This window comes from Amblyraja radiata, chromosome 12, assembly GCF_010909765.2.
Source record: "Amblyraja radiata isolate CabotCenter1 chromosome 12, sAmbRad1.1.pri, whole genome shotgun sequence".
NCBI classification, from domain to species: domain Eukaryota; kingdom Metazoa; phylum Chordata; class Chondrichthyes; order Rajiformes; family Rajidae; genus Amblyraja; species Amblyraja radiata.
Window position 1 is genome coordinate 53722521 of NC_045967.1, and position 144131 is coordinate 53866651.

General features: G+C 45.7%; 1 protein-coding gene and 1 long non-coding RNA gene across 2 annotated transcripts; both read left to right on the forward strand.

Annotated features, from left to right (window-relative positions):
* Nucleotides 1–6734: 6734 nt before the first annotated feature.
* Nucleotides 6735–98363, forward strand: LOC116979224 (calpain-5-like). Its single transcript, XM_033030802.1, has 13 exons — nt 6735–7003; nt 7211–7391; nt 67152–67283; nt 72888–73096; nt 75720–75912; nt 77866–78041; nt 78963–79040; nt 85316–85511; nt 87310–87432; nt 89339–89535; nt 93272–93393; nt 95234–95370; nt 97967–98363. Exons 2-13 carry the CDS (start codon nt 7227–7229, stop codon nt 98144–98146), a joined length of 1908 nt encoding a protein of 635 aa, XP_032886693.1. The 5' UTR covers nt 6735–7003; nt 7211–7226; the 3' UTR covers nt 98147–98363.
* Nucleotides 98364–111742: 13379 nt separating this feature from the next.
* On the forward strand, nt 111743–116659 carry LOC116979412. The gene is made up of 3 exons (XR_004413718.1): nt 111743–111753; nt 116345–116347; nt 116391–116659. It is a non-coding gene; the product is annotated as an uncharacterized LOC116979412 (long non-coding RNA).
* The last annotated feature ends 27472 nt before the right edge of the window (nt 116660–144131 follow it).

Below are 144131 nucleotides of genomic sequence, written 5' to 3' on the forward strand. Positions count from 1 at the left end.
GAGGAACAGCACCTCATATTCCGTCTGGGGTCCTTGCGTCCTTATGGCATTAACATTGAATTCTCCCAATTTGGCTAGCCCTTGCTGTCTCCTCCCCTTCCTTAACCCTCTTGCTGTCTCCTCCCACCCTCCCATCCGCCCGCCCTCGGGCTCCTCCTCCTCCTCCCCTTTTCCTTCTTTCTTTCCCCCCCCCACCCCCCATCAGTCTGAAGAAGGGTTTCGGCCCGAAACGTCGCCTATTTCCTTCGCTCCATAGATGCTGCTGAACCCGCTGAGTTTCCCCAGCAATTGTGTGTACCTTCTGTATACAAGAGTCCGTATACAAGAGTCCGAATACAAGAGTCCATATACAAGAGTCTGTATACAAGTCCTTATACAAGAGTCTGAATACAAGAGTCCGTATACAAAGTCCGTATACAAGAGTCTGTATACAATAGTCCGTATATAAACGTCTGTATACAAGAGTCCGTATACAAGAGTCCGTATACAAGCGTCTGTATACACGAGTCCATATACTAGAGTCGCCATGTTTTGGCACCATTTCCCAGTCCCAGCTGCAGTTGGCCGTAAAGGCCCGTTGCAACCGTCACCTCAGCCCGAATCATCCCGTGAACCGTCGTCCCTCTCTCGCCCGGACACCTCCAGCCCTCGTGCCCCGGGGACGCCTTCCGCAGCCGACCTTCAGGGCGCGGAAGGAAGGTAAGACTAATTCTCTGTCCACCACTTTATTAATTGCACTGGGGTGCAGTAGAGTTGTTGAATCCTGCTTAGTTTAGTTTAGTTTAGAGACACAGCGCAGAAACAGGCCCTTCAGCCCACCGAGTCCGCGCCGGCCAGCGATCCCCGCACACAAACACTATCCTACAAATACCAGGGACAAATTACACTTATACCAAACCTGTACGTCTTTGGAGTGTGGGAGGAAACCGAAGATCTCGGCGAAAACCCACGCTGTCACGTGGAGAAGGTTCAAACTCCGTACAGACAGCACCCGTAGTCAGGATCGAACCCGGGCGCTGTGAGGCTGCAACTCTACCGCAGCGCCACCGTTCACGTGATATCTGAACATAACATCACTCTTCACCATCCTTTAGCCCTGCATGATAGATAGATTTGCATTTTTGAGAGATGTTGTTCCAGGTACAAGCACGAAGCTGTTTTGTTTCACATCCAGTGAATGATAAAATGGGGATTAATCGTGGCTCCGTGCCAATACTGGGAAGCTAAAGTCAGCACTCCTCACGATGTTTAATTCCATCAGTTCAAGGGCGGGCACACACTCTCTGCCTTTTCATCCTCTAGGGCTATTTGCAGTGCAATAATCAGTACCGTGGATAAGGATGGAAGGTCACCAAGGCAATTATAGACGCCCTCATTTTGATCTTGCTCCATAGAAGACAGAGGAGATGATTTATAACGGAGCAAGTACTTTGACTGAGTTACCTGTCTTTTCATTAGCTTTTATCGTTTGCTTTTTCATACATAATCCTCGGGCAGCACAGCGGCGCAGCGGTAGCGTTGCTGTCTCACAGCGCCAGAGACACAGGTTCGATTCCGCCTGCGGATACTGTCTGTGTGGAGTTTGTACGTTCTCCCTGTGACCCACGTGGGTTTTCTCCGGGTGCTCCGGTTTCCTCCCACACTCCAAAGACGTGCAGGTTTGTAGGTTAATTGGCTTCTGTAACTTGTCCCTGGTGTGTGCAGGATGGAACTAGTGCAAGCTTGGCCCTTCGGCCCACCGAGTCCGTGCCGACCAGCGATCCCCACACACTAACACTATCCTACACACACTAGGGACAATTTACAATCTTTACCGAAACCAATTAACCTACAAACCTGCACGTCTTTGGAGTGTGGGAGGACACCGGAGCACCCGGGGAAAACCCTTGCAGGTCACCAGGAGAACGTACAAACTCCACACAGGCAGCATCCGTGGTCAGGATCGAACCCGGGTCTCTGGCGCTGTGAGGCAGCAACTCTACCACTGCGCCACCGTGCCGAAATAATGTTATCGAGTTAATTGTTATCGAAATAATGACTGGTTGTTTTCTGGGACATGACCAATGATGGCAGATGTATATTTACTTCAAGATTTTACTGAATTCAATTCTGGATACAGTCATAGAGTCAAAAGACCCTTCGGCCCCACTCGTTCACGGCAAACATCTGAGCTAGTCCCTGTGCCAGTATTTGGCCCAAATTCCCCTCAACCTTTCCCGCCCTTGCACCTGTCCAAGTGTCTTTTAAATGTTGTTATAGACCCTGCCTCAACTACCTCCTCTGGCAGCTCATTCCATATACACACCTCTCCGGGTGCTCTAGTCTCCTCCCACACTCCAAAGACGTACAGGTTTGTAGGTTAATTCGCTTCGGTAAAATTATAAATTGTCCCTTGTGTGTGTAGGGTAGTGCTAGTGTACGAGATGGGGTGGAAGATTGCAACCTTCAGGTGGTCCACCCTGTTTCGACTAATGCAATCAACTCGACGTGCACAAACAGAAGATCAAATAGAACAAGTTGGCCTACAACTTTAGGCTGTGCACGCCACATGAAAGAAGAAGAAGTGTACGAGATGATCACTGGTCGGTGTGGACTCGGTGGGCTGACGGGCCTGTTTCCACGCTGTATCTCTAAAGTAAACTAAACTAATAAAATTGAATTAATTTAGGATGTCTTAGTGTCATACAGTATGGAAACAGGCCCTTCGGCCCAACTTGCCTATGCCGACCAACATGCCCCAGCTAAGCTACCCACGTTTGGCTCATATCCCTCTAAATCTTTCCTATCTATGTACCTGTCCAAACCTGTTAAAGTACCTGCCTCAACTGGGAGCTTGTGTAAGAAAGAACTGCAGATGCTGGTTTAAATCGAAGGTACACATGAAATGCTGGAGTAACTCAGACTGAAGAAGAGTCTCGGCCCGAAACGTCGCCCATTCCTTCTCTCCAGAGATGCTGCCTGTCCCGCTGAGTTACTCCAGCATTTTGTGTCTATCTTCAACTGGGAGTTTGTTCCATTCATCCACCACTCACTGTGTGGAAAAAATTGCCCCTTCAGGTTCCTATTAAATAATTCCCCTCTCACCTTAATCATGGCTTCTGGCCTTTGTTTTCCCCTATATTGAGTAAAATATTATGTGCATTCACCCTATCTGTTCCCCTCATAAGCTTATACATCGGGCCAGTGCAGGATCGGTGGGCAGAAGAGCCTGTTTCCACGCTGTTTCTAAGACCCAAAGACGCTGCCTGACCTGATGATAGGGTTGCCAACTTGACTGCACACAAAGCCCAGCCGGAGGGCCAGCTGAGGAGTTTTGTCCCGAGCTGCGTGACGTCGCGCGCAAAGTCCGGCGCCCCATCCAACTCATGAACCGATGATTGGCCATGAGAAGGAGGGGTGGTGGTGGTGGTGTCGGCGGTAAGCGAAGGTCCGAAGGTCGGACAGCTGGCCGGGCTGCCGACTGACGGGGCCACGGGCGAGGTGCTGCTGCTGCACTCCACGGGCTGCACTACGTCGGGACGGGTGAGGCGGGGCCAGACGCAGCGTTCAGACCCGACAGTCCCTTCGACCCGAGTAGTAGCAGTCAAATACGGGACAAGGGCGGTCCCGTACGGGACAAACCAATTTAGCCCAATATACGGGATGTCCCAGGACAGTTGGCAACCCTACCTGCTGAGGTACTCCAGCACTTTGTGTTCATTTTTTGTAAGCCAGCATCTGCTTTTCTCTGTTTCTACGTTATTGTATAAGTGAAGCTTTCAGCATGGGTCCACTGAGTCATGAACATAGCTCACAAGCTCCAACCATTAATGCAATAATCCTCTTTAAAGATAAAACCCTTAACGAGCTTAGAGCCAAGATTCAGTGAATTAGTAGAATCAGCTAGGGAGTAGCCCTTTAGTGTTGGACTGGACTCCAACCCACACTCCCCCTTCTCTGGCCACCCACTGTGGTGAGGTATGGTCATGGGACCGGTTCACTAAATCAAAGTCTGACGACAGACACAAAATGCTGGAGTAACGCAGCGGGTCAGGCAGCATCTATGGAGAGAAGGAATGGGTGACGTTTCGGATTGGACCCTTCTCTCCAAAGATGCTGCCTGTCCTGCTGAGTTACTCCAGCATTTTAGTTTAGTTTAGTTTAGAGATACAGTGCGGAAACAGGCCCTTCAGCCCACTGGGTCCGTGCCGACCAACGATCCCCGCACACTAACACTATCCTACACCCATTAGGGACAAGTTTACATTTACACCAGGCCAATTAACCTGCAAACTGCACGTTTTTGGAGTGTGGGAGGAAACCGAAGATCTCGGAGAAAACCCACGCAGGTCACGGGGAGATCGTACAAACTCTGTACAGACAGCACCCGTGGTCAGGATCGAACCCGGGTCTCTGGCGCTGTGAGGCAGTAACTCTACCGCTGTGCCACCGTGGCGCCCTTTAGCCTTTGTCACTTACTTCATACAGCCACAGACTGGCAAAACAATGCAAAAGGTTACCTTAGATTGCTTGTTTTAATGTGTAGAAAGGAACTGCAGATGCTGGTTTATACCGAAGTTAGGTACAAAATACTGGCGTAACTCGGGCCGGGAAGAGATGCTTTTCTAGAGATACTGCCTAACCCGCTGAGTTACTCAATTACTTCGTGTCTATCTTTATGCTCAGCTTCAGTGTGTCTTTTATTTTTTAATTTGAAGACATAAATTTATGGAGTTATAGAGTCATAGAGTGATACAGCGTGGAAACAGGCCCTTCGGCCCAACTTGCCCACACCGGCCAACATGCCCCATCTACACTAGTCCCACCTGCCCGTGTCTGGTCCATATCCCTCCAAATCTGTCCTATCCATGTATTTCAGCGGGACAGGCAGCATCCCTGGAGAGAAGGAATGGATGATGTTTTGGGTCGAGACCCTTCTTCAGGCTGATGTCAGCGGAGAGGGAGATACACAGATAAGGAAACGTGCGGTGTGAACATAGGGCAAAGGGAATGGAGATCAAGGAAAATGTAGAAGATTATTTCCTTGATATCCATTCCCTTTGTCCTATTTTCACATCTTACTCTTCCTTATCTACCCGAAACGTCACCCATCCCTTCTCCAGCATTTGTTACTCCAGCATTTTGTGTCCATCTTCGGTTTAAACCAGCATCTGCAGTTCCTTCCTACACAGTATCTATGTAACTGTCTAACAGTGGTGTGGTGAACTGAACATTTTGGTGAATTTGCAACCAAATCATTCTGATTTCTGACTCCCTTTGTCTCCTTTGCACCTCCAGCCTTTGTCATTATTATTCAGCAAGAAGGCAGCATCTTTTAAAACCACCTATTCATTCTCTACCAAGTGCTACAAATGGTTAACCCTAAGGAATTTTTGATAAAAAAGTTAAATGATTGTAGGAACAAGTATTGCATCACGGCCGGATTCAACAACTTGAACACCAAGAATGAAGAAGACTGCAAGACCTGCTGAACGCTGCCCGATCCATCACGGGTACTGACCTCCCCACCATCGATGGGATCTACAGGAGTCGCTGCCTCAAAACGTCAGCCAGCGTCATCAGAGACCCACACCACCCTGGCCACACTCTCATTTCACCCCTGCCATCAGGAAGAAGGTACAGGAGCCTGAAAACGGTAACGTCCAGGTTCAGGAACAGCTACTTCCCCACAGCCATGAGGCCATTAATTAACCACTTATTAAATACTCCAGCCTCCAAATAAGGTCTGAACTACATATACTTGGGGACATTGGTTTTGACAATTTGTGCTATTAATTTTTGTTTTTTCATGTGTGTGTGTGTGTGTGTGTATGTATATATGTACACACATATATATATGTATACACACACACACACACACACACACATGAAAAAACAAATATTAATAGCACAAATTGACAAAACCAATGTCCCTAAGTATATATAGTTCAGACAATATATATACATATAAACACACACAAAAACAAATAATAATAGTGCAAAAAACAAAATAATATATACACACACATACACACACACACACACACCCATGTGTATATATATATATATATATATATATATATATGTACAAACACACACACACACACGTGTATATATATATATATATATGTACACACTCATACACACACACACGTGTATATATATATATGTACACACACACACACACACGTGTATATATATATATATAAAATAACTTTTTTGTTTATTATATTGTTAACAGAGTACTATGTTCACATATTCTGTTGTGCTGCTGTATGTAAGAATTTCATTGTTCCATCTGGGACATATGACAATGAAACACTCTTGACTATTGACTCTTGAAGCATACAAAGTACAGATGCTAGTTTACAAAAAAAAGAACACCAAGTTCTGGAGTAACTCCGCGGGTCAGGCAGCATTCTCTGGAGAATGCCCATGTTCTCCAGAAATGCTACCAGACCCGTTGAATTACTCCAGCAATTTGTGGGTCCTTTTTAAGTGAAATTATTGTACTGAAATAAATAATGGTAAAGCATAGACAATAGGTGCAGGAGTAGGCCATTTGGCCCTTCGAGCCAGCACCGCCATTCAATGTGATCATGGCTGATCATCCAAAATCAGTACCCCGTTCCTGCTTTCACCCCATATCCCTTGATTCCGTTAGCCCTAAGAGCTAAATCTAGCTCTCTCTCTCTCTCTTGAAAACATCCAGTGAATTGGCCTCCACTGCCCTCTGTGGCAGAGAATTCCACAGATTCGCAACGCTGTGTCTGAAAAAGTTTTTCCTCAAAAGAGAGTTCTATTTTTCTGCTCGAGTTACTTCTAATACGAAACTAGCAGTTCCACCTCTGGTTAACAGGGGGGAATTCCTCGTGACTTTGAGAGCTCCCTGTTCAGCTTTCAGGAATGGTAGAGTCTGCAACATTCAGGTTAAAATGCAAGCAACTTTGCAGTTCAGATGAAAAGTTGTTATAGACTTGTTGACGGCCTAGTTAACAAAAAAAAGGAGGCACCCGCCTGATAGGTAAGTATAGTTTCTTGTTCCCCATTAAAAGCATTAATATTGAGTTATTTCCATAGTATTAAGGCTAAGTGCTGGAAATAATGGAAATAGTGAACTTAAAAGTTTATGGTGTGGGGTGGGGTGATGGATATACATGTCACAGACCCTGGCAAGTGTTAACACTGGAGTGTACGTATGAGGTTTATGCATTCATTGGTGCTATTTTAGTTTTAGATTGCGGAGGATGGTCCCCTCAATGAGGTTTTACAAAGATCAGCGGTACACTGTTCTACAAGAAGAATGCCTTCAAAGCCAGCGGCTGTTTGAAGACCCTCACTTCCCTGCCGCAACCGAGTCGCTGTTTTACACCAAGTCCCCACCCGGGGAGATTGAGTGGAGACGGCCAAAGGTAACGATGTGTTTACTGTTTAATGTCTGACGCGACGCAAAGTTTCAACAGTTTTGTTCACTGCTGCTGCTGCTCTGTGCAGAAAACGCGGTACGATAGATAGATACAAACTGCTGGAGTAACTCAGCGGGACAGGGCAGCATCTCTGGAGAAAAGGAATGGCTGACGTTTCGGGTCGAGACCCTTCTTCAGACTGAGAGTCACGGGAAAGGGAAACAGAGGAGAATGACTGAACTTTGGTGCCTTCCCTCACAGTGGGAAACTTTGATTCCGCTGTGTGGGGATGTTTGTGTTAAAGTCTATCGTGCTCTGCGTTCTGTTTTTTTATTCGTATGGCCACAAATTTCACTGTACAAATTGGTACATGTGACAATAAATGTCTCTTGTCTTGTCTTGAGATATAGACGGTACATACAGTAGAACATAGGGCGGCACGGTGGCGCAGCGGTAGAGTTGCTGCCTCACAGCGCCAGAGACCTGGGTTTGATCCTGATTACGGGTGCTGTCTGTGCGGAGTTTGTACGTTCTACCTGTAATCTGCGTGGGGTTTCTCCGGGTGCTGCGGTTTCCTCCCACACTCCAAAGATGTACAGGTTTGTAGGTCAATTGACTTGGTATAATTGTAGCTTGTTCCTAGTGTGTGTAGGGTAGTGTAAGTGTGCAGGGATCGCTGGTCAGCATGGAGTCAGTGGACTGAAGGGCCTGTTTCCGTGCTGTATCTTCAAAACGAAATCTAGTTTAGTTTATTATCACAGTGAAAAACTTTTGTTGCGTGCTATCCAGTCAGCGGAAAGGTAATACACGATTACAAACTAAGACTGAAAGATGTGCAAAAGGATATGCTAATAAAATGATGATCAAGGATAGATGGAGCCCACAATGGTCCATTGTTGGCTGTGGGGAAGGTGATAACGAGTGGATACAAACAGTGAAACTCAGCAGGACAACAATGAAACTGGTAGATGGCTAGGGTGGGGGAGGGACGGATAGAGAGGGGATGCAAGGGTTACTTGAAGTTAGAGAAATCTCGGCTGACGTTGCTCTCATGGCGATGGGCAGAGAGACTTTGTGCCAGTTGTCATAGCAACACAGCTGGGCATTCTTATACAGTAAAGTAAAAAAGAGGGATAATTGTATCTGAAAGCTGCTTCTTTGGAGATCCTGCATTTGTATAGCTGGGGCCACACATATATATAAGTTCCTGACGCAAGCAAACTATTAGTGTAGGAAGGAACTGCAGATGCCGGTTTAAACCAAAGTTAGACACAAAATGCTGGCGTAACTCAGCGGGACAGGCAGCATCTCTGGAGAGAAGGAATGGGTGACATTTCGGGTCGAGACCCTTCTCCAGTCTGAAGGCTGGAGAAGGGTCTTCAGTCCATTTTGTTTCTATCCACAAACAAATGATTACCAAGCTTAGATTTCTGTCCAATCTATGTGTGGTTTGGTAAGCCCCCATTATCAGAAAACCTTGGTTAACTTATTCCAATACGCCCATTGACCTGCAGTAAACTTTAGTAGCATTCATACTTTATCAACTGCCCCCGTCAGTAACCTTCAGGCTTTGTATTCGACAATGAGTTGGATAAACATAAGTGTAAATATATATTAAAACATGTATGTAAATATATATTGAAGTGTGTGTAAATAGTAGGAACCTTCAAACATGCACAATGCTCACTGTTGATCTTTGCAGAAAATGTTTTAACATTTTCCAAAACATCTTTAAAAACACACCAGTCAGAGTTACTTTTATCCTTTGAATTCAAGCATCCCATTTAAAAAAAAGGCAAAGGCTCTCTGTTTTAATACGTGCCTTGTGTTTTAATCCTAAAATGTGAAAGCATGTATTTGATTTCTTGTGTGAGCCTCCCTCTCAACCTCATTTTCCTGTCTTCTCCCCCTAGCCCCTGACACCCGTACTAATCAAGAATCTGTTAATCACCATCTTAAAAATACCAAATGATTTGCCCTCCGTAATGAATTCCACAGATCCACCACCCTTTGACTAAAGAAATTCCTCCTCGTCTCCTTTCTAAAGGTACGTCCTTTTATTTTTGAGGGTATCGCCTCTAGTCCTAGACTTTCCCACCAGTGGAAACATCCTCTCCACATCCATCCTAGCCAGGCCTTTCAATAATCGGTAAGTTGCAATGAAGGCTCCCCTCATCCTAAACTCCAGCGGGTACAGGCCCGGTGCCTACAAACGCTCATCATATGTTAACCCACTCATTCCTGGGATCATTCTCGTAAACCTCCTCTGAGCCCTCTCCAGGGCCAGCACACCCTTCCTCAGATATGGTGCCCAAAACCTCTCACAATACTCCAAATGTGGTCGGACAAGAGCCTTATAAAGCCTCCATATTACATCCCAGTTTTTGTAAGTAAATGCTAGCATTGCATTTGCCTTCCTTACTACCGATTCTACTTACAAATTACACCAGCACTCCCAAGGCCGATCTCCCACCTCCGATTTCTGAATACTCTGTCCGTATAGTTTTGAGATGCAGCGTGGAAACAGGCCCTTTGGCCCACCTAGTTCCAGCGATCCCTGCACATTAACTATATCCTACACACACTGGGACAGTTTACACTTACACCAAGCCAATTAACCTACATATCTGCACGTCTTTGGAATGTGGGAAGAAAACCGAAGATCTTGGAGAAAACCCACGCGGGTCACGGGGAAAACATGCAAACTCCGTACAGACAGCAGCCGTAGTCGGGATTGAACCTGGGTCTCTGGCGCTGTGAGGTAGCAACTTTACCGCTGCGCCACCGTGCCGCACATGTCTGTGGTCTTTTTGGTAAAGGGACCCTTGGAGCTGTAACGTAGGGAGGATCTGCACCCAAGCAACACATCCGACAAGCAGTCCCTCCGTCAGTGCAAAGGTCAAACTGTAAGGTGGAAGATCTATAAAATATACTGCCAGTTTAATCTGATAGCAACCTCCAATCCTGCAAAATCTCTCAACATGAAGGGTCGGCTCGCAGCAGTAGAGTTGCTGCCTCACAGAGCCGTAGACCCGGTTCGATCCTGACTACGGGCGCTGTCTGTACCGATTTTGTACGTTCTCCCCATGACCCGCGTGGGTTTTCTCAGGGTGCTCAGGTTTCTTCCCACACTCCAAAGATGTACAAGTTTGCAGGTTAATTTGGCTTTGGTGAAAATTGTAAATTGCCCCTAGTGTGTGTAGGATAGTGTTAGTGTGCAGGGATCGCTGGTCGGCACGGACTTGGTGGGCCGAAGGGCCTGTTTCCACGATGTATCTCTGAAACTAAACCTAAAACTAAAAACTAGCAAAGAGCTTTTGTTTTAGTTTAGAGATACAGCTCGGAAACAGGCCCTTCGGCCCACCGGGTTCACGCCGACCAGCGATCCCGAACATTAATACTATCCTACACACACCAGGGACAATTTTTTTAAACATTTACCAAGCCAATTAACTTACAAACCTGTACGTCTTTGGAGTGTGGGAGGAAACCGAAGATCTCGGAGAAAACCCGCGTGGGTCTCGAGGAGAAAGTACAAACTCCGTACGGACAAGCACCCGTAGTCGGGATCGAACCCGGGTCTCCGGCGCTGCATTCGCTGTGAGGCAACAACTCTACCGCTGCGCCACCGTGACCTTATTATACCAAGCCAAACTTGGAGACCCTCCAACAGAACATCCTTTATTGCATGAAGTAACCTGTCAACTAACAGCCCAGAGGGGTACAACATGGTGTGCTCGGTTCTTGACGGCACTTTTACACGCAGTACACTCCTCCTTAAAAAAAGTAATATGAATACATGAACCATTGGCAATCGACCAAAATGTAAGCAATACATTTTGTAGTTGCATAAATGAAATCATACAATTGAATTTATAAATGATGTGTTATAAATATGATCAATACACAGATTTATAAATTTCCCTGAAAAGTGTTGCAATCTCGTGTCGCTTCCCTAAAATAAAATCTGAAGAAAATTTGATGTTATTTGAAAAAACTAAACATTTATGCTTCTTCTTCACCACATTGCTTCTCCGTGGATTGTTACTTGTCGTGGTGGAGAAGCTTGTGTGGACCTGAGATCCTGAGAGCGATGCTGTCTGGAGCTATGCTCCTGGTAGGGCCACCCATGGCGGTAAGGTCGAGGGGGAGGTCTCTGACAAAGAGCAATCCAACCAAGACCTCAACGGTGGAACAGGCGGAGGACGATGGCTGACTTTAGTGGAGCGTCACAACGGCTGGGAAGGCGGATGAAGGCTGCAGCAGAAAAGGGTCTCCGGTCGTCTTGGACTCCATGCCACTGGATCCTGACCCAGATCTTTCAAGGACCGTGGGGTGGCTGTCTGTGCACCAGTCTCCCCACGTTAAACAAAGTCACGCACAGGCGTCCTCCATATAGGGAATAGCACCCTGGAGACACCCATGGTCAGCCACGACCGAAGGGGGCCTAAGGTCACCACATGGTAGGTTTTGAAGGTTAATTGGTTATCTGTAAATTGCCTCTAATCTGTAGCGAGATGAGAAAGTGGGATAACATAGAACCAATGTTTACGGGTGATCATTGGTCGGCAGACTCGGTGGGCCGAAGGTCCTGTTTCCATGCAGTATCTCCAAACAAAACTAAATAGACCTACGTACTCCTTGGAAGATGGTTACCATGGACTGCATGGGTTGAAGGTCCTGTTTCCATGCTGTATCGCTAAACTCGATTAGTTCAATGAGGAGGAAGGAACTGCAGAAAACCCAAAATGCTGGAGCAACTCAGCCGGTCAGGGAGCATCTCTCTGGAGAGAAGGAATTGGTGTTTCTGAAGAAGGGTCTCGACCCAAAACGTCACCCATTCTTTCTCTCCAGAGAAGCTGCCTGTCCCGCTGAGCTACTCCGACGTTTTGTGTCCATCTTTGATCAGTTCAATGGAATGTCACAATTCATCTGCAGACGTTAGGCTTGTTTTGTAAAAGAAAATAACTATGTTGAAAACTGCTGGATGCTCTCGATGGTCGGACAACAAGAACATCTGCACATTGCCTCTCGGACGTCCAGCATAGATTTCCAGAGCCTACAGTCCTATTTTTAAGCCCAGGAGATCAGATCTTGGCAAGTCTAATCCCATTGCAATTAAATCCAGCTGCATCCTGTTGATCTGTTTAAATAACAGTGTTTACATTATTACAAAACGCCAATGATCCTGACAATTAACCAAGTTGTAAAGGTCAAATGCCCTTGGACAGCAAGATGTTTACCATTGCAATGTAGGGGAACAGAAACCTTTTTGGGTAGGAGAGGGGATCTTATTGAAACATATAAGATTATTAAGGGATTGGACACGCTAGAGGCAGGAAACATGTTCCCGATTTTGGGGGAGTCCAGAACCAGGGGCCACCATTTAAGAATAGGCCATTTAGAATGGAGATGAGGAAAAACGTTGTCATCTAGAGAGTTGAGAATCTGTGGAATTCTCGGCCTCAGAAGGCAGTGTAGACCAATTCTCTGGATGCTTTCAAGATAGAGTTAGATAGAGTTCTTAAAGATAGCAGGGTCAAGGGATATGGGGAGAAGGCAGGAACGGGGTACTGATTGTGGATGATCAGCCATGATCACAATGAATGGCATTGCTGGCTCAAAGGGCCGAATGGCCTACTCCTGTACCTATTGTCTATTGACCTGCAGATGCTGGTTTACATCAAAGACAGACACAAAATGCTGAGGTAACTCAGCGGGTCAGGCAGCATCTCTGGAGAGATGGAAAGGATGACATTTCAGGTTGAGACCTGTATCTGATGAAGGTTTTCGACCCAAAACGTCACCCATTCCTCCTCTCCAGAGATGTTTTTGGCACATGTCTCTTAAATGTCTCTTCGATATCGGAAGAGAGGGGTAAAGTTGGTGGGGTGCCTCCTCGAATCCCCACTGTTGCAGTGCTTGCAGCGCTGTTGTATGGAGAATTTTAATATTTGGTCAATATGACTATGAAGTTATACAACATGGAGCTCATGGCAGAAGAATGTGGGGTTCAGTTTATTTTATTGTCACATGTACCGAGGTACAGTGGAAAGCTTTTGTTGCGTGCTAACCAGTCAGTGGACAGACAACACCCTGATGCTGTGGATCAAAGAGAGCTCTCTGGAGCTTAACATCTCCAAGACCAAGGAGCTGTGTTGTGGGGGGAGGCGAACATCTTCCCCCCAACCTCTCTTTGAACCTCTGAGGCTGAATGGGCAGACAGTTGAGCAGGTAGAGGCCTTTAGATACCTGGGCACAGAGATTGACACCCGTCTGTCCTTCTCCCAGCACACAGACTCTGTGTACAAGAAGGCACAGCAACGCCTGTTCCTGCTGAGGAAACTCAGGAGCTTTGATGTCAGACAGGACATTTTAACAGCTGTCTATAAATCACTTATAGAATCTGTACTCACCTTTAACATCACATCCTGGTTCACCCTCACCTCTGTTAAACACAAATCAAAGCTTTCCCGGATCATCAATCAAGCAAGCAAAATAACTGGCAAAACTCAAAATCAATTATCAGTACTCCACACCCAGGCAGTTAAAAGGAAAGCCAACCTCATTACACAGGATCCCACCCACCCCCTGCACAAGTCCTTCCAACTTCTGCCATCAGGCCGCCGATATAATGTCCCCCTATCCAAGAAAAACATCCACAAAAACTCATTCATACCCATTGCCATAAACAGCTTAAATAAAAAATGAACAAGGGACAAATTAACCCTGACGTACTGTCACTTTACACGTATCCACAACTTTTATCTTGTCTATTTTTACAGTTTTTAATCTTTATACTTGCTTTTAAGATCTATACACACTGTGTGCACGCGCAGAAATCTGTGTTGTATGACTGCTTATCAGTACATTGTCCTGTTTGTATGTTGAGCCACGTCAAAGAAGATTTTCTGTTACGACAGACAATAAAGTTTTCTGAATCTGAATCTGAATACATGATTACAATTGAGTCATTTACAGTGTATGGATACATGATAAAGGAATAACGTTTAGTGCAAGGTAAAGCCTGCAAGGTCCAAACAAAGATAGTCCAAGGGTTCCTGAAGAGGTAGATAGTAGTTCAGGACTGCTCTCTGGTTGTGGTAGGATGGTTCAGTTGCCTGATAACAGCTTCCACGGGAACGACCCTCTGTGTGAAAAAGTTGCCCCTCGGGTTCCTATTAAATCTTTCCATCATCATCATCATGGTTTAAAACATTAGCGACGCAGTGGTGCTGGTTTCCAACAGGAACGGTGACGGACGCACCACACATCTCTGTCCTCCAGTTCCTGCAGACTTCCGCCCCTGGAAGTATAGGATTTTGGTGTGTGTGCTTTTTCATCGTTCCTTACAATGCCGTGTACGACAGTGATCGCAACTTCTACTGAAGTGTGGACGGCCGTTGGCTCGCTAGAAGTTCATCCACCCGTCTTATTTTTGGTCCTGCTGGGGATCCACAGCCCCCTCATCACCTGGCAAAACAGGTGGGGGAGACGGTTTAGTCGCCAACTATCCGACCATGGAGCAGGTAGCACGGGATTACATGGTACCCGTGGCGGGGGGAACTCCCCCCGACCTGACCCCTCTCACCCTAAACTTATGTCCACTGGTTCTTGATTTCCCTATGAGTAAAATACTATGTATCTCGCCTTTCTATTCCCTTCATCAGTGGATTATTATTTATTGTGAATTTTTGGTTCATAATATGGGGTTTTGGTGACAATATTTGTACACACCAACTTCTAAAAAGTTCCTGTACTTTACTTCACCTATTTAAAATACATAATATATCATGGAAGGATATCCTCAAGGAGTTTTTTGTACAAAATTGAAAGATAAAGAGGGGCTCTATTCCTTGGCGTGCAGGAGGATGAGGGGTGATCTTATAGAGGTGTATAAAATCATGAGAGGAATAGATTGGGTAGACGCATAGAGTCTCTTGCCCAGAGTAGGCGAATCGAGGACCAGAAGACATAGGTTTACGGTGAGGTGGGGAAAGATTTAATAGGAACCTGAGGGGTAAGTGTTTCACACAGAGTGGTGGGTGTATGGAACGAGCTGCCAGAGGAGGTAGTTGAGGCTGTGACTATCCCAACATTTGAGAAACAGTTAGACATGTACATGGATCAGATAGGTTTAGAGGGATATGGGCCAAAGGCAGGCAGGTGGGACTAGTTAAATTGGGATGTTGGTCGGTTTGGGAAGTTGGGCCGAAGGGCCTGTTTCAACACTGTATCACTCTATGGAAAGCTCTAAAAGAGATCTAAAAGAGCTCCAAGATCCAATTTGCAAATCCCTACCCTGATGACAGGTTGGCTGAAGTCAGTTTGAGAAGAATCCCTTCCTCGTATATCAACAATACAGAAAGATAAATGTCTTTCTCTTACTCCCAGATGAGTTTGAATCTGTGGAACTGCTTGGAGGAAGAGTTTGCTGAGCTAGAGAAAATTCTAAAACCATATGTGCTTCTAAATGGGAAATAAGCTTCCAGTCACAGAGGAAGATGTGTGGGCTGTCATTTTGCTCAAAATAATCCTTCGACCTCTGAAGGCTTTGGCCAATAAATATATAAAATTATAACAGGCATAGACAGTCAGAACCATTTTCCCAGGGTGGACATGTTAACCATCTACCTCACTGGAGACCCTCGGGCTATCCTTAATCGGACTTAGAAACATAGAAAAAAGGTGCAGGAGGCCATTCGGCCCTTCGAGCCAGCACCGCCATTCATTGTGATCATAGCTGATCGTCCCCTATCAATAACCCGTCTGCCTTCTCCCCATATCCCTTGATTCCACTAGCCCCTAGAGCTCTATCTAACTCTCTCTTAAATCCATCCAGTGACTTGGCCTCCACTGCCCTCTGTGGCAGGGAATTCCAAAAATTCACAACTCTCTGGGTGAAAAAGTGTTTTCTCACCTCAGTCTTAAATGGCCTCCCCTTTATTCTAAGACTGTGGCCCCTGGTTCTGGAACCAGTTCTGGTCTGGTTCTGGAATTTACTGGACTTTATCTTGCACCACGGGGTGCTGTCTGTACGGAGTTTGCACGTTCTCCCTGTGACCCCGTGGGTTTCCTCCGGGTGCTCCGGTTTCCTCCCACATTCCAAAGACGAACCGGTTTGTAGGCTAATATGCTGCGATAAAATTGTAAATTGTCCTTGGTGTGTAGGATAGAGCTAGTGTACGGGGGGATCGCTGGTCGGCGTGGACTCGGTGGGCCGAAGGGCCTGTTTCCATGCTGAATCTCTAAAGTCTAAAGTTGTACATGTGTGAACTATGCAAAAAAGATCTTCACTGTGGAACGGGGTACTGATTGTGGATGATCAATCATGATCACAGTGAATAGCGGCGCTGCCTCGAAGGGCCGAATAGCCTACTCCTGCACCTATTGTCTATTGTGCAGTGCATACGTGCATACAATAAAGAACCATTGAAGTAAGAATGTAATTGTTTAATTGTTGCTACATATGACAATGAAACACTGTTGTGTTTGCAGTCCTGAGCTATTATCTACCTCTTTGGTGACCCTCGGACTATCCTTGATCGGACTTTGCTGGCTTTACCTTGCACTAAATATTATTCCCTTATCATGTATCTGTACACTGTGAATGGCTCGATTGTAATCATGTATTGTCTTTCCGCTGACTGGTTAGCACGCAACAAAAGCTCTTCATTGTACCTCGGCACACGTGACAATAAACTAAACTCAACTAAACTTGACTCTAGACCAAGAACCTTCTCGTGAGCCATCTCCAGCTGGACATTTAGGCAATAAATCAAGCCAGTTATTAATAGGAGCCCTTATGGGCATTGATTGCAGTGAACTACTGCCCACATTCATGGACACAAGATGTCACTTTCGCCTCACTGAAGTCGGGGGCGGGGGAGTGGGGGGGGAGAGAAAAAGTTGTTCTCGTGAGAATTAAGAACCTCAATGCCCTTTCTGAGTTGCACTGCACAGCAAAACACAAATATGATTAAAACAACAAGAATAATCCAGTAGCTGGGAAACTGGATTAATGGAATCATTGCCCCTTGGAGAAGTTAGACCAGCGACGGATGTCTTGCAAAAGTTTACTCTGCAGAATGTCTCTCCGCTATTATTGTATGTCTATGTCCATGTCTATGTCAATCGGTATGAATCTATCCATCTATATCTATCTATTCTATGTCTATCTATTCATCTATTTATTTATCCATCTCTCGCTATATTTTCAGTTTAGTTTATTGTCACGTGTACCGAGGTACAGTAAAAAGCTTTTGTTGCGTGCTAACCAGTCAGCTGAAAGACGACACATGATTACAATCAAGTCATTTACAGTGTTCAGCTACGTAAGGGAATAACGTTTAGTGCCAGGTAAAGCCAGCAAAGTCTGATCAAGGATAGTCCGAGGGTCACCAAAGAGGTATTCAGCAGTAATTGGCATTAGCTGCAGAAGAATAGAAGAGAGAATTTGGGAAGTGCAGATACAAGGGGCGGCACGGTGGCACAGTGCAGCCTCGCAGCGCTTCAGATGCTGGTTCGATCCTGACTACAGGTGCTGCCTGTACGGAGTTTGCAGGTTCTCCGTATGACCAGCGTGGGTTTTCCCCAGGTGCTCCAGTTTCCTCCCACACTCCAAGGACGTGCAGGTTTGTGGGTTAATTGGCTTCCGTAAATTGTCCCCAGTGTGTGTTGGATAGAACCAGCGTGTGGTGATCGCTGGTCGGCAGAGACTCGGTGGGCCGAAGGGCCTGTTTCCACATTGTATCTCCAAACTGAACATGCAGTAGTCAGATACTCCTTTAAAATAAAAGCAGTGAGCTGAGAATAAAAATAAACAGCAGGAAGATAACAGCCCTCAATAATTTTAGGAATTTATTTTGTGGCAGAGGTCACGATTAGAAACGCACGATAAATAACATTTTGGAGAAGAACTTTAACTGAAGCTGGTCGAGAGGAGTGAAGTTTATCACTGATCCTTTTAAACATTTAGTAACCCATGCACGACCCTGAGTCTCTACGATCTAGACTTGAGTTTAGCTGCAGGAAGGAACTGAAGATGCTGGTTTAAACCAAAGTTAGACACAAAGTGCTGGAGTAACTCAGCGGGTCAGGCAGCATCTCTGGAGAGAAGGAATGGGTGACGTTTCGGGTTGAGACCCTTCTTCAGACTGAGAGTTCAGAGAGAAGGGAAATTAGATTTTAGAGGTACGTGGAAATCATTTCAGTGGGGGCAGGAGCAGGCAGAAACAATGGGTCTGCCAGGGCCGTTGTGTTTTTGGATTATGGGGAGAAGGTAAAACAGGACCATGCGGGGCTGGGAAACGATAAGGTTGGAGGCTGTGGAGGGCAGACAGCTGGAAGCTCGTTTCCCTTTGCTCTCAGTCTGAAGAAGGGTCTTGACCCGAAAAATCACCCATTACTTCTCTCCAGAGATGCTGCCTCTCTCACTGAGTTACTCCAGCACTTTGTGTCTATCTTCGATCTTGCTGTTGTATCTCAATGAAAAGTGGCATCAACATTCTGATGAAAAATGAGCACTTTTACACCAGACTGCAGCAGTCTGAAGAAGGATCTTGACCCGAAACATCACCTATTCCTTTTCTCCTGACCAGCTGAGTTACTCCAGCACTGTATCTATCTTCTGTGTAAACCAGCATCTGCGGTTCCTTCCTGCACATTACACCAGGCACAATGTAGAAACAAGGAACTGCAGATGCTGGTTTCAAGATCACCCCTCTTTCTCCTGCACTCCAAGGAATAAAGTCCTAGGCTGCTCAACGTCTCCCTATAGCGTGGGCCCTCGAGTCCTGGCAACATCCTCGTAAATCTTCTCTGCACAATTTCCAGTTTAACATCATCTTTCCTGTAACAGGGTGACCAAAACAAGATGCAACACGCAATTGGGACAAGGTTTTCTTTCCTACATAAAGCACAAAGTGCTGGAGGAACTCAGCGGGCCAGGCAGCATCTCTGGGAGATAAAGACCCCATCCATTTTCTTCAGAGATGCTGCCTGACCTGCTGAGTTACTCCAGCACGTTCTAAATTCATAACTGATAGGAGCTGAATTAGGCATTTGGCCCATCGTCTACTCCGCCATTCAACCATGGATAATCAATCTTTCCCTCCTAACCCCATTCTCCTGCCTTCTCTCCATAACACAGAAAATAGGTGCAAGAGGAGGCCATTCAGCCCTTCGAGCCAGCCTTAATCTTAACGGATCTGAAAGTATGTCCAAATGTGTTTAAAAATAATTAAGCAAGAAAACAGAGCTGCCAGAGACGGCTAATGCTGGAATCTTGCGTAAAACCTGAAGTGTTGGAGGAACCCGGTGAGTCAGGCAGTATCTGTGGAAGGAGACAGACACAAAGAGCTGGAGTAATTCAGTGGGACAGGCAGCATCTCTGGAGAGAAAGAATGGGTGCTGTTTCGGGTCGAGACCTTTCTTCAGACTGGGTCCCAATCCATAACGTCACCTGCCTGTTCCTTCCATTACTGCTGCCTGACCCACTGAGTTCTCCAGCACATTGTGTTTTATTTAGGATCGAAAACCTTGCTCCAAATGCGTATTGCATTCTGTATCGGTACCCTTGGTATGGGAAATATGTTGTTAAGCTGGAAGGGGTGCAGAGAAGATTTACGAGGATGTTGCCAGGACACGAGGGCCTGAGCTTTAGGGGGAGGTTGAGCAGTCTAGGACTTTATTCCTTGGAGCGCAGGAGGATGAGGGTTGATCATATAGAGGTGTACAAGATCATCATCATCAGTGGTCACTCGAAACGAGTATGACTGTCCTCTTATGGAGGACGCCTGTGCTTGACTTTGTTTAACGTGGGGAGACTGGTGCACAGACAGCCACCCCACGGTCCTTGACAGATCTGGGTCAGGATCCAGTGGCTCGGAGTCCAAGACTACCGGAGACCCTTTTCTGCTGCAGCCTTCATCCGCCTTCCCAGCCGTTGTGACGCTCCACTAAGGTCAGCCATCGTCCTCCGCCTGTTCCACCGTTGAGGTCTTGGTTGGATTGCTCTTTGTCAGAGACCTCCCCCTCGACCTTACCGCCATGGGTGGCCCTACCAGGAGCATAGCTCCAGACGGCATCGCTCTCAGGATCTCAGGTCCACACAAGCTTCTCCACCACGACAAGGTGACAGTCCACGGAGAAGTGTACAAGACCGTGAGTGGCATAGATAAGGTAAATGCACAGTCAATAGACAATAGGTGCAGGAGTAGGCCATTCGGCCCTTCGAGCCAGCACCACCATTCAATGTGATCATGGCTGATCATCCTCAATCAGTTCCTGCCTTCTCCCCATATCCCCTGACTCCGCTATTTATAAGAGCCCTATCTAGCTCTATCTTGAAAGCAGTTGGACAGGTACAGGTTTGGGGGGATATTGGCCAAAAATGCGGGCAGGTGGGACGAGTGTAGCTGGGACATGTTGGCCAGTGTGGGCAAGTTGGGCCGAAGGGTCTGTTTCCACACTGTATCTCTCTATTACTCTATAAACCACACAAGAATAATACAGTGATTGTGTTTTACCCAAAGTAGGGGAAATGAGAAGCAGATGACATGGGTTTAAGAAGAGGGGGAATATATTTAACAGGAACCTGAGGTGCAACATTTTTACACAAAGGGTGGTATGGAATGAGCTGCCAGAGGAGGTAGTTGAGGCTGGGACTATCGCAATATTTAAACACACATTTGGACAGGTACATGGATAGGAAAGGTTTAGAGGGATTATGGAACTTGTACACTTCTCTGTGGATTGTCTCCTTGTCATGGTGGAGAAGCTTGTGTGGTCCTGAGATCCTGAGAGCGATGCCGTCTGGAGCTATGCTCCTGGTAGATGGGACTAGTGAAGATGGGGCATGTTGGTCAGCATGGGCAAGTTGGGCCGAAGGGCCTGTTTCCACACTTTATCACATGATGACTCTAAAACAGGATTGCTGTTTCAGAAACTGGGGAAAAATAAGTTAATTACGTAACCGATAAGGGACTTATGAATGTCAATCATCTTGCGGCAGTGTGTGTTTTCCATTAATCAGACTGAGAAGTCCAGATTTTTATCTTGGCAAGAACATTTAATTCTAAATACGAAGGTTATAGGCTTTCTTAAGGGAGAGTCCAACAGTGAGCCTGGGGCCAAAATGGAGTTCAGTGCGCCAGGGAGGATTTTAGAATAACTCATAACCACATGGAACATTGCTCCATAGATTCTAATGTTGAAACATGTTTATGCCTTTATTCATGGCATAAAATAATATAGGTACATTTGAGGTAGCGTCTCACAAAGGACCCATATCAGTTTTAGTTGTGCCTCGGACGTCACTGTGGCGCAGAGGTAGAGTCGCTGCCTCACAGCGCCAGAGAGCCAGGTTCGATCCTGACCTTGGGTGCTGTTTGTTCAGAGCTTATACGTTCTCCCTGTGACCGCGTGGGTTTTCTCCGGGTGCTCCGGTTTCCCCCCACACCCCAAAGATGCACTTGTAGGTTAATTGGCTTCTGTAAATTTTCTCTGTTGTGTGGGCAGTTGATGAGAAGATGGGATAACATAGAACTAGTGTGAACGGGTGATCAATGGTCGGCGTGGCTGACTCACCGACCTGCGTGGGTTTTCTCCGAGATCTCGCCTTCCTCCCACACTCCAAAGACGTACAGGTTGGCAGGTTAATTGGCTTGGTATAAATGTAAAATTGTCCCTGTTGTGTGTAGGATAGTGCTGATGTGTGTAGGATAGTATTAATGTGACATTTCAGGTCAAGACCCTTCTTGAGACTGGTCGGCGTGGAATCGGTGGGCCGAAGGGCCTGTTTCCGCGCTGTATCTCTAAACTAAACTGAACTAAAATTAATAAAGTTAAATTATTCAGATATTACAGTGTCTTCAAAGCCAAAATTCAATTAGCAAGGAAGGATATGCTGGAGAAGAAAACAGTTTCATAGCTTCGACTGAGTAAGGATTTCATGCTAAAGTAGGTCCAGTAACTGGTTAGTAAATTAAAGTTGATGTGTTCATTGCACAAGCTACATTCTTGGTCTGCCTGCAAACAATTATGATAACAACATACACTCATTTAAGGAATTAGCTCCATTAACATGTTATTCAGGAAGGCATGTAAACCACAGGTGGTTTACAAACTGTTGAAAAATCTGTTCAGCCAGTGTACTGACACCGTAATGTGACTTGAAGGTCCAATTTACTGCAAAAAGACACCAAGTGCTGGAGTAACTCAGCGGGTCAGGCAGCAGCATCTCTGGAACACATGGGTAGGTGATGTTTCAGGTCGGGATCAGTCTAAAGGAGGGACCCTTCTTCAGACTAGGTAGGGAAAAGGGAAATTTCCTTCTCTCCAGAGATGCTGCCTGACCCGCTGTTACTCCAGCTTTATGTACCTTTCTTTGGTTTAAACCAGCACTTGCAGTTCCTTCCTACGATGTTACCTGTCCATGTTCTCCAGAGATGCTGCCTGACACAGAGGGTGGCGGGAAGCTGGAACGCGTTGCTGGGGATAGTGGTGAGGCAGATATGATAGTGGCACTTAAGAGACTTTTGGATAGGCACCTGGATATGCAGGGAATGGCAGGATAAATGACTAATAATTTTTAACTTTGATAGGGGCTATGTGCATGTCGATAAAAGATTGTTTAGTTCAGTTCATTGTCATTGAAAAGCTTTTGTTGCATGCTAAGCAGTCAGCTTGAAGACAATACATGATTACATTCAAACCGTTTACAGTGTATAAATACAAAAGGGGTTAAGGGACCTGTCCCACTTAGCGATTTTTACGGCGACTGCCGGCGTCATTGACTGACGTATCAGGGTCGTCGAAAGATTTGAATATTTAAAACTCCAGCGGCGACAAAGTAAATGTTGCGACACTTGAGGAGACACCGCTCGTCATCACACCGCGTCACGCCGCAACTTTTTCGGTGACCTGATACGTCAGTCAGCGATGCTCCCAGTCGCCGAAAAAAACGCCAAGTGGGACAGGCCCTTTAGTGCAAGGTAAGGCCAGTAAAGTCTGATCGAAGGTAGTCCGAGGGTCACCATTGAGGTAGATAGTAGTTCAGGACTGCTCTCTGGTTGTGGTAGGATGGTTCAGTTACCTGATTAACAGCTGGGAAGAAACTGTCCCTGAATCTGGAGGTGTGCGTTTTCACACTTCTGTACCACTTGCCTGATAATAATAATAATAATAATAAATTCAGACATCTCAAGGACACCTTACATAGATTAATAGGAATAAAAACATATAATCAGAATAAAATAAGTAATAAAGACATCACAGAGACACAAATTAAAAACAGAATTCAGTCCAAAAACAGAAAATCAAAAACACAAAGTGAAGAGAGAGCAGCGGCAGCCAAAGCACGCCAGCGTCCACTCTCTCTTCATGGCAGCCATCTTGGACACAGATTTACAGGATTACATTAGACAAAAAAATCATCCCCCCACAATGGATACCACTGTGGGGGAAGGCACAAAGTCCAGTCTCCACCCCAAAGTCAGGCCTATTGAGGCCACCGCAATTGCCTCTACGGAGGCCCGATGTTCCTGGCCGTTCTCACCGGGTGGTCTTGCCCCGGCGTCGGGAGAGTCCTCACAGCGGCTGGGCCACCTGGAACGGCCGCTTCCTGGTTGGAGACCGTGGCTTCCGGAGCCGACAAGGCCGCGCCGGTTTGGAGCTCCCAGGCTCCCGATGTTAAAGTCGGCACCGCCTCTCCGTTCCGCAGACCCGCAGCCCGGAGATGTTGCTCTCGGCGGTCACAGCTCACCAGAGCTCCAGCGCGTCGCTCCACGCGGCGACCCAGGCAAGGCATCGCCCGCTCCGCGATAGCGCTCCAGCGCTGTGCCGCCACCGAGGCCGAGGTGCTGGGCGGTCCCCGTCAGGAAACGGCGCACCAAGCCCGCTGGTAGGCCATGAGGACGGGTCGACGGGCAGCCCGGAGAAAAAGCTGCCACACCGCCCAGGTAGGGACCTAGAAATAAAGTTGAGACCTACCCCCCACATTAAAAAGTCCATATCCCCTACAAACAAAAAACAGGACTCACTAAAAACTATAAAAAAAACGAATTAAAACGGACGGCTGCTGGCTAGCAGCCGTTCACCAAGATGGCTCCTCCTCCTCGGGATGGGAGAGGGATGGTCTTGGTGTCATGTTTGGCACGGACATTGTGGGCCGAAGGACCTGTTCCTGTGCTGCATTGTTTTGTGTTCTAGATCCAAGACCGGGTATTATTTATTTTTATTTTTAATTTAACCTTTATTTAACCAGGAGAAGTCTCATTGAGATTAAAAATCTCTTTTACAAGAGAGTCCTGGCCAAGACAGGCAGCAGCACAGTTCCACAGTTACAGACAATAAAACCAGCTTCATGTTTTCGAGAGCCACTGTTCGTGTCAACATATTTGTGCCGTCTCCCAAGTTTAGTTCCAGCTGTTCTGCTTCAGTTTCAAAGCACAGAATACATGTTATTAGCAGCCTCCCATGTAGAATGTGGTTAGTGCATCATGATGCCACACCAGTTTATTTAACACTAAGAGAAACAGCATGCAGACACCCCACGTCTCTGTCAGTGGTTAATGTATCTAGCTGTTAGAAAATGTAGGGCAAAAAGAAGTCTCCAGTTCCTTTATTTAACTCTTCCCTGAGGAAGTATCCATCATCCTCTATTCTGGCACACCTCAGATTAGAAGTTGGACACCAAAAGCTGGAGTAACTCAGCGGGTCAGGCAGCATCTCTGGTGTAAAAGAACAGGTGATGTTTCGGGTTGAGACCCTTCTTCAGACTGAGAGTCACAGGAAAGTGAAACGAGAGATATAGATGGTACATACAGTAGAACATAGGGCAGCACGGTGGCGCAGTGGATAGAGTTGCTGCCTCACAGTGCCAGAGACCCGGGTTTGATCCTGACTACGGGTGCTGTCTGTGCGGAGTTTGTACGTTCTCCCTGTAACCTGCGTGGGGTTTCTCCGGGTGCTTCAGTTTCCTCCCACACTCCAAAGACGTACAGGTTTGTAGGTCAATTGTCTTGGTATAATTGTAACTTGTTCCTAGTATGTGTAGGGTAGTGTAAGTGTGCAGGGATCGCTGGTCGGCATGGAGTCAGTGGACCGAAGGGCCTGTTTCTATGCTGTATCTCCAAAACTAAAACTAGTTTAGTTTAGTTTATTGTCACGTGTACCGAGATACAGTGAAAAACTTTTGTTGCGTGCTATCCAGTCAGCGGAAAGACAATACACGATTACAAACTAAGACTGAAAGATGTGCAAAAGGATATGCAAATAAAATGATGATCAAGGATGGATGGAGCCCACAATGGTCCATTGTTGGCTGTGGGGAAGGTGATAACGAGTGGATACAAACAGTGAAACTCAGCAAGATGACAGTGAAACTGGTAGATGACTAGGGTGGGGGAGGGACGGAGAGAGAGGGATATAAAACAAATGAATGAAAGATATGCAAAACAGCAACGATGATAAAGGAAGCAGGCCATTGTTAGCTGTGGGCTCGGTGAGAACAAGGCAATGTTAGCTGACAGGTTACTTTAGAGATGCATTATGGAAACACCCTGATCCATACTGATCAACGTTCACCCATACACTAGTTCTATACTAGTTTAGATTACCAGCGATCTCCGCACTTACACTACCCTACACACACTAGATTAAACTAGATTAGTTTAATTTAGTTTATTATCACGTGTACTGAGGTACAGCAAAAAGGTATTTTTGTTGCGTGCTAACCAGTCAGCGTAAAGACTATACATTATTACAATCGAGCCGTTCAGTGTACAGATACAGGATAAAGGGAGTACCGTTTAGTGCAAGATAAAGTCCAGTAGAGTCCGATTAAAGATAGTCCAAGGGTCTCCGATGGATTAGACGGAAGTTCAGGACTGCTCTCTAGTTGATGGTAGGATGGTTCAGTTGCCTGATAACAGCTAGGAAGAAACTGTCCCTGAATCTGGAGGTGTGTGCTTTCACACTTCTGTACCACTTGCCTGGTGGTAGAGGGGAGAAGAGGGAGTGACCGAGGTCCTTGATTATGCAAAGGGTTGATTTACAGAAGCCAATTAATCTACAGACCTGCGGTTCTTTAGAATGTGGGAGGAAACCAGAGAACCTGGTGAAAACCAACGCTGTACCGACAAGCACCCGTAGTCAGTTTCTGGCGCTGTAGGATCTGAAATCTGTCCTTTTAGGGAATATTAGTTATTTAAGGCAGCACAAAACCGCAGCGGTGGAGTTGCTGCCTCACAGCGCCAGAGACCTGGGTTCGATCCCAACTATGGGTGATGTCTGTACGGAGTTTGTACCATGTTTTGTGTCTACCTCATGTACCTGCATGGGTTTTTTCCGAAAGCTTCGGATTTTTCCCACACTCCAAAGACGCACAGGTGTGTAGGTTAAATGTTTAAGGGCCTGTCCCACTTAGGTTATATTTAGGCGACTGCCGGTGACTGTCATAGTCGTAGCAGGTCACTGAAAAAACGGTGACTGGACCCCCCTTCGACACAAAATTTGAAAGAGAATCATTACTTTAACAACAAAAAAAAAACAAAGTCAGCACCGGCGACAACCTACGCTAACCTGGCGACAACTACGACAGCACCTACGTCAGGAGATGTCAAGCTACTCTCATTGGCTTCAAACCCACTGTCACCGATTGTCCGAAAATTTTTCAACATGTTGAAAATCCAGCAGCGACCAGAAAGACGCTAAGACACTTTGGGCGACTGAGGAGACTATTCACGACCATACAGGTGACACCCCGGCGACCATGTGGCGACAGCCTAGTCGTCTGTAGTCATCTAAAAAATCATCTAAGTGGGACAGGCCCTTTAGGAAGGAACCTTTGATGCAGGTTTAAACCGAAGATAGACACAAAAAGCTGGAGTAACTCAGTGAGCTAGACAGCAACTCTGGAGAAAAGGAACATATGGCATTTCGGGTCTGAAGAAGAGTCTCGACCCAGGAAATGTCACCTGTGTCACTCCAGCGTTTTGGGTAATTCCCAGGTTTGTAGGTTAATTAGCTTGGTATAAATGTAAATTGTCCCTAGTGTGTGTAGGATAGTGTTAGTGTGCGGGGATCACTGGTCGGTGCGGACTCGGTGTGCCGAAGGGCCTGTTTCCACACTGTATCTCTAACTACACTACATTGTGTGTTGGAACTGCAGCAATAGTCGGCCCCATTGCAAACAACTCTGCACAAGAACCACTTAAATAATTCCATGTAATCCGCCAGAGATTGACAAATGGCTTTAACTTTGCCAATTTAAACTACAGAAATGGGAATTTATCTGAAATTGCTTTCTGCGGCCACTAACTGGATGCCAAGTGAATCTGGCTGACTTCGCAATGATTGTGGTTGTAAAAAATGCCATGACTGACAGACACTGGTTTAAATTACTCCAGCATTTTGTGTCTACCTCATGACTGACAGAGCTGTCAACACATAATAAAAAATGATGGTCAAAAAATGATGAAGTTTAAAATAAATTGACCTTCTTGAAAGCGATCCCGCAAGTTACTAACTTTACTGTAATACTCTACTGCTTTTTTTCAAATTGCTGTTTTTTTCCCTTTTTCCTTCCGCCCACAATATTTAATATGTAAAAGAATATGTGATTTTACTTCGGAGTCACGTGAGTGACTACGTGAAGAACCCGCTCAGTGCGCAGGCGCGGCATTACGCCAGCAGTGCAACAGCGGCTGCAACGGGAGTTAGGCTGTCCCGTTACAGGATGAACCGGACCGTCAGGTGAGTACCCAGGTGAATACACATATGTGTATGTGACGAATAAACTTGACTTGACTTGATTACAAAGACACACAGTACATGGTGGCGCAGCGGTAGAGTTGCTGCCTCACAGCGCCTGGTGCGCCGGGTTCGATCCTGACAACAGGTGCTGTCTGTACGGAGTTTGTACGTTCTTCCCGTGACCGCGTGGGTTTTCTCCGAGATCTTTGGTTTCCTCCCACAATCCCAAGGTTTGTAGGTTAATTTGCTTGGTATAAATGCAAATTGTCCCTAGTGTGTGTAGTGTTTGTGTGCGGGGATCGCTGGTTGGTGCGGATTCGGTAGGCCGAAGGGCCTGTTTCCGCACTATATCTCTAACACTAAAGCTAAACTAAACCTAAAACTAAACTACTGGAGTAACTAGACTGTATATAAAAATGAATTTCACTGTACCTCGGTGCACGTGGCAAGTACCATGACTCAGCGGGCCAGGCAGCATCTCCCAAGTACATAGATAGGCAACATTTCTAGGTCTGGACCCTTCTTTAGAGTTCTTCAGTCCTGACCCAAAACATCACCTATCCATGTTCTTGAGTGATGTTCCCTGACCCGCTGAGCTATGAGAGGAATAGATTGGGTAGCCGCACAAAGTCTCTTGCCCAGAGTAGGTGAATCGAGGACCAGACGACATACGTTTAAGTTGAGGGGGCAAAGATTTAACAGGATACCTGAGGGGTAACGTTTTCACACAAAGGGTGGTGGGTGTATGGAATGAGCTGCCGGAAGAGGTAGTTGAGGTAGGGACTATCGCAACGTTTAAGAAACAGTTACAGGTACATGGATAGGATAGGCTTAGAGGGGTATCGTATCGCATTGTATCTCTTTAAATTATGAATTTGTTGGTGGTGTGGACTAGTTTAGTTTAAATTATTGTTATTGTCACGCTTTTTTCATTGCGTGCTATCTAGTCAGCGGAAAGACTATACATGATCACAATCAGGCCGTCCACAGTGTATAGATAAGGGATCAAGGGAAAAACGTTTAGTGCAGGATAAAGTCCAGTAAAGTCCGATCAAAGATAGTCCAAGGCTCTACAATGAGGTAGATGGGAGTTCAGGACCGCTCTCCAGTTGGTGGTAGGATGGTTCAGTTGCCAGATAACAGCTGGGAAGAAACTGTCCCTGAATCGGGAGGTGTGCATTTCCACATGTCTGTACCTCTAGCCTGATGGGGAGGGGAGGAGGGAATGACCGGGGTGAGACTCGTGGCCTTGCTTAACGAAAAATCCTGATTTTAGACAACTGCCGGCGACTGTCATAGTCGTAGCAGGTCGCTGAAAAACCAGCCACAGCCTACGTCAGGTCAAGCTACGCTCATTGGCGTCAATCCAACTGTCGTCAAAATATTTTTAACATGTTGAAAATTTAGCGCTGACCAGAAAGACGCCACGACTTTTTGCGCGACTGAGGAGAACGACTCCTGGCGAACATGTGACGACAAACTAGTCGCCTGTAGTTGCCTAAAAAATCACCTAAGTGGGATAGGCCCATGGGAAATAATCAGTGCAAGACTGAGATTCTGCCCCTTAATGTCCTTTTGGTTCACTCATAACAACATCCCTCTAAACCTGTCCTATCAATGTAGCTGTCCTAATGTCTTTTAAATGATGTTATAGTACCTGCCTCAATTACCTCTTCTGGCAGCTCGTTCCATACACCCACCACCCAGCGGGTCAGGCAGCATCTTTGGGGGAAATTATGCTAAGTTTAGTTTAGGAAGGAACTGCAGATGCTGGTTTATATTGAAGATAGACACAAAATATTGAACTCAGTGGGAGTACAGAGAAGGTTCACCAGACTGATTCCTGGGATGTCAGGACTTTCATATGACGAAAGACTGGATAGACTCTGCTTGTACTCGCTAGAATTTAGAAGATTGAGGGGGGATCTTATAGAAACTTACAAAATTCTTAAGGGGTTGGACAGGCTAGATGCAGGAAGATTGTTCCCGATGTTGGGGAAGTCCAGAACAAGGGGTCACAGTTTAAGGATAAGGGGGAAATCTTTTAGGACCGAGATGAGAAAAACATTTTTCACACAGAGAGTGGTGAATCTCTGGAATTCTCTGCCACAGAAGGTAGTTGAGGCCAGTTCATTGGCTATATTTAAGAAGGAGTTAGATGTGGCCCTTGTGGCTAAAGGGATCAGGGGGTATGGAGAGAAGGCAGGTACAAGATACTGAGTTGGATGATCGAAGGGCCGAATGGCCTACTCCTGCACCTATTTTCTATGTTTCTAGACTACCAAAGTGGTATAGCCAAAGTGTGAATAAGTAAAATAAATAAGGAAGACGTAGAGAAATAAAAAGACAAAAACAGAAAGAAAAGAAAAGTGGTGATGTACCTGCCTCGCATCGCTCACCCAAGCCGTAATTAGATTTGTCCAAAATTGTGTTGCACCATACTATCCTTGTAATAAATCAATGAATTGTGTCCATGTCTTCGAAAATGCTCTGGTTTTTCTGCTAAGACAAGTCTAATATTTTCAAGATGTAGCGTCTCAGACATGTTTGTAATCCACATTTTAAGAGTAGGGACAGATGTATGTTTCCAAAATTTGAGTATTAGTTTTTTCGCCGTTATCAGGCCATAATTGAGGAAACGTCTTTGAAATAATGATAGCTCAAAGCAGGCTTCTGACGTACCTAGAATGATCATTTCCGTGTCGGGGTCAAATTTGGTTTTTAGTGTTTTTGAGAGAATTTCAAAAATTCCTCTCAAAAATTATGTAAGGAATGTTAGTTGCTTCCTGAAGGAGACATTTATCACAGATAGGGGATAAGTTTGGAAAGATCTTATTCAGTTTAGACTTTGAATAGTAAAGTCTATGCAGTATGTTAAATTGAATTAACGTATGTCTAATGTTAATCGAACAATTGTGTATATATAAAAGGTTTTCTTCTCATCTGTCTTTTAGAATCTTTAGGCCTAGTTCCTCTTCCCAGGCTCTTCTAATTGTTTCTGACGATGGGATTTCTATATTAAAAATGGTGTTATACAAATATGATATTAACTTGTTTGACTCCGAATTTCTATTCAAACATTCGTCTAGTATATCTGGCAGCAAAGTTTGGTAGTCTTCGGTATATGTTTTCAGATAGTCTCGAATTTGAAGATATAGAATTTGAATTTGAAGTACACAGTTCAGTACAAGTTTCACTATACATAAGCACTTAGATACATCTTAGATAAGCATCTCAGATACAGTACAAGTGTTAGCAGTGGTACACTGAGACAGTATACAGAGTCGCCAGTTTGCCTCCAGTTGTTGTAAGTGCAGGGATCTTGACCCGACTGTGAAGGTCTGTTGTCCAGGCGGCGTTGCAGGATCGCCCTGGCAAAGCGTGGCCGTTGTGACGCAGTTGCAGCAGTTGTGAAGAAGGTTCCCGACCCGAAACGACACTGGAATTTAGAAGGATGAGAGGTGATCTTATTGAAATGTCTAAGTTTATTAAGGGATTGGACACGCTGGAGGCAGGAAACATGTTCCCGTTTTTGGGGGAGTCCAGAACCAGGGACCACAGTTTAAGAATAAAGTGTAGGCCATTTAGAACGGAGATGATGAAAATCTTTTTCACCCAGAGAGTTGTGAATCTCGGAAGGCAGTGGAGGCCAATAATCATGGATGCTTTCAAGAGAGAGTTAGATAGGGCTCTTAAAGATAAGGGATAAGGGGAAGGCAGGAAAGGGGTACTGATTGTAGATGATCAGCCATGATCACAGTGAATGGCGATGCTGGCTCAAAGGGCTGAATGGTCTACTCCTGCACCTATTGTCTATTGTCCACACTTGTTTAGTTTAGTTTAGAGATACAGCGTGGAAACAGGCCCTTCAGTCCACTTAGTCTGCTCCGACCAGCAATCATCCCATACACTAACTAACAACACCCTACACACCAGGGACAATTTACAATTCTTACTGAAGCCATTTAACCTACATACCTGTATTTGGGAGCGTGGGAAGAAACCGGAGCACCTGGAGAAAACCAACATGGCCCATGGGGAGAACGTACAAACTCCGTACAGGCAGCACCCAGAGTCAGGATCAAACCCGGGTCTCTGGCGCTGTAGGGCAGCAACTCTACCGCTGCACCACTGTGCTGCCCCCGATATGTTTGTAATCATTTCACAATTTAAACTGATAAGATCTGATTGCTCTGAAGTATAAGTTGACGTACTCGGGATAAGGAGTAGGGTGGGAGGAAGAGACCAAGAGCAATCACAATGTCTACAAGTGTCTCTGGACTTCCTCTTGTTTACATTGGAATAAAACACAGAAGTCAATTGTCCAGTCGTTTAGTTGGCATGAAGTTTCTCTTGCAATGCTGTCCACAGACCTGACCCAGACATTGGAAGGGTCTTGGTTCCCCGCCACAGGGTTTTCAGGACTGTTATTGATGTTTAGTTTAAAGATACAGCGTGGAAACAGGCCCTTCGACACACCGAGTCCGCACCAAAGCCAATTAACCTACAAACCTGTATGTCTTTGGAGTGTGGGTGGAAACCGGAGCACCCGGAGAAATCCCACTCGGGAACGTACAAACTCCGTACAGAGAGCACCCGTACTCGGGATCGCTGTAAGGCAGCAACTCTACCGCTGCGCCACCGTGCCGCCCCTTGTCATAGAACAAAGTTATGTCGAATAGTTCTAGTAATTGGCGCCAAATGAAACGAAAAATACCATGATTTAACAAATTAGGAATAAAGTTGGGAATAGCCACACACTTTGACTACAAAGCCTAAACATATCTTTGGAACGGATGATCTGGCAAGGCTCTGGAACCAAGGCTAGAAAATCAGCGGTGGACCTGTATAGGAAGGAACTGCAGATGCTGGTTTAAAACAAAGATCGACACAAAAGCTGGAGTAACTCAGCGGGACACACAGCATCGCTGAGGAGAAGGAATGGGTGACGTTTTGGGTCATAGGAACATAGAAAATAGGTGCAGGAGTAGGCCATTTGGCCCTTCGAGCCTGCACCGCCATTCAATATGATCATGGCTGATCATCCAACTCAGTATCCTGTACCTGCCTTCTCTCCATACCCCCGGATCCCTTTAGCCACAAGGGCCACATCTAACTCCCTCTTAAATATAGCCAATGAACTGGCCTCAACTACCTTCTGCGGCAGAGAATTCCAGAGATTCACCACTCTCTGTGTGAAAAAGGTTTTCCTCATCTCGGTCCTAAAAGATTTCCCCCTTATCCTTAAACTGTGACCCCTTGTTCTGGACTTCCCCAACATCGGGAACAATCTTCCTGCATCTAGCCTGTCCAACCCCTTAAGAATTTTGTAAGTTTCTATAAGATCCCCCCTCAATCTTCTAAATTCTAGCGAGTACAAACCGAATCTATCCAGTCTTTCTTCATATGAAAGTCCTGACATCCCAGGAATCAGTCTGGTGAACCTTCTCTGTACTCCCTCTATGGCAAGAATGTCTTTCCTCAGATTAGGAGACCAAAACTGTACGCAATACTCCAGGTGTGGTCTCACCAAGACCCTGTACAACTGCAGTAGAACCTCCCTGCTCCTATACTCAAATCCTTTTGCTATGAATGCTAACATACCATTCGCCTTCTTCACTGCCTGCTGCACCTGCATGCCTACTTTTAATGACTGGTGTACCATGACACCCAGGTCTTGTTGCATCTCCCCCTTTCCTAATCGGCCACCATTCAGATAATAATCTACTTTCCTGTTTTTGCCACCAAAGTGGATAACCTCACATTTATCCACATTATAATGCATCTGCCATGCATTTGCCCACTCACCCAGCCTATCCAAGTCACCTTGCAGCCTCCTAGCATCCTCCTCACAGCTAACACTGCCCCCCAGCTTCGTGTCATCCGCAAACTTGGAGATGTTGCATTCAATTCCCTTGTCCAAATCATTAATATATATCGTAAATAGCTGGGGTCCCAGAACTGAGCCTTGCGGTACCCCACTAGTCACTGCCTGCCATTGTGAAAAGGACCCGTTTACTCCTACTCTTTGCTTCCTGTCTGCCAGCCAGTTCTCTATCCACATCAATACTGAACCTCCAATACCGGGTGCTTTAAGTTTGTATACTAATCTCTTATGTGGGACCTTGTCGAAAGCCTTCTGAAAGTCCAGATATAACACATCTACTGGTTTTCCCTTATCCACTCTACTAGTTACATCCTCGAAAAATTCTATAAGATTCGTCAGACATGATTTACCATTCATAAATCCATGCTGACTTTGTCCAATGATTTCACCACTTTCCAAATGTGCTGCTATCCCATCTTTAATAACTGACTCTAGCAGTTTCCCCACTACCGACGTTAGACTAACTGGTCTGTAATTCCCCGTTTTCTCGCTCCCTCCCTTTTTAAAAAGTGGTGTTACATTAGCTACCCTCCAATCCTCAGGAACTACTCCAGAATCTAAAGAGTTTAGAAAAATTATCACTAATGCATCCACTATTTCTGGGGCTACTTCCTTAAGTACTCTGGGATGCAGCCTATCTGGCCCTGGGGATTTATCGGCCTTTAATCCATTCAATTTACCTAACACCACTTCCCGTCGACTGCCTTCTTCAGTCAGAGATGCTCCCTGTCCCGCTGAGTTACTCCAGCTTTTTGTGTCTATCTATGGTGGACCTGCATTAACCGAACAATTCCCTTCAGATTCAGACCCATCCACTGTGCCCTTGCTGCGAGCAGACCAGCCAGTTTTAAAAGACGGCAACAGTGAAAAGTAATCACATTTATTTATTTCCCTCCTTGCCTGTCTGATAAACAGTCTCTTGGCCAAGAAGGCAAGCAGTGCATAAGCTAGAAATACGGCTGTTTTAAAAACCTTCTGAGCTGGAATTGAAGGCACTCCATCTCTGTCTCTATCTGGCATCATTCAAGTGCCAGTTCTTTCAACTTGTCACCCGAACATTTTTCCATTAACAAATAAAACCTTATTTGTACATTTTTAAACAAAAACGTCTCGTTCATTGTCCTCCTTGTCAAAGTGGCCACTGCACACATCATGCTAAGTAGTGGAGTCAAAATCTATCTATTTCAATTTGCTGCAGGGAAAACAAAATCACCTCAATTTTCAATTGACCATGTTTTAATCTTCTATATTTTTCTCTCCTTTGCTTTTCACAGGAAGCTTCATTTAGCTTTAAATTTAAGAGATATGGCGCGGAAACAGGCCCTTCGGCCCGCCGACCAGCGATCCCCGCACACTATAACGCTGTCCTACACACACACTAGGGCCAATTTACGAATTGCAGAAGCCAATTAGCCGACAAACCTGTACGTATTTGGAGTGTGGGAGGAAACCGGAGATGGCGGAGAAAACCCACGTGGGTCACGGGGAGAACGTGCAAACTCTGTGCAGACCAAAGATCTTATAGCGGATCTTTGGTGCAGACAGCACCCGTAGTCGGGATGGAACCCGGGTGTCTGGGGCTCTGAGGCAGCAACTCTACCGCTGCGCCACCGTGCCGCCCATTTATAAGAGACGTTTTCCCCAGTTTGTGTATGAAGCTGGGCAGGAGGTCAAGTCACAGTCTGAAGAAGGGTCTCGACCCGGTACGCCACCCATTCCTTCTCTCCAGAGATGCTGCCTGTCCCGCTGAGTACTCCAGCATTTTGTGTCTATCTTCGGTGTAAACCAGCATCTGCAGTTACATATCCATTGTGGTGCTACAAGTGAGATATCATTGTTCTGTTTCGGGACCTATGACAATAAAACACTCTTGACTTTACATCTCTGGAGAGAAGGAATGGGTGACGTTTCGGGTCGAGACCCTTCTTCAGACTGAGAGTCAGGGGAGAGGGAGGTACAGGGATTAGCTGAAGGGAAGGTGACAAAGAGGCGTACAATCAGTCAAATTTAATAACAATTTTACATAGCACTTTACAAACTGTAGCCTGTTACATATGCTGAGAGAATGGAGTGGCTGGGCTTGTATATTCTGGAATTTAGAAGGATGAGAGGATATCTTATTGAAACATATAAGATTATTAAGGGTTTGGACACTAGAGGCAGGAAACGTGTTCCCGATGTTGGGGGAGTCCAGAACCAGGGGCCACAGTTTAAGAATAAGGGGTAAGCCATTTAGAACAGAGATGAGGAAACACTTTTTCACACAGAGAGTTGTGAGTCTGTGGAATTCTCTGCCTCAGAGGGTGGTGGAGGCCGGTTCTCTGGATACTTTCGAGAGAGAGCTAGATAGGGCTCTTAAAGATCACGGGGTGAAGGCAGGAACGGGGTACTGATTGTGGATGATCAGCCATGATCACATTGAATGGTGGTGCTGGCTTGAAGGGCCGAATGGCCTACTCCTGCACCTATTGTCTCTGACGTTACCAAGTACACATTCAGCATTGTGACAACTATAGTATGTGCAGACTCTGTATCTTACTTACAAAGCCAAGTGTGTTAATCAATCATTCTACCCTCAGAAGGAACTAATTAAATAGTTATTTGTTTCGAAGCATAGCATGACAACTAGACGGGATATTGAGGCATTTTCATGTTCCTTGACATGCTGTGTGGCTTACTCCTACTCTGCTTTTCACGTTGCCAAGGCTGGCTAGACACATCTCGTCGGGATTAGTCCAAGTGTCTAACAAGCCAAACTGTTGAAATATGGGAATAATAAGTCATGTTCAACATGTAGTCATAAATACGTTGTGTAGGAAGTAACTGCAGATGCTGGTTTAAATCAAATTTAGACACAAAAAGATGGAGTAACTCAGCAGGACAGGTAGCATCTCTGGAGAGAAGGAATGGGTCTGAAAAAGGGTCTCAACCCTAAACATCATCTTCGTTATATATAGTGCTGGCTCGAAACTAAAACAGGCCCCACCTAAAAAACATAACTGATAATGAGTGTGCAGGAAGGAACTGCAGATGTGTGAGAAAGAACTGCAGATGCTGGTTTAAATCGAAGGTAGACAAAACATGCTGGAGTAACTCAGCAGGTGAGGCAGCATCTCTGGAGAAAAAGGAATGGGTGACATTTCGGGTCGAGATATGTAAGGATAAGGTGTGAAAACACAGATCAAAGCAGACGATGATAAGGAAATGTAGAATGGTTCTTGAGAAGGAACTGCAGATGCTGGTTTACACTGGAGATAGACCTCAAATGCTGGAGTAACTCAGCGAGACCGACAGCAACTCTGAAGAGAAGGAATAGGTGATGTTTCGGGTCGAGACCCTTCTTCAGGCTGAGAGTCAGGGGAGAGGGAGTCACAGAGATAAGGAATGGAGGTGTGAAAATGGGATATCAAAGGGGATATCAAGGAAAATGTAAAATAGATCATTGTTAGCCAGGAGAACGTGACAACGAGGCATACAGAGAGAAAATTATATTAGGGGGACAGTGAGAAATGAGGCGTACAGTCAAATTTATTAAAAATCAAAGGATATTGGGTGTTGCACTACATTTAATTTCACATGATTATAATCAAGCCGTCCACAGTGTACAGATCAAGGATAATGAGTGCAAGATAAGGTCAGATAAAAGATTAGTTCAAAGATTAGCTCAAAGGTCTTTACTTAATTAGGTCTTGCATTAATATTACATTCATATTGGGGCTATTAATTTATTGCATTTTTGTTTACTATTATATATTTTCTATGTCAAATGTATTTACAGACTTGTTAAGCTGCTGCAAGTAAGAATTCCATTGTTTCATTGTCGGTAAACATGACCATGTAAACGCTTGTGTCTCTGTCATCATGGTGGCACAGCGGTAGATTTGCTGCCTCACAGCGCCAGAGACCCGGGTTTGGATCCTGACTATAGGTGCTGTCTGTAGGGAGTTTGTACATTCTCCCTTTGACCACGTGGGTTTTCCCCGGGTGCTCCGGTTTCCTCCCACACTCCAAAGATGTGCAGGTTTGCAGGTTATTTGTCTTCTGTAAATTGTCCATAGTGGGTCGAAGGGACTGTTTCTGCACTGTATCCCTAAACTAAACTGCGCATCTTTTTCTTTGACAAGCTTAACACAGCAAGCACACGCTAAAGCAGACGTTTTAAATAACATGGGGAACTATTAATCGTTCAATGAGGCAGTGAACAAGTTCATTCGCTCGTGTGTTAGACGACGTGTAGCTCGCTATTGGCTTCCATCGCCGTCCAACATGTTGACAGAATTGGTCGCCCGACGCGTCACTGAGTGCATCGTGTCGTCGTTTCCGGGGATGGCCACGAGAAGGCTTCTGTCACGATCCCCAGTGAACAAGTAGATTGTGAAAACTAATGGATACGTTGAATTGCCATTCGTCCTATTCAAAAGTCACTTTAGACAAATTGACCACCATGCAAAGGTCAGATTGGTGAAAGGAAACAGATTCTTCACTTTCACAGCCAGCTAACCTTCATCGCCTTTGCTCATGATCTGCCCAGAAAATTGATAGTAGCAGATACAATTACGACTTTCAAAAAGCATTTGGTCAGACGTGTAGATGGGAAGGGTTTCGAGGGACCTGAGCCAAATGGTAACAAGCCCAGAATGTCTGCGTGGTCGGCCTGGACAAGTTGGGCTGAAGGGCCTGTTTCCAAGCTGTATGACTATGACTCTAATTGGAAAATATTGTTGTACATTTTACAGTCCAGTGTAAAAGTGAATCAAGATGATGTGTTTCGAATGATATGTGATTTGGAAAGAATTGCCAGGAGGCAGTTTCCTGGAACACCCATGTTTTAGGGTAAACAACAGTGGCAACTAATAATTAGTAAATAGGAAGATAGACACAAAAAGCCGGAGTGCTCAGTGGGACAAGCAGCATCTCTGGAGAGAAGGAATGGATGATGTTCTGAAGTCTGAAGAAGGCTTTCGACCCGAAACATCACCTATTCCCTCTCTCCAGAGATGCTGCCTGTCCCGCTGAGTTACTTCAGCTTTTTGTGTCTATCTTCGGTTTAAACCAGCATCTGCAGTTCCTTCCTACATATTAGTAAATAGGGATGTGGAACATGCTAATGTGGTGACGGGAATCCGCAGTTAAAACCTATCAGGAATTCATTATTTCATTGATCATGCGTTCACCTATCATTGTAACAGAAATTTGGATCTACTGTTCATGAATTTAGACTTGCGGGCAATCACCTCATTCTGTTTGTGACCTAATTAAGTCTTTCTGAAGATAGTCACAAAAATGCTGGAGTAACTCAGTGGGACGGGCAGCATCTCTGGAGAGAAGGAATGGGTGACAGTCCCTTCTTCAGACTGATCCAACCCCTGCTGTGCAGTGTCTACCATTCAGTGGTGGCCAGTGCTCTGTTTTTTGCTGTGGCCTGCTGGGGAGAAGGCGCCCGCATAGCGGACAAAAACAGACTGGACAAGCTGATCAGGAAGGCCGGCTCAGTGGTCGGGGCTGAGCAACTAACGGTCCAGCAGGTGGCAGAGGCCAGAACTCTGAACAAACTGGGTTCAATAATGACCAACCCCACTCACCCATTCCACGTCCTGAAGGTGATCAAGAGCAGCATCTTCAGTCAGAGACTGATTGCACCAATGTGCAAAACTGAGAGATATAGGAAGTCTTGTATACCAGCTGCTATAAGGTTTTACAATGCACAAAAATAACTTTGCACTTTTTTAGTATTCATTCATTGTATTTTAACTTATTAAGTATGGAAGCTATCTGAGGAAATGTGTGGTGTTATGTCTGTCTTGAAGCTGTTGTGGCACTGTAATTTCCTGTAAAGGATTATTAAAGGATCTAATCTAACATTCCTTCTCTCCAGAGATGCTGTCTGTCCCTCTGCATTACTCCAACAGTTTGTATCTATCTTTAGAGAAGGATTATTCTTCACCTGTTTTACTTGTAGTACTTTTCTGGGTAAAATGGGAATAAACCATCTTGGTTGTTGCTCAAAAGAAATATACTTAATTTCATCAAGTTCGGCAGAGAAAGTAATTGTAAAGGAACGGTATCATTTGAAGTGTCCCCGCGGAAACATAACCTAGGTTATTTCCGCAACTACTGCAGGGTTTGGCAGGCAAGACCTGAAATGAATCCCTTCTGTCATCATTTATAAGTCCAAGCTTATGTTTTCTTAGTAAAGAATAATAAATATAACTGGTGGTTCAAAAGTACATGTGGTGGGTCCTCCTCACATCCATCAACGTCCATTTAGGCTGATAGACCTCACTGAAACGTACGGAATAGTGAAAGGCTTGGATAGAGTGGATGTGGAGAGGATGTTTCCACTAGTGGGGGTGTCTAGGACTTGAGGTCACATCCTCAGAATTATAAGACATTCTTTTCGGAAGGAGATGAGGAATGCCTTTAGTCAGAGGATGGTGAAATTGTGGAATTCTTTGCCACAGAAGGCTGTGGAGGCCAAGTCAGTGGATATTTTTAAGGCAGAGATTGATAGATTCTTGATTAGTACGGGTGTCAGGGGTTATGGGGAGAGGGCAGGCGAATGGGGTTAGGAGGGAGAGATAGATCAGCCATGATTGAATGACGGAGAATACCTGATAGGCCAAATGGCCTAATTTGCTTCTATCACTTATGACCTTATGACCTAAAATGCTGGTAAAAATGCAATGGGTCAGGCAGCATCTCTGGAGAAAAAGATAGGTGATGTTTCTGGTTGGGACCCTTCACAGGTTCGATCCTGACCTTGGGCGCTTTCTGTTCGGAGTTTGTACTTTCTCCCTGTGATCTGCATGGGTTTCTTCCGGTTTCTTCCCACACTCCAAAGACGTGGAGGTTTGTAGGGTAATTGGCTTAGGTAAAAATTGTAAATCATCCCTAATGTGTTTAGGATAGCGACTGTGCGAGGATCGCTGGTTGGCGTGGACTCAGTGGACCTGTTCACCAGGGACAATTTACAATTTAAAGATTAAGTAGTATGTTGTTGTATGTCTATTGTTCCTTTAGTTTCAAGCTTTATAGAAAAATAAAATTTGGATGTTAAATAAATGAAGAGACATGGTGTTACAGTAGCAAAGTCAAGAATTAAGAGTGTTTCGTTGTCATAAACACTTACTTGCGGCAGCTTAGTTTAATTTAGTTTAGAGATACAGCATGGAAACAGGTCCTTCGGCCCATTGCGTCCACGCTGACCAACGATCACCCGTTCCTGCTAGTTCTACGTTATCCCACTTTCGCTTCCACTCCCTACACACGAGGGGCAATTTACAGAGGCCAACTAATCTACAAACCCGCATGTCTTTGGGATATGGGAGGAAATTGGAGCACCCGGAGGAAACCCACGAGGAAACTTCAATCCTGATCGGAAACGTCACCTATCCATGTTCTCCAGAGATGCTCCCTGACTCACTGAGTTGCTCCAGCACTTTGTGTCTTTTACTGGTCAGCGTTCATTTGTCACAAGTTACGCCAAGACGACTTTTACAATTCAGAAACAAATCCTTTGGCCCATTGAGTGCGTGCCGACCAGCGATCACCCTGTACACTAGCACTATCCTACACACTAGGAACAATTTACAATTTTACCGAAGCCAATTAACCTGAAAACCTGCATGCCACTGGAGTCTGGGAGGAAACCGGAGCACCCAGAGAAAACCCACGCGGTCACGGGGACAACGTACATACTCCCTACAGACTGCACCCGTAGTCAAAATCGAACCCGGGTCACTGGCGCTGTAAGGCAGCAGTTCTACCGCGGCACCAGTATGCCGCCAAACTTCAGACTTCTCCATCTTTTCAGATTCTTTAAAAAATGTTAACACCAATATTAGTTTCTTTGAATCACATCACAGATGTGCATTTACAAGTAACTTGAGAGCAAGAGACTGGGCCGGGTACTTGGTGCCATGAGGCTTCGATTGGATCTGGTGCCTGTTTCACACACACTCAATTACAACGTTGTATATATAAAAGGGGTGGGACTCTATTACCACAGTTTTGATGCAAGTTCAGCCTCTCTAGAACCGAACTGTCAAAACTTCTTTAACCTTAATCTGATGCTAAACATCATAAAAGACACCCTTCGCTCCTCTTTAAGAGGATGGTGTTATTTGAGGCTGGGTTATTTCCTCTGGTTATTGCTGCAATTTGACAGGGTTTGCTTGTTTTTTTCCACATTGAAAGTCTCAATGGTCTAATGGGAGTGATCTGGCTTAGGCATGAAATACTTTCTCGGTGACTTAGAGAGTTGCGAATAAATCTTTTACTTCTGGACATGGGTGGCCAATTAAGGGATCCTCTTGGCATTAAACGTGCTGGAAGATGCAAGAGGGGCCACACAGGAGAGGACCAGTGATTCTAAACAGGAAGGGATATATTTGTGTGTCATCTGGATGCCGACACACCTAAGTTGGAAATGGTGTAGAATTTTTTTACGAGGGTTTATAGGACAAGTATGGAGGGATATGGACCAAACACAGGCAGGTGGGATTAGTGTAGCTGGGACATGTTGGACGGTGTGCGCAAGTTGGGCCGAAGGGCCTCTTTCCACACTCTATGACTATGTTGCCAGAACTCGATGGTTGAACTATAGGGAAAGGTTAAGCAGGCTAAGACTCTTCCTTGGAGCGCAGGAGGATGTGGGGTGATCTTATAGAGTGTGCACAAGATCATGAGAGGAAAAGATAGGGTAAACGCACAGTCTTTTACCCAGAGCAGGGGAATCGAGAATCAGAGGACATAGGTTTAAGGTGAGAGGGGAAAGGTTTACTAGGAAACCAGAGGGGCATCTTTTTTTACACAAAGGGTGGTGGGTGTATGAAATGAGCTGCCGGAGGAGGTAATTGAGGCTGGGACTATCCTAACGTTTAAGAAACGGTTGGGCAGGTACATGGATAGGACAGGTTTGGAGGGATAGGGACCAAACGCGGGCAAGTGGGACTAGTGTAGCTGGGACAGGTAGGCCGGTGTGGGCAAGTTGGGCCGAGGAGATGAGGCAGGTACTTTCACAATGTTTAAGAAAAATTGGGCGTGGGCAGGCATGGTGGTGCAGCGGTAGAGTTGCTGCCTTACAGCGCTTGCAGTGCCAGAGACCCGGGTTCAATACTGACTGCGGGTGCTGTCTGTACGGAGTTTGTACGTTCTCCTCGTGATCTGCGTGGGTTTTCTCCAAGATCTTCGGTTTCCTCCCACACTCCAAAGACGTACAGATATGTAGGTGAATTGGCTTGGTATAAATATAAATTGTCCCTAGTGTGTGTAGGATAGTATTGGGGGCTCACTGGTTGGCGCGGACCCGGTGGGCTGAAGGGCCTGTTTCCACGCTGGATCACTCTATGACTATGTCCTATGCTATGCTCTCCCCGAGCACAAGCTACAGTATCTTAGGTAGACAAAAATGCTGGAGAAACTCAGCGGGTGAGGCAGCATCTTTGGAGAGAATAGGCGACGTTTCGGGTCGAGACCCTTCTTCAGACAGAATCCATCTTTATATCCAGTTCTTTAACATGCCGAAGTGGTTGTGATTGTGAAGCCTGGTGATAGTCATAAAACTAAATGTCGCTTATATTAAAATCAGAAATGTAAAAGGAGCAGATATGAGATTGAAGGGAGATTTACAGTCAGTAGACACAAAAAGCTGGAGTAACTCAGCAGGATAGGCAACATCTCTGGAGAGAAGTACGGGTGATGTTTCGGGTTGAGACCCTTCGGTCTGCCTTGACATGAGGCATCTTTAGACACTGTCCTTATTTTGTATTGTTTCAGCTGCTACTTTATATTATAATATTGCTCTTGGTAGCAGAGGGAGAGTTAGGCTGAGGCTGTGCATGGCGCAACACAGCTGCAGTGCTGAATGACAGCGTACTAACAACAGCAAAGGAAAAATCTAGTTTTTATCTTCGTTTTTTTTAGTGTAGTTTAGTTTAGTTACTGAGGTACAGTGAAAAGCTTTTGTTGCGTGCGATCCAGTCAGCGGAAAGACAATACTTGATTACAATCCAGCTATTTACAAGATACAGATACATGATAAGGGGATAACGTTTAATGCAAGGTAAAACCAGCAAAGTCTGAACAAGGATAGTCCGAGGGTCACCAATGAGGTAGATAGTAGTTCAGCACCGCTCTCTGGTTGTAGTTGGATGGTTCAGTTGCCTGATAACAGCTGGGGAGAAACTGTCCCTGAATCTGGAGGTGTGCTTTTTCACACTTCTGTACCTCTTGCCTGAGAGGGGAGAAGAGGGAGTGACTGGGGCGAGACTCGTTTTTGTTGAAGCTGCTGGTCTTGCCGAGGCAGCGTGAGGTATAAATGGCGTCAAAGGAAGGGAGGTTGGTTTGTGTGATGGTCTGTGCTGCGTCCACAATTCGCTGCAATTTCTTGCAGTCTTGGATGGAGCTGTTCCCAAACCAAGCCGTGATACATCCCGGTAAAATGCTTTCTGTGGTGCATTTGTAGAAGTTGGTGAGAGTTGGAAGGACATGCCAAAATTCCTAATTCTCATCCTTCTGAAGTATGTTTGTATCGCATGTTATATTATGTTTAGGTTAAGGCTCCATTTATTACTGTCACGTGTACTGAACAATAGTGAAAAGCTTTTGTTTGCATGTTATCCAGTCAAAGACTACACATTAATACAATCCAGCTGCCCACAGATAATGGGTAGATGGCACCACATTTAGTACAAAGATCTAACATTGCAGTTCGATAAAGTCTAATTAAAGATAGGCACAGTGCTGGGGTAACTCAGCGGGACAGGCAGCATCTCCAGAGAAAAGGAATAGGTGATGTATCAGGTCGAGACCCTTCTTCAGACTGAGTGTCGGGAGAGGGAAACTAGAGGTACGAAAAGGTTCAGAACAAATCAGAGTCGGCACCGATGACCAAGGAAAGGTGGAGCCCACAATGGTCCTTTGTTGGCTGTCGAAGAGGTGATATTGAAGGGATGCGAACAGTGAAACTAGCGGGATGATTAGGGTGGGGGAGGGATGGAGAGAGAGGGAATGGTATGGTTCTTCCTACATACAAAGTCCGATTAAAGATGGTTTCCAATGTCTCCAATGAGGTAAATGGGAGGTTAGGACCACATTCTAGCTGACGCGAGGACCATAACAGCTGGGAAGAAACTGTCTCTGAATCTGGAGGAGTGCATTTTTAGACTTCTGTACCTCTTGGCTGATGGGAGAGGGGAGAAGAGGGGGTTTTCTCCGGTTTCCTGCCACACACCAAAGACGTACAGGTTTGTAGGCTAATTGGCTTTGGTAAAATTGTAAATTGTCCCCAGTGTGTGCAGGATAGTGCTAGTGTGCGGGGATCGCTAGTCGGCACGGACTTGGTGGGCTGAAGGGCCTGTTTCCGGCTGTATCTCTAAACTAAACTTAGCTAAATTGCAGCTAAGACAATAGACAATAGGTGCAGGAGTAGGCCATTTGGCCCTCCAAGCCAGCACCACCATTCACTGTGATCCAGGACTGTTTGGAGTCTGTAGACTGGGCAATGTTCAAGGACTCGTCAACGGACTTGAACGAATACGCCACAGTCGTTACAGACTTCATAAAGAAATGTGTGGAGGACTGCATCCCTACAAAAACCTTCCGAGTGTTTCCCAATCAGAAACCTTGGATGAACTTTGAGATCCGCACTCTCCTGAAGTCCAGACACAGGGCATTCACCTCCGATGATACAGTGGCCTACATGAAGACCAGATACGACCTTGGTAAGGCCATCAGAAAGGCCAAAAGGGACTTCTGCTCCAAACTGGAGGACGAGACAGATGTTCGGCAGCTGTGGCAGGGTCTGAATGCAATCACCTCCTACAAGGCAAAACCAGGAGGCAGCTCGAATGCCGGTGTAACATCACTCCCTGACGAGCTCAATGCATTTTACGCACGCTTTGACAGGGAGAATACTGATGTGCCTTCCCGATCCCCCATTCGCTGCGATGGCATTTCAGTCTCAGTCACAGAGGCCGATGTCAGGAAATCCTTCAGAGGGGTGAACCCCCGAAAAGCACCTGGTCCTGATGGTATACCCGGCCGTGTTCTAAAAACCTGTGCGGACCAACTGGCGGGAGTTTTTACGGACATTTTCAATCTCTCACTTCTGAGGTCTGAGGTCCCCACCTGCTTTAAAAGGGCATCAATTATACCGGTGCCCAAGAAGAGTAAGGTGACATGCCTCAATGACTATCGACCAGTGGCACTAACGCCGGTGGTGATGAAGTGCTTTGAGAGGTTGATCATGGAGCAAATCAACTCCTACATCGACAAAAACCTGGACCCACTGCAGTTCGCGTACCGCCACAACAGATCAACGGTGGATGCGATCCCTCCACTCCGCACTGGACCACTTGGACAACAAAAACTCATATGTCAGGCTGTTATTCATTGATTACAGCTCGGCATTTAACACAATCATCCCCTCCAAACTGGTTACCAAACTCGCAGAACTGGGTCTCTGCGCATCCCTCTGCAACTGGATCCTCGACTTCCTCGTCCACAGACCACAGTCTGTTCGTATTGGTGGAAATGTGTCAGCCTCAATAACAATCAGCACGGGAGCACCTCAAGGCTGCGTGCTCAGCCCCCTGCTGTACTCACTCTATACCCATGACTGCGTAGCGAACCACAGTGCGAACTCCATCATCAAGTTCGCTGACGACACCACTATTGTGGGGCGTATCACTGATGGGGATGAGTCAGAGTACAGAAGAGAGATCGAGCAACTGTCCATATGGTGCCAGCGCAATAACCTGGCCCTCAACACCAGCAAAACCAAGGAACTGATTGTGGACTTTGGAAAGAGTAGGAGGGGGACCCACAGCCCCATTTATATCAACGGGTCGATGGTTGAAAGGGTCAAGAGCTTCAAATTCCTGGGCGTGCACATCTCTGAAGATCTTTCCTGGTCCGAGAACACTAATGCAATCATCAAAAAAGCACATCAGCGCCTCTACTTCCTGAGAAGATTACGGAGAGTCGGATTGTCAAGGAAGACTCTCTCTAACTTCTACAGGTGCACAGTCGAGAGCATGCTGACCGGTTGCATCGTGGCTTGGTTCGGCAATTTGAGCGCCCTGGAAAGGAAAAGACTACAAAAAGTAGTAAACACTGCCCAGTCCATCATCGGTTCTGACCTTCCTTCCATCGAGGGGATCTATCGCAGTCGCTGCCTCAAAAAGGCTGGCAGTATCATGAAAGACCCACACCATCCTGGCCACACATTCATCTCCCTGCTACCTTCAGGTAGAAGGTACAGGAGCCTGAAGACTGCAACAACCAGGTTCAGGAATAGTTACTTCCCCTCAGCCATCAGGCTATTAAACCTGGCTCGGACAAAACTCTGATTATTACCAACCACTTTCTGTTATTTGCACTATCAGTTTATTTATTCATGTGTGTAGATATTTATATCATGGTATATGGACACATTTATCTGTTTTGTAGTAAATGCCTACTATTTTCTGTGTGCTTAAGCAAAGCAAGAATTTCATTGTCCTATACAGGGACACATGACAATAAACTAACTTGAACTTGAACTTGAACTTGATCATGGCTGATCATCCAAATTCAGTACCTGTACCACGTTCCTGCCTTTTCCCCATATCCCCTGACTCCGCTATCTTTAAGAGCTCTGTCCAACTCTCTCTTGAAAGCAAACAGAGAATTGGCCTCCACTGCCTTCTGAGGCAGAGAATTCCAAGTTTTTCCTCATCTCCGCTCCAAATGGCTGACCCCTTATTTTTAAAATGTGTCCCCTGGTTCTGGACTCCCCCAACATCAGGAACATGTTTCCTGCCTCTAGCGTGTCCAAACCCTTAATAATCTTATATGTTTCAATAAGATGCCCTCTCATCCTTCTAAATTCCAGAGTATACAAGCCCAGCTGCTCCATTCTATCAACTTATGACAGTCCCACCATCCCGGGAATTAACCTCGTGAACCTACGCTGCACTCCCTCAATAGTAAGAATGTCCTTCCTCAAATTTGGAGACCAAAACTGTACACAATACTCAAGGTGTACTAGGGCTTCTGCAGTTTGGTGAATTTTCACCCCAAAAGTGGCGGCACTGCCCAAGCAGCTGCGGCTCCGCCTGCAGTCCGTTTGTCTTTTTTTCTTTTTTTTGTCTTGTGAGAGGTATGTTTTGGTTTGGTTTATTTTTAGTTGCGTATATGTGGGAACTTTTTTTAATCTCTTCCCTCAATGGGGACGCAACCTTTTCATTGTCATGTTTCTGTTGTTGCTGGGGCCTAACATCGTGGAGCTGGCGGCCTCCAACTGGAATCGATCTGAGGGCTCCGGTCGCAGAGCCTGTGGACTTACCATCACGGAGCTGGCTGACTTCGAAGGCTGTGGTGGCGCTGCTGCTGTGACCCGACTTCGGAGCTTCGGAGGCTTCGGCCGCGGGCCCTGTAGACGGTAAAATCGGGAGCTCGCAGGTCCCTGGTTAGAGACCAATTTTCGGGAGTTCCCGCAACAGCCGCTTTGTCCGCCACGAATCGTGTGGTTTGAATCGGCCCGTCACAGGGCCTTTCATCACAGGGCCTTAATCAGCCGCGAGATCTACCATCGCCCGCCAGGGGCTTCAACATCAAGAGCCTCGATCGCCTCGACGCAGCAGTTTGACTGCTTGAAAAAGCAGGGAAGAGATAAGGCTTTTTGCGTTCCATCACAGTGAGGTGAGCCTGGAGATTCACTGTGATGGATGTTTGTGTTAAATTGTGTTAGTTGTGTGTTTTGTTGCTTTTTGCTGTCATGACTGCATGGTACGAAATTTCGTTCAAACTTTTTGTTTGAATGACAATAAAGGAAATTCAATTCAATTCAATTCAAAATATTCCTTGTTACCATTACCCTTATTTGAAATGGTGACTTGGACATAAAACTGGTCACACCAACCCTTCAGACTTGTGGCAATTTTTGCTTTATTATTGTTGGCAAGGCTGTAAGACTTGCATTGCATAAAATAGACAGGAAGAAAAACAATGGCTGTTAGCAATTATAATATGAAATACCAAATAAACCCTGCTATAATAATGACATTCTTTGGCAAGAAAAATAATAATTTGTGTTAAGATTCTTACTGATTGCTAAAACGATTTTCACATCAGATATCAGTTTAAAGATTATGGAAATGTAAAGCTATTAATTTAAATGGGATTGCCACCTTTACTTGTGGCATCTCTTGTGACAATGGTCACAGAGAGAGAGGTGGGAACTGAAAGTGTACATGATAGTGTCCTCATTCCTGAGAGTTGTTCCCACAACCTATCATTTGTGACCCTCGGACTATCCTTGATCGGACTTTGCTGACTCTACCTTGTACCTGAACATGTACCTGTACACTGTAAATGGCTCGATTGTAATCAAGTATTGTCTTTCCTCTGACTGGCTAGCAAGCAACAAATGCTCTTCACTGTACCTCGGTACACGTGACAATAAACAAAGGCGTGAAGGGTTATGTGGCAATTAGCTTTGCAGTGAGCTCCTCGTTACAGACACACTGCAGTGTGAATGGAGTAAAGGAGCAGATAGATACAAAGTGCTGGAGTAACTCAGCTGGTCAGGGAGCCTCTCTGGAGAAAATGGATGGGTGACATTTCAGTTCAAGACCCTTCCTCAGACATTTCGACCTGAAACGTCACCTCTCCGTGTTCTCCAGGGATGCTGCCAGTCCCGCTGAGTTACTGCAGCACCTTGGTTCTATCTTCGGTGTAAAACAGCAGTTCCTTCCTACACAGGGTAATGGAGCAAATTGGAATGGCAGTCCAAAGGTGGAAATCTGTGTGGAGAAGATATTGTTTTGTTTAGAAAGCTGCGCAGGTAACTACAAAGTGGTAAAATGCCAGGAATAACAGAGTAATGATTAATACCCCATTAAGACTTTTCTTTCAGAACCAGTGTGTTTGGGATAGGAGGCATACACCTGTTACTAAGATTTAGTGTGTAGGAAAGAACTGCAGATACTGGTTTATATCAAAGATAGACACAAAAATAGAATGCTGGAGTAACTCAGTGTATACTGCATCTCTGGAGAGAAGGAATGGTTGACGTTTCGGGCCGAGTCCATTCTTCAGACTAACAATAGATAATAGGTGCAGGAGTAGCCCATTCGGCCATACGTATCAGCATCGCCATTCACTATGATTATGGCTGATCATGCACAATCAGTACCCCATTCCTGCCTTCTCCCCATAACCCCCGACTCCGCAATCTTCAAAAGCTCCATCTAACTCTCTCTTGAAAACATCAAGGGAATTGGCCTCCATTGCCTTCTGAGGTAGACAATTCCACAGATTCGCAACCCTCTGTGTGAAAAAGTTTTTCCTCATCTCCGTTCTAAATGGCTCACCCCTTATTCTTAAAGTGTGGTCCCTGGTTCTGGACTCCCCCAACATCGGGGACATGTTTCTGGACTCCCCCAACATCGGGGACATGTTTCTGGACTCCCCCAATCATCATCAGGAACATTTAGTTGCTGACTTGGAGTTTGTCTACTGAACTGATGCGCTACAATGCTGAGAACTCTGTATCTTCCCCTTTGCTCTACCTATTGTACTTGACTTAGGCTCGATTGCAACAAGGAATAGTATAGCTGGTCTGTTTGGATGGAATGCAAAAATAAAACTTTGCACTCTACTTCAGTACACGTAACAATAATAAACCAAAGCCTAAAATATGGGCACAAGCTTTATCTCACCCAAAAATATACATAGGAAAACAGGTATAATGCCAAGTCCTACCAACTAGAGATCACTCCCGAACTACTATCTACCTCATTGAAGACCCTCAAACTATCATTGATTAGAATTTACTGGATTTATCTTGCACTAAAAGTTATTCACAACATTCCCTTTGTGCACTGTGGACAGCTTGATCATAACCATGCATAGTCTTTCCGCTGACTGGTTAGCAAGCAACTTAAAGTTTTTCACTGTACCTCAGTAGTCAAGTCAAGTCAAGTCAGTACACATCACAATAGTCTAAACTCAACAGTTATTAGACATTGGGCGCACAGTTGCCCCATAACACTGACCATTCTGCTTAATCCTCCCAAAAGGCAGAAGGCAGTCATTTCAATAGACAATAGACAATAGGTGCAGGAGGAGGCCATTCGGCCCTTCGAGCCAGCACCACCATTCAATATGTCATGGCTGATCATCCCCAATCAGTACCCCGTTCCTGCCTTCTCCCCATATCCCCTGACCGCTATCTTTAAGAGCCCTATCTAGCTCTCTCTTGAAAGCATCTAGAGAACCTGCCTCCACTGCCCTCTGAGGCAGAGAATTCCACATTTAAAGAGAGAGTTAGATTTAGCTCTTTGGGCTAAAGGAATCAAGGGATATGGGGAGAAAGCAGAAACGGGGTACTGATTTTAGATGATCAGCCATGACATATTGAATGGCGGTGCTGGCTCGTAGGGCCGAATGGCCTACTCCTGCACCAATTTTTTTTTCTATTTAGACTCCAGACTATGTATGGTATATCTGATACGTTTGGGGAGAATGCAAAACGAAGCTTTTCACTGTACCTCGGTACACGTAACAATATTAAGCCTAAACCTAAACCTTAATGTTCATGTGGAGATTTGCTGTGATTTCTGACCAGTGAAATGGGAAAAGGGAAGAAGTACAATTCCAATAATTGATGGGTCACAAAGTCATAAGGAATAGGAATAGAATTAGGCCATTCAGCCCATCATGTCTACTACGCCATTCAATCATGGCTGACCTATCTCTCCTTCCAAACCCCATTCTCCTGTCTTCTCCTCATAACCCTCGATACCCGTACTAATCAAGAATCTATTTATCTCCGCCTTCACAATATCAACTGACTTGGCCTCCACAGCCTTATGTGGCAAAGAATTCCACGGATTCACCACCCTCTGACTAAAGAAATTCCTCCTCATGTTCTTCTGGAAGGAACATCCTTTAATTCTGAGGCTGTGACCTCTAGTCCTAGACTCTCCCACTAGTGGAAATAACCTCTCCACATCCACTCTATCCAGGACTTTCACTATTCAGTAAGTTTCATCGAGGTTCCCCCCTCCTCCTTCTAAACTCCAGCGAGTACAGGCCCAGTGCCGTCAAATGCTTGTGAAGGATTTTTTTCTTGCAGTGTTGCCCAAGGTTAAATTACTGCTTTGCCCATCATCAGAGCCCTTCTACCATTTGTCACGCCAACTTCCACCCAGCTAAACTTATATTGCTTTATATGCCCTCAAGCTTCCAGGGTTTGTGCTGAAAAAGACTCACTTCAACTGACGGCTTGTCATGGCTTTGTTTAAATTCAGCTGTAACACCCTCCTCTACTGAAGAGCCTTTGACATCCATTGGATCCTTGGACATCCAAGGCTTAAACTAAGCCTTTCTCCTTACGTGGTGGACAGGGCAGATTGGTTTGGCCACTGACCGAAAAAGGATCAAAAGATGTAAGATGGAGGTGCAAATGGATGGGACGTTTGTGGTGAAGATAGATCATAGAGCATAGAACAGTACAGCACTAAAACAGGTTCTTCAGCCCACAAACACGATGACAAGATCGTCTCTTATCTAACTGTGTCTAATCCATATCCCTCCATTCCATTCATATCTGTTTGTGTGTCTATCCAAAAGCATCTTACATGCCTTTGAACTCTTAAAGATCTTTGAACTATATTTAATCACACTTTACCAGACTTCAATGTTATATCTTGGACTAAGTGCAAGATATGACCTTGATCCTCTATCTATGCATAGTCATTCATGTATAGTCTTTACTTGGACTGGATAGCACACAAACAAAAGCTTTTCACTGTACCTTGTTACATGTGATGATAATAAAATAAACTAAGCTAATCTAAACTAAACTATCGTATCTGCCTCCACCACCACCACTACTGGCAGCGCATTCCAGGCACCCACCACCCTCTGTGCCCCCGCACATCTCCTTTAAATTTTGGCCCTCTCATCTTAAAGCTACACCCTCTAGTTTTTGACATGCCCTCCAGTATTAGACAACCAGCTGGAGCAAGGAAGCTGGAAACAGTTAAAGTAGACACAAAAAGTTGGAGTAACTCAGCGGGTCAGGCAGCATCTCAGGAGAGAAGGAATGGGTGACGTTTCGGATCGAGATCCTTCTTCAGACTGAGAGTAAGGGGAGAAGGAAATATGAAAAGGTACATGGAACAAATGAATGAAGGGTATGCAAAAGGACAAATCATAGCCAGTAACGGTGATCAATGAAAGGTGGAGCCCACAATGCTCCGTTGTTGGCTGTGGGGACAGTGATAACGAGTGATACAAACAGTGAAACTCAGCAGGACGACAGCGATACTAGTACGATGACTAGGATGTGGGAGGGATGGAGAGAGAGGGAAAGCAAGGGTTACTTCAAGTTGGAGAAGTCAATGTTCATACCGCTGGGGTGTAAGCTGCCCAAACGAAATATGAGGTGCTGTTCCTCCAATTTGCGCTGGGCCTCACTCTGACAATGGAGGAGGCCCAGGACAGAAAGGTCAGCGTGGGAATGGGAGGGGGAGTTAAAGTGTTTAGCAACCAGGAGTTCAGATAGGCAGCGGCGATTGGCGAAGGAACAGTTGAAGGTGCAGAAGTATCCTGAATGCAGCTGAGAATGAGAAACGAATAGTCAAGACGTGCAAAAAACTATGTTTCGTGGAGCGTGCAGACTAAAGCCTTGGTTTAGTTTAGTTTAGTTTACAGATACAGCGTGGAAACAGACCCGGCCAGCGATCCACACACATTAACACTATCCTACACACACTAGGGACAATTTACAATTTTACCAAGCCAATTAACCTACAAACCTGTATGCATTTGAAGTGTGGGAGGAAACCGGAGCTCCCAGAGAAAACCCACGCAGGTCATGGGGAGAATGTACAAACTCCATACAGACAGTACCCGTAGTCGGGATCGAACCCTGGTCTCTGGTACTGTAGGGCAACAACTCTATCGATGTGCCGCCAAGCTAGTCCCGGTCAGGAGAGTTCTGACTGTAGATCTTTGTAGTGGCATAACAATAGAACTTGTCTAGGTTTACAGTCGGGGACCGATGTGGCTGGGATTTGCAATAGTTCGTAAGTTCTAGGAACAAAATTAGGCCATTCGCCCATCAATTCTACTCCGCCATTCAATATGGGCTGATCTATCTTTTCCTCTCAACCCCATTCTCCTGCCTGTTCCCTGATAACCCCTCACACCCACACTAAGAACAAGGGGTCGGTCATTTAGAACGGAGATGAGGAAAATCTTTTATATACAGAGGGTTGTGAATCTGTGGAATTCTCTGCCTCAGAAGGCAGTGGAGGCCAATTCTCTGGATGCTTTCAAGAGAGAGTTGGATAGAGCTCTTAAAGATAGCGGAGTCAGGGGATATGGGGAAAAGGCAGGAACTGGATACTGCGTGTGGATGATCAGCCATGATCACAGTGAATGGCAGTGCTGGCTGAGGGGCCGAATGGCCTACCCCTGCACCTATTGTCTATTGTCTATAATCAAGAATCTGTCAATCTCCCCGTTAAAAATACCCAATGACTTGGCCTCCACATCTGTCTGAGATGTTACGTGTTAATGTTAGGAATGTGCTATTTAATTTAAGGGCTCTCTTGGTACATAAGCCTCATAAGTGAAACACTGAATCTTTCACATCAGGAGATGAATTGCTGTTAAGAAGGGTTCCAGTTATTTGGCTGCTCTGGTTAGATTATGTTCCTGGCATAATTAACATCATGAAGAATGTTCATCGTTGAGTCTCACGTTGTAAGGCCCTCAGTGCTGTTATCCGATGTAACTGCAAAACATTTTAATAACAATAATTTAAAACAAACATTCTTCTTATTGCGAGGTTATGTTGTAATTAAGGATTGCTTATCTTATTTATGAAGTTGATGAGAATCAAAATTAAACTCTGCCCCCTGACAGACCTGGTTCTTGGTCAATGGTGGTAATTTGCAATTCTGGAATAGTCATTGAGTAAAAGAGTGGAAAGGAGGTGTGGGGGTGGGGTAAAGGAATGGGGTACTGAGTGTGGATGATCAGCCATGATCACAGTGAATGGCGGTGCTGGCTCGAAGGGCCGAATGGCCTACTCCTGCACCTATTGTTTATTTGAGAGTTGTGAGTGTGGAATTCTCTGCGGTGGAGGTCGGTTCTCTGGATACTTTCAAGAGAGAGCTAGATAGGGCTCTTAAAGATAGCAGAGTCAGGGGATATGGAGAGAAGGCAGGAACAGGGTACTGATTGGGGATGATCAGCCATGATCACATTGAATGGCGTGGCTGGCTCGAAGGACCGAATGGCCTACTCCTGCACCTATTGCTATTGTCTAAAGTCTGGCCTTTGAGGACGGCACTGTGGTGCAGTGGTAGGGTCCTTGTTGTTGTGTGACCATTGCATCTATCACTACCATTCTGCTTTATTTTTGCTTTGGACTGTCGAACAACTTAACTGCACTGAAAATGTTGATGCACACAAGTTTATTATTGATTATAATTATTATTCCTTCGCTACCCACTAAATTGTTCACCTGATAAGATGACCTTCTGAGATGTGGAAGTTCTTCAGCTTCTCCTTTGTACAATGGAATGATTCTACTGGGTGACACGGTGGCACAGCGGTAGAGTTGCTGCCTTACAGCTCCAGAGACCCGGGTTCGATCCCAACCAGGGTGCTGTCATTATAGAGTTTGTATGTTCTCCCCATGACCTGCGTGGGTTTTTGCCCACACTCCAAAGGCGCGCAGGTTTGTAGGTTAATTGCCTTATGTGAATTGTCCCTAGTGTGTAGGATAGTGCTAGTGTACGAGGTGATCGCTGGTCGGCATGGACTTGGTGGGCCGGAGGGTCTGTTTCCACACTGTATCTCTAAAGTCTAAATTGATAGGTGGATAGAATTTCATTGTTCTGTTTTACAACAAGATATGACAATTAAATAGTTTTGTCTGAAGAAGGGTTTCGGCCCGAAACGTTGCCTATTTCCTTCGCTCCGCTCCATAGATGCTTGCTGCACCCGCTGAGTTTCTCCAGCTTTTTTGTGTACCTTCGATTTTCCAGCATCTGCAGTTCCTTCTTGAACAAATAGTTTTGCCTCTCTTGTGATGGAACAGTAAATGACAAAGGCTGGACGTGGAATGAAATCATTGCCAGAAAGAACGATGTAACAATAAATTAATAAACTAGAGAGGTATCTTTTTATGCTACTTACCAAGAGATTCCCAAAGAAATACAAAGCTATTGTCACTCCTCTGCTCATAATTTTTTAGTTTTGTTTAGAGATACAGTGCGGAAACAGGCCCTTCGACCCACCGAGACTACGCCGACCAGCGATCCCCGCACACTAACACTATCCTACACACACTAGGGACAATTTACATTTATACCAAGCCAATTATCCTACAAGCCTGTACGTCTTTGGAGTGTGGGAGAAAACCAAAGGTCTCTGAGAAAACACACGCCAATCACGGGGAGAATGTACAAACTCCGTACAGACCTCACCCGTAGTCAGGATCGAACCCAGGTCTCTGGCGCTGAAGGGTAGCAACTCTATCGCTGTGCCAACGTGCTGCCCTCCTTAAATTTCATATATTTATCCCATTTTCCTTAATAAATTAAATGGTGCTCTGTCTTGAAGCCTTTCATAATCTCTGATGTTCTGTGTAAATTTTTCCAAACTGGCAACTTCATATTAGTAATCCTTCAATCAAAATCTCTTATTCATTCTTTGGAAGTTTAAAAAGAATTAAGTCATCTTTCAACTTTCAATGTTGCTGTGGAATTAATTCGAGCCTTGCAAGTTTACTTTCATTGTCATAGTTCCCCACCTTGGCTATCTTCTTGGTGAATCCAGGATGAATATTCTTTTAGACTTTAGAGATTCAACGTGAAAACAGGCCCTTCAGCCCACCAAATCCGCTCAAACCCAAGGGATCACCTCATAAACCAGCACTATCCTACACACTAGGGATAATTTTACAATTATACAGAAGCCAATTAAACTAAACCTGTATGAGTTTGGAATGTGGGAGGAAACCAGAGAACCTAGAGGAAACCCACATAGTCACAGGGAGAATGTACAAACTTGCGCTGTAAAGCAGCAACTCCATGTGCCAGTATGCTCCACTGTACTCTATGCATTTAACACTTTCTTTCATTCTGAATGCACAAGTTAAATTTGCAGTTGAGAACTGTTGTATGCTGTTCCAGTGATACCCAATCCTAAAAGAGTCTTAGAGTTATACAGCACGGAAACAGGCCCTTTGGCCCAACCTGTCCGTGCCGACCAAGATCTTCCATCTAAGCTAGTGGGTGCCCCATCTAAGCTAGTACTCTTTGACCACAGTTGACCCATATCCCACATCCATCATATCTGTCCAAGTATATTTTAAAAGTTCACAAAGTGCTGGAGAAACTCAGCGGGTCATGCGGCATCGCTAGAGAACATGCCTTGGTGACATCTCGGGTCGGGACCCTTCTTCAGATCCTAGTCTGAAGAAAGGTTGACCCAAAACATTGCTATCCATGTTCTACCTCATGTCAGATGCTACCTATCAGATGCAACCTGACCCGCCGAGTTACTCAAGCACTTTGGGTCTTTTTGTGAAAACCTGCATCCGCAGTCCCTTGTTTCTATCTATTAAAATTTGTTATAGTACCTGCCTCAGCTACCTCCTCTGGCAGTTTGTTCCACACACCCACCACCCTCTGAGTGAAGAAGTTGCCCTTTAGTTTCATGGAGCATCCTGGACAATACAGCTCACCCCCTCCGTGACACACTGGTCAACCTGAGGAGCACCTTCAGCAACAGACTGGTTCCATCAAGATGCAGCACAGAACGCCACAGGAGATCCTTCTTCCCTGTGGCTATCAAACTGTACAACTCCTCCCTCTTCTGTCGTAGGGTAGACTGAGACTGACTCACACCCCCCCCCCCCCCCCCCCCCCTCCAATCTGTGCACATCCCCAATCCTTTCCACTCGTCAATTTAATTTAATGTTACATGTATCTTGTGTTATAACTGTTGGCAGATCAATTTCCCTAAATAAAGTATCGTATCGTTATTTCCTGTGGTTCTTGATTTTCCCTACTCTGGATAAAACTCTTTGGGCATTCACCCGATCTATTCCATTCATGGTCTTGTACACCTCTGAAAGATCACCCCTCATCCTTCTGCCCTCCAAGGAATAAAATCCTAGCCTGCCCTACCTCTTGTCCCTTGAGTCCTGGCACCATCCTCGTGATTCATGATGTTTTATTTTAATGGTAATCCGAGATTCCTTGCAGAATTCCAAGTGGTGAGGTTGGTCTCAGTTTTACAATGGCAATAAACCAAATCTCCCAATTCCCCAAAGTCAGCCGTTTTGTGCCAGTCTGAAATCAGAATATATAATACGGCAAAGTTCAACACGCCAGACTTGTTCTGGATCTCTCTGAATGTCAGATTTATTCTGCCATGTATATAGCTGTTCCTCAGTGACCAGAATCAGAAGGCTCCCATTAGATCACAAGTGGTAGGAGCGGAATTAGGCCATTGAGCCCATCAAGTCTATTCCGCCATTCAATCATGGCTCATCCATCTCTCGGTCCAAACCCCATTCTCCTGGCCTTCTCCCCATAACCTCTGACACCCGTACTAATCAAGAATCTATCTATCTCTGCCTTGAATATATCCACTAACTAGGCCTCCACAACCTTCTATGGCAAAGAATTCCACAGATTCACCACCCTAGTAAATCCCACTACCTTTAGTAAACAAACCAACCTCTGTCCCGTGTACAAGACACAAACCAACCTCCCTTCCGCTGACGCCATCTACACCTCACTCACGCTGCCTCGACAAGGCCAGCAGCATAATCAAGGACCAGTTGCACCCTGGCCACTCCCTCTGCTCCCCTCTCCCATCAGGCAAAAGGTGAAAACGCACACCTCCAGATTCAGGGACAGTTTCTTCCCAGCTGTTATCAGGCAACTGAACCATCCTACCTACTACTCTCTACCTCACCGAGGACCCTCAGACTATCTTTGATCAGACTTTGCTGGCTTTACCTTGCACTAAACGTTATTCCTTTATCGTGTATCTGTACATTGTACATGGCTCGATTGTAATCATGTATTGTCTTTCCGCTGACTGGTTAGCACACAACAAAAGCTTTTCACTGTACCTCGGTACACGTGACAATAAACTAAACTCAACTAAACACCTCTAGTCCTGAGGTACCAAACACATTCTATGTTCTAACAGCCTCTTATGGTTTTGTGTCAACATTGTATCGCAAGCATTGAATGAACAATTACCAAAATCAAGTTTAATTGAAGCACAGCATAACCACATTTTCTGTTGACTTCAACAAATATTGTTTACTCGGCTTCACCGCATAAAAAATAATATTTTAGTTGAAAATGTACCAAACTCTAATAAATGAGATATGTTTGATAAGGTAGACTGGAATGCCCAAGGCCTCATTCATACATACTGTAACCTATTCCTTAACAAACTTAATGTGTAGGAAGGAACTGCAGATGCTGGTTAGGGTCTGAAGAAGGGTCTCGACCCGAAATGTCACCCATTCCTTCTCTCCAGAGATGCTGCCTGACCCGCTGAGTTACTTAAGCATTTTGTGTCTAAAAAGCTGGAGTAACTCAGCGGGTCAGGCAGCATCTCTGGAGAGAAGGAATGGGTGACATAGGAATGAGGCCTTGGGCATTTCAGTCTGTGAGCTGAGGAATAACTAGTTTTCTTTGGACACAGTGATGGAGCAGGTGGTTTGAGGACATTTATTCTGCCAGAGTCCACAGTCGCTGCATTTATATGTACTTACAGAGAATATGGCTGTAAGTAATCGAGATTTTAAAAGGCAACCAATCTGCACAGTACAACTAATTGCTTGTTCTAAAAACAACAAAGACCAATTTTGTTTATGGTACAAACACAAGTGTCACAACTGAAACAGTTATTTTTGTGCATGACTCCACGTTTCATTAACATCTCGATTCCATTTTTCTAAATACTCTTTTCAAACCACCAGCACATTCAGAGTTTCTGCCCCATTAACCATAAACATCAGAAGAATTTTGCATCAAATTTGTTTCCATGCCTGCTTCTAGATTGCTTGTGCATAGTATTTTATTGTATCTACCATTTCTAAGAATTATTTGTCTGGCTGTGAAATAACGCGGTCAGAGATTCACACAACACGGAAACAGGCCCTTCGGCTTAACTTTCCCACTCCCCCAGATAGACACAAAATGCTGGAGTAACTCAGTGGGACAGGAGCATCTCCGGAGAGAAGGAATGGGTGATGTTTCGGGTCGAGACCCTTCTTCAGACGGAGAGTCAGGGGAGAGGGATATAGAGATATAAACAATGAATCAATGTATAAGTTTATTGGCCAAATATTCACATACAAGGAATTTGCCTTGGTGCTCCGTCCGCAAGTGACAACATGACATACAGTGACAGTTAAGAATGATTACATAAAACATTAACAATAAAACAATTATTAAGACAATGATGCAAAGAGATGTAGAACAAATGAATTAAAGATATCCCGTCTCCCATCTACACTAGTCCCACTTGTCCATGTTTGGCACATATCCCTCTAAACTTTTCCCAGGCATGTACCTGTTCAGGTGACTTTTAATTGTCTCAACTACCTCCTCTGGCAGCCCATTCAATACACACAGCACCATCTGTATGAAATAAATTGCCCATCAGGTTCATAATCTTTCCCCTCTTACTTTACACCTAAATCCTCTGGTTCTTGATTCCCCACCCTGAATAAAATACCTTTAGTGTTAACCCTATCTATTCCCCTCATTATATTATACACCTAAGATCATCCCTCAGCCTCCTGCGTAAGGTTGCCAACTTTCTCACTCCCAAATAAAGGACAAAAGGTCAACATACGGGACAAATTCCCGACGGCAATTCATTGACCGACACGGCCATAGCTGGGTGAATGATGAGTTGGCCCGGGTGCTGGACTGCACACAAAGCCCAGCCGGCGGGCCAGCTGAGGAGTTTTGGCCCGGGCCGCGCGACGTCGCACGCAAAGTCCGGCACCCCATCCAACTCATGAACCGATGATCGGCCATGAGAAGGAGGGGTGCTGATGTCGGCGGTAAGCGAAAGTCCGAAGGTCGGACAGCTGGCCGGGCTGCCGACCAACGGGGCTACGAGCGAGGCGCTGCTGCTGCACTACGTTGGGACGGGTGAGGTGGGGCCGGACGCGGTGCTCCGACTTGACTGTCCCCTCGACCCGAGTGGCAGCAGTCAAATACGGGAAGAGTGGTCACGTATGGGACAAACCAATTTAGCCCAAAATACGGGATGTCCCTGCTAATACGGATGTTGCCAGGACTCGAAGGCCTGAGCTATAGGGAGAGGTTGGGCAGGCTAGGACTTTATTCCTTGGAGCGCAGGATGTTGCCAACTGAGTCCTGGCAACATCCTCGTAAATCTTCTCTGCACCCTTTCCAGCTTACCGACATTCTTCCCGTAGCAATATGACCAAACTGAAGACAATAATAAATGTTTAGTTTAGAGAAACAGGGCATTCGGCCCATCGAGTCTGTGCCGACCAGCGATCACGCATACACTCGTTCTATCCTACACATTATATCCTGTGTGTATCCTACACACAGAAGTCAATTAACCTACAAAAACTTGTATGTCTTTGGACTGTGGGAGGAAACTGGAGCACCTGGAGAAAACCCATGCGGTCATATGGATCTTAGGTTTACAAGAATTATTGTTTAAATCTTTTTATTTGAATTTTGAATTTAACAGCAATTTGCATACATACAATGATAACAGACAGTGATAATCAGGACATAATTGTACAACAGTATGTAAACGACCCTCAAAACCCTTACCCTTACCCTTACCCACCCTCGCTACCCGGGAACAAACAACACTCACATACGTACACATCCACACAAATACGATTTAAAAAAAAAAAAAAAAAAAAAAAAAAAGGAGGATGGCAAAAATAAAAAAAAAAATAAATAAATTGGGGGGGGGGGGGGGGGGGGGGGGGGGGGGGGGTTGAGGGGATAGCAGCTGCAATAAGACAGAACTGTGATAGAGGACACTCAGTCCTCTTCCGAGTCCGGAAACAAGTTAAGAGAGTTAACAAGTTCCAGGAAAGGGTTCCATGTATCTAGGAATGTCTTGGTAGAGCCTTTGAGAGAGAACCTAAGTTTTTCAAGCTTTAAGTTGTAGAGCACCTCCTTGATCCAGCGGGCGTGTGTCGGGGGACAGGTAAGTCTCCAGTTAAGCAAAATCAGTCTCCGGGCTAACAGGGTTGTAAAAGCCAGGACCCGCTTCAACGCAACAGAGAGGTTGGTGTTGGGGGGAATACCAAAAATAGCTGACAGTGGGTTTGGAGGAATAGTCTGGCCATAGGCTCTGCTTAGCACGTCGAAAGCACTCCTCCAAAAGGTTGCTAGCTTAGGGCAAGACCAAAACATATGACTATGGTTGGCAGGGGATTGATTGCATCTGTTGCAGGTGTCTTTAACAGCGGGGTATATTCTAGATAATCTTGCGTTTGTATAGTGGACTTTGTGAAGGACTTTGCATTGGATTAGGCCATGACGGGCACATATGGAGGAAGAATGGATCAAATCCAAGGCAGAGTCCCATTGCTGGTCTGTTAGTTTCATATTCAGCTCGCCCTCCCACGCAGCTTTTAATGAGGTATGAGGTTTCAATATAACCGACCCTAACAAGTTGTACAAAAAAGAGATGCATTTCTTCCGGTTGGGATCTAGAGCTAGGATGGAATCGGTCAGGGTTTCAGGGGGACGATTTGGGAAATGGGGGAATATCTTCTTCACAAAATTCCTAATCTGGAAAAAACGAAAAAGGTGGGAGTTTGGGAGGCTATAGTTGTACGAAAGCTCTGCAAAAGACGAAAAAATACCATCCTTGTATAGGTTTTTGATACTACTGATGCCATTACTATGCCAGGTTTTGAATGCGGAGTCTGTACTTGAAGGATTAAAGATGTGATTTTTAAGCAGTGGGGTCAAGATGGAAGGGCCTTGTAAACCAAAGTTTTTCCTAAATTGACTCCATATCTTGAGCGAGAGGGACGCAATTGGGCCTGCACCCGCAGATGTTATAGAAAGGGGGAGTTGAGAGCATAGGACAGACCGCAACGGGAGATGTGAACTCGCCTTTTCCATGTGTACCCAGGTCGGTAGGTGGTCGCAATCATCATTCATCCAGTACAGGATTTTTTGCAAGTTAGCAGCCCAGTAGTATCGCCTAAAGTCAGGAAGTGCCAAACCGCCGTCACTCTTAGGAGACTGTAGTAGCGTCTTTCGAATTCTGGCCGGTTTGCTACCCCATAAAAATTTAGATATTCTCCTTTCTAATTTATCAAAAAAAGATTTAGTGATAAATATAGGAACATGCTGGAAAAGGTACAGGAATTTGGGTAGGACGACCATCTTGACCAGATTTATCCGGGCCGCGAGGGATAATGGTAAGACTGACCAGCGGTCAAAGTCTCTTTCAGCTTTCTCAACCAGAGGCAGGAAGTTTGTGCGGAACATATCAAATATAGGTATTGTGATAAAAACGCCGAGGTAGCGAAATCCTTCCTCCGCCCATTTGAATGAGGTTAAAGAGCGAGGGAGCTGCTTAGCCAATGAGTTAATCGGTAATAATTCACTTTTTTGGTAGTTAAGTTTATAACCAGAGTACACCCCAAACCGTTCTAAAATATTCATAATCACAGGGAGAGAGCTGACTGGATTCGAGATGTACAGGAGCAGGTCATCCGCATACAATGAGACTTTATGAATTGTGTCAAACCGTGTAATACCTTTAAAGCCCTTCTCTGAGCGTAACCAGACCGCCAAGGGTTCTATCGCGACAGCAAACAGAAGTGGTGATAACGGGCAACCCTGCCTGGTACCTCTCCGAAGGGGGAAGTGGGGCGACAGTGTGTCGTTTGTTTGTACTGAGGCCACCGGGGACGAGTATAATAGACTGACCCAATGAATGAAACTATTGCCGAGGCCAAACCTGTCCATCACCTCGTATAGGTACTTCCACTCGACCCTGTCGAAAGCTTTTTCGGCGTCGAGGGAGACCACTATCTCCGGGGTCTCACTACTTGGTGAATGGATGATGTTAAGGAGACGCCTAGTATTGTGGGAGGACTGTCGGCCTGGCATAAACCCTGTTTGATCTAATGAGATAATAAAGGGCATCACTTGTTGAAGACGGAGCGCAAGAACTTTAGAGAGGATTTTGAGGTCCACATTCAAGAGTGAAATTGGTCTATAGCTACTACAAAGCAGAGGATCTTTCTCCTTTTTAAGAATTAGGGAGATAGTAGCCAACGACAAGGTGGGCGGTAGGCGGCGATGTAAAAACGCCTCATTGTACATATCTCTCAGGACTGGTGCGAGGAGAACAGAGAAAGCTTTGTAATATTCTACAGTGAAGCCGTCAGGGCCGGGCGACTTTCCGCTTTGCAGCGATGTGATGGCTGCTTGGACCTCAGTGACAGTTATGGGACCACCCAAGACTTTCGTGGCTTCATCGTCAATTCGGGGAAACGTCATACTACGGAACATGTCATCTGCAGTGGGAGGACAATCGGAAGTGTATAGCTCAGCGTAAAATTTAGCAAATGCTTCATTAATTCTAAGAGGATCGGTATGAATCTCCCCTAAGCTGGATCTAATGGCTGGAATTAGCCGTGAAGTCGCCTCGGTTCTGGCCTGATGGGCCAAAAGCTTCCCAGCTTTATCCCCAGATTCAAAAAAGTGTTGCCTAGATTTAAGCAGTCGTAACTTGGCTTTATTGGTAGACATGAGGTCAAAGTCTATTTGTAACCTAAAGCGTTCTTTATAAAAATTAGGGTCTGGGTCAGATGCGTATTTATCATCAATGTCCTTTATTTTTCGTAACAGGTCTGCCATTTGGGACGTCTCGGCTCTTTTCAGGTTGGAGAGATAAGTTAAAAGAGATAAGTTGGCCCCTAATATAAGCTATTGAAGCTTCCCAGAGTATACCTCTTGCTATGTCCGGCGAGTCATTCAGCTCAAAATATAAGGTGATTTGGGAGTGCAGGAATTGCTTGTAGTGAGCCTCTGCTAGTAATGAGGAGTTGAACCTCCACTGTTTAAAGGGGTTAGTTCGTTTACGAAAGTAAAGATCGAGGGATGTCGCAGCATGATCTGATATCACGATACTATGATACTCGCTGGATTTGATTTTGGAGAGCAGTCTGTTATCTAAGAGGAAGAAGTCTATACGAGTATAGGTACGGTGCACGTGGGAAAAAAATGAAAATAATTTAGTCGTGGGAAATGTATGTCTCCATGGGTCAGTGAGCCCAAGTTGTTTGGTAAAAGCATGCAAAGTCCTACCTGATTTAGTTAAAGTGGAGGCTTTGTTCGAAGATCTGTCCAGTATAGGGGCTTGGACCAGATTAAAATCTCCACCCACAATGATGTGGTAATTTTCAATGTTTGGGAGAGATGTAAAAAATTTGGTTACAAATGAGCTGTCATCCCAGTTGGGACCGTAAATACTGGCCAATATGACAGGTGTGTCTTGCAGTTTGCCAGAGACCATGACAAAGCGGCCAGCAGGGTCTTCCACCGTTTTCTGTGGTTCGAACATAACGTTTTTACGAATCAGGATAGCAGTACCCCTAGCCCTATAATTAAATTTTGAGTGAAATAAGTGGCTAATCCAGCCTCTCTTAAGCCGTGTTACCTCTCTGTTGCGAAGGTGTGTCTCTTGAATAAAAAATATATCGCCCTTAAGGTATTGCAAGTGGGCCAAGATCTTATCAGTCTTAGTAGGACCCCCCACTCCCCTCACGTTCCACGAGACAAATCTAAGAGTGCCGTTTGTGTTGGCCATATTTAGCTATATCCAAACGAGTGGGCAGAGCGCTGTAATACTGCAGATTGAAATGGAAGAGCGCATCGAAGCCAGCTGCTGAGAGTGGGGGTGTGGGTGGTAAAAGGGGAAAACAAAAAAAACAAAACAAAAAAAAATACATACATACGTATACACACAACAAACGGTCGTGACACATATCACTTAACCATCTTTCAAACCTGAGTCCCCGGACCTGAGGTCCCCAATGTCCCAACCGAACCTTGAGTGCCCATTGCACCAAGGTACGTTGTCCTCGCATCCGCATGGAGTAGTCCGATCTTAACTCTCAATATTTCCACATCCCAAAGCAGCAAAGTCGCTCAATATCAGTAAAGTAACATAAAATGAATATAGGTTTACAAGAATGATCCAAGGATTAAGGAGGTGGTGGCGCTGTCAGCGATGGCCTTTGTCTATTTGTTAATTTTAGTGTGTTTTAAAAGTTTGTGTTAATGTTCTCTGGTTTGTTTTATGTGGGGGTCGGGGATCGGTGGAAACTTTTTTCAATCTCTTACCTTGCCGGAGACGCGATTGTTTTCCGGATCGTATTTCCAGTCGCTCTGCGGCCTAACATCGTGGAGCTGGAGACCTTGCTCGGGGCCGTGGACGTGCCATCAGAGCCTGCGATACCTTGCTTGGGATCGATGGGGGGGGGGGGGGGGGGGGAAATCTCAGCTCCCCCGCGCCAGGCGATATACCCCGGGTCGGGGCTAGTCAAACGTTGTGCGGCTTTGGAGCTTCCCAATGTCGGTCTCTTACCAGAGACTGCGAGCTCCTTGATGTTAAAGTCCGCAGATCGCGGTTGGAGTGTCGATCCCAGGCAAGGGATCGGCTCCGATGGTAAGTCCACGCCCCGCGGTGGGGCTCAAAGTCAGTCCCGAGCAAGGCCTCCAGCTCCACAATGTTAGACCGCAGAGCGACCGGAGATACGATCGGGAAAACAATCGCGTCTCCGGCAAGATAAGAGACTGAAAGTTTCCCCCGACCCCCTCCACCACATAAAACAAATCAGAGAACATTAACATTAACTTTTAAAACACACTTAAAATAACTAAAAAAAGACGAAAAGGACAGGGAGATTGTAGGCGAGGCTGCCATCGCTGACGGCGCCACCCGGTGGAATTTATAAATAATTTGGAAATAATGAAAAAACCTGAACGTTGTGAACATTAGTGTTTCAATTCTTGTCCTTTTGGCGTTTCCAACAGGAGCTTTGTGAGTCTCCGCATCTCTTTGTGGATGGGATCAGTTCACACGATCTGCATCAGGGCGCTTTGGGGAACTGCTGGTTCGTTGCTGCCTGCTCCTGCTTAGCTGTTCATGATGACCAGTGGCAGAAGGTGAGGAGTTTGTTTAAATCATCGCAATGTCTTGAGAGGCATTTGACTCAGACGCAGATAGCTTGGTCTGCTTGTTGAAGGAGCAGAGAAACCGCTAATAAACACAAAATGCTGGAGTAACTCAGTGGGCCAGGCAGCATCTCTGGGGAGAAGGAATAGGTGACGTTTCGTGTCCAGACCCTTCAGTCTGAAGAAGGGTCTCGACCCGAAACGTCGCCCATTTCGTCTCTCCAGAGATGCTGCCTGTCCTGCTGAGTTACTCCAGCATTTTGTGTCTATCTTTGGTTTAAACCAGCATCTGCAGTTCTTTCCTAAACATAGAAAACTGATGCAGGAGTAGGTCATTCGGCCCTTCGAGCCAATATGATCATGGCTGATCATCCAGAATCAGTACCCCGTTCCTGCTTTCTCCTAATATGCCTTGATTCTGTTAGCCCTAAGAGCTATATCTAACTCTCTCTTGAATACATTAATGATTAACGGCGGTTCAGCTCACACGATGGGTGACATTGTTATTGTACGGTGTTGGAGCTTCAGTTCGGGAGACTTTCATAACACATCCAGCGATGGGAGGAACAGCAGATTATGCGATGGCTGTGGCTGCTTTGACGAAGCGTTAAGTGGTGCAGACAAATGCTACATTAAAACGATAGACACAAAATGCTGTAGTGTGAAAACAGGGCAACAGAAATGCTTTTCTATGTATATTATTTGGTTAAATAGAAACATAGAAAATAGGTGCAGGAGTAGGCCATTCGGCCCTTCGAGCCTGCACCGCCATTCAATATGATCATGGCTGATCATCCAACTCAGTATCCTGTACCTGCCTTCTCTCCATACCCACTGATCCCTTTAGCCACAAGGGCCACATCTAACTCCCTCTTAAATATAGCCAATGAACTGGCCTCAACTACCTTCCGTGGCAGAGTTCCACAGATTCACCACACTCTGTGTGAAAAATGTTTTTCTCATCTTGGTCCTAAAGGATTTCCCCTCTATCCTTAAACTGTGACCCCTTGTCCTGGACTTCCCCAACATCGGGAACAATCTTGCTGCATCTAGCCTGTCCAACCCCTTAAGAATTTTGTACGTTTCTATAAGATCCCCCCTCAATCTCCTAAATTCTAGCGAGTGCCCGTGTTTTTTTTGGGGGGGGGTTTGGTTTATCATCACGAAACGTACCGAAGCAGCGTGAAAAGCTATGTTTTTCATTCCATCCAAACAGACCAGATATACTATACATTGATGCAATCAAGCATCTCAAGTACAATAGGCAGAGCAAAGTTATAGATACCGAGTGCAGAATATAGTTCCCAGCATTGTAGCGCACCAGTCCCAGAGACAAACTCCAAGTCAGCAACTAAATCTTAGTGTGTAAGAAGGAACTGCAGATACTGGAATGATGATAAAGCACACACACCAAAATCCTATACTTCCTGCGGCGGAAGTCCGCAGGAACTGGAGGACAGAGATGTGTGATGCGCCCGTCACCGTTCGCTAATGGTTTCAACTATGAATGATGATGCAGTTCCTTGTTTCTAAACTAGGTTTACATATATCTGTTGTGTTGCTGCAAGCAAGAATTTCAATGTTCCGTTTAGGGACATAAGACAAATGTCAAAAAACACTCTTGACTCTTCACCCACTTGACTCTCATGTGATTTTAAAACAAAATATGACCAAAATAATATAAAATTATCCTCATCAAAATTCCACTCCGAGAAGCACATATCTGATAAAGTTAAAACATTGAATTTAATCTTATTTAGAAAAAATTAAAACATACTCAAAGTTCTAATGTTATCAAATTCAAGTAGAATTTGGTTTTGAAGATTAGTATGGGTGTCAGGGGTTACTGGGTGAAGGCAAGAGAATGGGGTGAGGAGGGAGAGAGAGATCAGACATGATTGAATAGCAGAGTAGACTTTGTTTAGTTTAGTTTAAAGGTACAAAGTGGAAACAGGTCCTTCGGCCCAACGAGTCCGTGGTGACCGGCGATCCCCGCACAAGAAACAATATCTTACATACACTCGGGACAATTTACATTTATACAAAGCTATTTAACCTACAAACATAGAATAGCCTTTTATTGTCATCCAGACCGAAGTCTGAACGAAATTTAAGCAGTCTTACATATAATACAATACAATAAAAAACAACAATAAACACATATTAACATCCACCACAGTGAGTCCACCCAACATCTCCTCACTGTGATGGAGGCAAAAGTCTTAGGGCTGCAGTCTCTTCCCTCCTCTTCTCCTTCTGCGCTGAGGCGATACCCCCCGGGCGATGTTACAACTTTCCCGCGGCTCAAACACCGCGGCCCGGGGTAGTCGAAGCTGCCGCTCACCAGACCTGCTGACGCAGCCGCTGGCCCGCGGCCGAACCCCCGGTCTCAGGCCACCACCGCCAGAACTGCCGTCCCAGCCCCCGGAGCATCGTTCCAGCCCCGAGCCGGATCGCCCTCACGTGAGTACTGCCACCGTCTCAGCCTCGCGCCATGCCGCCGCTCCTCCCTCGCGCCAGGCCGCCCCGACCGGGCACCGCTCCTCCCTCAGGCTGGGCCGCCCCGACCGGGCACCGCTCCTCCCTCAGGCTGGGCCGCCCCGACCGGGCACCGCTCCTCCCTCAGGCTGGGCCGCCCCGACCGGGCACCGCTCCTCCCTCAGGCTGGGCCGCCCCGACCGGGCACCGCTCCTCCCTCAGGCTGGGCCGCCCCGACCGGGCACCGCTCCTCCCTCAGGCTGGGCCGCCCCGACTGGGCACCGCTCCTCCCTCAGGCTGGGAACGCCGTACCTCTCCGAGCTCGGCTACTCCGACGGGAGCACCGTTCCTTCCTCGGGCCGGCCGTCACAGCCCCTCACGAAAGCCCTGTTCCAGCCCCGAGCCGGGCCGTCCTCACGGGAGCGAGCTCAGTGCGAGTCCTGGCGGGCTCTGCCTCCTGAGCCTCGAGGTCGCCAGCTCCGCCATTAGGCCTCAGCGCAGACGGAGGCAGAGAAGGGGAATACGACAAAAAAGTCGCATTCCCCCGCAGGGAGAGACAGCAAGCCCCGTTTCAACCCCCCCCCCCCCAAAACACAACTAAAAACCAAAACTAGACTAACCAAAACGAAAATAAACAACCCAAAAAACACAAAACAAACAGGACTGCCGGAGAGCCGCTGCAGCCAGAGCCGCGCCGCCACCTGTATGACTTTGGAGTGTGGGAGGAAACAGAAGATCTCGGAGAAAACCCACGCAGGTGAGGGGGAGGACGTACAAACTCCGTACAGACAAGCACCCATAGTCAGGATCGAACCCGTGTCTCTGGCGCTCTGTAAGGCAGTAGTTCTACTGCTGCGCCACCATGCCGCCTTGTTAAAGTATTTATTTCTCATAGCTGTCAACTGTTTTCAATTTACTCAACTCTCCCTCCTCTGATTGCTTGGCCTGATTCATTGTTAAATGAGTCACCCCTGCAGTGAGTGTGGAAATACAGACAGGCCATGCATTATTAATAGGACATAAAATATGTCAGATAGACTGCATGTGACAGTAATTGGTGACAGCATAATGTACTGCTGGAGAATTGCGTTCAAATGCTGTTTTGTACGGGGTTAGGGGGAAGTAAATTAACGCACTATCTCAGGATCCCAGATGGTGCCCAACCTAGGCAACTCTATGTGTGCTCGTCACAGAGGTGGATCCGCAATCACGCATTGAGGGGCGGTGTGTTGGCGCGGCGGTAAAGTTGCTGCCTCCCAGTGCCAAAGTCCTGGGTTCGATCCCGACCACGGGTGCTGTCTGTACGGACTTTGTACGTTCACCCCATGACCGCGTGGGTTTTCTCCAAGAACTTCGGTTTCCTCCCACACTCCAAAGAGGTTTGGAGGTAAAATAATGGTTTGGAGGTAAGGAGGTAAAATAATGGCTTGGTAAAATAATGTAAACATTGTCCCAGGTGTAGGATAGGGTGTTAATATGCGGGGATCGCTGTCCAATATTCACTCGGTGATCCATGCTGTATCTCTAAACTAAACTGAAACTTACAATCGCTCCACTCTTTTAAATCTCTAGTCCTACAGCAACATTTCTTAATTTACACTGTGGACGGCTCGATTGTAATCATATGTAGTCTTTCCGCTGACTGGTTAGCACGCAACAAAAACTTTTCACTAGACCTCAGTACACGTAACAATAAACTAAACCCATCATTCCATAAGAATTTCAACATATTTGTCTAATATGATTGTTTCCACTAGTGGGAGAGTCTTGGAGCAGAGGGCACAGCCTCAGAATAAAGGACGTACCTTCAGAATGGAGATGAGGAGGTACGTCCTTTATTCTGAGCCAGAGTGTGGTGAATCTGTGGAATTATTTTATACATTAGATACTATAGAGATACAATGCGGAAACAGGCCCTTCGGCCCACCGAGGCCACGCTGACCAGCGATCATCCCGTACACTAGCATTGTCCTACATTCTAAGGACGTTACAATTCTACCAAACCAATTAACGTACAAACCTGTACGTCTTTGGAGTGTGGGAGAGAACCAGAGAAAACCTACATTCTCCCTATAACTCCCTAGGGCGAGGTGGAGGGGGACGGGGAAACTTTTTTTTTCATTTTTGTTCCTTGCTGGAAATGTGATTAATGTTCGGATTGCATTCTCCGGTCGTTCTGCGGCCTACCATCGATGGAGATGGAGGCCTTCTCGGACTGACCTTGGGCCCCACCGCGTGGCGTGGACTTAACATCTGAGTCGATTCCTTGCCTTGGAATGCTGCAACTGCGGTCTGTGGACTTTATTTCGTGAGCTAGTTGTCTTGGGAGAGGGTGTGGATGTCAGGAGCTCCAACGTCGCAGAAGGTTCTACCAGCCCCAGCGTCCGGCGCGGGGGATCTGACAACCCCTACGGGAGCCAAGAACGGCCTGGCAATGGAGGGTTCGAGGCCCCCGACCGCGGGAAAGCAAAGGGAACTTTTTTTCACCGTCCATCACAGTGAGGAATAAGTTACTGTGATGGATGTTTATGTTAAAATGTGTTTTGTTGCTTTTTATTTGTATGACTAACTTGGCAAATGAAATTCCTCGTATGTTGCAAAACATACTTGGCTAATAAGTATTATTGTGATTGTGATTGTTAATTGGCTTTCAGTAAAATTGTAAATTAACTCTGAGTAGCATGCGTAAGTGAGATCACGTGGAACTAGAATGAACGGGGTGATTGCTGGTCGGTGCGGACTCAGTGGGCCAAAGGGCCTGATTCCGCGCTGTATCTCGAAACTAAACTAAACTCATGATATATTTAAGAAAGAGGTGGATATAGCTCTTAGGGCTAACGGACTAAAGGGATATGGGGAGAAAGCAGGAGAAAGCAGGAGCGGGATACGATTTTGGATGATCAGCCATCATCATATTGAATGGCGGTGCTGGCTTGAAGGGCTGAAAGGCCTTCTCCTGCACCTATTCTCTATGTTTCTATGTAAACTAAACTAAACTAAATCTGAAGTTTAAAGTCTAAAGTAAAGATCAGAACCTAAAATTACACCAGTACTTCATAACTCAAACTGGCTGCAATGCTCAATCTGTAGTAAAGAATATCTTCTTGCTGGTTTCAGGTTATACCAGACTGGAAAAAGCAGGACTGGGATTCAAAACATCCGAATAATCACGCGGGCATATTTCACTTCCGGTTCTGGCGTTTCGGAGAATGGACCAACGTCGTGATCGATGATCGGCTCCCAACAATGAATGGCAGGCTCCTGTTTTGTCATTCAGACTCCAAGGAAGAGTTCTGGAGCGCACTGTTGGAGAAGGCGTACGCAAAGTAAGCGAATGTAAGATTCATAATCTAGTTGAGAATGAACCTTGTGGTCTGAGGGTCAGAGCTTCAGACAGCACGGAAACACACCCTATGGACCAGCTCATCCATACCGACCAAGACCCCATCTACGCTAGTCCCATTTGACTGCATTTGGCCCACATCCCTCTCTCGACTGAATAGTGAGAGGCTTGGATAGAGTGGATGTGGAGAGGATGTTTCCACTAGTGGGGGAGTCTAGGACCAGAGGTCATCGCCTCAGATTTAAAGGATGTACCATTAGGAAGAAGAGGAGGAATTTCTATAGTCAGAGGGTGGTGAATCTGTGGAATTCATTGCCACAGAAGACTATGAAGGCCAAGCCAATGGATATGTTTATGGCAGAGATAGATAGATTCTTGATTAGTACGGGTGTAAGGGGTTACGGGGAGAAGGCAGGAGAATGGGTTGAGAGGGAAAGATAGATCGGCCATGATTGAATGGCGGAGTAGACTTGATAGGCGGAATGGCCCGATTCTGCTTCTATCACGTATGACCTTATGAACCTTTCCTATCCATTAACCCATGTCTTGGGGCAGCACAGTGGCGCAGCAGTAGAGTTGCTGCCTCACAGTCCCGTAGACCCGGGTTTGATCCTGACAACGGGCGCTGTCCGCACGTTCTCCCTGTGACCATGTTGGTTTTCTCTGGGTGCTCCGTTTTCCTCCCACAGTAGAAGACGTGTGCGTTTGTAGATTAATTGGCTTCTGTAAATTGCCCCTAGTGAGAAGGATAGAACTAGTGTATGGGTGATTGTTGGTCAGTGCGGACTCGGTGGGCCAAAAGGCTGTATCGCTAAATTAAACTAAACTTTAATTGAGAACTGGAGGACATAGTTTTAGGATGAGGGTGGGAGAGATGTAATAGGAATGAGAGGAGTTATTCGTCAGGCTTTGTCCCAACCCCATCTCTCTATCCCAGCTTTCTCCCCTCGTGACTACAATCACCCTGAAGAAGGATCCTGCTCAAGAGACATCGCCCATCCGTTCTCTCCACAGATTCTGCCTGACCCGCTGGGCTCCTCCAATACTTTGTGCTTTGCTCAAGATTCCAGCATCTGCAGTTCCTAGTGTCTAGGATGAGAGCTATCATGCATCATTGCCACTTTCAAACTTGGGAATGTAATTGTTCAGACCTGAAGGCAAACACCACACAAATATTAGTTTAGTTTAGTTTAGAGATACATCATGGAAACAGGCCCTATGGCCCATCGTGTCCGTGCCGACCAGCGATCCCTGCACACTAACACTACCCTACATACACCAGGGACAATTTTACATTTACATCAAGCCAAGTAACGTACAAACCTGCACGTCTTTGGAGTGTGGGAGGAAACCAGAGTGCCAGAGAACCCACTCAGGCCACAGGGAAAACGTACAAGCTCCGTACAGACAGCACCAGTAGTCAGGGTCGAACCCGGGTCTCTGGCGCTGTGAGGCAGCAACTCCACCACTGTGCCACCGTGCCGCCAGTACAGTACATTCTGGGCACTAGCACAATCAAGCAATTAATTTTGTGTGCGGTGAGTTAAGAAACAGTATGAGGTGAATAAAATATCAGGGGTAGTATTTCTGGTCATACAGCAAAAAAAAAAGATAAATGTGAGATGATATAAATCAAGAATCCAAAGTCATACAATATTCACAGGAGACTGAAATCAGAGTTTAGATTACTCAGAATAAATTTGTAGCAACATTGTAGAGGATGAAGTGACATAGGAAGCATTAAATCAGGATGCATCACAGCATGGTTTAGGGAACAGCTCCATCCAAGACCTCAAGAAATCGGATAGAATTGTGGACGCAGCCCAGACCATTGCACAACCTCCCTTCCATTGGCTCCATTTAAACCTCACGCTGCCTCGGCAAGGCCAGCAGCATAATCAAGGACCAGTCTCACCTCGGTCATTCCCTCTTCTCCCCTCTCCCATCGGGCAAGAGGTATAGAAGTGTGAAAACGCACACCTCCACATTCAGAGACAGTTTCTTCCCAGCTGTTATCAGGCAACTGAACCATCCTCTCACCTGCTGCACTGTGGTCCTGACCTCCCAACTACCTCATTGGACACCATTGAACTATCTTGAATCGGACTTTATCTTGCACTAAATATTGTACACAATATCCTTTATCTGTACACTGTGGTCAGCTAGATTGTAATCTTGTGGACTATTTTTGACAGATTAGCACACGAATGAAAACTTTTCAATAGACAATAGACAATAGGTGCAGGAGTAGGCCATTCGGCCCTTTGAGCCAGCTCCGCCATTCACTGTGATCATGGCTGATCATCCACAATCAGTACCCCGTTCTTGCCTTCTCCCCATATCTCTTGAAGAGCTCTATCTATCTCTCTTGAAAGCATCCAGAGAATTGGCCTCTACTGCCTTCTGAGGCAGAGAATTCTACAGATTCACACCCGTCGGTACATGTGACAATAAAAAACTAAACTATACTAAAAAGTAGAACTGAGAAACCGGAGTTAAGTTCAGACCTCTGACTGTTGTCATTCTCAACCGGAATAATCACAGAATGCTGGAATAACTCAGTCATCCTGAGGGTATTGTGCGAAGGTGTGACCGTTGTGTTACAGGTTGGCGGGATGCTATGAGGCACTGGATGGAGGGAACGCGGGCGATGCCATTGTGGATTTCAGCGGCGCGGTTGCAGAGACCATTGACGTGCATAAGGCCAAATGTGCGAAGAAAAAAGCCAGCAATGTGCAGCTGTTTGAGAAGCTGCTGAAGGTGCACAGACGAGGAGGCATGATCAGCTGCTCCATCCACGTACGTCTCTCTCTCCTCTCCCTCTTGCGACGTAAGCTCGAGCCACTTCCACCAACACTTTCTTCAGGTCTGGTGACTTTAGACAGTAGACAATAGGTGCAGGAGTAGGCCATTCGGCCCTTCGAGCCAGCACCGCCATTCAATTTTATCATGGCTGATCATCCACAATCAGTATCCCGTTCCTGCCTTCATCCCATATTCCCTGACTCCACTAACTTTAAGAGCCCTATCTAGCTCTCTCTTTAAAGTATCTAGAGAACCAGCCTCCACCGCCCTCTGAGGCAGAGAATTCCACAGACTCATAACTCTCTGTGTGAAAAAGTGTTTCCTCATTTCTAAATGCCTTATCCTTTATTCTTAAACTGTGGCCCCTGGTTCTGGACTCCCCAAAAATCGGGAACACGTTTCCTGCCTCTAGCATGTCCAAACCCTTAATAATCTTATATGTTTCAACGATAAACAATGAATTGAATTGAATTCAATACATTTTATTAGCCAAGTATGTATACATTCAAGGAATTTGCCTTGGTGCTTTGCTCGCAAGTAACAACGCGATATACAGTAGACAATTAAAAACAAAACATTATAATTTAAACATGTCAAGAATGAAATAAAATACCAGAGCAAAAGGAGGCTACAGACTTTGTGTAGGAAGGAACTGCAGATGCTGGTTTAAACCAAAGATAGACACAAAAATGCTGGAGTAACTCGGCGGGACAGCACCCGGAGAAAACCCACGCAGGTCACAGGGAAAACGTACAAGCTCCGTACAGACAGCACCAGTAGTCAGGGTCGAACCCGGGTCTCTGGCGCTGTGAGGCAGCAACTCTACCGCTGCGCCACCGTGCCGCCAGTACAGTACATTCTGGACACTAGCACAATCAAGCAAATAAGTTTGTGTGCGGTGAGTTAAGAAACAGTATGAGGTGAATAAAATATATGAGGTAGTATTTCTGGTCATACAGCAAAAAAAAAAGATAAATGATAGGTGATATAAATCAAGAATCCAAAGTCATACAATATTCACAGGAGACTGAAATCAGAATTTAGATTACTCAGAATAAATTTGTAGCAACATTGTAGAGGATGAAGTGACATAGGAAGCATTAAATCAGGATGCATCACGGCATGGTTTTGGGAACAGCTCCATCCAAGACCTCAAGAAATCGGATAGAATTGTGGACGCAGCCCAGACCATTGCACAACCTCCCTTCCATTGGCTCCATTTACACCTCACGCTGCCTCGGCAAGGCCAGCAGCATCATCAAGGACCAGTCGCACCTCGGTCACTCCCTCTTCCCCCCTCTCCCATCGGGCAAGAGGTACAGAAGTGTGAAAAAGCAAACTTCCACATTCAGAGACAGTTTCTTCCCAGCTGTTATCTGGCAACTGAGCCATCCTCTCACCTGCTGCACTGTAGTCCTGACCTCCCAACTACCTCATTGGACACCATTGAACTATCTTGAATCGGACTTTATCTTGCACTAAATATTGTACCCAATATCCTTTATCTGTACACTGTGGTCAGCTAGATTGTAATCATGTGGACTATTTTTGACAGGTTAGCACACGAACAAACGCTTTTTAATAGACAATAGACAATAGGTGCAGGAGTAGGCCAATCGGCCCTTGAGCCAGCACCACCATTCACTGTGATCATGGCTGATCATCCACAATCAGTACCCCGTTCCTGCCTTCTCCCCATATACCTTGAGTCCACTGATTCACAACTCAGAACGTGGACCCTCGTGTGTGTAGAATAGCGTTAGTGTATGGGGATTGCTGGTCGGCGCGGACACGGTGGGCCAAAGGGCCTGTTTGCGCTCTGTATCGCTCTGAGAAAAAAAACAAATTTTGCATCAATTTAAAAATCACTATTTACTCAAGCGAGATTTTTTCAGCAGATGACACAATGATGTGTGAATTGAACGAAGGCATGTTGTTTATTTGCAGGAGAGAGAGGGCAAGGAAGTGACAGTGAACAAGTTACATGGACTGAAGGTTGATCACTCATATTCAGTAACCAACATGCAGAAGGTTCGTCTGGGCAACACAGCGGAAAAACTGTTCATGATCAAAATGAGGAATCCGTGGGGAAAGGTCGAATGGACAGACTCGTGGAGTGATAGGTGAGTACTACGTACTGACAATAGACAATAGGTGCAGGAGTAGGCCACTCGGCCTTTCGAGACAGCACTGCCATTCACTGTGATCAAGGCTGATCACTCACAATCAGTACCACGTTCCTGCCTTCTTGCCATATCCCTTGACTCCGCTATCTTTAAGAGCTCCATCTAACTCTCTCTTGAAAACATCCAGAGAAATGTCCTCCACTGCCTTCTGCGGCAGAGAATTCCACAGATTCACAACTCTTTGGGTGAAAAAGTTTTTCCTTATCCGGCAAAGGATCATACAGCAGAGGGTCATCATGTGTCACTGTGGCGCAGCGGTAGAGCTGCTGCCTCACTGAGCCAGAGACCCGGGTTCGATCACGACTATGGGTGCTGTCCGTACGGAGTTTGTACGTTCTCCCCATGACCCGCATGGGTTTTCTCCGAGATCTCCGGTTTCCTCCCACACTCCAAAGCCGTACAGGTTGGTCGGTTAATGGTCTTCGGTAAAATTGTAAATTGTCCCTAGTGTGTATAGGATAGCGTTAATGTTCGGGGATCGCTGGCCGGTGCGGACTCGGTGGTCCAAAGTGCCAGTTTCCACGCTGTATCTTTAAACTAAACTAAAGCATGGAGATAGACACAAAAAGCTGGAGTAACTCAGCGGGACAGGCAGCATCTCTGAAAAGAAGGAATGGGTGACGTTTCGGGTCGAGACCCTTCTTCAAACTAGTTAACAAAAAGCCTCTCTCCTCTCTCTAAACCAAGCGTGAAACATGCCCTTCGGCCCAACATCCATGTCAGCCATCATGCCCCATCTAAGGCAGCAGCCCACGTTGGGCCCATATCCCTCAAACTTTCCTATCCATGTACAAGCCGCCTCAATACGGCACAATCATGGATGGATAGCAAATCCACTTATTTATCTAATTTTTCTAGTTCACAGGACTGGAAGAAAGTAAACAGAAAGGAACGTGAAAGAATTGGTGTTGATGTTAAGAATGACGGTGAGTTCTGGTAAGTCAGTTTGTTGTTTGGACGTTGCATTTGGAAACACGTTTACTTTAGTTTAGGAGATACAGCATTGAGACAGGCCCTTCGTTCCATCAAGTCCACACCGACCATCGATCACTCGCTCACACTAGTGCTATGTTATCCCACTTTCTCATCCACTCCCTACACACCAGGGGCAATTTACAGAGGGTGGTGGGTGTATGGAACAAGCAACCAGATGACGTAGTTGAGGCAGGGACTATCCTAATGTTTAAGAAACAGTTAGACAGGTACATGATAGGGCAGGTTTGGAGGGATATGGACCAAGCACAAGCAGGTGGGACTAGTGTAGCTGGGACATGTTGGCCGGTATGGGCAAGTTGGGCCGAAGGGCCTGTTTTCACACTGTATCACTCTAAGACTCTAATTACCCAACAAAACCCGCATGTTTTTGGGTGAGATACTTGTACAGTGAAAAACCTTTTTTGCATACCGCTCAGCAAGACTACCCCATCTATAAGCACAATCCCACGGTTGGTACAGAGTACACAGAACACCCCACTGAGTCCTTATGCAAGAGGTGCCATTTTACATTCCCAGCTGATGTCAATTAAAAGTGTCTGAAGAAGGGTCCCGACCCAAATAGTCATTTGTCTGGTCTTCCAGAGATGCTGCCTGGCCCGTTGAGTTACTCCTGATCTTAGAGTCTTTGTTCTGTAAACTAGCATCTGCAGTTGTCTACCAAAGAATGAAAACGGGGTAAATGTACTCAGTGTGTTGGTTATTATGTCGATAAATCTATTATAGGCCAATCTCTCAATAGCAGGCACTATCAATACATTGAAGGGACATTCGGACAAGTACACGGATAGGACAGGTTTAGAGGGATATGGGCCAAGCACGGGCTGGTGGGACTGGTGTAGATGGGGCATGTTGGTCAGTGTGGACAAGTTGGGCCGAGGGGTCTGTTTCCACGATGTACGATGCACAAAACAATTGAATGTGAGATTTTCTTGGGGATATTCCATCCTTCAGTCTGAGGTGTGACTACATCGGGAGGTGGTGATGTTGGTTCCCTCGAATAGTGAGAATCTTTACACAATAGAGTAATGCAGAATGAATTTTAACAGTTGTTCGGTATGTAAGATGTATTCAAGAGAGATTTAGATATAGGGCTAACAGAAGCAAGGGATATGGGGAGAAAGCATGAACTGGGTACTGATTTTACTTCTGAGTCACGTGAGTGACTACGTGAAGAACCCGTCCAGCACGCATGCGCGACATGAGCTTTCACGCAGATGCAACAGTGACGAACGGGAGTACGGGCGCTCCCGCTACAAGCTTGAAAGAACGGACCGTTAGGTAAGTACTTACCGACAGGTTCGAATTTACAACTTTGCTCCTCTTTGTTGCTCCAGGGGAAACTGGAGAGAGCAAAGCAGAACAGAGGGAAACGGCCCCCGTTCGACTCCAGGGAAGGAGCGTTCCGTCAGTGGAGGGGGGAGAGGCGGCACCGGGACCGCACACACTGCGGCCCACAGTCAGGGTACTGAGCCGATGCCCAGTCCGCTAACAGCTGTCTGACCAACAGCAGCGGACTGGAGGGAAATTCAAAACCGGCCGGTAATCCCTGCATACTCCTGACAAGGAGACTCGCCGGCCGAGAACCGCAGAAATGCCGCCCGAAAACGGCAGGTAGCCTCTAGAGCAAAGTTGGCAACCAAACCTCGGGCTGGAGACAGACACAGAAGATGGAACCGGCACTTCAAACTACCGCCCGAGAGCGAGTAAGTGTCTGTTTTCCAAGCCTAGAGAAAGGTCATGGAGTAAAAACTCCAGCGAGACTTGCCTCGGGATCTGGGGCAAGCTCGCCAATGGAGCATAACACACCCGCTCCAGTAACAGCACTGGCCATCTCCCTTATCGAGGGATCGATGGCGACCAGGGCTGGGCTGGTCAAGAAGAGGGGTCACTGGCTGAACAACATCGGGAGTATGCTTGAGGTACAGGATCAGGAAGAGCTGCTGGGTGTGAGATACCGCTACGTGGCTACACCACGAGCGAATTGGCCTTTTCAGTCTAAACTGACGGCCAGCTTACTACCTGTCTTTCCAAAAAACATCTCCAAGACAGATAGTCATGAGGCGTTGGATTTTATCACGCCTCCCCAAAATTGCATTTACTCAAAGTGCCTACCATTATTGGGGGTACATTGAGCAGGGCATTTTAAAACCCAAATATCTTAAATTGCATTTGATACCCCTGACGTCAGCTATCATTTTCGCATGCTCATTCCAGAGGGGCAGGGTAGTATGGCAAAACACCTGACCTTACTGTTCAACACAGTATGCTCCACAACTTCTCGAAGGAAGTCATAAAACCTGCCCTCAACCTAAAAAATACACAGGACTGTGAGAACGCCGACCTCACAACCACAGATCCTGCTATCTGGCAATGTTACCAAACCAAGCCTAAAAACTGGACGAAGTGTCCAAGATATTCGGCATCATGAGGGCAGGGCCTGGAATGAGCAAACCACACAAAACCAGACAGCAGTACCTCCATGCGTCCACCAGTAGGCGTCTACTTAATGGCACTGGTGAAATCTCGGGGCCCGCATGCCAGCCCCCGTAAGCCTTTTCAGGCCAGGGTCCAGAGCGGGCCCCGTGAAAAATGCGCCACCCCTCAACACCATCCCGACAGACAAGGAACCAGAAACCGAAGAAATGAACACACCACTAAACAACAGTGAAGGCAGATGAGTATGGTTCCTACCATCACATAAAAGGTGAAGGGTTTGTACTAACGGGGGGGGGGGGGGGGGGGAATCACACCTGGGTTTGGAAGCATGAAGAACTATCACACTTGGTAGTTATATACCAAAAGTATTCAAGGATAAAAATTGAATTAAGAAACTTGCCACCAGTTCAGCATGCACCCCAAAGGGGTCTACCCTCCCACTAAAAAAGGAACATGAGGGACTAGCTAACTGGAGAAGATATACAAAGGGGTCATAAAGAACTCTAATATGAACCTTTGGTACCAAAAAACCCAGATGGTGAATGTCGCACCATCATTAACTTGAATATTTTCACCAGGTATACACACTTTATGGAAACTTGTAACTGCTAACCGTGGATTTCCTAGGATACTTTATGGTAGACATCGACTTAAAAGATGCATACTATTCAGTACCCATTCATAAAAGATCTTCGGAGATACCACAATTTACCTGGATGGGGTAACTATGGCAGTATAAATTATTGACAATGGCTAAATTTGAGCCAAAACTGTTTCCAAGATATTCAAACCAGCCCTGACACTATTAAGGAACATATCGTCATGGCATGTCTTTATGATATTAACGACAGACAATACCATGGAAATAGCTAAATCAGCAGCAATAGCTACTAAAACTTATTTAGCCTGGGCTCTGTCATACAATCCAGATAAATCTACGTTGACACCATCCACAACTATCTGGTATTCAATTAACTCTATCCACTTATCTAAAACATTGCCAAAAGGAGAGTCAGCGTATGGCACAACCTGTAACAATTAATGGTAACAATCAACCAACCATTCAACAAAGTGGCAAGAGTAATTGAGAATTAGTAGCAGCATTACCAGCTACTTAACTTGAACCTTTCCATTAGAGCTAAGGTGCTAGTGTTTAAACAAAATAACCCATACCCAGAGCAGGTGGCAAATGGACTAATCTGGAGTCGTCATCACTACAGACACTGGGCATAAAACCTAGTTGGAAATTTTTAGTACGTTCTATGGGTAAAAGCATATTGTTCAGTAGTGCACCATTTTGCATGTTCGTTTATAAATTAACAACATCACAGTGGTGGCATATACCAAACCACTTGGGCGGAATAAAATCGATATCATGTGACAATTTACTTAACAATTGGTAACCGTATGTCGTCAAACATATTTGACCATCAGCAACTTACCTACCAGGTGAGCTAAGTACTGTAAACAGACATATTAAACCAAAGTATTTGCTGAAATTACAAAGCAATATGGAACACCAGATATCGATTTCCTTGTATTCGAATTGAATCACCACGTACCGATGTTTGTCGCATGAAACCAGACTTTGAGGCAGCGGCAATGGATATGGGGGGGGGGGGGGAATCTAATCTCTATGTTCTCCCCTTTTTCTACCTCATCAGTCAGGTAATACGGCCTCGTCAGTTGGGTACCACGCAAAATACAGATGGACTCTGCTTCAGGTATTTTGATAGTACCCGACTAAACCTACAGTCATGGTTCCCAGTGGTCCTCGACATGGTCATTAAAACCCTAATGAAATTTCCCAGTAGCCCAGACTTATCAACTCACCCAGCATCAGGCATAAGCCACCCATGCCACGATAAATTAAACTACTGGGTTGTAGATTTGAAAAGACCACTGCTGGGCCTGGGTTGCAGAATTGGGAAGACCACTGCTGGGCCTGGATTGTCAGACAGCACTATCGACACGATGACAGCATCCCATCGCATATCCACTAGGGAACATACTTGGCGAACATCAAGAAGTGGGAAGATACTATTCAAATACAGGAACTACATATTCAACTACAACAAAACCTGTACTGGAGTTCCTGGCAGGTCTTCACCACAATGAAGGACTCAGCTACTGCGCCATTAATACAGCCAGAAGTGCTCTGTCAGCCTACTTAACTCAGGCACCAGGACAACAGGCCATAGGGTACCACCCACTGGTGATCAAATTCAGGAGAGGCATATTCAACTCTAATCCCCCAGACCTAGGTACACCCAAATCTGGGATGTCAGTGTGGTCCTGACGTACCTTAGGAGATGGTCACCAGCCAGGTCCCTCACCCTGGAACAGCCTACCCTGAAGACGGTCATGCTGATGGCCTTGCCTCAGCACAAAGAGTCCAGTTCCTCCATCTACTACGATTGGACAAATATGGTTATAACACCAGACCGTGTCACATTTATCATTCAGGGGCTGGTCAAACAGAGCAGACCAGGAACATCAGGTCCAGTCATGGAATTCCGGGCATACCCACCTGAACCAGGGTTATGTGTCATGACCCACTTATTGAATTACATTGATACAATAAGAAATCCCCGAGGGAGAGAAAAAGCCTTATGGGTCAGCCACAAGAAACCTCATGGTCGGGTGACGAGCCAAACTATCTCAAGTGGCTCAAGCAGGTACTGGGAGTTGCTGGAATAAATACTAACGTGTATAAATCTTACTCCACCAGGGCAGCATCCACATCGGTGACTAAGAGGATGGACGTGCCTATGGACCACATCCTGGCTACAGCGGGGTGGTCTAGAGATTATACGTTCCAAACTTTATAACAAGCCGCTGGCAGAACCTGTATCGTTTGCAGAAAAAGTATTAGAATCTGCAAATATATAATTTAAGCCCGGGGGAGCATTTTGATCTTGTTATTGTTAATAACACCATTATTGTTTTACAAACAGATTCATGGTTGATTACGATAACATACTTCCTCCCTTGAATGATTTTGGCGAGTGAAGTATGAACTGTTACACGGTTTGAAATCACAGAGCTTTAAAATCTTCACGTAGTCACTCACGTGACTCCGAAGTAAAATAGTAAGATTAAACGAGAACTTACCAGTTCGAAGTTGGATCTGTATTTTATGAGGAGTTACGATGAGGGATTACGTGCCCTCCGCTCCCACCCTCAATTATAGAGATCAACTGGTATTTGTTCTCCTTTTCTTTACTATGTTTATTTCAATTATTGTGTCTTCTGTGATTCCACACCGCTGCTTTGAAGTATGTCGCGCATGCGTGCTGGACGGGTTCTTCACGTAATCCCTCATCGTAACTCCTCATAAAATACAGATCAAACTTCGAACTGGTAAGTTCTCGTTTAATCTTACTATTCCCACTGGTTGAAGCATCCTCTCCACATCCACTTTATCTTGGTCTCAATTAACCTACAAACCTGTTGAAGTTACAAACCTACAAACCTGTACATCTTTGCAACGTGGGAGGAAATCGGAGCACCCCCCCAAAACCACCACAGGTCACGGGAAGAACGTACAAACACCGTACAGACAGCACCCGTAGTCAGGATCACTCTCTGACTCTAACTAAAGACGGGGGGGTGAAAGGAAAAGGAGGGATTTGGGGAAGGGAGATGAGTGTGCGGAGGAGGGGAGCGGAGCATCTGGGGGCGGGATGATGGGAGAAATAATGGGCACCTGCAGAATTAGTTTGACCTCAGTTTTATCCGTGGGGTATGACTCTGTGGCGCTCTGGTCTTTACCCAAGGATGGCTTTCCGGGACTGGTGCGAAGTCTTCACCAACGTGATAGCTTGTCGGCTGGTGAACACGTCTCTCTGGAGCGTCAACAAGACCTGGGATGAAGTGGTACTCGCCGGGGCCTGGAGGCTTCATGAAGACCCATCGCTCAACCGCGCTGGGGGATGCACAAACTACGTGGACACCTTTCTACAAAATCCACAGGTGGGGCCACTCCACATGACATTTTATTTTAGAGGTTCAGCCCCTTGGGCACAGGCCCTTCGGCCCACTGAGTCTATGCAAACCATAATCACCTGCACACTGCTCAGGCAACTGAACCATCCCACCATAACCAGAGAGCAGTCCTGAACTACTATCTACCTCATTGATGAACCTTGGGCTACCCTTGATCGGACTTTGCTGGCTTTACCTTGCACTAAACTTTATTCCCTCATCTTGTATCTGTACACTGTAAATGGCTCAATTGTAATCAAGCATTGTCTTTCCGGTGACTGGTTAGCACACAACAAAAGTTTTTTGCCATACCACGGTGCACATGACAATAATCTAAACTGAACACCAATTCTATCCTACACACTAGGGACAATTTACTGAACCCAATTCATGAGTTCATGTTCATACGTTATAGGAGCAAAATTAGGCCAATCGTCTAATCCACCATGGCTGATCTATCTTTCCCTCTCAACCCCATTCCCCTGCCTTCTCCCCATAACCTCTGACACCCGTACTAATCAAGAATCTATCTATCTGTGCCTTAAAAATATCCATTGACTTGGCCTCCACAGCCTTCTATGGCACTGAATTTCACTGATTGACCACCTTCTGACTAAAGAAATTGCTCCTCATCTCCTTTCTAAAGGTCCATCCTTTTATTCTGAAGCGATGACCTCTGGCCCTAGACACCCCCCACTAGTGGCAACATCCTCTCCACATCCACTCTATCCAGGACGTAATAAACCTACAAAGCAGTAAGTCTTTGGTGTGTGGTAGGAAACCGGAGCACCCGCAAAAAACCCACAGAGGTTACGGTAAGAACGTACAAACTCCGTGCAGACAGCACCCGTAGTCAGGATCGAACCCGGGTCCCTGGCACTGTGAAGCAGCAACTCTGCCGCTACGCCACCATGCCACAATTACTTATGGTGCTTACCAGCAGTGGTGTGGAGCCAGATATGTTAGTGGCATTTAAGAGGCTCTTGGATAGACACATGGATATGCAGGGAATGGAGGGGTATGGATTGTGTGCAGGCAGATAAAGTTCAGATTTATTTCTCACGCACCAACTAAGGTAGAGTGAAATGAATTTGCCATGCAGCGATGCAATTGAAAAGTTGGTCTTTTAAGAGTTGGTCTTGGCATCATGCTCGGCACAGACATTGTGGACTGAAGGACCTGTTCCTGTGCTGTACTGTTCCATGTTCTATGTTTCTCTGCGACCTATTGACTCGCATTTGCCCATTGACGCCCCTTCAACCACCTGCTGTTCACCTCTTTGTTTGGGAACAGCTCCACCCAAGACCGCAGGAAATTGCAGCGAATTGTGGACGCAGCCCAGACCGTCACACAAACCAACCTTCTGTTGACTCCTCACGCTGCCTCGGCAAGGTCAGCAGCAACATCAAAGACGGGTCGCACCCTCTTCTCCCCTTTCCGATCCAGTAAAAGATAAAGGTGTGAAAGCGCACATCTCCAGATTCAGGGACAGGTTCTTCCCAGCTGTGATCAGTCAACTGAACCACTCCACCACAACCAGAGAGCATTCCTGAACTACTAATCACCTCATTGGTGACCCTCGTACTATCCTTGATCGGAATTTGCTGGCTTTACCTTGCACTAAACTTTACACTGTGAATGGCTCGATTGTGATCATGTATTGTCTTTCCGTTGACTGGTCAGCACGCAGCAAAAGCTTTTCACTGCACCTCGGTGCACATGTCATGAACTGACCTAACTACGCTACCGCTATTGAATAGAAGCTTTTCCTTTCTCCTCTCCATAGTATGTCTTTGATGTGATGAAGGAGGAGGATGAGGTACTTATTTCGCTGCAGCAGCGAGACAAACGCATCCATCGGATAGAGGGCAAAGAGATGAATCTGACCATTGGCTTCAACATCTTCCAGGTACAACTAATTCTGCAGGTGCCCACTACTTCACGCACTATCCTGCCCCAGTTACCCTGCTCCTTTCCCATCCTCCACACTAATCTCCCCTCCCCAAAACCCTCCATTCCCATTTACCCCTCCCCCTTCTTTAGTTAGTGTCTAGTTTAGTTTAGAGATACAGCGCAAAAACAGACCCTTCGGCCCACCAGGTCCGCGCCGACCAGCGATCCCCGCACATTAACACTATCCTACACCCACTAGGTAGGTATGTTGCAAAGCCTACCTGAAGCGTCGTTGAAGATCTGCTGCTGAAGGTGTGCGCGATTTTGGCGCCGTTTAGAGGATGCGGGTTTAAAACGCGATTTTCTCTAAGCTGTTCCAATCGAAAATGTTCAGCCTAGTTAATTATTAACGAAAAATCGCTGGAAGACCCCGTCGCAAAAGCTATTATTAGGTTTAAAGGCCTTGAATAATAGTTATAGTAGTTTAAAAATCAATCTCTAAACCCTCGACCGCCAGCAACCGCAGGGTCTCATAAAGCAAATAGCAGAAGTTAGGTTGTATATTTTTACATTAAAAAGGGCTTCTAAAGATCCCTTTATACAAAGTTTAATATTGCGAGTAGCTCAATTTGGGCCCATTATATCGCGCAGTATTTTTCTCGGCATTTGGGGCACAAATCTACCGCAATGTGAACGTTCTAAACCAGCGCGTTCCACAGGGACCCACTGGAAAGCTGATTTAAATGGGCATTTATTTACAGCAATTAAACACTAAATTCCTTCCATTTGGCCTATAAATTAATGTAAATGAGATTTAAAAATCATGTTTTATTGTGAATTATTTGTGAATATTATTTGGACATTTAGGCTATTTAAAAATGTTAATCATTTATTAAGAAATGGATAGATGTTTAGTAATTGAATTCTGAAATTAGCTACAATTAGGTAACTAACTAATTATATGCTTTAATTTCAGGTCATCCAAGTAAGATTATTTTATATTTGTTTCAGAATGCTTCAATCTATGATAACTGAAAATTTCATTCAGTTCTCTTAATTTTTAAGAAAGTTATGGGCTTTTGACTGTTCACGATCACAGCTTTTTTGTTATGTCCATAGAAAATCAATAGGGAACAAGATGGTCATTTCCCAGTATGAAAATGGCCATAACTTTTTAAATACTTGAGATATGAAAGTGAATTAGGTGTCAAATTAAACTTATTTTTATGCTTTATCTGATGGGATAAATTACAGACTTGATTTTTAAAATCTCAAAATTTTGTAACATTGCTACACTAGGGACAATTTCTCCATTTACCAATTACCCTGTGTAAGAAAAACTGCAGATGCTGGTTTAAATCGAAGGGTGAAACAATATGCTGGAGTATCTCAATGGGTGAGACAGCATTTCTGGAGAGAAGGAATGGGCGACGTTTCGGGTCGAGACCCTTCTTCAGACTGATGTCGGGGGAGGGGGCGGGACAAAGATAGAATGTAGTCAGAGACAGTAAGACTAGTAGAAGGGTCTCGACCCGAAACGTCGCCTATTCCTTCTCTCCAGAGATGCTGCCTCACCCACTAACCTATATACCTGTATCTTTGGAGCATCATAGAGTGGTACACCATGGAAGCAGGCCTTTCAGCCCAACTTGCCCTCACCGACCAACATGCTCCATCTACTTTAGTCCCACCTGCCTGTGTTTGGCCAATATCCCTCCAAACCTGTCCAATCCATGTACCTGCCCAATTATTTCTTAAATGTTGCGATAGTCCCTGCCTCAGCTTCTCATTACTAAAGACACAAACTGGGACCAAAGAAGACCAGGCAAAGACCACGTGACTTTAGCACCAGAAAATTGTAAAGATGGCAATAAACTTTTAAAAACATTTATTTACCATCAACTTCGCTGTCTTCTTTCAAGGTGGAACTCAACCGCGAGTACAGACTGCACAGTTTGTTTAAGAAAGTGGCCACGTCAGACTACATTGCAACAAGAAGTATTTTCCTACGAATTGACCTGAACAAAGGGCGTTATGTCATTATCCCGACAACATTGGAGCCAAATGCAGAGGGCGACTATCTGCTGAGAATCTACACTGACAGATCCTCCGGATGCAGGTATTTCCAGGAACCTGGATCAGAATCTGAATCAGTGTCATCATCATAAGACCATTCGGCCCATCAAGTCTGCTCCACCATTCAATCATGGCTGATCTGTCTCTCACTCCGACCTCCATTCTCCTGCATTCTCCCCGTTACTCCTGACACCCGTACTAATCGAGAATCCATCTATATCTGCCTTAAAAATATCCATTGACTTGGCCAGCACCAGTTTCTGAATGGAATTGAAATGCAGATATCAGGCACCTTTCTTTACCAAGTGTTGGAAGGTACTGACTCAGTGGCTCCACCACCCGACACCCAGCAGCAGTGCAGCACTGTTGTCACCATTTATTTTAAATTGGTATACTTCATTAGTTTATAAGTTCATAAGTGAGAAGAGCAGAATTAGGCCATTCGGCTCATCAAGCCTACTCCAACATTCAATCACGGCAGATCTATCTTTTCCTCTCAACCCCATTCTCCTGCCTTTTCCCCATACCCCTGACACCAGTACTAATCAAGAATCTATCTATCTCTGCCTTTAAAATATCCATTGACTTGGCCTTCTATGGCAATGAATTCCACAGATTCGTCACCTTTCTGACAAAAGAAACTCCTCCTCCTCTCCTTCCTAAAGGAACATACTTTAATTCTAAGGCAATGACCTCTGGACCTAGATTCTCCCTCCCCCCTTCCCAGTTCTTCAACTAGTCTGACTGTCCTCGTTTACATGTTTACACCCCAGCGGTATGAACATTGACTTCTCCAATTTCAGGTAGTCCTTGCTTTCTCCCTCCTTCCCCTCCCCTTCCCAGCTCTCCCAAAGCCTAATGTCTTCACCTCTTCCTTTCTTCTTCCCGACCCCCCCACCCCCACATCAGTCTGAAGAAGGGTCTTGACCCGAAACGTCACCTATTCCTTCGCTCCATGGATGCTGCCTCACCCACTGAGTTTTTATTTGTCTACGCTCGTTTTTGTCTACCTTCATTTACATTTTATCTCTCTACATTTTAGATTTGTTGTTACCTTCTCCTAGCTAACAATGATCTATTCTACATTTTCCCTGATCTCCATCCCTTTGCTTGTTTTCACACCCAACACTTCCTTATCTCTGTATCACCCTCTTCACTGATTCAGTCTCAAGAAGGGCCTCAACTCGAAATGTCACCCATTCCTTCTCTCCAGGGATGCTGCCTGTCCCGCTGAGTTACTCCAGCATTGTGTGTCTATCTTATTCCACTTCTGAATGATATACTGGACCTAATCAACTGCATCTGGTGTTCCTGATGTGGGCTCCTGTACATCGGAGAGACCAAACATAGGCTCGCCAATCGTTTCGCTGCACCCTTGCGCTCGGTCCGCCAACGCCTACAGGATCTCCCAATTGCCAACCATTTTAACTCTCCTTCCAACAATGACCTTTCTATCCTGGGCCTCCTCCATTGCCAGAGTGAGGCCACATGCAAACTGGAGGAACAGCAAATTGGTGGGCCAAAGGGCCTGTTTCCGCGCTGTATCTCTAAAATTAGCACCTCATATTTGGCTTGGGCAGCTTCCAATCCAGCGGTATGAATGTTGAATTCTCTAATTTTTAGTCTTTTCCCCTCCCCGACCCCGTCCACCCTTATTCCCCTCTCTCTACCCTGGTCGTCACTCCAGCACTTTGTGTTCACTAAACAAAATGAATGGAACATTGGGAGGCACGGTAGCGCAGCAGTAGAGTTGTAGCCTCACAGCACCAGAGACATGGGTTCGATCCTGACCTTGGGTGCTGTCTGTACAGGGTTTGTCCTTTCTACCTGTGACCAGCCTGGGTTTTCTCTGGGTGCTCTGGCTTCCCCCCACACTCCAAAGGTGTGTAGGTTAATTGGCTTGGTTTAATTATAAATTATCCTTAGTGCGTTTGGGGTAGTGTTAGTGTGCGGTGATCACTGGTCGGTGCGGGCTCGGTGGGCTGAAGGGCCTGTTTCCGCGCTGTATCTCTAAACTAAACTAGCTTGAGATTTTGTTATTGTCAGGTATACCGAGATACAGTGAAAAGCTTTGTTTTGCATGTCATCCAATCAACTGAAATATACCACACATAGAGACAATCAGTTCAAACTCAAACACAGTAGATAGAACAAAGGGGAAGATATAGAGTAAAGAAAATAAATTAATTTAGTTTAGTGATAAGGCGCAGAAACAGGCTCTTCTGTCCATCAAGTCCTAGACTGCGGCCTATGTAATTGTGTGTCTCATAACAATGTATACCTCGCGTTGCCTCGGCAAGGCCAGCAGCATAATCAAAGACAAGTTACACCCTGGCCACTCCCTCTTCTCCCCTCTGGCAAATGGTACAGAAGTGTGAAAACACACACCTCCAGATTCAGGGACAGTTTGTTCCCAGCTGTTATCAGGCAACTGAATCATCTTACCACAAACACAGACAATAGACAATAGACAATAGGTGCAGGAGTAGGCCATTCGGCCCTTCGAGCCAGCACCGCCATTCAATGTGATCATGGCTGATCATCCCCAATCAGTACCCCGTTCCTGCCTTCTCCCCATATCCCCTGACTCCGCTATCTGTAAGAGCCCTATCTAGCTCTCTCTTGAAAGTATCCAGAGAACCGGCCTCCACCGCCCTCCACAGACTCACAACTCTCTGTGAGAAAAAGTGTTTCCTCGTCTCCATACTAAATGGCTTACCCCTTATACTTAAACTGTGGCCCCTGGTTCTGAACTCCCCCAACATCGGGAACATGTTTGCTGCCTCTAGCGTGTCCAAACACTTAACAATCTTATATGTTTCAATAAGATGCCCTCTCATCCTTCTAAACTCCAGAGTGTACAAGTCCATTCTCTCAGCATATGACAGTCACGCTATCCCGGGAATTAACCTTGTAACTCTGCACTCCCTCAATAGGAAGAATTTCCTTCTTCAAATTAGGGAACAAAAATTGGACACAATACTCCAGGTGTGGTCTCACTAGGGCCTTGTGTAACTGCAGAAGTACCTCTTTGCTCCTATACTCGACTCCTATTGTTATAAAGGCCAAGTGCCATTCGCTTTCTTTACTCCCTGCTGTACCTGCATGCTTACTTTCATAGACTGATGAACATGGACCCCCAGATCCCGTTGTGAAAGGGACCCGTTAATCCCTACCCTTTTCCCAACATGACGCCATTTAGGTAATAATCTGCCTTCCTGCTTTTGATACTAAAGTGGATAACCTCACATTTATCCACATTAAACTTCATCTGCCATGCATCTGCCCACTCCCCCAACCTGTCCAAGTCACCCTGCATTCTCATAGTATCCTCCTCACAGTTCACACTGCCCCCCAGCTTTGTGTCATCTGCAAACATGCTAATGTTACTTTGAATCCCTTCATCCAAATCATTGAAGTATATTGTAAATAGCTGCGGTCCTAGAACACTGCTTACAATTCTGAAAGGGACCCGTTAATCCCTACTCTTTGTTTCCTGTCTGCCAACCAATTTTGGAAATGGGAGTTTGGAATGCCAAACCAGAGAGCAGTCCTGAACTACTATCTACCTCATTGGTGACCCTCGGACTATCCTTGATCGGACTTTGCTGGCTTTACCTTGTACTAAACGTTATTCCCTTATTGTGTAAATGGCTCGATTGTAATCATGTATTGTCTTGCTGCTGACTGGTTAGCATACAACAAAAGCTTTTCACTGTACCTCGGTACACGTGACAATAAACTAAAATGAGCTGAGTTTATTCTGATCTTAACCCTAGGGAGATGACGCTGGACAAGCCTGAGGTGACGTGTTGGCACGTTGTGCTACGTTACCCGCGTGTTGTCACCCAGCTGCACCTTCACGGGGCGAAGGACCTCCTGAAGCAGGATTCCTCTGGAGGTACGTCCAGCCCTGAGCCCATCTGTATGGCACAGAAGGAGGTCACACAGCCCAATGAGTCTACGCCAGCTCTCAGCCCCTTCCACAATAGTGGACCTCAATTGTGCTCTCCTGGGTCCTCCTGCTCCCCCCTTCTGTCAGAGAACCTCAATGATGCTCTCCTGGGTCCTAGTGCCCCCCTTCCCACAGAGAACCTCAATAATGTTCTCCTGCGTCCTAGTACTCCCCCTTCCAAATTGGAACCCCAATAGTGCCCTCTTTTCCATCAGGGAACTTCAACGATGCCCACCTGGGTTCTACTGCTCCCCCCTTCTGTCAGAGATCCTCAATGATGCTCTCCTGGTTCCTAGTGCCCCCCTTCCAACAGAGAATCTCAATGGTGCTCTCCTGGGTCCTAATGCTGCCCATCCAATTTGGAACCTCAATAATGCCCTCCCTTCCATCAGAGAACCTCAATAATGCTCTCCTGTGTCTTATTGCTCCCCCTTCCAACAGCGAACCTCAATAATGCTCTCCTGCGTCCTGGTACTCCCCGTTCCAAAACTGGAACCTCAATAGTGCCCTCTTTTCCATCAGGGAACTTCAACGATGCCCACCTGGGTCCTATTGCTCCCCCCTTCCAACAGAGAACCTCAATAATGTTCTCCTAGGTCCTACTGCTCCTCCCCCTCCCCCTCCCCCCCCCCCCCCACACTCTTTTCTGACAGGTGACCCTCAATAATACCCTCCTGGGTCCTATTGCTCCCAATTGTAGGAAATGAATTATTTTATAATTCAGACTGGAGAAGGGTCCCAATCCGAAATGTCAAAACTCCATGTTCTCCAGTGTTGCTGCCTGACCCGCTGAATTACTCCAGAACTTGGTGTCTTTTTTGGTAAACAAGCATCTGCAGTTACTAGTTTCTACATACTGAAACATTTCCTTCAGTCCTCATCTTTGTGACATAAAACAATATCAAAGAGTTACATTTTAGTGTGCTGTATGTTATAGAGTGATAGTGTGGAAACAGGGTCTTCGATCCAACTTGCACTCACCGGCCTCCATGTCCCAACTACACTAGTCAGCTCATATCCCTCGAAACCTGTCCTATCCATGCACCTGACTAAATGTTTCTTAAACATTGTGATAGTACCTGCCTCAACTACCTACGACAGACAAAAATGCTGAAGAAACTCAGCAGGTGAGGTAGCATCTATGGAGAGAAGGAATAGGCGACATTTCGGGTCGAGACCCTTCTTCAGACTGCAGTCGGAGGGGGGGAAGAAACAAAAATGCGGAGACAGTAGGCTTGTGGGAGAGCTGGGAAGGGGAGGGGAAAGAATTAGAAAGCAAGGACTATCTGAAAATCCTCCAGCAGCTCGTTCCATGCACCCACCACTGTGTAAAAGTTGTCTCTCTGGTTCCCCTTATATCTTTCCCCCCTCACCTTAAACCTATGTCCTCTGGTTCTCAATTATTTTGCTCTCAGTAAAGACGTGCATTCACCATGTATTCCTCTCATGATTTTGTACACCTCTATAAGATCACCCTTCACCCTCCTGCGCTCCAAGGAATAAAGTCGTGACCTGCTCAACCTCTCGCTGTAGCTCAGGCCCTCGAATCCCGGCAGCATCCTCGTAAATTGTTTCTCCACCCTTTGATCAGTACGGGAGTCAGGAGTTTACGGGGAGAAGGCAGGAGAATGGGGTTGGGAGGGAGAGATAGATCAACCACGATTGAATGGCAGAGTAGACTTGATGAGCCGAATGGCCTAATCCTGCCACTTATGAACTTTCCAGCCTAGCAGCAACGTGCTGTGCAGGATATAACATGAAAACAAAACTTTGCTTGCTGTTCCAGGAGCCAATCCCTACGCTGTTATTAAATGCGAATTCCACAGGATACGTACTGCTATTATTGAAAACACGCTGAATCCAGAGTTTGATTCCAAAGTAATATTTCACAGGAGAATGCCTACTCTTCCAATAATTATTCAGGTAAGGTGCTTGCCACTGTCAGAGATCAAAGCAGGGTCAACACATAAAGAGAATAGGATATCAGGATGTGTCTAAATTTGTTTAGATGCACAGTCTTTTGCCCAGAATAGATGAATCGAGGATCAGAGGATATCGGTTGAAGGTGAGCGTGGGGAAAGGTGATGGGTGTATGGAACAAATTGCCAGGAGGGGTAGACCTTTAGACAGGTACATGGATAGGACAGATTTGTAGGAATATGGACCACATTTGGAGGGATATGGACCTGCTGGCAGGTGGTACTAGTGTAGCTGGGACATGTTGGCCAGTCTGAGCAAGATGGGCCAAAGGGCCTGTTTCCATGCTGTATCACTCTATGACTCCCTGTTTAGTTTGTTTGTTTATTGTCCTGCGTCGTATGTAGTTTATAGTTTAGAAGAATGAGGGGGGGACCACGGTGAAATTTACCGAATAATTAAAGGCTTGGACAGAGTGGATGAGGAGAGGATGTTTCCACTAGCGGGAGACTCTAGGACTAGAGGTAACAGCCTCAGAATTAAAGGACGGTCCTTTAGGAAGGAGATGAGGAGGAATTTCTTTAATCAGAGGGTGGTGAATCTGTGGAATTCATTGTCACACACAGCTGTGGAGGTCAAGTTAATGGGTATTTTTAAAGTGGAGATTAACAGGTTTTTGATTAGCAAGTGGCATTAGAGGTTACGGAGAGAAGGCAGGAGAATGGGGTTGAGGGAGAAAGATAGATCAGCCATGATTGAATGGCAGAATAGATTCGATCGGTTTGTTAAAATGAGTTATTTTTGTCAATCTACTTCAAGAAAACTTGAACCAAACATTGGACTTATTTATCATCAATTCTTTATTGCAGCACTGCGATAATTCTCTGAACGTACCAACACAGAGCTAACAGCTCTGGGGCGGGTCCAGGGAACTAGTAACGTTGGTACAAACTCAAGGCATTATATAGGTATTAGACATTTGCGATACAGAGGGTATGGCAAACTAGTAACCAATTATCTGAGTCCTTCCGGTGATTTACAACAGTAGTCACCCGACCTTCTCTGGCCTCATTTTACAACCCTTTGCTTTGTGGTTTTTAACTTGTTCAGAATCATTTTATTTCAACAAAGTGAAACCACAGTAGGCTCAATTATCAGAGACCACTCCTCAAAATATAAGATATACATATAATCCAATGATCACACGTCATACAAACAAAACACATTTTCCATACCAAGAAGAAAGATATTTCTACAGATCTAAACAAGATCTAATGTTTACAATCCTATTTAGACACACTACATTTCACAAATGGTTTCACTACAATTTGCAGTTTAAAATACTATTACCTATGTATTACAAACATTAAATATATAAGTTTGTCTTATCCTTACAAATTACACAGTTTTGTAAGTTTTAATTCCAATCACACACACCTCCCAACTCCAAGCATACATGGGTTGTATAAATGTAAAACTTGATTGATGATAAGTGTTTCGTGCCAGGATACAGCTTCATTCTAACTTACAGCCTCCCCTTCTCCTGCTATCTCTGGGAGCTGGAATTCCAATCTCATCTGTAGGGCCTCTTTACAAACATTACAGAACAAATGGAAAATTACAAGCTTCAGACCACTAACTCAAAGCACAGTCGCCTCTTCGACTTTCGATAAACATAAGTCAAACTTATACTTAAACTTATGTCAAACTCACATAACCATCAATCTGATTATTTCCCCTTCAAGCGACCGTACTCCTTTGCACACATATCCTATCCCTTATCTCAACATAAGTATAATTCAACTTAGCCAAAGCTGAATTACAGAATCTATTATATCCAGTCTTGGGGTCTTGGACTTAGTATAAACAGCCATAAACCCTTATCTTTATGTCACACCGGAGCTCAGGAATGTGCCATAAAGAAAGAGCAAATGGGCTATGACCAAATGGCCTATGACCCAAGAAGGGGCCCTATTAACAAACTCGGAACACAAGATTATAGCAAATACAACTTCTTACAGCGTTTTAATTGCCTCAAAGCAATAAACAAAGCAATGCATGTTCAGATTAGTGTTTCCATGTATTGATAAACCATCTGTTCCCTGTGTGTGTTTCTTTGTACTTTATTTCTTGCAGGGACATGTGTTTCTGAAAGCTTTAAGCTTTTTATCTTGCAACATTACATGGCTTATATGAAAGTTATTATCCGAGCAGTTCTATTATATAATATTTCCTCAGGCTGAATGGCCTAATTCTGCTCCTATGACACGAACTTACTTTTAAATGCCACTTTAGTGTATGTTCCCATGTCTTATGAAGTTACGAACCGTGCCACACTTATATTGTTCCGTTGTACACTATATATTATCGATGTGTACCATGTTCACAGGCCAGTTCTGTTGCTGCAAGTAAGAATTTTTATGTTCCATTGTTGTTACAAATGACGATTAAAAACTTTTGATTCTACGAAGGGAAAGATCATGGAGGGATTTGAAAACGAGAATGAATATTTAAAAACTGATTTCCTGCATTTTAAACAACCAAAAATGAAGGGACATTTGTACCACGAGACGACATCTAAGCCTCTTTGCTTTGTTGACAGGTTTGGAATCGTAACACGTTGTGTGACAAGCTGATAGGTCAGGTGACCCTTGACGGGTCCCAGGATAACCACGGCTCTCCGCAGATCCTGCAGATTCACAACAACGGCGTTCAGGAGGGCCAGACGCCTGGGAGCGTCAGCGTCACTGTCAAGACCAGCAGCGACCTGGCAGCGTTCTGAACCGCGAGCGATCCAATGTAACCTACCGCTGAGCTTCAAAGTCAGCCTCCTCATCTCAACCAGTAGGCCACGGGGATTTACACAAGACTTTATCAAAGAAACCCTCAGTGCTAAAAAAAGCACACAAAGTGCTGGAGTAACAGCAGGCCAGACAACATCTCTAGGGGACTTGTTTCTACTATTCTCATAAGTTCTAGGAGCAGAATTAGGCCATTCTGCACATATAACCATATAACAATTACAGCACGGAAACAGGCCATCTCGGCCCTACAAGTCCGTGCCGAACAACCTTTTTCCCTTAGTCCCACCTGCCTGCACTCATACCATAACCCTCCATTCCCTTCTCATCCATATGCCTATCCAATTTATTTTTAAATGATACCAACGAACCTGCCGCCACCACTTCCACTGGAAGCTCATTCCACACCGCTACCACTCTCTGAGTAAAGAAGTTCCCCCTCATGTTACCCCTAAACTTCTGTCCCTTAATTCTAAAGTCATGTCCTCTTGTTTGAATCTTCCCTATTCTCAAAGGGAAAAGCTTGATCACATCAACTCTGTCTATCCCTCTCATCATTTTAAAGACCTCTATCAAGTCCCCCCTTAACCTTCTGCGCTCCAGAGAATAAAGACCTAACTTATTCAACCTATCTCTGTAACTTAGTTGTTGAAACCCAGGCAACATTCTAGTAAATCTCCTCTGTACTCTCTCTATTTTGTTGACATCCTTCCTATAATTGGGCGACCAAAATTGTACACCATACTCCAGATTTGGTCTCACCAATGCCTTGTACAATTTTAACATTACATCCCAGCTTCTATACTCAATGCTCTGATTTATAAAGGCTAGCATAACAAAAGCTTTCTTTACCACCCTATCTATATGAGATTCCACCTTCAAGGAACTATGCACGGTTATTCCCAGATCCCTCTGTTCAACTGTATTCTTCAATTCCCTACCATTTATCATGTACGTCCTATTTTGATTTGTCCTGCCAAGGTGTACGTCCTATTTTGATTTGTCCTGCCAAGTCTACTCCGCCATTCAATCACAGCTGATCTATCATTCCTTCTCAACCCCATTCTCCTGCCTTCTCCCCTTAATCCCTGACACACGTACTAATCAAGAATCTATCAATCTCCACCGTAAAAATATCCATTGACTTGGCCTCCACAGCTGTCTGTCACGAACCTTCTTCACAGTCTCTTTTTTTGAAACCCAGAATCTGCAATTCCTTGTTTCTTCAATTTACATCTTGACAGTTCCTCAAGAAATGCCTACTTTGCAGACTTTCTCCTCCAATCATTCTGAAGAATGGTCCCGACACAAAACGTCACCTAACTATGATCTCCAGAGATGTTGCCTGACCTGCTGAGTCACAAAGATCTGCGGATACTGGTTAATGCACAAAGTGCTGGAGTAACTGAAAAGGAGCATAGATAATAGGTGCAGGAGTAGGCCATTGGGCCCTTCACGTCAGCACCGATATTCAATGTGATCATGGCTGATCATCCACAATCAGTACCCCGTTCCTGCCTTCTCCCCATATCCCCTGACTCGGCTATCCAAATGTGCCGCTATTTCATCTTTTATGACCGACTCCAGGATCTTCCCCACCACCAATGTTAGGCTAACTGGTCTATAATTACCTGATTTCTCTCTCCTGCCTTTCTTAAAAAGTGGGATAACATTAGCTGTCCTCCAATCCACAGGAACTGATCCTGAATCTATCGAACATTGGAAAATGATCACCAATGCGTCCACGATTTTTGCAGCTCGTCCCTCATGGCTCCATAGTCCCCTTTGTTCAACTGTAATACTGACACCTTTTTACCCTTCTCCCTCTCAAATTGTAGATTAAAACTTATCATATGATGATCACTACCTCCTAATGGCTCCTTAACCTCCTCAAGTTCCCTTTATCAAATCCGGTTCATTACACAACACGAAATCCAGAATTGCCTTCTCCCTGGTAGGCTCCAGTACAAGCTTTATGAATCGATCACGGAGGCACTCCATAAACTCCCTTTCTTGGGGTCCAGTAGCAAGGTCAGGCAGCATCTCTGGAGATCCTGGATAGGCGATGTTTTGTGTCTGCAGAAGGGTCTTGATCTGGAATACCACCTTTCCATGTTCTCCAGAGATACTGCCTCTTGCTGAGTTACTCCAGCACTTTGTGTGCTTTCTATTTGTAAACCAGCATCTGTAGTTCCTTGTTCCTCTCAACACTTAGCTCCCTCCCTCTCCAAACATTGACCCCGAACTCCACAGAAATTGTTCCAAATTGAGTTTACGACCCATGAAAAGATGCAACTTACCAACTTGTACGGCATAAATTGACATGTTCTTGATGCGTACTGGTATGAGGGGTTATGGGGAGAGGGGAGAAGAATGGGGTTGAGGAGGAAAGATAGATCAGCCATGATTGAATGGAGGAATAGACTCGATGGGCTGAATGGCCTAATTCTGCTCCTATGAATTATGAACTTACTTTTAAGTGCCACTTTAGTTTATTGGAACACTTGGATTCACATGCAGACAAGATCAATCTTGCATCAGTTATAGATCAGAGGTGGTTAAGTTCATAAGTTTATCCTTCCTAAAGAAGTGTCCTTTAATTCTGAGGCTATGACTCGCACACAAGTGGAAACATCCTCTCCACACCCACCCTATCCAAGCCTTTTACTATTCGGTATGTTTCAATGAGGTCCCCCCTTATTCTTCTAAACTCCAGTGAGTAGAGGCCCAGTGCCGTCAAACGCTCATCATGTGTTAACCCGAGGGCTGCCAACTGTCCCGTATTAGCCAGGCCATCCAGTATATTGGGCTAAATTGGTTTGCACCATACAGGACCGCCCTTGTCAGGTCGAAGGGACTGTCAGGTCAGAGCGCCGCATCTGGCCCCGCCTCACCCGTCCCAACGTAGTACAGCCCATGGAGTGCAACCGTGGTCGCGTGGCCCGGGCCAGCTGAGGACTTTTGACCCGGTCGCGCTCTGAGTCCAGCGCCCAGGCCAAAACTCCTCAGCTGGCCCGCCGGCTGGGCTTTGCGTGCAGTCCAGCACCCGGGCCAACTCATCATTCACCCAGCCACGGCCGAGTCAGTCAACGAATTGCCTTCGAGAATTTGTCCCGTATTTTGACCTTTTGTCCCTTATTTGGAAGTGAGAAAGTTGGCAACCCTAGTGGTGGTGGAGGTAGATATGGTAGTGGAGTTTAGGAGGCTTTTAGACAGGCACATGGATGTGTTGGGAATGGAGGGATATGGATCATGTGTAGGCAGATGGTTAGGTTATCTTAGCACATCTTCTGTTTATATCACTTACGAACTTCTAGAATGGGTGTCAGGGGTTATGGTGAGGAGGCAGGAGAATTGGGTTGAGAGTAGGGAGATAGATCAGCCGTGATTACATGGCGGAGTAGACTTGATGGGCCGAATGGCCTAATTCTGCTCCTATCACTATGTTCGGAATAGACATTTTGTTTAGTTTAGTTTGAGCTACAGCACAGAAACAGGCCCTTCGGCCCACTGGGTCCGCGCTGACCAGCGATCCCCGCACATTAACGCCCACGAGGGACATTTAAAAAAAACATTTACCAAGCCAATTAACCTACAAACCTGTATGTCTTTGGAATGTGGCAGGAAACCGAAGATCACAGAGAAAACCCATGCAGGTCACGGGGAGAAGGTACAAATTCCCTACAGACATTACCCGTAATCGGGATCGAACCCAGGTCTCCAGCGCTGCGAGTGCTGTAAGGCAGCTGTTAAAGTTCGTGAGACTTGATGATAGAATAAATCAAAGTCAAAAATCTCTGTAAATAGCTTTTACTAGGTCACCAAGGTGAAATAGAAAAAACAGGCAGTGATGTGCAGAGAGTCCACACCAAAGGCTGGCGCTGTTCAGACTGGCAATACAGAAGATTTACACACATCTTTATACTAATGAAACAGCCATACGCACATGGTTAATAACAAAGAGGCTTCAGTTAAACACAATGGATCCCCTCAGTTACATTGGGGAAGAAACAAAGTATAACTATTAGTTTGGGAAATGGTACAGCTGCAAAGGTAAGAACAGGTCTATTGTTCTTCTTACAGCTTGCTGGTAACAGTGTTGGAGTTCTAGACGCCCGGGAACATCCCTTATCTCTATTCTCATTGAGACAGCAAAGGTCATTTAACTGCAAGCTTTGTGCTCAGTATTCACAGGCTTTTGCAGCCTTCTGAATTGGCCAACATTTTAAACCGTTACCAGCATGCTATGTACAAAATGGAGGTTAATAGCAAATATAACTCCATAAGCTAAATAAGAGGGAGAATAACCGCACTAACTTTCACACAGCAACTCTACCGCTGCGCCACCGGGACCGACCATGTGGGCCGAGGGCCTGCTCCTGTGCTGTACGTTCTAAGTTGTATGTTAAAAGAGTTTTCAGGGTGGAGAGAGGAAAGTGAAAGGGGTAAATCTAAAGGGAAGATAGACATAAAAAGTTAGAGTCAGACAGGGAGTGAGCGGGTCAGACAGCAGCTCTGGAGAAAAGGAATAGGTGACGTTTCGGGACGAGACCATTCTTCAAATCAAGGAATCGTTTTGATGAAGTGCCATTTTAAATGACCTTTTCCCTGAGCTACTTGTGACTGTTACTCACATCAGTATGATAATGTGTAATGTTAGTCAACTCGCTTGAAAGGAAATATTGACAGTGCTGTCTGGGAAATCGGCTGCAGGGAATGATAATGAACTGAAATTGAGAAATTCATAAGGTCATAAGGGATTGGAGCAAAATGAGGTAATTCCACCTATCAAGTCTACTCCACCATTCAATCGTAGCTGATCTATCTCTCCCTCGTAACCCTATTCTCCTACCTTCTCCCCATAACCTCTGACTCCCAAACTAATCAAGAATCTACCTGTCCCTGCCTTAAAAATATCCATTGATTTGGCCGTCTGTGGCAATGATATTCCAAAAGAAAACCCACACATGTCAGTGAGAACGTACAAACTCCTTATAGACAGCACCCGTAGTCAGTTTTGAACCCGGGTCTCTGGCGCTGTAAGGCAGCAACTCTACCATTGTGCTGCCGAATATGTAGTCAATTCTTTATTTTATTTAATTCTACACTCATAAGGACCACATATAACATGCTTACAAAGAGTTTGCGCTTAAAATGAATGAAAACAATGTAAAGAGTTTTATCAAAAGAAGCAAAACTGGGAATATGTTAACCTACAGAAATGTGGTGAATGGTAATGATTTACTAAATAGTGAATCAACAACATTTACATACAATTGTAAATAGACCGCAGATCTACAACCGTAAGGCCCAGGGACGGTGGTGTAGGGAGATATGAAATGAAATGAATGAAAGATATGCAAAAAAGTAACGATGATAAAGGAAACAGGCCATTGTTTGCTGTGGGCTAGGTGAAAACGAGTTGCAGACAGTGAAACACGACAGGATGACAGCGAAACCAGTACCATGACTAGGGTGGGTAGGGACAAAGAGAGGGAATTCAAGGGTTATTTGAAGATAGAGAAATCATTATTCCGACCACTGGGTTGTAAGCTGGCCAAGCGCTGTAGGAGGTGCTGTTCCTCCAATTAGTGAGTGGCTGTTGCCTTTGTTTCAAAATCCAGTCTGTGGTCGGAGGTAATGTGTTGTTTGACATGGATAAATGGTGCGAACCATTTATATTTTTCTAGAGGCTCTTCTGAATGCCATTTTCAATGTGTTGAGCTGTATTTCAGAATACCAACGATAGACACAAAATGCTGGAGTAGCTCAGTTGGTCAGGCAGCATCTTTGGAGAGAAGAAATGGATAACATTTCAGGTCGAGATCCTTCATCTGGAAAACGTCACCTACTCCTTTTCTCCAGAGAAGCTGCCTGACCCGCTGAGTTACTCCTGCATTTTTCTGTCTATCATCAGTGTAAACCAGCATCTACGATTCCCATCTACACAATCAGAATACCAACACTAATAAAGAGGATAGAAGATGGCTGCAAAGATCAAGCGGTGTGGCACACATTATGAGTTTGTAAGCTCATCAGTCTACAAAAACAATGCCTTCAACCACCACTGCATTTAATCAGGGTTTCAAAGTTATATTAATATACTAAATTATAAACTTATATCAACATACCACAGCAGTGGAGCAACGGTGGAGGACACCACGGCCACGCTTGGCCAGGCCGATCCTGCAACGCCGCCAGGACAACAGACCTTCACGGTTAGATCAAGATCCCTGCACTTACAACAAAGGGGACTTGAAAATGGCACCAAACTGGTGACTCTCTATACTGTCTCAGTGTTCCACTGCTACACACTTGTACTGCATCTGAGATGCTTATCTAAGGTGTATCTAAGTGCTTATGTATAGTCGCAAATAGCTGGAGTAACTCAGTGGCACCATCAGTGATGGCAGCCTCGCCAACATTCTGTCTGTTTTTTTGTCTTTTTTGTTATTTTTAGTGTGTTTTAAAAGTGTTATTGTTCTCTGGTTGGTTTTATGTGGGGGGGTGGGGGAGGGGGTCGGGAGAAACTTTTTTCAATCTCTTACCTTGCCGGAGATGCGGTTGTTTTCCGGATCGCTCCGGTCGCTCTGTGGCCTAATATCATGGAGCTGGAGGCCTTGCTTGAGATTGACTATGAGCCCCACCGTGGGGCCGTGGTCTTACCATCGGAGTCTCCAACCGCAGCCTCCAAGTCACAGGAGGTCCGACCAGCTTTGACCCGGGAATTCGATTGCCCGGCACGAGGGAGCTAAGATCCCCCTGATGTGAGAGCTTCCTTGATCGCCCCGTCGCGGAGGGCTTGACTGCCGGCTGCAGGAGCCAAGATCTCCCCGACAACTGACAGTTCGAGTGCCCTGACCGTGGGAGAACAAAGAAGGGAAGAAGATTGACATATTTTAACCTTCCATCACAGTGAGGAATGTGGGGGAGTCGCTGTGGTGGTTCATGTTAAAAATGTATTTGGGTGTCTTGTTGCTCTTTATAGGTGGGTTGTACGTAAGGTCACTGGGTCATAGGGCTTGACGCACGGAGCCGCTCAATCCATCTGGAGGACATCCGTAACTTCCGATATATGTTATTAATGCTAGAAACGCGTACTTTCCTACCTGTTAAAAACCGCCAAAATGTTGAATTTTTGCGCTGAAAAGAATTGTGGAAGTTGGGGTAAGTGTGAGAGATATGTACCCAACTTTAGAATTCCAAACGTGAAGCGAAATGAAGGTAAAGAGAAGCAGAACTGAAGGGACAAAAACAGCTAAAATGCTTGGCGAACATTGGCCGTGCAGATATCGGAATTGAAATTATTGGGAATTACCAGGTTTGCTCACTGCATTGCATCAACAGTAAGGCATTATTTGTGGTTTTTCTTGATTCCTTTGGTATCTAAAAAGTCTCAGAAGTGATAAATCTGGCTGTAAATTTTGCTTCAGAGGCGTTTTCTTTTTGATTGTAAAAACCGACGAGAACCATGGGCGATTTAAAAATTTTACAGCCAGATTTATCACTTCTGAAACTTTTTAGATGCCAAAGGAATCAAGAAAAAACAGAAATAATGCCTTGGTTGATGAAATGCAGTGAGCAAACGGCCAATGTTTGCTAAGCACTCTGGCTGTTGTTGGCCCTTCAGTTATCGCTTCTATATACCGTCATTTCTCCTCATTTTGGAATTCTGAAGTAGGCTAAATGTCTCACAGGCTTATCCCGATTTCCATAATTATTTACAGCACAAAAATTGACAATTTTGGCGGGTTTTAACGGGCCCACTACGCTGGAAACAATGGTAAGTGCCTACCTGCAGTACACCGCGTGTACTCCATTTGGAGTAGCGTAGCAACAGTACGGGTCATGGGTCGTTACCCGACTGCCGTGAAACCTCCCTATTGGTATGACTATGGCAAATTAAATTCCTCGTATGTTGCAAAACATACTTGGCTAATAAGTTACTATTATGATGATTATGAGAAGGTATGGGTGACGTTTCGGGTCGAGACCCTTCTTCAGACCCTAAACGTCACCCATTCCTTCTTTCCAGAGATGTTGCCTGTCACGCTGAGTTACTCCAGCTTTTTGTGTCTATCTTCGGTTTAAACCAGCATCCGCAGTTCCTTCCTGCACATTGTATCTGCTTGTGTATAGTGATACTTGACCTGAATTGTGTACAAATGAATTTCACTGTACCTCTGTTCAGATGACAAGTAAAGTACCATATACCGTATAAACTTGCATTTATAGATGGAGTAATTTTACGATTTTGTCGGGAGTTTCACCTGCGATCTTTGATACTCTTTGGGTTTAGAGGCTAAATCAGTGAGAATTGCAAATGGATTATTTCTGAGAACAGAATTAATGATTTATTATGTTGTGCTTTCAATAACAATACAAAATGAGATTGTCTGTACATAGTCTGCTGATTTCATTTAATATATCATAATGTTCTGTTGTGAACCTGCAATATATATTTTAACAATATGAAGTCAAGATTCTAGCAATTGCAATGTTTTTTTTTACGAGGAGGTTTTATCACAAGTTCACAATTTACAAAGTACTTCATTAATCAAGCTGCTGTTCATGATCACAACAAACATCAACCCACAGATTAAAAATCTTCCACAGCCAACAATGGACCATTGCGTCTCCGCATTTCCTTGTTCATCAGTGCCGGCTCTGATTTGTTCTGAATCTTATCAGTCCTCTAGTTTCCCTCTCCCATGACTCTCAGTCTGAAGAAGGACCTTGACCCGAAACATCACCTACTCCTTCTTTCCACAGTTGCTGCCTGTCCCGCTGAGTTACTACAGCTTTTTGTGTTTATCTTTGGTGTAAACCAGCATCTGCAGATCTTTTCTACAGATTAAAACACTGTCGTCCTTATTCACGACACACTACAACCCCGCGCAACCAGCGTTCACGGAAGGACTCGAGTCCCCGTGGACACCATGTGTTCCCTCTCCAGGGACACGCGGGCACGGAGGTAGGCTCAGATGAGGGGTAGGCAATGGATCTGCAGTCTCTCGTGTCTGTGAGACTAATGGATATGGTTGAATGAAAAAAAAAGCTGGCGGCACGGTGGCGCAGCGGTAGAGTTGCTGCCTCATAGCGCCAGAGATCCGGGTTCGACCCCGACTACGGGTGCTGTCTGTACGGAGTATGTACGTTCTCCCCATGACCGCGTGGGTTTTCTCCGAGATCTTTGGTTTCCTCCCACACTGCAAAGACGTACAAGTTTGTAGGTTGTTTGGCTTCTGTACATTGTAAATAGTTCCTAGTGTGTGTAGGGTAGTGCCAGTGTACGGGGTGATCACTGGTGGGTACAGACTAAGTGGGCCGAAGGGGCTATTTCCGCTCTGTATTTCTAAAGTCTGAACTCCATTCTCTACATTGGATCTTAGAGCAAGGAATTGTTTTTCATAGCTGGACAGCAGCCAATAGGTTTATAATTTAAGGACCTATTCATTTTCTCTGCAGTTGTACCTTCAAAATAAATTCAGTAGAGACTAAAATTGGGACTGATGTGATATAATTATAGCATAATATAATTATAGATTGATAGATTCCTGATGATCGCATTGTAAAATTAGACTAAAACCACCCCAAGAAGCAAGATTATATGTGAAATATACGACTTACCCTTTGTTTTGTCCCGTTTTTGCGATCTGTCACGTTGTAGGCGTTGAGGGTGTTTGAAGTCTCCCTTTACTTTAATCCAGCGATTAAATTGTCCAGCGATTTAAAACAAAAAATAAACCGGGAACTCGAGCAAATCCTTCTCTGACAAGCGATACAAACCTGCATTTTAATCCCGCCCCCGCCTCAAAGGCGCCAGAGTCACGCACACGCCAGTGGCAGAACTGCAGCGCTGCTGAAAGTAGGTTTTGTAACATCGGTAAACAGTGTGTTGCCAAATTGTTGTTTTTTGAACAAATTTGAAATTTGTCCCCCTTTGTCACATAATTGTGTGCAGTATTGTAAAGACACATATTTTTAAAAGTGGGCTGCTAAATGATAAACTATGGATTTCGTTCCCAGCTGGAATGCATGCATGCATTGTGTGATAATGGGAAGCAACAGCATATTTTTTTTACTGAATTAACATTCATTAGTGTAATGAGTGGAGTCAAACACATATCAAGATACAACACATGTTTATTAGAAACATAGACTTAGAAAATAGGTGCAGGAGTAGGCCATTCGGCCCTTCGAGCCTGCACCGCCATTCAATATGATCATGGCTGATCATCCAACTCAGTATCCTGCACCTACCTGCCTTCTCTCATTACCCCCTGATACCTTTAGCCACAAGGGCCACATCCAACTCCCTCTTAAATATAGCCAATGAACTGGCCTCAACTACCTTCTGTGGCAGAGAGTTCCAGAGATTCACAACTCTCTGCGTGAAAAATGTTCTTCTCATCTCGGTTCTAAAGGATTTCCCCTCTATCCTTAAGCTGTGACCCCTTGTCCTGGACATCCCGAACATCGGGAACAATCTTCCAGCATCTAGCCTGTCCAATCCCTTAAGAATTTTGTAAGTTTCTATAAGATTAGATCTACTTTACAGCATCGATCTGCAGGACATTACAGATCCTAGCAGCTACTCATACTGAATGATGCAGGCAAGCTCTTGTTAATATAAAAACACATATTAGGCGGAGCCACTACTAACAAGCACTACAATTTTAGTACTACAAGTAGGAAATAACCAATCTACATCTTTCATTGTAGAACCAAAAGAAAGCAACGGTACACAGGAACAATTCTAAGCGATATATGTGGCGTAACGTTAATAACTCATATGGGGAAGTTTGTATAGTTACACAAAATCACCGTACCTAATGGGTGGCATGCTAACCCATCCAGCGCGTGTGCGGTACGAATCCGCCTCACCTCCTTTCACCGGAGGGAATGGGGGAAGTGACCGGGGACCCGACGGTGCGGGGAGGTGGTGAGATAGGTGAGCTAGGCGCCGAACTCCGCAGGGAGGCCGCGGTGGAAACGGTCGCCGATAGTGGAGCTGCAGGACCGGCAGTTGGAGGGTACACGAAACGCGAGACATCTGGATATGGAGTCCCAGGACGCGTTTCCTTCACTGGAAGGATATGTTGAAGGTTGCGTCTGTAAATGGCTCCGTCAGCTTCAACCAGATAAGAGTGGTGCGACCCAGACGGCCATAGCTCGTGTTTGTCTGGAGACGAACCACTTGTCCACTGGCAAGTGGTTCGGAAAAATGCTGAAAAGCAGGACCTCCAGGGTTGTTATCTCCAGTTTGCTTCCAGTTCCTCATGCTGGCGAGAGCAGGAACAGGGAGATACGGGACCTGAACGTGTGGCTGAGGAACTGGTGTACGGGGCAGGGATTTAGATTCTTATATCACTGGGATCTGTTTTGGGGTAAGGGGGAACTGTACAAAAGGGACGGATTGCATCTTAACAGGTGTGGGACCAGCATTCTGGCAGGCAGGTTTGCCACTGCTACACGGGTGGTTTTAAACTGAATAAGGGGGGTGGGGTGTCGAATGGGATAGTGGAGGATGGAGTTAAAGGGAAAGGGTTTCTTAAATGTGTGAGCGTAGAGACAGAGGGGTGTAAAATGAGGGTAGAAGCAATAGGTAGCAAGGTGAAAAGTAAAAGTGGCAGGCCGGCAAATCCATGGCAAAAATCAAAAAGGGCCACTTTTCAGCATAATAGTATAAGGGGTAAGAGTGTTGTAAAAACAAGCCTGAAGGCTTTGTGTCTCAATGCTAGGAGCATTCGTAATAAGGTGGATGAGTTGAATGTGCAGATAGCTATTAATGACTATGATATAGTTGGGATCACGGAGACATGGCTCCAGGGTGACCAAGGCTGGGAGCTCAACATCCAGGGATATTCAATATTCAGGAGGGATAGACAGAAAGGGAAAGGAGGTGGGGTAGGTTGCTGGTTAGAGAGCAGATTAACGCAATAGAAAGGAAGGACATTAGCTTTGAGGATGTGGAATCGATATGGGTAGAGCTGCGAAACACTAAGGGGCAGAAAACGCTAGTGGGAGTTGTGTACAGGCCACCTAACAGTAGTAGTGGAGTTGGTGATGGCATCAAACAGGAAATTAGAAATGCGTGCAACAAAGGTAAAACAGTTATAATGGGTAACTTCAATCTACATAGAGATTGGGTGAATCAAATTGGCAAGGGTGCTGAGGAAGAGGATTTATTGGAATGTATGCGGGATAGTTTTCTAAACCAACATGTAGAGGAACCAATGAGAGAGCAGGCTATTCTAGACTGGGTATTGAGTAATGAGGAAGGGTTAGTTAGCAGTCTAGTTGTGTGTGGCCCCTTGGGCAAGAGTGACCATAATATGGTTGAGTTCTTCATTAGGATGGAGAGTGACATCGTTAATTCAGAAACAAGGGTCCTGAACTTAAAGAAAGGTAACTTTGAGCGTATGAGACGTGAATTGGCCAAGATAGACTGGCGATTGATTCTTAATGGGTTGACGGTGGATATGCAATGGAAGACATTTAAAGACTGCATGGATGAACTACAAAAATTGTTCATCCCAGTTTGGCAAAAGAATAAATCAGGGAAGGTAGTGCATCCGTGGATAACAAGGGAAATCAGGGATAGTATCAAAGCGAAGGATGATGCGTACAAATTAGCCAGAAAAAGCAGCATACCGGAGGACTGGGAGAAATTCAGAGACCAGCAGAGGAGGACAAAGGGCTTAATTAGGAAAGGAAAAATAGATTATGAAAGAAAACTGGCAGGGAACATAAAAACTGACTGCAAAAGTTTTTATAGATATGTGAAAAGAAAGAGATTAGTTAAAACAAATGTAGGTCCCTTGCAGTCAGAAACAGGTGAGTTGATCATGGGGAACAAGGATATGGCGGACCAATTGAATAACTACTTTGGTTCCGTCTTCACTAAGGAAGACATAAATAATCTGCCGGAAATAGCAGGGGACCGCGGGTCAAAGGAGTTGGAGGAATTGAGTGAAATCCAGGTTAGCCGGGAAGTGGTGTTGGGTAAATTGAATGGATTAAAGGCCGATAAATCCCCAGGGCCAGATAGGCTGCATCCCAGAGTACTTAAGGAAGTAGCTCCAGAAATAGTGGATGCATTAGTAATAATCTTTCAAAACTCTTTAGATTCTGGAGTAGTTCCTGAGGATTGGCGGGTAGCAAACGTAACCCCACTTTTTAAGAAGGGAGGGAGAGAGAAAACGGGGAATTACAGACCAGTTAGTCTAACATCGGTAGTGGGGAAACTGCTAGAGTCAGTTATTAAAGATGGGATAGCAGCACATTTGGAAAGTGGTGAAATCATTGGACAAAGTCAGCATGGATTTACAAAAGGTAAATCATGTCTGACGAATCTTATAGAATTTTTCGAGGATGTAACTAGTAGCGTGGATAGGGGAGAACCAGTGGATGTGGTGTATCTGGACTTCCAGAAGGCTTTCGACAAGGTCCCACATAAGAGGGTGATTTCACGAAAGGTCACTGGGGCGTAGATCCGCACCCACGTGACCGAAAATTTTTCTTTATTCATTTGTTAGATGAAAAGTATTAAAAGTTAGAAATCCTTCAGTAAAATTGCAAAATCGTCCACGGCTCTCGGGTGGGTTTTAACATGCAAAATGAACACGCTTCTGAAGCTACAATCACCATTTAAATATCCGTGAATCATAAATGCGTCTTGAAATAAATTTTACTCAGATGCAAATTAAGGAATGGTATAATTGTCAGCTGTTCATTTGACAAAATCAGGACATTTTATTAATAGCCAAAAAAATCCTGATTTTGATATACCATTCCTTAGTTTGCATCTGAGTAAAATTTATTTCAAGACGCATTTATGATTCACGGATATTTAAATGGTAAATGGAGCTTCAGAAGCGTGTTCATTTTGCATGTTAAAACCCACCCGAGAACCATGGGCGATTTTGCAATTTTACTGAAGGATTTCTAACTTTTAATACTTTTCATCTAACAAATGAATAAAGATAACAAAGCCAATAATGCCTTACTTTTTATGAAATGCAGCGAGCAAACGCGATAATTCCCGATATTTTGGATCTTTAAATCTCCACGAAAAATGTCCGCTATCAACTTCCGCTTATTTTGCCCCTTCAGCTCCCTCTTGTATTTACCTTAGTTTCTATCTTTTTTTTTTAACTGTAAATTTAGGTAGCTGTGCCTCACGGTCACCCCGACTGGCTCAGTAAATTGCAGCTCAAAAACTGGCCATTTTCGATGTTTTTAACGGGTGTGAAAGTGCGTGTTTTCCCATTCACTAACATGTACCGGAAGTGACGCTTGCCCCCAGTTAAAATTTTCGGTCACGTGGGTGCGGATCTACGCTCCAGTGACCTTTCGTGAAATCACCCTATACAAACTTAAAGCACACGGCATTGGGGGTTCAGTATTGATGTGGATAGAGAACTGGCTGGCAAACAGGAAGCAAAGAGTAGGAGTAAATGGGTCCTTTTCACAATGGCAGGCAGTGACTAGTGGGGTACCGCAAGGCTCAGTGCTGGGACCCCAGCTATTTACAATATATATTAATGATCTGGATGAGGGAATTGAAGGCAATATCTCCAAGTTTGCGGATGACACTAAGCTGGGGGGCAGTGTTAGCTGTGAGGAGGATGCTAGGAGACTGCAAGGTGATTTGGATAGGCTGGGTGAGTGGGCAAATGTTTGGCAGGTGCAGTATAATGTGGATAAATGTGAGGTTATCCATTTTGGTGGCAAAAACAGGAAAGCAGACTATTATCTAAATGGTGGCCGACTAGGAAAAGGGGAGATGCAGCGAGACCTGGGTGTCATGGTACACCAGTCATTGAAAGTAGGCATGCAGGGCAGCAGGCAGTGAAGAAAGCGAATGGTATGTTAGCTTTCATAGCAAAAGGATTTGAGTATAGGAGCAGGGAGGTTCTACTGCAGTTGTACAGGGTCTTGGTGAGACCACACCTGGAGTATTGCGTACAGTTTTGGTTTCCAAATCTGAAGAAGGACATTATTGCCATAGAGGGAGTGCATAGAAGGTTCACCAGACTGATTCCTGGGATGTCAGGACTGTCTTATGAAGAAAGACTGGATAGACTTGGTTTATACTCTCTAGAATTTAGGAGATTGAGAGGGGATCTTATAGAAACTTATAAAATTCTTAAGGGGTTGGACAGGCTAGATGCAGGAAGATTGCTCCCGATGTTGGGGAAGTCCAGGACAAGGGGTCACAGCTTAAGGATAAGGGGGAAATCCTTTAAAACCGAGATGAGAAGAACTTTTTTCACACAGAGAGTGGTGAATCTCTGGAACTCTCTGCCACAGAGGGTAGTCGAGGCCAGTTCATTGGCTATATTTAAGAGGAAGTTAGATGTGTCCCTTGTGGCTAAGGGGATCAGAGGGTACGGAGAGATGGCATGTACGGGATACTGAGTTGGATGATCAGCCATGATCATATTGAATGGCGGTGCTGGCTCGAAGGGCCGAATGGCCTACTCCTGCACCTAATTTCTATGTTTCTATGTTTCTAAGTGGCTTACTGGATTTTTCAAAAAAACTTTTCTGTGTATCACACTTGAATTGTAGTTGGTTTTGGACTGCAGGTGGGGAATGTACCTGTGGCTGCAAAAGCTGCTGGGACACAGGCAGGGGAGCACGGGTTTGGCGAGACATCAGTCGTTGGGCTGGGGAATCCAGTATGGGATCCCTTGCAATGTTCCTTAAGTTGAGCAGGTTCAGTTATACGTCCGATTTTGCATGGTAAGACCGCTCCATTACTTGTTTTGCGCTTCGGACAGCGTGTTCGGCGAGTCCGTTGGACTGCGGGAACTCAGGGCTGCTGGTAATATGTCGGAAGTCCCATGGTTTTGCAAAGTTTTTGAAAGACTTGCTGGTGAACTGTCTGCCGTTGTCAGACGGAAGACGTGCAGGGGAACCGTGCACGGAGAAGTGACGCTGCAACTTCTCGATAACTGCTTCAGAAGTAATGGTTTGGAGTAAGTCAATGTTGAACCAACCAGAGTAAGTCATTAAGAACCAGATAGTGTTTCCCATGCCATTCGAATATGTCAGTGGCTTACGTGGACCATGGGAGAGGAGGGACCGGGTCCGGCAATAAAGGCTGCTTCTGCTGATGTGGTTCAGGCTTTTGCAGACGGCGCAAACTTCGGCTTTTTCGCGTATGTTTTTGGTCATACCAGGCCAGTAAAACATGCTTTGTGCCCATTGTACGGTTGCCTCCACTCCGGGGTGGCCCCTGTGGACGGCGTCGAAGTACTTGTCCTGGAGGACAGCTGGGACAACTGGCTTGTGGACCTTAACTATAATCCCGTCCTGTAACACCAGTTCGTCGCGAACCAGGAAGTATGGGCGGATTGCGAGCGGGGTGTTGTGCTGTTTATCCGGCCAGCCATGCCGGATGGCCGCAGACAGCAATTGTAAAGTCTCATCAGCAGCCGTGTATTCTGCTAGGCTGCTCAAACAACCAGTAGGAACATACGATGCCTTCTTTACTGAGAACTGGTCCTGTTCAGAGTTGTTGTTCGTTGGTTTTGTGTGGGGCTCTTGATAGCGTATCAGCTATGTGCATGTCCTTGCCTTTCTTATAAACCACGTTGAAATCAAATCGCTACAGCTGCATCATCATTCGTTGTAGGCGGGTTGGGGCAGCATGGATGGGTTTGCTCAAAATAGTACCAATGGCTGGTGGTCAGTTTCAATAGTCACAGACTTCCCAAAAATAAAGTCCTTGAATTTCGTGCAGGCGAAAACCACTGCGAGCAATTCTTCTTCGATCTGGGCGTAACATTGTTCATTGTCAGTTAGTATGCAAGAAGCGTAAGAAACAGGCTTGCAGTCGCCATGGGTATTGACTGCAGGCAAGCAGCGCCAATTTTGTTCTGGGATACATCGCAGGTGAGTGTTACTGGTAACTCCAAAGCAAAGCAGGCGAGAGTAGGTGAGATAGCCAGCTGCAATTTGAGAGTGTCAAATGCTCTTTGGTGCTGCGGATACCAGGACCATGCAGCGTCCTTGTGTGTCAGTTTTCGCAGGGGGGCAGATATGTCGCTGAGGTTGGGAATAAATATTTCCAGGTAGTTGACCATACCAAGGAACCTTTGTAGACTCGCAACGTCAGTAGGAACCGGCATTTCGTTGATAGCTGCAGTCTTTGATGGATCTGGTCTGAGATCATCACTTGTGAAAACATGTCTGACGTAAGTAACTTCTGGGAATCGAAACTTGCACTTCAGGGGATTGAGTTTGAGCTGAATGTCTTTGGCAAGGTCTAGTACTTTTTTCAGATTGGCGTCATGTTCAGCCAGGTCGCGTCCATAGATAAGAATGTCATCAACAATGATGGCACATGGATACTCAGCAAATAATTGTTCCATCGTACACCGGAAAACTTTGCTGGCAGAGTTGATGCCAAAGGGCATTCTCAGAAATTTGTATCGGCCAAAGGTGGTGCCGAACGTAATAAGATTGCACGAGTCTGGGTCTAGTGGAATCTTTTGGCATCCAGAACGAAGAATACTGATGCGTTTTTGAGCAGCAACTTCCTCTACTGTTCGCATAGGGTAGTGCGACCACCATGGTGGAAACCCAGTCTTACTGTAACTTCGGCAATAACACCCATGGAGACCATCCGCTTGAGATCATTGTGAACTCATCACGCATGGCATGCGGAACACTATGTGGTGCTCGGACCACAGGAACGATGTTGGGATTGACAACAATGTAGTATTAGAGAGGCAACTTGCCAAGTTCATTGTTAAACAGATCTTTGTATTGAGAAAGTACATGTTGAGTGGGCCCGTCAGCGAGAAAGAGTTGATGGACAGCGCAGCCAAAGTATCGTGGCATGCATTGATACCACACAAAGTCTCTGAATCCCCCTTGACAATATAAAACTTTAAGGTATGGGGCTGCTCGTCTACGTCTTACAGCACTTTCAATTAGTTTGTCCAAGTGGGTGTAGAACATCTCCGCCGTAAGCCCGAAGCGTGGCCGAGGCCTTTTCAATACGTTCAGCATTATGAATTTTTTTTAACTTTGATAACGTGATGACGTTGCATTTTGCCCCCGTATCAACCTTAGCGATCAAAGGCCTATTATTCACATACATGGTTACCTCAGGGTCAAGTTGCTCGTTAGACGAAGGGAGGAGAGAGTGGATGGCAGAGCTGGTATCTGTACTTTCTGAGAGCGGAGCAAGGGTTGGTAAACCAGGCTCTAAGCATTCGTTATCAGCAAGTTCATGTTGTAACAGGTGCAGGCTTGTCCTTGGAGCTGGCTGAGTCTCACGGGAACGGCAGCATCTAGCAAAGTGGTTTAATTTCTTGCAGAAATTACATGTTTTACCATAAGCAACACTGAACTGCCGACCCGCAGCATGAAAATAGTTGCAATTTTGACATTGAACAGCAGACCCTCTCCGCTGCCAGGCATGGGAGGGCTGGGAACGGGTGTTACGAGAGGAGGTGTCTGACACTATACTGCGAACGGTGACCGGAGGGCACAGACTCAGTGTGGGAAGAGGCTATCTCAGCAATGCGACAGGCGTGCTCTGCTTGATTAAGGGTTAAGTCAGTATTACGAAGGAGTTCACTCCTTAACTTGCTATCAAGCATACCTCCAAAAGCTTGTCACGGATGAGTTCATCGCACAGATCACGAAACTGGCAGTGTGCAGCCATGTGTTTCAAGACGCCAATAAAACGTTCAATCGGCTCATCAATCTGTTGCATACAAGCATAAAACTTGGTACGTTCAATAATGTAGTTCGAGGGCAGGTCGCACAACTGTCTGAACTTTGCAAGCAAAACGGCAGGGTCATCAATCGTCTCTGCAGGCACTAGGACCTGTCCATTAGCATCCAAAACGGTAGGCTCAAATGTAAATTTGTCCGCACGATTCATTGCCTCAGGTCCCACTAAAACAAGCCAAATGGCCTATACACATAGGGAGCAGGTCTGCTCCCTGTGAATTCTTCCTCATCTTCTCTAACATACAGGGTCGCCATGCCAAACATAGGGTCTAGCCGCCCTCTAGATGAGCATGGATAAGGGGAATATTTTCGATACGCATGCAAGCTCACTTAGAGACCTTCAGAACTTCTTCACAGATATGGCTTCAAAACACACTTTTGATGAATAAATGCTTTATTGTTGATAGAAAACAGTAAGATACATCCAAATTTCTTCCGACGTTACAACAATCTTCTTTGAACTCCAGCTTATAACTTTAGACATTAGAAAACTCTTCGTGTCTCCGTTACACTTCGCATGATCTCCTTTAGACCTCGCATGGTCAGAGGGTTAACCTTCTCCATGGTGGCTCTTAACTACACTAACTCCTAAGCTTCTGCGCAAGATACATAGCCCAAAACACGCCCTAAAACACGTCATAAATCCCCCCCACAATATAACGGGCAGTCTAATATTTAAAGGCACATGCCATCATCAATGACATGCAAAACAAGCCAAATGGCCACTACACATAGGGAGGAGGTCTGCTCCCTGTGAATTCTTCCTCATCTTCTCTAATATACAGGGTCGCCATGCCAAACATAGGGTCTCTGGGGAATTTACAGGTACCAGGTTTGTTCTTAACTATTAATTGCTTGTTTTCCGATCTTTTCTTATCAGCGCTTTCTTTCTTTGCCTTAGTCCTTTTCTCCTGCTCGTCTATCCACTGGCATTCCACCTGAAATAATTTCCATCCTTTCATCGTTCCATCGTTATTCCGCAACTCAATTCCTATTTTACAAGCATTATCCATCCAACTTCCATTTTGCTATTCCTCTTGCTTCTTTTCTGCCTCACTCTTCCATTCCATAATTCTTTCCTTCCATCTCTTCCCTACGCTTCTTTCCCAAATGAATATTTCTCCCTTTTTAATTGTCTCTATATTCCAGGTTCCCCCTACTGGCCAAGATTCATTACCCTAAAGTCTGTTCAATTTTTAGGTCAATATTCTAAACTCCCTGTTGTTCTGAGGATTCAAATAACACATTTGTTGTACAGCTGTCTTGCCATCATTCTTATCCAAATTATTTCCCATGTCTATCCAATCACCGACTACTTACTTAGTACACAAACTAACAAACTTTTTCAGTCTGTAAAGCCCAATCCTTTATATTAGTAACAAACCTTTGCAGTCTGTAAAATCGAATCCTGGCTATTCTCTCTGGTAGCAAATTCACAAATCTTTTCAAAACACTGTCTCTTCAAGACCCATATATTTCTTAATACACTTTTGTGGTAAAAACATTTAGTCTGCGTGGCCAATCTTTACTTGTGACAAAATATTTTTAGTCTGCCGTGGCCAATCTTTATTTTACTCAATTCAATCTTAATACAAGTGGTCTTACCTTCAATGTCTGCTTCTTTGGATTTCATTGCCTCAGGTCCCACTAAGTTAAGCAATACAGAAGCACGCACATCTGGCAGTCGTTGCGATGAACGTTGCGAACATAGTGAGTGTAGTCATGCTCGAAAAGACGCCAGCATTCAGCAATGTCAGAGTCAAAGATCAGAGGATGAGGACGGCGAGATGAATTTGCCATGATAGAGATAACTGGCACATATACTAATTAAAAAAACAAAACCCAATAAACATGAACGGAGTAGGTAAGACTCACTCTCTGACACCATGTAATGAGTGGAGTCAAACACATATCAAGGTACAACACATGTTTATTAGATCTACTTGCAGCATCGATATATGCAGGACATTGCAGCTCCTAGCAGCTACTCATACTGAATGGCGCAGGCAAACTCTTGTTAATATAAAACGCATATTAGGCGGAGCCACTACTAACAAGCACTACAATTGGCTAGTAGGAAATAACCAATCTACAATTATAATCAAAAATAGTGCAAGAGGGGTGGTTTAGTTTAGTTTACTTTAGGACACAGCGCAGAAATGGGCCCTTCGGCCCATCGAATTCACGCCGACCAGCAATCCCCGCTTACTAACACTGTCCTACACACACTGGGGAAAATTTATATTTATAGCAAGCCAATTAACCTACAAACCTGTACGTCTCTCGACTGTGGGAAGAAACACACATGGAGAAAACCCACGCAGGTGAGGTGGGGGAAGTGTTTTGGTGTCGAGAATGGGAAATAGAATATCTTAATCTTCCAATGACCATAGAGTGATTTCACGATTGACACATGACCCTTACTTGACCCCTACTGTTGCCACACAATGCCTTCTGGTGTACATACGGTGAACTTCAGGTGCAGCGGCCTGTCTTCTGTCCCAGCATTCGGACTCTACGCTGACTGATTCCACACTCGCGGACCCCGGGCCGTCTGTCTCCACGGATGGTGTCTGGTGGCTGAAACGCGGCGGCGGGGCTACAAACAGCCCAGCACCCGGGAGGGAGAAAACACCCCGTGTGGGGGTCGGGGTAGTGAATTACCCGGTGTGTGGGCCGTGGGGGTGAATCACCCGGTGCAGGTGTCGGGGGGGTGAATCAACCTGTGTGTGGGTCGGAGTCCGGGGGTGAATCACCCCGTGTGGTGGTGGGGGTCGGGGTGAATCATCCCGTGTGTGGGGGTCAAGTGAATCACCCCGTGTGGGGGTCATGGACCCGTGCCGGTGCAGCACGATCACCGACTCTGGGTGGGCGGAGAGACCAGACTGTCCCCAACTCTGCTGCAGCTGATGGGATGTTGCCGGGTTTATGGCCCCGCTCCACTCGGCCCCGTGTGTGGGCACTGCTGTTCCACAGCCCGTGACAGTGCGGCCGCACAGGGAGAGACGGGGCGGAGGGCGGCCGTGGCCGAACAGCGCTGACCCCTGGACGAGAGTGGGGGCTGCCCCGAGGGATCCGCACCTTTGGCCCCTTACACTGGTGCTCGGGTTTAGACAGCTCAGTCACCCTCCAGCCGTGGGCGGTTGTGGGCTGGGACTTGCCCTCAATCTGCCAGCAAGCTGCTCTTTCATAAGTCAGTGAGCAGCAGTGATTTGGGCGTTTTTTTCCAGGTAAGAACGCACGTGTTTCGTGTGTTACTAGTGCATGCCGGAAGCTGCCTTGTACTCCAGAAGGCTTGAGCGACTCCATGCATCACGCCCTTTGACCTTATGACTTTCCGTGCAACCTCACTATTGCTGAGGATTACTGCAGTGAATTCATTAATAGACACTTTGGAAAGGGTGTAGAGGTAGTTTACCAGAATGAAACATAGAAAATAGGTGCAGGAGGCACTGTACGTACTGGAACCATCTGAAACCCTTCCTGGCTAGTGTGTACCATGTCACAGCAAGATACACATCCCAAGCAGATCTACATTTCCATCTAATCTCACAAACGATAAGCACAAATATGAATTATTTTCAACTCCATGTATTTGCCCTGGTGAATTCCTCCAGAAATTGTTTTGTACTCATTGGTGCTGAGATATGACAATGCCTGGAGCTTCCTGCAGAACTTCACAGCTCAATGTTCTCTGGCAGGACCTGACTGTGCTGTCTCAAAAGATCTTGGTTAAAGACAGCCCCGTGTACTGTTCCATTATTTGACTTGCAGATCACAGCTCTTAGAAAAGAAAAACAAATGTGAATGTGTAGAGTGCAAGAGATGAAGGTACAGTTTGGAAGAAGGGGGAATAGTTTGGATTGGACAGAGAGGATGGGACTTCCATGTGTGAAGCAGAAATACACCAGACAGCTTCAAGCCATTTTGCAACATCCATTCCTTAACTCTGCACTACCATAATTCCAAAAGGAATGATTGTATCATCGCCTGCCTGGAGATCTGCTGATGACAGTCTGAGGGGTAAATAACTTAAGGGCTTTATCGAGGATAAACACCGGCTGTCACGGGATTATTGATTGAACAGTGAGCATACAACGAGACCAAATACAACACAGTTGACAAAAGTGAGGGGTAAATATAAAATAAGAGCTTCACCGAGGTTAAACAGTTTGTCACGGGATTATTTATTAACCAGTTAGCATAGAACGAGATCAAGTGCAACACAGTTGACAAACGTGAGGGGTGAGCTTCGCCGAGGATAAACACGGGCTGTCGTGGAATTAATTATTGAACAGGGAGCATGGAATGAGACCGAGTACAACAGTTGACAAAAGTGAACTTACCCACAGGCCGAAGTGGAAGAGTGCAAGAGAGTCCCGGCTGGGAGCAGACCCGGACCCGCCGCCAGCGTCGACGTAGGATGTCTCCATGTCCCGCTGCCGCCAGGCCGAGCGGTCGCCCCCAACCGCCGCGTTCAAACGCTGCCCCCCCCAACCGCCGCGTTCAAACGCTGCCCCCCCCCCCAACCGCCGAGTTCAAACGCTGCCCCCCCCAACCGCCGCGTTCAAACGCTGCCCCCCCCCCCAACCGCCGAGTTCAAACGCTGCCCCCGCCCCGCCCGCTGCGTTCAAACGCTGCCCCCCCCACACACACAAACCAACCGCCGAGTTCAAACGCTGCCCCTCCCCTAAACCGCCACGCCCTTTGTAAATTAGCAGAGCGCTCGAGAGCTCGCTGCCGCGTCGCGCGCCAGCCGACAGGCGCCATTTTGTGGTCGTTTTCCCGCCCGCTGTCGACGCGCCTCCAGCTTGACCGCCGCCGCCGGACTCTCAGCTTCCCCTTTCACTGACAGACATGTCCCCCTTTTCCGCTCATTCTTCCTAAACCTACGTGATCTCCCGGTTTCTAAACCTTTTAACCTTCCCCCTCCCATTCCAAGAAACGTCACCCATTTCTTCTCTCGAGATAAGCTGTCTCTCCCGCTGAGTTACTCCAGCTTTGTGTGTCTTTCCCACGTTGAACTTTCTGTCCTGGGCTTCCTCCATGGTCAGAGTGGAGCCCAATGTAAATTGGAGGAACAGCACCTGATATTTCGCAGATTACAACCCAGCAGTATGATATTGAATTCTCTAACTTCAAGTAACCCTTGCCTCCCCTCCCCTCAACCATAGTTCTCAGATTAATTTAATTGTCCTGATTACTTTTTCTGTTTGTATGTCCCGTTGTCACCTTCCCCTTAGCTAAACAATTAACAATGTGGAAGATGCTGGTTTAAACCGAAGATAGACACAAAAAGCTTGAGCAAGCATGCAGGTACAGCAGGTAGTGAAGAAATCGAATGGCATGTTGGCCTTTATAACAAGAGGAATCGAATATAGGAACAAAGTGGTCCTTCTGCTGTTGTACAGAGCCCTAGTGAGACCACACCTGGAATATTGTGTGCAGTTTTGGTCCCCTAATCTGAGGAAGGACATTCTTGCTATTGAAGGAGTGCAACGTAGGTTTACAAGGTTAATTCCCGGGATGGCGGGACTGTCATATGCTGAGAGAATGGGGCAGCTGGGCTTTTACACTCTGGAGCTTAGAAGGATGAGAGGGTATCTCATTGAAACATATAAGATTGTTAAGTAGCAATGTTACAAAATTCTAGAAAGCTGATTTAAATGGACTTTAATTTACAGCAATTGAACACTAAATTCCTTCCATTTGGCCTATAAATTAATGTAAATGAGATTAAAATCCAGTTTTCTACTGCCTGTCGGAGGTGGATTTCGTTGGGCTGCTAGCTGCTGAAGAAAAGTTGATCGACTGCCGTTCAGTTTTTTTTTTTCCGCGAGACAATTTAATAATTATTAAAATAAAAAGCGACTTCTAACGCCCTCAACGCCTACAACGTGACGGATCGCAAGAACGGGGCAAAACAACGGGTAAATTGTCTATTTTACATATAATCTTGCTTCTTCGATGGCTTCAATCTAATTTTACGTTGCGAAAATGTGATATGGGCCCCATACGAAATGTGATTTGGGCCCCCGGCAGTGTTTTTCCTGCCAATATGGAGTTCAAATTCACCGCAAAAGCTACGTTCTAATCGATCGCGTTCCAGAAAAACCCACTCGCAAGATGATTTAAATGCTCTTTTTTTTTGGACAATCATGCCATAAGAGCATCTAAATCGTCTTTATTTTGTGTTATTGCCTATCCATAGTCAATATTTTTATACTAAATATAAGTTTTAGTCCCATGTATTGTGCAAAAAAACAATAATTTTGATTATATTGAGTGGATGTTTCTAGATTAATTTATGGGAATTAAACATTAAATTCCTTCCATCTGGCATATAAATTCATGACAGTGAGATTTAAAAATCATGTTATATTGTGAATTCTTGTGTCAATGGGATTAGTTTGTTATTTGGATACTTAGGCTATTTAAAAATATATATCCTTTTCCTAAGAGATGGAATCTACAGGATATTCTTAATAGGAAAGTAGTGGGCAGAAAGGCATGTCATGCGTGGTTTGAAGAGCAAAAACTTGTAGTTTACAATTGCAAAATTGAAAAGTTGAGGAAAAACAAGGTGTACAGAGTTGCTTATTGGTTACAATCTGAGGAATATGATGATGCGCAGCAGCAGGACGAAGGAATATGAAGGACCTGCGGGATATAATTATAAAAGGGATAAGAGAGGCAGTACCCAAAGGACAGAATTTCGAACGAGCATTTGAGAACGGACAGCAGAAAGATGAGGCCCCGACAGTGTTCCTTCAGAGACTTAGGAAGAACATGCAACAGTATTCTGGAATAGACCCGGACTCAGGGGCAGGACAACAATTGCTTAGGGCCAATTTCGTGACCAAATCCTGGCCTGATGTAAGGAAGAAATTAGAAAAGATGGATGACTGGAATGAGAAACCACTGCCTCAGTTGCTTACAGAGGCCCAGAAAGTGTACGTGAGGAGAGATGAGATAAAACAGAAGGGAGAGGCAACGATTATGATGCAGGCTGTAAAGCGAGTGGTAGATGTTAAGGAATAAGAAGGATACAACAGGGGTCAGGAAGAGACAAATACGGAACCACGTTGGAGGGTGGGACCTAGAAGATGTTATTATTGTAACAGAGAAGGACACTTAAAACGGGACTCCTTGCTTGCCGTCAGCTGTTTGAGCAGTAGTATCCGGACGAAACAGAGACTCGGCAAAGAAGTGAGAGTGATAGGAGATCGCGAAAATCGAGTGATTTTGTGTAGAGACCTCGGTAAGAAACTTTTACTATTAAGTAGTTCCTGGGCTATTGAGAATGATGAACACGGTATTAAGAATATAAGACCTTGTGGTTAATGCCCTGAAGGATTCAGGGGGCTGCAAGGCAAACCCAGAAGGGAGGGGAAAAGGCTGTGGGCCAAATCCCCGCATTCTGCCCAATAGTCCGTTGGGGGCAAATGCTGGACCTTGGAGGACAGGAAATACCCAGGGGTTGGAGAAGCCAACAATTATGTTATAGTCAGTTTGGGAAAATGAAGAGCTGAATATGGGCAGGAGATACCCACAGAAAGAGCAGAGCCGCTGGGGGCAGGAATACCCAGGGAAGAGAGAATACAGGGGCCAGGGTAGATGTAGATCAGAGCCGCTGGGGGCAGGAATACCCAGGGAGGAGAGAATCAGACCCTTAAGAGAGGTACCCATGGGAGGACCCCAAGGGGGAATGGGGTTTGTTAATGTCCCCTTAACTAGTACTGAAGTGAGGAATTTCAAGAGAGAAATGAAAAGCCTCCTAGAGGATCCTTTAGGTCTGGCTGATTACCAGCTAGCAACTGATCTTCTCCATAAAGACTTGGTCAATTGCTAGAAATTGTAATTTATTTACCTATCTGTTATGGTCTTATGCAATAATATTAAAGTTCTGATCTTGAGAATATCACTTTTTTTTAAATTTAATTTTTTTATATTTTTATTTATTAGAAGCAAGTGTACAAAAATAGAACCAGTGGCATATGAAATAATACAGTTATTGTACAGCTTCAATTTTAACTTTTAGCTATAGTTGGAAGAAAAGAAAGGAGAAAAAAAGTGAAATGTGCAAAGATAGAATCCCTAGAGTACCAAAGTGGTGTAGCCAAAGAGTGAATAAATGAAAGAAAGAAGAGAGGAATAGAAAAAATAAGAAAAAGAAAAGGACAAAAAGAGAAAAAAAGAAAAAAGTGGTGATATACCTGCATCACATCCCTCCCCACCCACCTCACCCAACCCGTAATTAGATTTAAATCCATAGTTGTGTTGTACCATACTATCCTTGTAATAAACCAATGAATGGTGTCCATGTCTTCGAAAAATGATCTGGTTTTTCTGCCAAGACAAGTCTAATATTTTTAAGATGTAGCGTCTCAGACATGTTTATAATCTACATCTTAAGAGTAGGGACTGATGTATGTTTCCAAAATTTGAGTATTAGTTTTTTTTTGCCGTTATCAGGCCATAATTAAGAAAACGTCTTTGAAATAATGATAGCTCAGAGCAGGCATCTGACGTACCTAGAATGATCAATTCCGTATCGGGATCCAATTTTGTTTTTAGTGTTGTCGAAAAAAATCCAAAAATTCCACTTCAAAAACATGTAACTTTGTACAAGAGACAAAGGAATGGGTTATAGTTGCTTCCTGAAGAAGCCATTTATCGCAAATAGGAGATACATTTGGAAAGATCTTATTCAGTTTAGACTTTGAATAATAGAGTCTGTCATAAAGATCTCCAAGTTTTTTGATTCCTCATCTTTCCCAATGTGTAAACGTTTTGTCTAAAATAGATGGCTTGAACGAAGGATTGTTGGCAATTGGTGAGAGAATAGATACATTTCTCAGTTTGAGGGTTGTCTTCACGTCTCCAGATTCGTAAGGTACTATGGATAATCGGAATTTTCTCATAAAGTGTTTTCTTCAAATTTATTGGAGAGAGAAGAATCGCGCCTATATTAAAAGGCGAACAATCCTCTCTCTCCATTATTAACCATTTTACCTGATGGCATGTGTTGTCCAACCAATAGATTACGTTTTTAATTTTCGTTGCCCAATAATAGTATGGATTCTATGTGTTTTATAATCCCAAATAAAGTTTGTGATCAGAAAAAAAGAATTTTTAGGAAGGCATATCGGTATTGATTGAAATAAGTACAGGATTTGTGGGAGGAAGATCATCTTTATGGCATTTATTCTGCCTATGAGAGACATCGGAAGTGTTTTCCAAAATTGAGTAAGTGTTTTCCAAAATCGAAGGGCTGAATGGCCTACTCCTGCACCTATTTTCTATGTTTCTAAGAGCATTTAATATAGTAACTAAAGGAGGAAAGTTTGCATTAAATAGAGAAATATATTTTGTGGTTACATGAACACCGAGATATTTGAATTTTTCCGTAGCAATTCTGAAAGGGAATTTTAGGAGGTGTGTCGGCTCTTGAGGTTTTATTAACATAATTTCACTTTTGTTCCAATTTATTCTATATCCTGAAAAGGAACCAAATTCCTCTATAAGATTTAATATACTTGGAATGCTAACTTGGGAATTGGTGATATAGAGTAATACATCATCTGCATATAATGATATTTTATTATTGGAGTATTTAGTGTTATAGCCGTGAATATTCGGATGTACTCTTATACTCCCGGCCAAAGGTTCAATCGCAAGGGCATATAATAGGGGTGATAATGCACATCCCTGTCTATTGCCCCTGGATAGCTGAAATTTAGGTGAGAGTATATGATTAGTCAGCATCCTGGTAGTCTGCTTATCATATAGCAGTTTTATCCATGATATAAAATTTTCTCCTAACTGGAATTTTTGCAATACTGTATAAAGATATTTCCATTCTACAGGTATGTTGCCCGTGTGCGCGATTTTGGCGCCTTTGAGAGGGAGGCGGGTTTAAAACGCGATTTTCTCTAGGCTGTTGAAATCGATGTTGTTCAGCCTACTTAATTGCTGACGAAAAATCGCTGCGAAATCCATTCGCTGCAGCTATTTTTAAACTAAATTTGGTTATTGAATTGTTATAGTAGATTAAAAATCATCCTCTAAAGCCGCGAACCCCGACAACAGGACGGATCTCATGTAGGGGACAAGGCAAGGTAGGTTGTTTATTTTTACATTAAAAAAATTCTTATGATCCCTTTATACAAAATTTTATGTTGCGAGTAGCTGACTTGGGGGCCCATTCAATCACGCAGTATCTTTCATGCCATATGGGCTTCGAATCCACCGCAATGGCAGCGTTCCAAACCAGCGCGCTCTACAGAATCCCACTCACAAGCTGATGTAAATGGCCATTAATTTATAGCAATTGAACACTAAATTCCTTCCATTTGGCTTATAAATTAATGTCAATGAGATTTAAAAATCATGTTTTACTGTGAATTCTTGTGTGAATGTTATTTGGACACAGGCTATTTAAAAATGTTAATCTTTCCTTAAGAAATGGATAGATGTTTAGATCTAGTAATTGAATTTTGGAATTAGCTACAATTGGGTAACTAACTAATTATATGCTTTAATTTCAGGTCATCCAAGTAAGATTGTTTAATATTTGTTTCAGAATGCTTCAATCTATAATAACTGAAAATTTATTTCAGTTCTCTTAATTTTTAATAAAGTTATGGGCTTTAGACTGTTCTTGATCACAGCTTTTGTGTTAAGTCAATGGAAAATCAATAGGGGACAAGATGCTAATTTCCGAGTATGAAAATGGCCATAACTTTTGTAGATGGTTTATGCATGCAACCTATAATGTAGCTACCTCAATACCACTAACCACGCCAGCCATATCAGTATAACTGTGATATCCTCCCCTTGCTCCTCCCTTGGTTCCAGTACGCCTGAAGACTAGATGCAGTCAGTACTGGGACGTGTTTGACATGTGCCTTTATTAAAGACTCAGTAAAAGTTACAGTGTGTCAGACTGGAATCCTTTACATGGTGTCAGTAAGTTAAACGCGCGCCTCCTGTTTATCGGGTTTTATTTGCCCCCAGTTTTACTAGTGTTTAATTCCCCATTTACCATGGCGTTCTCGTGCCGCAAGCCCTCTCCCCTTGTCTTTGACGCTGACATTGCGGAGCGATGGGCTACTTTCGTGATGGACTACAACCACTTCATCAACATCGTGCACCGAAATGACCCCAATGCGGTCAAAGCTTCACTCCTGCTGAACCTTGCCGGTCCCGATGCTATGAAACGAGCTCAGGCTTTCAACTACAATCCAGCGGTCCTGGATGACAACGACCAGGTCGTCGAGCCGGCGGAATCTGCCAACGACCCGGTATGTCTCTTACGCAAGTTTGCGGAGATTTGTGACTTGCCCTCCAACCGTATATTGGAGCGGGCTAGATTCTTTACAAGGAAACAGCAGCCTGATGAGCCTGTTGAATGTTTTATTGCTGACCTGCGTTACCTTGCTCAGTGGTGCCGTTTCGAGACCATGCGTGATCAGCTCACCAGAGATATTTTGGTCACCATCATGCTTGATCAAAAGCTACGAGCAGAGCTGCTGCGAAGACCGGACCTCACCCTGACTGAGGCCATGCATGCATGCCGTATAGCTGAGGTAGTTGCCCCGCTACATGGGCAGAGGGGATCTGACAATCGGGCTATTAATCTGACTGGTTTTGCTATGCCCCGTCGCAAGCAAGACAACGTTCGCCCTGCACTGTGGCTGACTTATGCCGCTCGGATCTCGCTTGTTAAGAAGTGCCCCAACTGCAATTACATCCACTCCATGCAGTCGCAGTGCCCAGCATTTGGTAAAGCTTGTAATTTCTGTAAGAAGATGAACCATTTCTCAGCTGCCTGTCGCTCCCGTGGGAACGTTCAGCAAGTTGATAACGAATTCGGTTCCCAGTCTTCTGTCGACACTGCCCTCGACTCTGAGCCCAGTATTTCCATGGGAGATGCCAGTGTTTATTCTCTCCTTCATAATCAATCTCGCCTCCCCGATCCTTCTGTGCTTGTCACTGTTAACAACAAGTCCTTCACTGCTAAGCTGGACACGGGGGCGAAGGTGAATGTTATGTCAACATCCCTGTTCAGGAAGATAAGAAATAATGAGCTGTTAACTGCTGATTGCTCCATATTGCGTGCTTATGGGGGAGAGGAGTTAACACCTGTGGGGAGGGCCACCTTCCACTGTGTGCTGAAGAAATCTTCCCGTGACCTGTCGTTTTTCATTCTTGACTGTGACTGTGTGACTGTTGAGCAATCAGGCCTGTCAGGATCTCGGGCTGGTGTCCTTTGACCGTACTGTCCACGAAGTGCGGGTGATGCTGAATCCACTCTCAGAGTACCCTGACCTATTCGATGATGATCTGGGTAAGCTGCCCCTTGTATACAAGATCGCAACTGACCCGTCGGTTGTACCAGTGGTCCGTGCTCCACACAGGGTGTCGTTTGCCATGAAGGGCAAGGTTGAAGCCATGCTGAAGAACATGGTTGACATGGGAGTGCTTGAAGCTGTCAGCGAACCCACCGAGTGGGTCTCCACCATGGTCGCCACCATGAAGAAGGGTAAGAACGAGATACGGGTGTGCATCAACCCCAAAGACTTAAATCTGGCAATAAGACATCCTCACTACCCCATGAGGACTGTAGAAGATGTTGCTGCCCAGGTCGGTCAGGCCACGGTGTTCTCTGTCCTCGATGCCAGGAGCTCATTCTGGCAAATACCTCTAGACAAACCTCAGACTTAACCACTTTTGGCACCCCCTTCGGAATATTCAAATTTTTGCGGATGCCGTTCGGCATCAACTCTGCCAGCGAAGTGTTTCAACGCTCCATGGAGCAACTGTTTGCTAGCCTGCCGTGTGCCATTATCGTGGATGACATCCTGGTTTATGGGAAAGATGCTGCTGAGCACGACCACAACCTCCAACGGATTCTAGACCGCTCTCACCAGATCAACTTAAAACTTAACCCGTCAAAGTGCAGGTTCCGTGTAGCTGAAGTACCCTATGTTGGCCACATCTTCACAGCCCACGGGCTGAAACCTGATCCGCAGAAGACCAACGCTATCTCCGAGCTGCCTGCCCCGACCGACATTTCCAGCCTGCAGCGATTCCGGGGTATGGTCAACTACTTGGGAAAGTTCATCCCCGACCTCAGCGAGTTGAGCGCACCCCTGAGGCAGCTGACGAAAAAAGACATTGCCTGGTCCTGGTTTCCCCAACACCAGCAGGCTTTCGACTTCCTCAAAACAAAGCTGATCAGCACACCGACTCTCAAGTTTTTCGATCTGCAGCGTCCAATTATAGTTACGTGTGATGCTTCCCGCTTCGGACTAGGTGCTGCCTGCCTGCAACTCTATGATGTCGGCTCGCTGCAGCCCATTTCTTATGCCTCGCGTACCATGACAGACACTGAGCAGCGCTATGCACAAATCGAGAAGGAGCTTCTTGCGGTTGTATTCGCCTGCTCCAAGTTCAAGGACTTCCTTTTCGGTACCAGGTTCACCGTCGAGACGGACCATCAACCCTTGGTGACCATCCTCAATAAGCCTATCCACATCGCTCCAGCCAGACTCCAGCGAATGATGTTACAGCTCTAGCGGTTCGACTTTCTGATCGTGTACAAGAGGGGCACCGAGAAGCATGTGGCCGACGCGCTGTCCAGGGCCCCCTGGTCCTCCTGTGACAGGCACCCCTACGAGCAGGAGGGTCTGCAGGTACTCAATGTCAACTTTGTTCCCTCTAAGCAGCTGCAGTGCCTGGTTGAGCACACCGCCAACGACCCCGACCTGCAACAGCTCGCAGCTGTCATCCAGCGGGGGTGGCCCAGCAGACGCACCTCACTGTCTGTGGGTGCCCACCCTTTCTTTCTGGTCCGCGACGAACCGGTGCTCAGGGACGGCATCATCATCAAGGGTCACAAGGTGATCGTCCCTGCCTCCCTATACGACTTGTACTACAACGCTGCCCACATGGGGCATCCCGGAGCCGATGCCACTGTCTCACATGCCCAAGAACAATACTACTGGCCCGGCATGGCCAAGTACATTAAGGCCCGAGTAGCCTCCTGCCCTGATTGCAACATTCTTGCCCCACATCAGCAGCGCCAGCCACTTCTGCAGCAGCCTGCGCCTGCCATGCCCTGGACCTCGCTGGCTGCTGACATATTCGAATGGCGAGGCAAGCACTACCTAGTGTTGGTTGATTCATACTCCAACTGGTTCGAAGTGGACCTTCTCCCTGCTATCACCTCTGAAATGGTTATCAGTAAGCTGCGCAGACACTTTGCTACCTTTGGGTCCCCGGTCCGCTTGCAGACCGACAACGGCCGTCAGTTCACCAGTGCAGACTTCCAGGCTTTCGCTGTGAAGTGGAACTTCACTCACTATACCAGCAGTCCTGAATACCCGCAGAGCAACGGCCTGGCCGAACGAGCTGTCCACAGTGCCAAGAATTTGCTCGAGCAGTCTCGTCTCTCCAATGGTGACCTACCAGGGTCTACTAAACCTTCGCAACATCTCACGGGACACTACCATGCGATCCCCTGCCCAGCGTCTGATGTCCCGCGTGCTTCGCCCACCGATGCCGATCGCCCAACAATCCCTGGTGCCCAAGGTCCTCCAGCCTGCCGCCGTCCAGCAACGGATTGCTCACAAGCATGAGGTACAGAGCCGCTCTCACGACAAGTCCTGCTGCCCGCTCTCACCACTACTGCCTGGCCAGGTCGTCCGCATGCAGACAGCCACCGGATTCTCCCGACTCGCAACCGTTGTTGGGGTGGACGATTCCCCGAGATCTTACCTGGTGGACTTTGATGGAACTGTCTACCGCCGGAGCTGCCAGCACCTGTTGGCCGTTAACGAGCCTCAGCCTCCTCCTGCGGACCCCTACGCTCCTCCGTTGCGTTTCGAGCCTGCCACTACTAATTACCCCACAGCTCCCTGCATGCCCCGGTCAGTTCGCTTGCCGCATTCTCCTCCCTCTGCTCTTCCTGGGTTCGGGCAGATGTTCTCCTCCACTGCTCGTTCTCCTTCTCCTCCTTCTCCCCCGTCTCCTCCTCCTGGATCACCCGTGCCGGTTGGGTCACCTTCCGCATTCCCGGTTGGGTCTCCGCCGACTTTCTCCTTCCCGGCTGCTACTGCTCCTCCTCCTCTTCTATCGGGTGGGGAGGGTGAGGATGCTATGCGCACACGCTCGGGTTGGGTTGTCAAACCTCCTGTCCGCTATGGTGATTTCGTTTAAAATTTGCATGTGTTGTATAATCACACTGCCACTGTTATAACTTCAATTTTAGATTTCCAAGGGAAAGGATGTAGATGGTTTATGCATGCAACCTATAATGTAGCCACCTCAATACCACTAACCACTTTGGTGGCAAAAACAGGAAAGTAGACTATTATCTGAATTGTGGCCGATTAGGAAAAGGGGAGATGCAACGAAAAATGCTCACGGCAGACCAAACGTGTTAAACAGAAATTGGTCAGATATTGAGCTTTACACAGTGAGAAATCGTGTGAAATAATCACTGAATTTAATTTTAAATGAATGTACCTGCATGTTATACTGTTTAGTTTGGAGATACCACCAGATAGTCTGGTTGATACAACCAGATCAGTTTGGAGATACAACCAGATTAGTTTGGAGATACAACCAGATTAGTTTGGAGATACAACCAGATAGTCCACTGAGTTCGCACCGACCAGCGATTTTTGTTACAGATTTGACAAATTTATTTGGCGGCCAATCAAACGCTGTCTCTAAGGGGGTTGCATCCAATCACCAACCAGCTTGCCTTAAAATTCCCGAAACTACATGAAATATAAACATACATAAATTTTTACTTTTCTAGAGTAGGGGCCCCGCCATCAGTTTTCTAATTGGGCCCCGCAATTCCTAGCACCGGCCCTGGACAGATGAAAGCCACTACCTTGTCCTTAGCTAGAACAGGCAGTTCAGACTGATATCAAATATATGGTGCTGTGCCCAGACAATACATCTCTATGGTAATACACTGTTTCAATGATTAGTATAAACCAAGCTTCTTAAGACTTTCCCAGACTTTTATTCTCTGGGAAAATTCTCTTTTAAACTTGTCTGCTTTCAGTTGTTCAGCAAATCTCCATTTTAAATTTACGAACAAAACTTGACCAAATTATACTCTTTCAATGTGTCACAGATAGGACAATTATCAAGTCAAGTCTAGAGTCAAGAGAGTTTATTGTCATGTGTCCCAGATGGGACAATGAAATTCTTGCTTTGCTTCAGCACAGCAGAATATAGTAGGCATGAATACAGAACAGGTCAATGTGTCCATATACCATTATATAAATATATACACACATGAATAAATAAACAGATAAGGTGCAAATAAACAGATAATGGTCTATTATTGTTCAGAGTTTTGTTTCAGTTGAGTTTAATAGCCTGATGGCTGTGGAGAAGCAGCTATTCCTGAACTTGGACGTTGCCGTCCTCATGCTCATGTACCTTCTACCTGAAGGTAGCAGGGAGATGAGTGTGTGGCCAGGATGGTGTGGGTCTTTGATGATGCTGCCAGCCTTTTTAAGGCAGCGACTGCGATAGATCCCCTCGATGGTAGGGAGGTCAGAGCCGATGTTGGACTGGGCAGTGTTTACTAATTTTTGTAGTCTTTTCCGCTCCTGGGCCCTCAAGTTACCGAACCAAGCCACGATGCAACCGGTCAGTATGTTCTCTACTGTGCACCTGTAGAAGTTAGAGAGAGTCCTCCTTGACATACCGACTCTCCATAATCTTCTCAGGATGTAGAGGCGCTGATGTGCTTTCTTAATAATTGCATCAGTGTTCTCGGACCAGGAGAGATCATCAGAAATATGCACGCCCAGGAATTTGAAGCTCTTGACCCTCTCCACCATCGACCTGTTGATATAAACGGGACTGTGGGTCCCCATGCTACCCTTTCCAAAGTCCACAATCAGTTCCTTGGTTTTGTTGGTGGTGAGGGCCAGGTTATTGTGCTGGCACCATTTGGTCATTCGGCCGATCTCCCTTCTATACTCTGACTCGTCCCCATCAGTGATATGTCCTTCAACAATGGTGTCGTCAGCGAACTTGATCATGGAGTTTGCACTATGACCAGCTACGCAGTCATGAGTATAGAGTGAGTACAGCAGGGGGCTGAGCACGCAGTCTTGAGGTGCTCCCGTGCTGATTGTTATTGAGGCTGACACATTTCCACCAATACGAACAGTTTAGTCTGTGGATGTGGAAGTCGAGGATCCAATCGCAGAGGGATGCGCAAAGACCCAGATCTGAGAGCTTGGTAACTAGCTTGGAGGTGATGATTGTATTAAATGCCGAGCTGTAATCAATGAATAACAGCCTGACATATGAGTTTTTGTTGTTCAAGTGGTCCAGAGCAGAGTGGAGAGCCAGCGAGATCGCATCCACCGTTGATCTGTTGTGGCGGTAGGCAAACTGCTGTGGGTCCAGGTTTTTGTCGAGGTAGGAGTTGATTTGCGCCATGATCAACCTCTCAAAGCACTTCATCACCACCGACGTTAGTGCCACTGGTTGATAGTCGTTGAGGCACATCACCTTGCTCTTCTTGGGCACCGGTAATATTGATGCCCTTTTAAAGCAGGCGGGAACCTCAGACCTCAGAAATGAGAGGTTGAAAATGTCCGTAAAAACTCCAGCCAGTTGGTCCGCACAGGTTTTTAGAACACGACCGGGTATACCATCAGGTCCATGCGCTTTTCGAAGGTTCACCCCTCTGAAGGATTTCCAGACGTCGGCCTCTGTGACTGAGACTGATATGCCATCACAGCGAATGGGGGCTCGAGAAGGCACATCAGTGTTCTCCCTATCAAAGCGTGCTTAAAACGCCTTGAGCTCGTCAGGGAGTGATGTTTCGCCGACACTCGAGCTACCTCCTGATTTTGCCTTGTAGGAGGTGATTGCATTCAATGTAGGAGATGATTGCATATCAATGGATATCGGGAGAAGGCAGGCTGATCATTGTGGATGATCAGCCATGATCACAATGAATGGCGATGTTGTCTCGAAGGGCCCAATGGCCTCCTCCTGCACCTATTTTGTATGTTTCTAAATGGCAGAACCCTATGTTAAATGTCAGCCTTATTCTCAAATCTTGGCACAGCCTCAGTACGGCTGCCCATTCCGGATGGACAACAAACTCCATTTTGTTTTCAAATGACTTCCATCTTGTTTCTCGAATGGGCATCCGTCTGTGAACTAAAACAAGTTTGTAAGACGGATGAAACCCACTACCTTATCCTTAGCTAGAACAGGCAGTTAGCTAGAGGGGTTTTGCAGGTCCATAACTTCCTGATGGTGGCAGCTTGAGTCGATAGATGGGATCAGTGGCGTACATTATCTGTGTCTCACATGCCCAAGAACAATACTACTGGCCCGGCATGGCCAAGTACATTAAGGCCCGAGTAGCCTCCTGCCCTGATTGCAACATTCTTGCCCCACATCAGCAGCGCCAGCCACTTCTGCAGCAGCCTGCGCCTGCCATGCCCTGGACCTCGCTGGCTGCTGACATATTCGAATGGCGAGGCAAGCACTACCTAGTGTTGGTTGATTCATACTCCAACTGGTTCGAAGTGGACCTTCTCCCTGCTATCACCTCTGAAATGGTTATCAGTAAGCTGCGCAGACACTTTGCTACCTTTGGGTCCCCGGTCCGCTTGCAGACCGACAACGGCCGTCAGTTCACCAGTGCAGACTTCCAGGCTTTCGCTGTGAAGTGGAACTTCACTCACTATACCAGCAGTCCTGAATACCCGCAGAGCAACGGCCTGGCCGAACGAGCTGTCCACAGTGCCAAGAATTTGCTCGAGCAGTCTCGTCTCTCCAATGGTGACCTACCAGGGTCTACTAAACCTTCGCAACATCTCACGGGACACTACCATGCGATCCCCTGCCCAGCGTCTGATGTCCCGCGTGCTTCGCCCACCGATGCCGATCGCCCAACAATCCCTGGTGCCCAAGGTCCTCCAGCCTGCCGCCGTCCAGCAACGGATTGCTCACAAGCATGAGGTACAGAGCCGCTCTCACGACAAGTCCTGCTGCCCGCTCTCACCACTACTGCCTGGCCAGGTCGTCCGCATGCAGACAGCCACCGGATTCTCCCGACTCGCAACCGTTGTTGGGGTGGACGATTCCCCGAGATCTTACCTGGTGGACTTTGATGGAACTGTCTACCGCCGGAGCTGCCAGCACCTGTTGGCCGTTAACGAGCCTCAGCCTCCTCCTGCGGACCCCTACGCTCCTCCGTTGCGTTTCGAGCCTGCCACTACTAATTACCCCACAGCTCCCTGCATGCCCCGGTCAGTTCGCTTGCCGCATTCTCCTCCCTCTGCTCTTCCTGGGTTCGGGCAGATGTTCTCCTCCACTGCTCGTTCTCCTTCTCCTCCTTCTCCCCCGTCTCCTCCTCCTGGATCACCCGTGCCGGTTGGGTCACCTTCCGCATTCCCGGTTGGGTCTCCGCCGACTTTCTCCTTCCCGGCTGCTACTGCTCCTCCTCCTCTTCTATCGGGTGGGGAGGGTGAGGATGCTATGCGCACACGCTCGGGTTGGGTTGTCAAACCTCCTGTCCGCTATGGTGATTTCGTTTAAAATTTGCATGTGTTGTATAATCACACTGCCACTGTTATAACTTCAATTTTAGATTTCCAAGGGAAAGGATGTAGATGGTTTATGCATGCAACCTATAATGTAGCCACCTCAATACCACTAACCACTTTGGTGGCAAAAACAGGAAAGTAGACTATTATCTGAATTGTGGCCGATTAGGAAAAGGGGAGATGCAACGAAAAATGCTCACGGCAGACCAAACGTGTTAAACAGAAATTGGTCAGATATTGAGCTTTACACAGTGAGAAATCGTGTGAAATAATCACTGAATTTAATTTTAAATGAATGTACCTGCATGTTATACTGTTTAGTTTGGAGATACCACCAGATAGTCTGGTTGATACAACCAGATCAGTTTGGAGATACAACCAGATTAGTTTGGAGATACAACCAGATTAGTTTGGAGATACAACCAGATAGTCCACTGAGTTCGCACCGACCAGCGATTTTTGTTACAGATTTGACAAATTTATTTGGCGGCCAATCAAACGCTGTCTCTAAGGGGGTTGCATCCAATCACCAACCAGCTTGCCTTAAAATTCCCGAAACTACATGAAATATAAACATACATAAATTTTTACTTTTCTAGAGTAGGGGCCCCGCCATCAGTTTTCTAATTGGGCCCCGCAATTCCTAGCACCGGCCCTGGACAGATGAAAGCCACTACCTTGTCCTTAGCTAGAACAGGCAGTTCAGACTGATATCAAATATATGGTGCTGTGCCCAGACAATACATCTCTATGGTAATACACTGTTTCAATGATTAGTATAAACCAAGCTTCTTAAGACTTTCCCAGACTTTTATTCTCTGGGAAAATTCTCTTTTAAACTTGTCTGCTTTCAGTTGTTCAGCAAATCTCCATTTTAAATTTACGAACAAAACTTGACCAAATTATACTCTTTCAATGTGTCACAGATAGGACAATTATCAAGTCAAGTCTAGAGTCAAGAGAGTTTATTGTCATGTGTCCCAGATGGGACAATGAAATTCTTGCTTTGCTTCAGCACAGCAGAATATAGTAGGCATGAATACAGAACAGGTCAATGTGTCCATATACCATTATATAAATATATACACACATGAATAAATAAACAGATAAGGTGCAAATAAACAGATAATGGTCTATTATTGTTCAGAGTTTTGTTTCAGTTGAGTTTAATAGCCTGATGGCTGTGGAGAAGCAGCTATTCCTGAACTTGGACGTTGCCGTCCTCATGCTCATGTACCTTCTACCTGAAGGTAGCAGGGAGATGAGTGTGTGGCCAGGATGGTGTGGGTCTTTGATGATGCTGCCAGCCTTTTTAAGGCAGCGACTGCGATAGATCCCCTCGATGGTAGGGAGGTCAGAGCCGATGTTGGACTGGGCAGTGTTTACTAATTTTTGTAGTCTTTTCCGCTCCTGGGCCCTCAAGTTACCGAACCAAGCCACGATGCAACCGGTCAGTATGTTCTCTACTGTGCACCTGTAGAAGTTAGAGAGAGTCCTCCTTGACATACCGACTCTCCATAATCTTCTCAGGATGTAGAGGCGCTGATGTGCTTTCTTAATAATTGCATCAGTGTTCTCGGACCAGGAGAGATCATCAGAAATATGCACGCCCAGGAATTTGAAGCTCTTGACCCTCTCCACCATCGACCTGTTGATATAAACGGGACTGTGGGTCCCCATGCTACCCTTTCCAAAGTCCACAATCAGTTCCTTGGTTTTGTTGGTGGTGAGGGCCAGGTTATTGTGCTGGCACCATTTGGTCATTCGGCCGATCTCCCTTCTATACTCTGACTCGTCCCCATCAGTGATATGTCCTTCAACAATGGTGTCGTCAGCGAACTTGATCATGGAGTTTGCACTATGACCAGCTACGCAGTCATGAGTATAGAGTGAGTACAGCAGGGGGCTGAGCACGCAGTCTTGAGGTGCTCCCGTGCTGATTGTTATTGAGGCTGACACATTTCCACCAATACGAACAGTTTAGTCTGTGGATGTGGAAGTCGAGGATCCAATCGCAGAGGGATGCGCAAAGACCCAGATCTGAGAGCTTGGTAACTAGCTTGGAGGTGATGATTGTATTAAATGCCGAGCTGTAATCAATGAATAACAGCCTGACATATGAGTTTTTGTTGTTCAAGTGGTCCAGAGCAGAGTGGAGAGCCAGCGAGATCGCATCCACCGTTGATCTGTTGTGGCGGTAGGCAAACTGCTGTGGGTCCAGGTTTTTGTCGAGGTAGGAGTTGATTTGCGCCATGATCAACCTCTCAAAGCACTTCATCACCACCGACGTTAGTGCCACTGGTTGATAGTCGTTGAGGCACATCACCTTGCTCTTCTTGGGCACCGGTAATATTGATGCCCTTTTAAAGCAGGCGGGAACCTCAGACCTCAGAAATGAGAGGTTGAAAATGTCCGTAAAAACTCCAGCCAGTTGGTCCGCACAGGTTTTTAGAACACGACCGGGTATACCATCAGGTCCATGCGCTTTTCGAAGGTTCACCCCTCTGAAGGATTTCCAGACGTCGGCCTCTGTGACTGAGACTGATATGCCATCACAGCGAATGGGGGCTCGAGAAGGCACATCAGTGTTCTCCCTATCAAAGCGTGCTTAAAACGCCTTGAGCTCGTCAGGGAGTGATGTTTCGCCGACACTCGAGCTACCTCCTGATTTTGCCTTGTAGGAGGTGATTGCATTCAATGTAGGAGATGATTGCATATCAATGGATATCGGGAGAAGGCAGGCTGATCATTGTGGATGATCAGCCATGATCACAATGAATGGCGATGTTGTCTCGAAGGGCCCAATGGCCTCCTCCTGCACCTATTTTGTATGTTTCTAAATGGCAGAACCCTATGTTAAATGTCAGCCTTATTCTCAAATCTTGGCACAGCCTCAGTACGGCTGCCCATTCCGGATGGACAACAAACTCCATTTTGTTTTCAAATGACTTCCATCTTGTTTCTCGAATGGGCATCCGTCTGTGAACTAAAACAAGTTTGTAAGACGGATGAAACCCACTACCTTATCCTTAGCTAGAACAGGCAGTTAGCTAGAGGGGTTTTGCAGGTCCATAACTTCCTGATGGTGGCAGCTTGAGTCGATAGATGGGATCAGTGGCGTACATTATCTGTGTCTCACATGCCCAAGAACAATACTACTGGCCCGGCATGGCCAAGTACATTAAGGCCCGAGTAGCCTCCTGCCCTGATTGCAACATTCTTGCCCCACATCAGCAGCGCCAGCCACTTCTGCAGCAGCCTGCGCCTGCCATGCCCTGGACCTCGCTGGCTGCTGACATATTCGAATGGCGAGGCAAGCACTACCTAGTGTTGGTTGATTCATACTCCAACTGGTTCGAAGTGGACCTTCTCCCTGCTATCACCTCTGAAATGGTTATCAGTAAGCTGCGCAGACACTTTGCTACCTTTGGGTCCCCGGTCCGCTTGCAGACCGACAACGGCCGTCAGTTCACCAGTGCAGACTTCCAGGCTTTCGCTGTGAAGTGGAACTTCACTCACTATACCAGCAGTCCTGAATACCCGCAGAGCAACGGCCTGGCCGAACGAGCTGTCCACAGTGCCAAGAATTTGCTCGAGCAGTCTCGTCTCCCAATGGTGACCTACCAGGGTCTACTAAACCTTCGCAACATCTCACGGGACACTACCATGCGATCCCCTGCCCAGCGTCTGATGTCCCGCGTGCTTCGCCCACCGATGCCGATCGCCCAACAATCCCTGGTGCCCAAGGTCCTCCAGCCTGCCGCCGTCCAGCAACGGATTGCTCACAAGCATGAGGTACAGAGCCGCTCTCACGACAAGTCCTGCTGCCCGCTCTCACCACTACTGCCTGGCCAGGTCGTCCGCATGCAGACAGCCACCGGATTCTCCCGACTCGCAACCGTTGTTGGGGTGGACGATTCCCCGAGATCTTACCTGGTGGACTTTGATGGAACTGTCTACCGCCGGAGCTGCCAGCACCTGTTGGCCGTTAACGAGCCTCAGCCTCCTCCTGCGGACCCCTACGCTCCTCCGTTGCGTTTCGAGCCTGCCACTACTAATTACCCCACAGCTCCCTGCATGCCCCGGTCAGTTCGCTTGCCGCATTCTCCTCCCTCTGCTCTTCCTGGGTTCGGGCAGATGTTCTCCTCCACTGCTCGTTCTCCTTCTCCTCCTTCTCCCCCGTCTCCTCCTCCTGGATCACCCGTGCCGGTTGGGTCACCTTCCGCATTCCCGGTTGGGTCTCCGCCGACTTTCTCCTTCCCGGCTGCTACTGCTCCTCCTCCTCTTCTATCGGGTGGGGAGGGTGAGGATGCTATGCGCACACGCTCGGGTTGGGTTGTCAAACCTCCTGTCCGCTATGGTGATTTCGTTTAAAATTTGCATGTGTTGTATAATCACACTGCCACTGTTATAACTTCAATTTTAGATTTCCAAGGGAAAGGATGTAGATGGTTTATGCATGCAACCTATAATGTAGCCACCTCAATACCACTAACCACTTTGGTGGCAAAAACAGGAAAGTAGACTATTATCTGAATTGTGGCCGATTAGGAAAAGGGGAGATGCAACGAAAAATGCTCACGGCAGACCAAACGTGTTAAACAGAAATTGGTCAGATATTGAGCTTTACACAGTGAGAAATCATGTGAAATAATCACTGAATTTAATTTTAAATGAATGTACCTGCATGTTATACTGTTTAGTTTGGAGATACCACCAGATAGTCTGGTTGATACAACCAGATCAGTTTGGAGATACAACCAGATTAGTTTGGAGATACAACCAGATTAGTTTGGAGATACAACCAGATAGTCCACTGAGTTCGCACCGACCAGCGATTTTTGTTACAGATTTGACAAATTTATTTGGCGGCCAATCAAACGCTGTCTCTAAGGGGGTTGCATCCAATCACCAACCAGCTTGCCTTAAAATTCCCGAAACTACATGAAATATAAACATACATAAATTTTTACTTTTCTAGAGTAGGGGCCCCGCCATCAGTTTTCTAATTGGGCCCCGCAATTCCTAGCACCGGCCCTGGACAGATGAAAGCCACTACCTTGTCCTTAGCTAGAACAGGCAGTTCAGACTGATATCAAATATATGGTGCTGTGCCCAGACAATACATCTCTATGGTAATACACTGTTTCAATGATTAGTATAAACCAAGCTTCTTAAGACTTTCCCAGACTTTTATTCTCTGGGAAAATTCTCTTTTAAACTTGTCTGCTTTCAGTTGTTCAGCAAATCTCCATTTTAAATTTACGAACAAAACTTGACCAAATTATACTCTTTCAATGTGTCACAGATAGGACAATTATCAAGTCAAGTCTAGAGTCAAGAGAGTTTATTGTCATGTGTCCCAGATGGGACAATGAAATTCTTGCTTTGCTTCAGCACAGCAGAATATAGTAGGCATGAATACAGAACAGGTCAATGTGTCCATATACCATTATATAAATATATACACACATGAATAAATAAACAGATAAGGTGCAAATAAACAGATAATGGTCTATTATTGTTCAGAGTTTTGTTTCAGTTGAGTTTAATAGCCTGATGGCTGTGGAGAAGCAGCTATTCCTGAACTTGGACGTTGCCGTCCTCATGCTCATGTACCTTCTACCTGAAGGTAGCAGGGAGATGAGTGTGTGGCCAGGATGGTGTGGGTCTTTGATGATGCTGCCAGCCTTTTTAAGGCAGCGACTGCGATAGATCCCCTCGATGGTAGGGAGGTCAGAGCCGATGTTGGACTGGGCAGTGTTTACTAATTTTTGTAGTCTTTTCCGCTCCTGGGCCCTCAAGTTACCGAACCAAGCCACGATGCAACCGGTCAGTATGTTCTCTACTGTGCACCTGTAGAAGTTAGAGAGAGTCCTCCTTGACATACCGACTCTCCATAATCTTCTCAGGATGTAGAGGCGCTGATGTGCTTTCTTAATAATTGCATCAGTGTTCTCGGACCAGGAGAGATCATCAGAAATATGCACGCCCAGGAATTTGAAGCTCTTGACCCTCTCCACCATCGACCTGTTGATATAAACGGGACTGTGGGTCCCCATGCTACCCTTTCCAAAGTCCACAATCAGTTCCTTGGTTTTGTTGGTGGTGAGGGCCAGGTTATTGTGCTGGCACCATTTGGTCATTCGGCCGATCTCCCTTCTATACTCTGACTCGTCCCCATCAGTGATATGTCCTTCAACAATGGTGTCGTCAGCGAACTTGATCATGGAGTTTGCACTATGACCAGCTACGCAGTCATGAGTATAGAGTGAGTACAGCAGGGGGCTGAGCACGCAGTCTTGAGGTGCTCCCGTGCTGATTGTTATTGAGGCTGACACATTTCCACCAATACGAACAGTTTAGTCTGTGGATGTGGAAGTCGAGGATCCAATCGCAGAGGGATGCGCAAAGACCCAGATCTGAGAGCTTGGTAACTAGCTTGGAGGTGATGATTGTATTAAATGCCGAGCTGTAATCAATGAATAACAGCCTGACATATGAGTTTTTGTTGTTCAAGTGGTCCAGAGCAGAGTGGAGAGCCAGCGAGATCGCATCCACCGTTGATCTGTTGTGGCGGTAGGCAAACTGCTGTGGGTCCAGGTTTTTGTCGAGGTAGGAGTTGATTTGCGCCATGATCAACCTCTCAAAGCACGTCATCACCACCGACGTTAGTGCCACTGGTTGATAGTCGTTGAGGCACATCACCTTGCTCTTCTTGGGCACCGGTAATATTGATGCCCTTTTAAAGCAGGCGGGAACCTCAGACCTCAGAAATGAGAGGTTGAAAATGTCCGTAAAAACTCCAGCCAGTTGGTCCGCACAGGTTTTTAGAACACGACCGGGTATACCATCAGGTCCATGCGCTTTTCGAAGGTTCACCCCTCTGAAGGATTTCCAGACGTCGGCCTCTGTGACTGAGACTGATATGCCATCACAGCGAATGGGGGCTCGAGAAGGCACATCAGTGTTCTCCCTATCAAAGCGTGCTTAAAACGCCTTGAGCTCGTCAGGGAGTGATGTTTCGCCGACACTCGAGCTACCTCCTGATTTTGCCTTGTAGGAGGTGATTGCATTCAATGTAGGAGATGATTGCATATCAATGGATATCGGGAGAAGGCAGGCTGATCATTGTGGATGATCAGCCATGATCACAATGAATGGCGATGTTGTCTCGAAGGGCCCAATGGCCTCCTCCTGCACCTATTTTGTATGTTTCTAAATGGCAGAACCCTATGTTAAATGTCAGCCTTATTCTCAAATCTTGGCACAGCCTCAGTACGGCTGCCCATTCCGGATGGACAACAAACTCCATTTTGTTTTCAAATGACTTCCATCTTGTTTCTCGAATGGGCATCCGTCTGTGAACTAAAACAAGTTTGTAAGACGGATGAAACCCACTACCTTATCCTTAGCTAGAACAGGCAGTTAGCTAGAGGAGTTTTGCAGGTCCATAACTTCCTGATGGTGGCAGCTTGAGTCGATAGATGGGATCAGTGGCGTACATTATCTGTGCCTTCATTGGCTAGCGTGTTGAGAATAAAAGTCAGGAAATCATGCCACAAATGTGTAAAACTTTGGCAAAGCC

Bases quoted from the DNA above. Each gene is read 5' to 3' on its own strand.
- LOC116979224 (XM_033030802.1), top strand. From the start codon at position 7,227: ATGGTCCCCTCAATGAGGTTTTACAAAGATCAGCGGTACACTGTTCTA. The intron at 67,284-72,887 runs GTGAGGAGTTTG...TGCTGGTTTCAG, and splicing joins ATGATGACCAGTGGCAGAAG to GTTATACCAGACTGGAAAAA. The intron at 73,097-75,719 runs GTAAGCGAATGT...GTTGTGTTACAG, and splicing joins TTGGAGAAGGCGTACGCAAA to GTTGGCGGGATGCTATGAGG.